The 112,763-nt window shown below is 36.2% G+C and overlaps 15 protein-coding genes and 1 pseudogene across 19 annotated transcripts; 9 read left to right on the forward strand and 7 right to left on the reverse strand.

Annotated features, from left to right (window-relative positions):
• Positions 1 to 3,718: 3,718 nt before the first annotated feature.
• Positions 3,719 to 8,234, forward strand: LOC122306920 (SUPPRESSOR OF GAMMA RESPONSE 1-like). The gene is made up of 6 exons (XM_043119488.1): positions 3,719 to 4,087; positions 5,459 to 5,591; positions 5,955 to 6,141; positions 6,479 to 6,975; positions 7,286 to 7,603; positions 7,690 to 8,234. The coding sequence occupies exons 1-6, from the start codon at positions 4,080 to 4,082 to the stop codon at positions 7,738 to 7,740; spliced, it is 1,194 nt and encodes a 397-aa protein (XP_042975422.1). The 5' UTR covers positions 3,719 to 4,079; the 3' UTR covers positions 7,741 to 8,234.
• Positions 8,235 to 9,553: 1,319 nt separating this feature from the next.
• Positions 9,554 to 14,720, forward strand: LOC122308204 (CRM-domain containing factor CFM9, mitochondrial). The gene is made up of 4 exons (XM_043121399.1): positions 9,554 to 9,829; positions 10,465 to 10,747; positions 11,836 to 12,237; positions 13,125 to 14,720. The coding sequence occupies exons 1-4, from the start codon at positions 9,756 to 9,758 to the stop codon at positions 14,385 to 14,387; spliced, it is 2,022 nt and encodes a 673-aa protein (XP_042977333.1). The 5' UTR covers positions 9,554 to 9,755; the 3' UTR covers positions 14,388 to 14,720.
• A 3,519-nt stretch (positions 14,721 to 18,239) lies between these two features.
• Positions 18,240 to 20,688, reverse strand: LOC122308088. The gene is made up of 2 exons (XM_043121258.1): positions 20,291 to 20,688; positions 18,240 to 19,855 (listed from the first exon to the last, which is right to left on the reverse strand). Exons 1-2 carry the CDS (start codon positions 20,351 to 20,353, stop codon positions 18,770 to 18,772), a joined length of 1,149 nt encoding a protein of 382 aa, XP_042977192.1. The 5' UTR covers positions 20,354 to 20,688; the 3' UTR covers positions 18,240 to 18,769.
• Positions 20,689 to 30,235: 9,547 nt separating this feature from the next.
• LOC122308512 (glucuronokinase 1-like) lies at positions 30,236 to 35,011 on the forward strand. The gene is made up of 6 exons (XM_043121876.1): positions 30,236 to 30,640; positions 31,712 to 31,861; positions 32,853 to 33,041; positions 33,123 to 33,239; positions 34,088 to 34,248; positions 34,542 to 35,011. Exons 1-6 carry the CDS (start codon positions 30,413 to 30,415, stop codon positions 34,828 to 34,830), a joined length of 1,134 nt encoding a protein of 377 aa, XP_042977810.1. The 5' UTR covers positions 30,236 to 30,412; the 3' UTR covers positions 34,831 to 35,011.
• A 477-nt stretch (positions 35,012 to 35,488) lies between these two features.
• LOC122306688 lies at positions 35,489 to 37,207 on the reverse strand. 2 transcript variants are annotated; one of them, XM_043119153.1, is made up of 3 exons: positions 37,013 to 37,207; positions 36,502 to 36,925; positions 35,489 to 36,008 (listed from the first exon to the last, which is right to left on the reverse strand). In XM_043119153.1, exons 2-3 carry the CDS (start codon positions 36,895 to 36,897, stop codon positions 35,850 to 35,852), a joined length of 555 nt encoding a protein of 184 aa, XP_042975087.1. In that variant the 5' UTR covers positions 36,898 to 36,925; positions 37,013 to 37,207; the 3' UTR covers positions 35,489 to 35,849. The 2 variants fall into 2 exon arrangements, with proteins under 2 accessions (XP_042975087.1, XP_042975086.1); XM_043119152.1 differs by having other exon boundaries at positions 36,502 to 37,206.
• A 1,027-nt stretch (positions 37,208 to 38,234) lies between these two features.
• Positions 38,235 to 43,839, forward strand: LOC122307182. The gene is made up of 9 exons (XM_043119871.1): positions 38,235 to 39,401; positions 40,025 to 40,080; positions 40,171 to 40,253; positions 40,454 to 40,532; positions 41,165 to 41,275; positions 41,560 to 41,669; positions 42,372 to 42,455; positions 42,895 to 42,932; positions 43,555 to 43,839. Exons 1-9 carry the CDS (start codon positions 38,405 to 38,407, stop codon positions 43,623 to 43,625), a joined length of 1,629 nt encoding a protein of 542 aa, XP_042975805.1. The 5' UTR covers positions 38,235 to 38,404; the 3' UTR covers positions 43,626 to 43,839.
• A 156-nt stretch (positions 43,840 to 43,995) lies between these two features.
• Positions 43,996 to 47,388, forward strand: LOC122307183. 3 transcript variants are annotated; one of them, XR_006241642.1, is made up of 6 exons: positions 43,996 to 44,493; positions 44,610 to 44,911; positions 45,128 to 45,225; positions 45,434 to 45,748; positions 46,913 to 47,039; positions 47,139 to 47,388. XR_006241642.1 is itself a non-coding variant. In XM_043119872.1 (6 exons), the coding sequence occupies exons 2-6, from the start codon at positions 44,676 to 44,678 to the stop codon at positions 47,218 to 47,220; spliced, it is 771 nt and encodes a 256-aa protein (XP_042975806.1). In that variant the 5' UTR covers positions 43,996 to 44,493; positions 44,610 to 44,675; the 3' UTR covers positions 47,221 to 47,388. The 3 variants fall into 3 exon arrangements, 2 of the variants coding, with proteins under 2 accessions (XP_042975806.1, XP_042975807.1); XM_043119872.1 differs by having other exon boundaries at positions 47,000 to 47,039; XM_043119873.1 differs by lacking the exon at positions 46,913 to 47,039.
• A 182-nt stretch (positions 47,389 to 47,570) lies between these two features.
• LOC122307564 lies at positions 47,571 to 49,115 on the reverse strand. Its single transcript, XM_043120491.1, has one exon. The coding sequence runs from the start codon at positions 48,409 to 48,411 to the stop codon at positions 47,572 to 47,574; it is 840 nt and encodes a 279-aa protein (XP_042976425.1). The 5' UTR covers positions 48,412 to 49,115; the 3' UTR covers position 47,571.
• Positions 49,116 to 52,621: 3,506 nt separating this feature from the next.
• Positions 52,622 to 55,723, reverse strand: LOC122307565 (ras-related protein RABB1b). The gene is made up of 6 exons (XM_043120492.1): positions 55,478 to 55,723; positions 55,193 to 55,332; positions 54,042 to 54,124; positions 53,685 to 53,889; positions 53,510 to 53,578; positions 52,622 to 53,051 (listed from the first exon to the last, which is right to left on the reverse strand). The coding sequence occupies exons 1-6, from the start codon at positions 55,521 to 55,523 to the stop codon at positions 52,959 to 52,961; spliced, it is 636 nt and encodes a 211-aa protein (XP_042976426.1). The 5' UTR covers positions 55,524 to 55,723; the 3' UTR covers positions 52,622 to 52,958.
• A 5,494-nt stretch (positions 55,724 to 61,217) lies between these two features.
• Positions 61,218 to 61,634, reverse strand: LOC122307964 (auxin-repressed 12.5 kDa protein-like). The gene has a single exon (XM_043121099.1). It carries the CDS (start codon positions 61,617 to 61,619, stop codon positions 61,233 to 61,235), a length of 387 nt encoding a protein of 128 aa, XP_042977033.1. The 5' UTR covers positions 61,620 to 61,634; the 3' UTR covers positions 61,218 to 61,232.
• A 1,075-nt stretch (positions 61,635 to 62,709) lies between these two features.
• Positions 62,710 to 66,525, reverse strand: LOC122307965 (proteasome subunit beta type-7-B). 2 transcript variants are annotated; one of them, XM_043121100.1, is made up of 9 exons: positions 66,365 to 66,525; positions 65,582 to 65,743; positions 64,475 to 64,616; positions 64,234 to 64,330; positions 64,044 to 64,113; positions 63,834 to 63,938; positions 63,528 to 63,626; positions 63,347 to 63,434; positions 62,710 to 62,973 (listed from the first exon to the last, which is right to left on the reverse strand). In XM_043121100.1, exons 2-9 carry the CDS (start codon positions 65,723 to 65,725, stop codon positions 62,897 to 62,899), a joined length of 822 nt encoding a protein of 273 aa, XP_042977034.1. In that variant the 5' UTR covers positions 65,726 to 65,743; positions 66,365 to 66,525; the 3' UTR covers positions 62,710 to 62,896. The 2 variants fall into 2 exon arrangements, with proteins under 2 accessions (XP_042977034.1, XP_042977035.1); XM_043121101.1 differs by lacking the exon at positions 66,365 to 66,525 and adding an exon at positions 65,841 to 66,201.
• Positions 66,526 to 67,073: 548 nt separating this feature from the next.
• LOC122306680 lies at positions 67,074 to 69,007 on the forward strand. Its single transcript, XM_043119141.1, has 2 exons — positions 67,074 to 67,645; positions 68,495 to 69,007. The coding sequence occupies exons 1-2, from the start codon at positions 67,151 to 67,153 to the stop codon at positions 68,813 to 68,815; spliced, it is 816 nt and encodes a 271-aa protein (XP_042975075.1). The 5' UTR covers positions 67,074 to 67,150; the 3' UTR covers positions 68,816 to 69,007.
• A 1,978-nt stretch (positions 69,008 to 70,985) lies between these two features.
• Positions 70,986 to 73,735, forward strand: LOC122307375 (28 kDa ribonucleoprotein, chloroplastic-like). Its single transcript, XM_043120242.1, has 4 exons — positions 70,986 to 71,568; positions 71,664 to 71,765; positions 72,336 to 72,614; positions 73,449 to 73,735. Exons 1-4 carry the CDS (start codon positions 71,092 to 71,094, stop codon positions 73,518 to 73,520), a joined length of 930 nt encoding a protein of 309 aa, XP_042976176.1. The 5' UTR covers positions 70,986 to 71,091; the 3' UTR covers positions 73,521 to 73,735.
• A 1,128-nt stretch (positions 73,736 to 74,863) lies between these two features.
• Positions 74,864 to 80,264, reverse strand: LOC122307376. The gene is made up of 9 exons (XM_043120243.1): positions 80,064 to 80,264; positions 78,525 to 78,858; positions 77,477 to 77,602; positions 76,656 to 76,700; positions 76,351 to 76,389; positions 75,954 to 76,043; positions 75,737 to 75,795; positions 75,187 to 75,337; positions 74,864 to 75,111 (listed from the first exon to the last, which is right to left on the reverse strand). The coding sequence occupies exons 2-9, from the start codon at positions 78,840 to 78,842 to the stop codon at positions 75,040 to 75,042; spliced, it is 900 nt and encodes a 299-aa protein (XP_042976177.1). The 5' UTR covers positions 78,843 to 78,858; positions 80,064 to 80,264; the 3' UTR covers positions 74,864 to 75,039.
• A 6,158-nt stretch (positions 80,265 to 86,422) lies between these two features.
• On the forward strand, positions 86,423 to 91,092 carry LOC122307789 (protein SIEVE ELEMENT OCCLUSION B-like). Its single transcript, XM_043120881.1, has 7 exons — positions 86,423 to 87,348; positions 87,794 to 87,898; positions 88,119 to 88,570; positions 89,080 to 89,189; positions 89,323 to 89,465; positions 89,608 to 90,099; positions 90,244 to 91,092. Exons 1-7 carry the CDS (start codon positions 86,647 to 86,649, stop codon positions 90,889 to 90,891), a joined length of 2,652 nt encoding a protein of 883 aa, XP_042976815.1. The 5' UTR covers positions 86,423 to 86,646; the 3' UTR covers positions 90,892 to 91,092.
• Positions 91,093 to 101,740: 10,648 nt separating this feature from the next.
• Positions 101,741 to 111,499, forward strand: LOC122307452 (annotated as a pseudogene).
• The last annotated feature ends 1,264 nt before the right edge of the window (positions 111,500 to 112,763 follow it).

The raw sequence follows: 112,763 nt of genomic DNA on the forward strand, positions 1-112,763 counted from the left end.
GTTTAATGATTGTGAGGATGTTAGAATAAATAAACAAGCGCTGGTTTCTTTTTCAATTGGGAGGTATGAGGATGATGTACTTTGTGATGTAATGTCTATGCATGCTGACCATATTTTGTTGGGGAGGCCGTGGCAGTGTGATAGGAGAGTGATCTATGATGGGTTTAGAAATATGTACAGCTTTGAAAATGATGGAAAAAGAATCAAACTTGTTCCTTTAGCTCCAACACAGGTCCATGAGAACCAACTCAAGTTGAAAAGTGAAGTTGATCAAACAAGAAAGAAAGAAAGTGAAATTGATCAAAAAAGAAAGTGAGAAAGTGAGATTGATGAAAAAAGAAAGAGTGAAAATGAGATTGAGAAAAGAAGAAATAGTGAGGCCAAAACTTCAAGAGAATGAGAGAGTGAAGAAAAAACAGAGAGTGAAAATAAAATAGAGAGTGAAAAGGAAAAAGAAAGTGAAAAGAAAAATGAGAGTGAAAAGAATAAAGAGACTGAAGAAAAAAGAGAGAGTGAAAGGAAAATAGAGAGTGAAAAGAGAAGAGATAGTGCAGAAAATGAGAGGAAAACAAAAAGAAAAGTGAGTTTTTATGCTAAGACAAGTTTTAATACTAACGAACTTAACGTACATTTGCCTAGTATTGTTGTTTCTTTGTTGCAAGGATATAAGGTCGTAATTTCTAGCGGAGTGTTTAGTGGATTGCCACCTATTAGAGAGATAGAGCATTACATTGATTTTATGCCAAGTGCGACAATCCCTACCCGACCTTTCTTTGAAGAACATAAGTCCTTAATGCACTTGAAAAGACAAGGTAAGTTGAATAGAATTCATGCCAAGTTGGTTCAATTCATTGAAACCTTTCATCATGTAATTCAGAACATACATGGTAAGAAAAATTTTGTATTTGATGCTTTAGCAAGAAGGTATGTCCTTATCATCATTTTAAATACAAAATTATTGAGGCTTGAATATGACAAAAAATTGTATGTTATTCACGATGGCTTGGCTAGTGCGTATAGAGTATGTGAGAAAACATCGTTTGGTAAGTTCTATAGACTAGATTGGTACTTGTTTAGAAAGAAAATACTTTGTGTGCCTACTAGCCTTATGCATGAGTTACTTATGCATGCGTGTGGTTTGTTGAAAAATTTTGATATAAATAGGACTTTAGACGTGTTGCATGACAATTGGTGGGAGTACTTCTTGTCATTCATTGAGTTTGCATATAGTTAGAGTGGTCACTTTGGTATAAAGAATATTTTAGGCATATTGCATGAACATTGGTAGAAGTATTGTTTCCCATTCATTGAGTTTGCATATAGTTGAAATGGTCACTTTGGTGTAAAGAAGAGTTTAGACGTATTGCATTAATACTTTTGGGAGTATGGTTTGCCATTCATTGAGATTGCATATAATTGAAGTGGTCATTTTGATGTAAGGAAGACTTTAGATGTGTTTCATGAACACTTGTGGGAGTATCATTTTCCATTTATTGAATTGTTACATGAACGTTTGTAGGAGTATCATTTTCCATTTATTAAATTGTTACATGAACGTTTATGGGAGTATCATTTTCCATTTATTGAATTGTTGCATGAACGTTTGCGAGAATATTATTTATCATTTATAGAGTTTGCATATAATAGAACCATGCATACTACTACTTCATATTGTCATTTCAAAATTGTTTATGCTTTTAATCCATTTATTCCTTTTGATTTAATGCATTTACTTGTTGATAACAGAAGTAACTTGGATGGACATTTCCAAATTCTTGATAAAATTAATGATACTTCATATATAGTGGATCTTTCAGGTAAGTATCATGTGCTTGCTATTTTCAATATTATTGAACTATTTCCCTTTGATCCAGGTGGAGATTCGAGGACGAATCCTTTTGAGGAGAGGGGGAATGATGGGCCCCAAGGCGGACCAAGTCTTTAAGATCAATTACAAGATCAAGAGTTAGGAAGATCATGAAAGTTATGCATGGATGGCGGTACAATCCACTTGAAATGTGTTTAGCAAGAGCCCAACATTCAAAATGTGTTTGAGAGGAGGAGATCCAGTTTTCAAGATGAGCTTGAGAGGAGGAGATCTAGTTTTCATCCATGTGATATGCTACGGAATACACGACTTGGATATATTGTTATTGAAGGCCTTGGACTTATGTATTTCATTAAAAGAGCTTATTTTATTAGTTTCGAATAAGTGAGCTTAAGGATGTTAGCCCACACATGTCTTATTTTTAATGAACTAGGATTTTTACGAAGACCTTGTATTTTGGCCAATGGCATATTTGGAAAGTTATTATTTTATTTGAATTAGGATTTTAGAAGTTACTGTAGCTCGGCACTGTTCACGCTACAGTACCCACGGCACTATTCCTTTAAGGTTTTGGGGATTGTTTATTTAAACCACTTGTAGTCTCATTTGAGGAGGTAAGATATTTTTTATGAAATTTTTATTGTGAGTGAGTTTTCTCCTATTGTTCTTAATTGAACTCTTGAACTTATCAAAGGTAAATCACAACCTTTGTGGCATTCCTCTTTGTAATTTGGGTTCTTGAGACGGGATTTCATTGGATCTAGATTTTAATATAATTTAGGTTCTTGAAACAAGATCTCAACAGGTCTAAATTCTCCATCCATAGACTTGAGTTTAGCGTTCTTGAGTTTGTTTTTCCAATATTGTTGTTGGGTCTCAAAACGAGTCGATTAGAGTTCACATCATGAACAGTAGTTCCCCAAATATAGGGAATCACCTTCATCTCCTAAACCATTTTTTATCAATATTTTATTCTAATATATAAAATAAATTATTCTTTCAATCATCTATACTTTCTTTCATATTCATTTTGCTATAGTTTTAAATAATAATTTTAAAAATAATTTAATTAATTACGAAACTATAAAAAATTAATTTTAAAAATATTATCATATCCACAAAAAAATTATTTAAATTTTTGTTTAAAATATTCACTAGAGTAATAGTTCAAAACATGAGAAAAAATATTGAATAGTTAAGTTTGTAAATAGAAGTAAAAGAAAAAAGTAATAAAGAAAGCATAAAAACATATTATTTTAATAGAATAGATAAATGATAAGGAATGAAATATATGAAATTTTTGAAAGATGAATAAAATTTAAGAAAAATTTTAAAAAATATACTTTTTAGCTAAATTATAAGAAATTATATGAAGAATGGGATGATAATGCTCTGATAATACCGTCATAATTACTAGTACAAGTAATATTTGGAATTAATTTATATTAGATGTTTAACAAGAAGTATGGATAGTGCATCAAGATGAGATGAAAGTTGAAAATAAATATTATTAGAATATTATTTTTTAATATTATTATTTTAAGATTTAAAAAAAACTAAATAATTTATTATATTTTTAATAAACATTTGAAAAAATTATAATGATTTAAGAAATACTATCAACTTATTTCATTTCATATTAAAATTTTTACAAAATTATCATAAAGAATTCAATTTTCTTAAATCTTAAAATAATAATATTATTAAAAAATAATATTTTAATTAATTTTTACCTTAATTTATTTCATTTCAACCTATTATTTAAATAAAATGAGGTTAATTGATAAAGCGGAGGATTTATTTATCCAACTGGGCCTAATATGTTGTGGAAGGACACGCGGGCGTGATCTATTAAGCTTGGGGAGCAAGGAAGTCCTCCATGTCCCCACCGAAATGTCACTCGAATCGGGTATCGAGGCTTCAACGGCTCGACATTCTTCTTCGACAAGATCCTCTGCTCCGACTCCGAACCTACAGCCTCGGTCAACGGTGGGCCAGGCGAAGACTACGAAACCCGAGGTTCGGGACTTCGTCTTAGGAAGATTCCGGACCCGGACCTCAGGCTCGCTTTACGAGCCTCTCATAACAGCTCCAACGCTGGGTTTTCCCGCTCATTCACACGCCCTCACTGATAACTTCGTCCAGTGGACAATCAAGGAAGGGAAAGCTCAAAATCACACAACCGCTCCCCACTCTCGCTCTCTCTCTCTCGTTTATGGTTTGGCTCAGCATCGTCTAGGTCTTAAAGAACATGGCGAGGTAAGCGTAAAATCATTTGCGAAATGAATAAAGACAGAAGTAAACCAACTCTTAAGTTTACATGTTTGGTGTCGGTATGACACGAATACGAATCGATATTCGTCTCTTTTTTCTGTCTCTATTCGTGATTTCAAATTTTGCATCTGGGGCTTGACCGGTTGTTCCTTACATATTTTTTTAATCTTTTTGTTATTATTTTGTTCACAAGAACTAGAAGTGATAGATTGATGCAGTTTGGACGAATTATTTTTTCTTCTCCTGCATTGAGTTGCGAGATTTATGCGCTAGAATCTCATTTGGGAGAACCCACATTTCTGGGAGGATTCTCTTGCTTGATTTCTATCTCCTAAGAGTTACCCATTTAGTCCCAAATGCCGTTCTGAAGGGGGTGGCACATTAAAGCTTGTGTCTTGTGGTTGTAGGCAGAGCATTAAAGTCTCTTTCTTTCCTTTAATATTTTGATTCCTAAACAGATATTCTGATGCACCTTAAGTGACCCATTTCCGGTCTTCTCCTCTGTACCCATCTAACGGGGCCTTGTCTTGGGCGCTGCTATCCGATTCTGAACTTAAACTCTCGTCCTACTCCGGAATGTATCAGTGGGAATTGTTGTAGTGTTTTGGATGACCATGTGTTTTTCTTGGACAAAATCTCGCATTAAAAGAAACTTATTGAATAGGAACGACCGTATAAAGTATTAGTTAACATTAAAACCTCACTGAAGATTTAACACCTGCCATTCATTCGAGAAGGGGAAAAAGCAATTACTGATGATTGAAATTTGTCTATATGGTAAGTAACAACCAGTTATAGAAGTAATGGCATCCCATCTTTCATTGTGCTCATATCTCTTATGCTCGTCTATTAAAGAACGAGTATTTCTATCGTAAATCTGATCAAGAAAAGAAAAGCAGGCTTTAAAAGTTGTACTTTTTTTCATTGAAAATGCACATATTGTCAAAGCATTGTTTCCTGTATGCCTTTTCCATTAGAATCAGCTTTAATTAGTTAGTGGTATGCATCCTAAGATATCTAGTCTAAGCTTCAAGTGAATGTAAAAACAGATTCAGAAAAATTACTGGAACTTGTGGAATCCTATTAATATTCAATTTTGTCTAGTGTTCATATCGGAGTGCCTTTAGAATTAGCATATATTATTTTACTCTACTTGGTTCTCTAGTGTTGACTCATATGCGATATTTTGTGCACTACTGCAATGATATTCTGCTTGTTTGTTCTTGCCCACACGTGCTTCTCTCTTCTGTTGCATATTCTTGGAATTTTAGCATGTTGGTGCGAGTCCTTCCTCTGCTTATTGCTATAAGATGTCTCACAGTCAAATTCTAAGCCTATCGGATATCATTCCTGTAGGACTTGGCTAATCAACAGCAGAGGATTGGCAACGAAAGTAAGAAATGCTACATGCTCTCCTGCTCATCAAATTAAAGACTGTGGGGCGAATCGGGAATGCCCCAAATGCCATTATCGTATTGATAACAGTGATGTAAGTTTGAAAGCATTTCTTCAGCTTTCATACAATTACCTCACCACAACATTTTACCCTAAATATGCACAGAATTTTGGCTTTAATTTGCTTTGAAAACTATCTGCACGGTTATTATAGACATTTGAACGTTGTTTACTTTATATCTTCTCTTCAGCCTCTATGAACTGTATGTATCACATGGGTTTACCTCCCTCTCTCTCTCTCTCTCTCTCTCTCTCTCTTTCACACACACACACACACACACACACACACACACAGAGTACAGGAACATTCACCATCTTTAGATAGGAAACTTGTAAAACCATTTTTGTAATATTACTTTGCATGCATCATGGTGACATCACTGCCTGTCCTGTGCAGGTTTCTACTGAATGGCCTGGCCTGCCTCTTGGTGTGAAGTTTGACCCTTCTGATGTAGAGCTCTTAGAACATTTAGCTGCAAAGTGTGGTGCTGGAAACTCAAAGGAACACTTGTTTATTGATGAGTTCATCCCAACACTTAATGAAGACCAAGGAATTTGCTACACCCATCCAGAAAATCTTCCAGGTAAGGGAGCTCCCCCACCTTATAAATCCTATAATATTTTGACGTTTTCCCCACTTTTATTTTATGCCAATAGAAAAAAAAACTTTCCCCAATTTTGCTATCATCAGTCTATTAAGGACAGTGTATTGGCTGAAAATGTGCAAAACGGTGTCAGTAGACCAAATTAGATAGATATCTGTGGAAAATTTTATCTTTATTGAGAATAAGAAAAGCTTTTGATTCTAGAGGAAAAGGGGCAACTCGAGATTAAAAAAAGGACATATAAAAGTGCAACTCTGTGACTGGGTGAATCAAACCATGGTATATTGTTATGCTCTCTCTCTTTTTTTCTTTTCAGGGGCTAAGAGAGACGGAAGTAGTGTCCATTTCTTTCACAGAACAATGAATGCATATGCTTCTGGCCATCGGAAACGCCGCAAGATTCATAGTCAACATAGTTTGACCATGGAGCATGTCCGCTGGCACAAGACAGGTAAGACCAAACCCGTGATGGAAAATGGACTGCAGAAGGGCTTCAAGAAAATTATGGTGCTGTATAAAAGTTCAAAGAAGGGGTCCAAGCCAGATAAGTACAGTTGGGTGATGCATCAGTATCATCTGGGGACTGAAAAAGAAGAGAATGAAGGTGAATTTGTGGTTTCAAAAATTTTCTATCAACAGCCAAAGCAGAGTGACAATAATGATAGCGGCCCAGTAGTTGAGGATTCTGATACTATGACTCTGCAAAATACTCCAAGGACTCCGAAAGTTAATCCTCCTAATCCACCTCGCCCCGGGAAATCTGTTCTGAGGGATGATGTTGCTGACAGTAACTTACTCCTGTCCTCTGCCCAGGTAGGTAGCAACTTCTGTAATATACTTGTTTGATGTAATCACTTCAACCATTAGTGAACCACTGGGGAGTGGTCAGGGGAAAGAACGGAAAAGAAATCATTTTTGAAAGCAGAGAAAGAAAAGCAAGATAGATAGTATGTGACACACAATGAGACTCATGCCATGAAAATATCATGAAAATAGGCTTGTCTCAACTTCCACTGATGGCCAAACTTCAATGGCACAGAAAAGTTATTGCAGCATTTTGCATTTGTTACCTAAGATGCCTCAATGTACTAAATATTCACTTCAATTTATTTTTGTGGATCAGGAAGCTGAGTATGTCTATGAAGCATTTCTTGCCCCTCCACCTGATACTAAGACTGAGGACTACATGGAGTACCCTGCATGGTTGGCAGGGGAATCTCAGGCTTTTGATAACTCTGATTTAAACTGCATGGATGATTTATTACTATGCAAGGAGGTTTTGGATTCCTGTGCTCCTCTAAATCATTCAGGAACAAATCACACCTCGTATGCTGACCTTTTTAGCAACAGGATTGAGGCAAGCGGTAATAACAATGTGTCTCCTGAAATCGCTGATCTTGCGAACATAGAACTCGATACTCCACCTGATTTCTCGCTATCTGTAAGCTTCCCTTCCTACCCTTCTTTCTCTGCTCTTTTAACCTTTCGAACATAGAACTAATATCTGTTATTTTTTCGTGTTTGCAGGATTTGCAGTTCGGTTCTCAAGACAGCGTTCTCAGTTGGTTAAACCGGTAATGAGTGACATTATAGCGAAGTGGGAATAACATTGAATTCCCAATTTTGTTCTGTGCCAGAGTTTTGATGTCATTCTCAACTTCTCTGTCCAATATTTTCTTCTGTGGCAAGTACCTGACTTCATTTGCTTTGAGGAAATTGGAGTTTACCCATCTCAGATGGGGGATCATTTTTTGAACCCTTTTTGTCTTCAAGGCACACAAGTCATGGAGTTGGCAGAATCTTTCAGCTGTCTAGTACCAGATATCTGTACCTTGAGCTGATACGACAGTCAAGCTGAATTGTAATTTATGCTTATCATGTTCCAGCTCTTTCTTTGTTCTTCTAGAGTCGATGCACGATGCAGGTGTCTGGAATTGATTATTTCTATATGTAGATGTTGTTGGTACCAACTATAATGCATATATAAAACTTTAACGTTATCTGATGTATAGGGAAAGAACCTTATTGTAATGATGGTAATGGATTTGTTGTCTATAACATGATGTTTTCTTAATTTTCGTTGTCTTGGAAAATGTTGCATTTTTTATAGGCTATCTCGTGCTTAATATACCTCATTCTCGCATTGGTAGAAATTTTCCTCCCTTTTAACCGTTATTCATGAGGTTCTCAAACCCTCAAGCAAATTTGTACCAGAAAGAAATCACTGAAGACAGTGGCGGAACCACATGCATCTAAATTTTTTTTGAAAAATAAAAATATACCATAATTTTTATTCATAATTTTATAAATATGGAAAATAGCCCCCCAAATAAATTCATAATCTATATTTATTCTATAAAATTTTAATATACTTTGAAATATCTTTTCAATTTTTTTTCCTGTAATCTCAAAATTTTATATAATTCCTATATATTATTTATTTTTAAGAGTGTGGTCTCACCAAAATTAAATTAAAACTAAGTTTAGGAAAAATAATAAACTTACTAATATGGATTCTAAATTTTTCTGTTATATATAATATTATGTTTCTTAATTTGGAATTTAAAGTATAAATACAAGAAAAATAATTTAAGATTAGTGATTTATATGGAAAATAGTTTAGAGGTTTTATCTTCTAGACTTCATTGATCAAGAAAAATTTTATTTAAGATTTCTATTATAATATTATATGATTAATGTGACATAAAAATATCTAAAATTTACATAAAGCTTAATAAATTAGCTTACAAATATACTAACATGAAAGATGACATTCTAAAAAATCATTTGATGATTTATATAAAGTAAATAAATTTTAAATATTTCATTATAAAAATAAAAAATAGATAAATATTATTTCATGAAACATTATCGTAAAAAATTTAAAAATATATATTAAAATATTTTATTTTTAGAATTTTATTTTTATGTGTATATTACATATTATCGAGATATAATTTAATATATATTTATAATTTTTAAATTTTAATATGTCTCACGCCAGAAAATTTGGCCCTCCAGGCCCCCTGAGAAAAATTCTGACTGAAGAGATTACTTCACTTGGGAGTATGCGCTCCAAAAAGGTTTCGTCACAGCGGATTGGCTGATGTATTATGTGATTTTGAAAAAAAAAGGTTGAATACGAATCAAACGCTCCAATAATATGGTACTGGACGGACACGGTGAAGGGCCACACTTGTATGGGATGTTTATAAACGACTTGCCGTTTTCTCTCGTCTAGCCGTTCATGATGGTCACTGATAATTTGATAGGATTGCATGCATGTTACCCACGTATCGGTCGTATCGGTATGGCTTGGCCAATATATCAAGAGAAGCGTTTAATTCCGTAATGGGACGGCAGAAATGTGGCTGTCGTCTTAGAATGAGCGTTCTTTTGGGGTCTGATACTTTTCGGTAAATAATTTGTGTTAAACCCATTACCCATCTTCCCCCAGACCCAAACCTAAAAGGCTAAAACCCTGAAAGCCTCGCCTTCTCCATTTTCCGTTCTTAGAGGAACTCATGGAATAAATCCAAGCAAGCAAGAAAAAACACCCTGTGGATGAGACAGATTTTCTTTGATTGACACCAATGTTCGCAGCGAGGACTCTTCGGAGGCATTGCTTGAAGACCCTCTCCTCTCTCCTCCACTCCAATACTTCTAAGTATGTTCACACCTCTCTCTCTCTCTCTCTCTCTCTCTGTATGTGTGTGTGTGTGGGAGACTCAAGAGTCTCCCTTTGTTTGGCGAGAAAGTGAAGAAAATAAATTAAAAAATAAAAAGGAATATTTGGGGGTCATGGTTCTTCGAATTATGGTTTTTGACTCAACTCTGCCAGACGGGTGTTTTAGGTTAAGCTTAGTAAAGCATTAATCGGTGTATCCATCTTCCATCCGGTGAATCTTTCTATTATTCCGTTTTAGTTTTTGGTCGTCGGCTGACCCCCCATTTTGCTCCAAGACGATTCCTAGCAGCAAAAATGTATTGTATTTAGTTTTCTGGGTGTAAAAACATTCTTCATTTCGTTTCTCAGCAGCCGAGCTGAGTTTTTCTATTTTGTTCATTTATCGGATTTTTCTTTGAGTTGGAAAAAACTACTTCATTGCTCATATGTTTTCGTTTTCTCACGCCCCGATCAATGAAATATCTTGAAACCAACTGTTTAATCGCTTTCTCTTGCCTGCAGTTTCTCCAAAGAATCTATAGAGCAATTAAGCGGATACTTGTGGATTTCCCAATTTCAATACTTATGGTTTTCACATAAGATTCGGTCTGATTTTAATTTGGCTTTGTATACAGGAATCTCATGTTTTTAAGAGATGTTTCGCCAAATCCTATTTGGAGCAATGTGACTAGTATTCCGTGTAGAGACAATTTATTATTTTCTTCACATGCACCTTTGAATCCTTTCATGGTGTGGTCGTGTTCTATGTCAACATCAAAAGGGAGGAGCATGCGAAGCAAGGTGGAGAGGCGGATGCAAAGAGAGTCTGGTAAAACCCTAAGGGAGAAGCGGAGAGCCCAAAAACTAAAGAAGAAGCTGATGACTGAGGAGGAGAGATTGATTTACAATCTCAAAAGAGTATGTTATCTAGCACTTATGATCAATGATGATACATGGACTGTTGGAATGTGTATCATCCTTTATATTAAATCTTGGTTGCTACAATTAGCTTTTGGCTCTCTTAATTGTTCTTCTTGGTGTACTGGCTAGGCCCTAATATGTTTAATGCCATTGAATATAATATATTTTGAAGATATATCTGCTATGATTGACAGTGCAAATCCCATGAAGTAAACAATATTCTTGGATGCTTTTAATGAGCGACCTGGATATTAGGTGCAATTGCTTGAATGTACCAAATCATAGCAGGAATATGCTGGCAACTTACATTGAAACAGGGCAGATTTGCTTGGGCTATGCCTTTTCCTATCAATAAAATTTTACTTGTAAAAAAAAAAAAAAAAGAAATAGGGCAGAATTCCTTAAAAACTTAGCTTTAGCAGGTAGATCTTGTTGTAGTGGTTTATCTATTCCCTTTATGGCTTATTTAATATAGGAAGGGGAGAGGAAATGAGATGAAAATGGGTGGGGGACTCTCCTTTAACCTCTTTGGATGCATCTTTGTGGGGGAAGGAGAAAGGATTTGAATATGCAGGGCTTTTGTATCCCCTCAAACTTTCTTTTTTCAATTCCCTCAAATTGAGTGAATTTGGAAGGGCGTGATATCTAGTTAATGAAATTATGCATAGATTCTCTTCTACTGAATTGACAAGATTCTTGCTATTCCCACACTAAAATCTTTCATCTCCTTTGCATTATATAAATAAACAAGGAGAGGGATATCTACTTCCCTCTTCCTCCTTTCTTCTGATAAGACTTCCAAATAAAGAATAGATATTCCTTCTCCTCTCTGCTCTTCTCCTCTCCCTCCTCCCCTATCTTCTTATCTCCTCTTCCCCAAACTCTCGAATGTAGTTTTAATGTATCATATAACTGTTTAGCTTGTCCATAATTACATATGAAACTATCATTGGATGATGCCTCCCAAATAGAGGAACAAAAGTGAAATTTTTAAGTATTTTTCCCCTGTTTCTTCGACTTATAACATCTTATTGACTTTTTTTCAGTCATCTGATTGACAATCATCTATTATCTAACTAATGCAGGCCAAGAAAAAAGTGGCATTGCTTCTACAAAAGCTCAAGAAATATGAGTTGCCAGAGTTGCCACCCCCTCGTCATGATCCTGAGTTATTGACCCCAGAACAGCTTCAGGCATTTAAAAAAGTTGGTTTCAGAAATAGAAATTATGTTCCTGTTGGTGTCCGTGGAGTTTTTGGTGGAGTTGTCCAAAATATGCATCTCCACTGGAAGTTTCATGAAACCGTGCAGGTTTGCTGTGACAACTTCCCCAAAGAAAAAATCAAAGAAATGGCAACCATGCTTGCAAGACTAAGTGGTGGCATTGTGATAAACATTCATAATACGAAAACAATCATCATGTTTCGTGGTAGAAACTATCGCCAGCCCAAAAATCTGATACCTATCAACACCCTTACGAAGAGAAAGGTGGGTGGGCGTATTCATGTTCTGTTCTATATGTTTTATAATTTTTTCATTTCATGCTGCTTTATGCTTTTCTTTTTCGTTCATTGCTTTTTGGCATGAATCTGGCAGAATAGTGAATAATGGCCTTAGATGTACATGGATGCCACTGATGCTACTTGTCTTAATGAAGAAAAAAAAAGCTTAGTGTTTTTCTGGGGAAAAACCTTTGGTTGACCATAGTCAATGTTGATCGCTCTATTTTTCAGTCTGCTCGAGGAATGAGTTAATTCTAGGAACCCAAACTATTTCCATGCGAGACATTGTTTTGAAAACCCATATGGCAACACCCTGGAAAAGTATTGTCATTTTCCCCAAGCCCCAAATCCCAGCTGTAGTTTGATGAACCTGATTTAACCTCCCCACTAGACTCATATAAAACCTTGGAAGAAAAATAAGGAGAAAAACCTACTTAATGATTATGTTCAAGTTCTAGAATGAGAAAGATTCACTTATAGTATATGAGCTTTAGGCAAAAAGAAGCTCAGTAAAGTGCATCAGTACTGATCACGCATGGCATGTGGAGGATGTGACATCTTTTGTACATTACCGTTGGTAAATATTTGCTATGATTATGTAATGGCTTTGTTGCTCCAGTATGTTATGATCAAGGCGGGACTTTCTTGTTTACATTGTAAATGAATTTTGCTGACTTAGTCTAGTGTGCATATATGCGCCTTGTCCTTTTCAAGGTGGTTTTTTCTTTCGGTGGAACCACTGCTTTCCTTTGCCAAAAGTGAGGTTATAATAAATACACAATTTTCCAAAAAAAAAAAAAAAACATGCACACTTGCAAGCAGGGGAAGAAAAACCAGAAAAAATGTTTTAAACTTGTCTGATTTTATGTGCAGGCATTATTTAAGGCAAGATTTGAACAAGCTCTTGAATCTCAGAAGCTTAACATAAAGAAAATGGAGCAGCAGCTCCGGCGAATGGGGGTTAATCCTGAGGACCCAGTTGCCATGGCCAGCATTCGGAAAGTAGCTTCTACATTTTTCAATGCAATTGATAGGAAGGAAGGAAGTCCTTATGTTTTCCGAGAGGAGAAACAGCAAGTAACTGTAACTCCTGAAAACTGGGAAGAGGCAGAACCCCCTGTCGATAGTGACCAGGAAGAGTTGGACAGATTCATAGCTGAGATTGAGGATGCAGCAGATAAAGAATGGGTTGCTGAAGAAGCAGCAGAGAAGGAAGAGCTCAGCAAAATTAGGTATTGGAACAGAGAAGAATTTGGTGGGAGATTCAGAAGATCTGAAACACCTAGAGCTAACTCTTATGATGATGATGATGAGGTTAGAGGGACAAGGGGGTGGAAGGAAACAAGGGTCAAACCGAGGACTAATGATACTGATGATGAAGACATTGATAATTCTGATGGTGAGGATGAATGGGATTCTAATGATGTGAGGGATGCTGTTGATGTTGAGAGTGATTCTGATGATTCTCATCAAGTGCATGACAAGGTCAGGGTATCTAGAGCAAACAGGTGGAAGGAGGATAAGATTTATGGGGCCAAAAATAATGGCAGTTCTAAGAGAAATCCAGAAGCTAATTTTAGAAGAGAGAGAACTGAAGAAGAATCTGATTCAGAAAGTATGTTGAGTGATCTTGAAAATGCGACGTGGCAATCGGATGCCGAGGAAGAACATGACTCGGAGCCATCCAGAGCAGTGAGCAATAATTACCGTAGCAGCAGTGATGAGGAAGAGGATTTCTATCACATTAAGGGAAATGAGAAGAAGGGCGATAAAGATGAAAGTGGTGCTGATAAATCTTATGAAACTCGTGGTAGATACAACGGGTCCAGCGTTGCACAGAAGAAGCATAATAGGACTGGCGAAGCCAATAATTATGAACGTTTCCAGAGAAAAGATGCAGCTGACTTTAGGGGAAAGACGGCCGAGAAAGAATCTGGATCAGAAGATATGTTAAGTGATTTGGAAAATGCAATGTGGGAGTCAGATGTTGAGGATGACCCGAGAGCACCAACCGCCGAGAGATACAGCCCTGGTGATGAAGAGAACCATCACCAGATGGAGGATGAGAAATATGGAGCTGATAATAAAAAGAAAAGGACGCGGAAAGCAGCAGATGAGGCTTGGGATAGTGATTAGATCTGTCATTTCTGAACACTGTCCTTGGGAAAAATTAAACATATGGACTTAAAAGAGTTCTTTCGATGGTCTAAAAAATGACCGAACACTGTCCTAGGGAAAAATTAAACATATGGACTTAAGAGTTCTTTCGATGGTCTAAAAAATGACCTCAACTTAATATGAACGTGCAGTAAATTTATTCTTTTGGTGGCTTTTTACTCAGATTCTCTTGCAAGAAATAAATGCAGAGAGTGCAGCCAGCATTGTGTAATTTGCTTTGGCTAGCCATAGGAATGAAAATAGTGTAATGTATTTGGGGTGGCACTATAACGAATGCGGCACTTTTCATCACACCTGAAGTGCTTTGATATTGCTTTCTCGGATTTTGTTCGATGGCATGCTCACTTTACTTGCTTGCCACATCAATGTCTTGCTGGAACTCCCTGCACTGGTAACTCCTCCTTGTTTGCTACATCAATGTCCAGATGAACATACAAATTTTTTTAGAACTGTTTCTTACTTCGTATTAGATGCGACGTGACTATTTCTTGAAGTAAGGATAACATGGGAAATTATAATATATATATATATATATATTTATGTATAATATTAATTATAAAATAATACACTTTGTACCCTTAAACAATTAAGGGTTTACCGTTTTACACTATCTCAATTTATCAAAAGTGACGCCTCATATATATATAATTTTAAGGTTACAAAGTGTAAGGTTTGTAATGCTAATTACAAGTTTTAGGTATATAAACTTCACAAAATACCTTTGTAAATAAATGAGCCTCATCCAATAAAAAAAAAAAAAAAATTATTATTTATATTTTTATTATGGTGGGATACACTTTCTTATACAGGACCTGCACAAGGTTTGTATAAATATTTTTCAGATGGCCTATGTTGCTTTGTTTCTATCTCATGCACAATTACAATACATTATATATATATATATATATAAATGGTAAGTTTTGTAAGATTTAAATTTTAAAATTTATTTGATTAATATATATATTATAAAATCACAAAAACCAATACTAAGAGCAAAATAATATTCCATAACAACAATATAAAATAAAACAATATATACTATAACAATATAATTACCAATGACTTTGACACCAAGAACATGTCCTAGATAATATATAATTAATTTATAATATAATAGGTTATATCATATGCATAAAAATATATATACAGGCGATACAACTAACCATATGCATAATTATTAATTATATAAACATAAAAGAAATTATATAAACATAAAAGATAGAAATCATAGCTGATAAAATTTGACTTAATTAAAAACATGTTACTAACAATAAGATTAATTCTCAGAAGGATTAGAAGCTTAAGACATAAATGAAGTTTTACAAAGAAAATATTTAAAAAAATGAGGAATTGAGAGAAGAAAAGGATTTCAAATAAGATTTTTTGACATGTATTTCTTTATTTATATTTTTTTTTTATAGACACTAAAACAGTCATTTTTACATAACAGTAATCAATTATGCACTCCTAAAATTTTATCTGATATCATCACCATTTACAAAAGTCAGTCTAATTCATCAGCATCTAATCTTGCCTAGTTCTCAAAATTCCCTGGACCTTATAAAGTGAGTCGACGGTGTCATCATATGTAAAGAGTAACGATGAATCTAAGTGCCAGTTGTCCTCTCAAGCATTGCTGTGCTACTCAAGATTGTGGAACAATTCTTCCACGGAAGCAGTCCTTGTCATCTGTCATCCCTCCTTAACAATGAATGGTCCACGCGTTCATACAATCTACAGCGCTTCGTATTGTACGATTTGACTCTTATCTTTCCATTAACATTGACTTTATTGAGGCTGCTAGCTTTTTATATAAATAAATCATCTTCGATTAGTGTTCCATAAGGAATCCTGGATAGTTATAGATCGTTGGGTACAGCTTGAAAAATTGGTAGCCCAGATTCATACGTAATCAATGAAAATGCTTTCATGGGTTGTGATCTTGCTTGGTCGCATTATTATTTAAAATGTGAAAGTTACACTTTTTTTTTAGATATATTATTAAAAATTATTTATTTATTTATTTATATTTAATATTTATTTTTTAAAAAAATAAATACATGATATTTATATATTTTAAAATTACAAATATCATTTATCAAAACTTAATTGAGAATTTAATCATAAAAATCATATATTATTGGATAGAACGAAACGCATATATAAAACAAATCAATATGCTTAGGGGAAAGAGTACGTAAGATGTGGGTATGTTCAAAAGACATGGGCTAAACTTATTGTCTTATTCGAGTTGTTAATCAAGCTAACCATAAGTTCAACTACCGTGTTCCAAGCTATATAATAGCAGGTTTCTATGTCTTCTTTTGGGGGGGGGGGGGGGGGTTTGCTTGTGGGGAAGGGGTTTTGTGTGGATACATTGGTTGGATGTTGAAAAACTAGCAGAAAATAAAAAGGCATAGAAGAACACGCAGTGTAAATCAAGCTACTATTCGTTTCAAATCTACTTGGGTCTTGTCAAGTCAACAGCTTTGGTACGACTGCTTGCCCTATCGTTATTCCATGTTGCATTTGAAAGTAATAAAGACCAGTTCCAAGCTTGCCTCTGAAAAGATCTCTCCAGGTTCATTCATTAGAGTGATGACTTTGGACAACTTCTGAAATGCAGTGAAGAATACTTCAGTATTTAGCGTCGGTAGGATATTCTTTTGACTATAGTTGTCAGTTTAGACCATATTTATATTAGGATGCTTCCACTGTCCCCATAACCAAACCTTCACATGTTGCAACTTGCAAAAGTCATTTATTAGGATGCTTCTGTGGCGACCTTCATTTCTTTCTTCTTCTTTTTCATTTGTATTTCTATTTATGAGGGGACTTTTATTGGGACACCCACTTTCCAGATAGTCAGTCCATGCGCATTACTAATTCAGAGAAGTAGATGAATGTATATGATCTGGGAAAAAGCCATTTCAAAGCAGAACTAATGTTAACCCATGCAAAAGAATTCTGCTAGCATGGAAAGGAGACCGAGGATATAGAAAAGCCAAGAAAATTCTGAGAAGCAATATGCACTATCCGGATTCAGATTGTACAAAACCAGAATCAGAGTAATTATTCTTTTCTCATTGCCATGAGAAATTTCCAAGAGCAGCTGATACCACAGGCTGTTTCTTTGAAATTACCTTGATTTTGTACTGTTGTCTAGAGCTGCTGCTCCAGCCTGCTGGGCAATGTGTCATCAACACATTACGACACTAAGCTCAATGAATTGTCGAATCAGATCATTGATCTGTGTGTTGTAAATGAGGAACTCAAGTGAGGAATCTAATATGCCATTTGCACTTTCTGATGGGTCACGATTTATTTATTTTTTTTAAAAAACCCATCAACCTATGAATTTCCCCAATTCCTGAAAAGGTACTCAGCATCCCCAATTCTTGAAGGGGAAAAAAACTGAGTCAATCAAGCAGCCAAGACCCAAATTCATAAGAACCGTACACAAACAATAAATCTCCACCAATATTTTCAGGCACAAGTCCGCACGACTGAAATTACATTTCATCCCCTCCTCAGAATTGGTGGTGAGTATTCGACATGTCACAATTAACTTTCGGTACCAGCTGAAAAGATCACCTATTTCAGAATATAAAGAGCTATCACATAATGCCAGCCTATCAACCCCAAAACGTGTTGAAAGTCTGTAAAAGAAACTCCTGTCCTGGTGTCTAGCAGTGATGAAAAATTAATTAAGAAAAACCCTCTACTCTGTGGAGGTTTGCTGCGACACAAAAACATGGGAAATACTAAGAAGACAAACTATAAACTATAACTTTATGATCCGCAACGGTATGGAAAAAGAATAAATTGGCATTTGGCACTATCAACTGAATATCACACAGTAATCAGATGGTATAACTCAAGGAGTTAACATATAACCCAAGCTATAAGAACATATGAGTCTAAGAAAGCTGAATTCCTAGCATAGGAAAAGACAGGAAAATGTCATTCTACTCTTATGCAATATGGGGATCGTGCCATAGAGACAAATGGTACTTAAGCCTGCCATAACCATAGAGATATTCTCCTCACAGAAAGCCTCCTACTTAATTTTGGTATGCCTCCATATTGGAAGAAACTCAACTCCCATAAAAGAAAAGAAAGAACAAAACAAAAGAGGGCAGTGAGAGTTTCCCCTTCAAATCGCAAGGACCCAACAAGTTCTTCCTTTCATCTCTGTAGACACCGACCTACTTTGTTAGATATAATGTATACGTGTGTTGCTGTCTCGCCAAAACCATAAATTGTTGAATTGAGGCCTATTCAATACAATGCACAATCTGTGTCTCCGATCTTTACAAAGGAACCTCAATTTTCAAGACTTAGCCACTTTCTCTTCGGCAGTTACCAGGCAACAGGTATTTGTACTTATCAGCATTGTTCAACAGATACGATGGAAGATGGACTGCTGAATAAGAATGGGGAATAGGTCCCATCTTCCCAATTATTTCCTTAAATGTGTACTCCTCGGGAATCATGTCAAACAGGTCAGACCCTTTGCATATTATGTCCTGAATCCTTTCGGGGTTCAAGTAATGAGAAAACCTGACCCGATCATAATGACTGTAAGCCCTCATCTTAAATACAAATTCACTGATGCGGCGGAAGCAAAAGCTACAATGCCACCCAGCATCTGACAAGATGTTATCAGTTTGTCGAAAATGTGCATATCTAGTCTTTCCTGTCTTGTACCTATGGACAGAAGCTCTCCAGCTTTTGTTGTCTACAAGAAATTCGAAGGAATATAGGTAGTTCTTGAGTCGAAGGTGAAGGATATGTGGAATTTCATCACACCACCTCAAGAGATTAATTGTGTGGGCACTTGGAATCTCATCAACATCAGACATTATCAACAAATCGTCATCTTCAATGCCTGCAATTTTCAAAAGATGGTCCAGTGCTAATCTCTGATATGCCTCTTCAACAAATGGATTTTCGCCTTTCTTAAATCTTCCTCCAATCTTCCCATAAGTCAGCCGAGGTTTAATAAACTTGAACTGGTCACGGTTCTCCGCAAAAAGCAATTCTTTAGACAAACCTGTGAATGTTGAGTTTGATTCGAGAAGAACAAACTGTGTCACATATGGATACAATTCATTCCATCGAATTGTAAGGATGTCAAGCTCATTACTGAAAAGAACTGCATCATAGACTCGTCTTGGAGATTCGCGAATTCCCCACCCGTGAAGTTTGCAAAGAGTTGCCATCGATACATTCTCATTATAATAGTGAGGGACATCGTGGAAGGGCTTTGGGGGTGATTCCCATATTGGTCTCAGGAAATAAGAAATCTTCTGCCCATGCAAATATACACCAAAGATGCATATTGGGACAACCACAAACAAAAACATAAAGGTCCTCAGAAAAATACATCGAAATCTTGACATAATCAGTGCGACACGAGTTCCCTGCAGTGGATTAAAACAAAAAATTCTAAGATACCCGGATTATTTATATACCCAAAAAAAAAAAAACAACTAACACTAAATTGTTTACATAAATTGGCATACAATTAGACAGAATTCAGGCATAGAACACCAATTCTCTTTGCTTGGAACATTTATATAGTTTAAGAAAGACGGTTCAGATGATAAAAACTGACCTTCGGATAAAGATAGAATCTAATGAAGGCAAAAACCAAGTTAAAATGAACACGACGAGGTCTCATTGCTTTGCTTTATAAAAAAGAAAATCAAAACACCTAAAATTAAGTTTATTTTGCTAAAAGAATGGGGGGAGAAGGAAAATGAAAAAACTACCCGAGCACACAATCCTTATTTTGCAGAGAAAAAAAAGGCAAAATTGCAAAAGGAGGGGAGGAAAATTAGAGGGAAAAAAAGTACCTCGCCACACACGCCTTCGCAGATATCATCAGTCTTCTTAGAACTATAATACCCATCTGACATGGTTATACGGCGAATATTCAGTATATCGAAGAAGAACCGAAAAGTAAAAACGCCCAAGTTGTCCAATCTCTGCGTGTGTCTCTATCTCTCTCTGTGCGAGTAAAATTGAGATTGTCGAGACCCAGATCGACCCCTCCACGAACCGGAGGCCAAGATTTCAAAACGAAATTCGGGAAAGCAATTCCCGGAAAACCAACTATATCAAAGTTTCTCTCCGTGTCTCTCTCACTGCCAATCTGTCTGTCTCGCTCTCTCACTCTGAACGTCAATTATAGCCGTTTGGTGGTTTTGCTCTTGCGCCAGTGGCTCTCTTCCAAATATCGGAGGGCATATAAAGGAAGAGATTTGCATTTACTTGACCAATATTAACCCGATAAGACAAATTATAGTGAATAAAATGACCCCCTATCTTCTTTATTTATTTATTTATTTTATCATCCTGCTACGATGAGATTTATTGCCCATCGAGGCATCGACTATTAAATTCTATTAAAGGTAAAGGTGTACTATCCTCGTAAATAAGTATGAGGTTTTATAAAAATAAATTTATAATTAGATTTAATTTATAATAAAATTAATTTTATAATTTAATATATTATATTAAATTACGTAAGTTTATAAATTTAATTTTATAAAATTTTTTAGTGATTAAAATATTTATCATTTTATAACTATTTTATAACACATTTTATAATCGTGAATTTATTAAAAATATATTTAAATTTTATATAAAACTATATTTATTATAAAATAATTGAAATTTAAACATACTTAAAATTCTATGGTGTGATGTATATTCCACTGTTTCGATAAGTGACAGTATGGGTGGGGGTAATAAGGTCCACACACCAATTTTATCCCAATTTTTTTTTTTTTTCCTCTCTCTCTCTTTTTTGCCATTCAAGAATTTCAAAAGATGCGGATAGAATCTAAACATAGATATTACCCATTCTCTTTACCATTCGTCCGATTTGAGATAGTTTTTATCCTACGGCTATGAGATGAGGAAACAGAAAACTTGCGCGAAGAGTTGCAAACGTACCAGTTACCACCCGGAACCATTCCTTTTGTGGTTTCGCTGTTCCCACGTCAAAACGTGGCCACGTCATCAACCATTTTTTGGGGGGATTTTTTTTTTTTTTTTAATATGATATATTTTTATCCAATATTAATCTGGGTTTCGAATTACCGTAGATTGTTTTGGAGGGTTGGTACTTGTTCCCCACGCGCGGTTTGACTCAGTCAAGACGTTAGTTAATTTTGTCGCGCCGTTCTGCTCTGTTCACTGTTCCTGTGCTCCCCCTCTCCCAATCCACTTTACGAACGTAATAAAAGAAAAAATATATAATTGTAAGTATAATTATATATTAATTTATATATTAATATAATGTGATTAGTTAAAAAATAAATTTTATTAAAAATAATATTAATTTAAATTTTAAATATGAATAAATCAGTATTAGTATACATATTAATACGTAATTGTATTTGTATGTAGTAAAATTTTAAAAAAAATTTTTAATTTTAAATATGCATTAATATGTATATTAATATAATATAATTAATTAAAAAATAAATTTTATTAAAAATAATATTAATTTAAATTTTAAATATAAAAATATCAATATTAATATATAAATTAATATATGATTTTATTTATATGTAACAAAACTTTAACATTAAACTTAATTATTATATCCTAAAATTAAAAAGAAAATATAACATCAGCTTTTATTTTTTAAGAATAATCTAACATGATTCCCGTTGGGTTTCATAGAAGATAAAATATTGTCTTTAATTGTGATTCTGAGCCAAGAACCTGCCACGTACGTCTAACCTGTTCGGACGTTGGTTGCTTAATTAATTAGAGGCTTTTACATGTTAATAATAAAAACAGTTTCTTATTATACAAAATAAACTGTTATAGATATAAAAAAAATTATATAAAAAAAATTTATAAATTAATGTAATTTTATAGAAATAGTTATATTTATTTTATAATAAAAATAATTTTACAATCTGACTTATCACATCAAATTATATCAATTTATAAATTTATTTTTATGTAATTTGGTTATGATTAAAATATTTTTCTAATAATTAATACGTATATAAATGGCTTATTTTGTTTGGGATATATTTAAACTTAAATAGGTAGAAGAACTGGCTGGTTTTAACCTGCTTGGCTACACACAAAACATACTATTACGTGGATAGTCAAATCAATTAGCATAAAAATTTTTATTTATATATTTGAATTTAAACTATTATGATCTCCCATTAATTAAGTTAGATATTTATCAAAAAATTCGGGCATCTTGACAGTAAAGGTAAGGACTAAACAGAATTAAAACCCTTCAAATTTTGAAACTTAGCCTATATTTGAATGTTGAGTTAAGTTGAAATAAGTTAAGTTCTTTTTAAATAATATGAGTTGAGATGGTGAAGTGATTTTTATAAAATTCACCTAAGATAAGTTTATATGTGTTTGATATTAAGATAAATTCTGATTTATTTATGAGAAATTAAAAAAAAAGTTATGGGTTTTGCATGTAAAGATATGTTAAATTGAAAAAGTTTGTAGATTCTACATGTAAGAAAGTTTTAAATTGAGATGAGTTTAGTTATTTAAAAATTATGTATTTGAATATTAGACTTAGCTTAAAATTAAACTATATTAAATTGATTTCAGTGTACTCCAACAACCAAATGGGACTACCTCCCTCTCCCAAATAAAAAAGGAAAAGAAAATCTATCCAAATAATAAATCTACTGTTAAAAAGGTTTTCTGAAATATTTCTGAATGCCTTAGCCATATATTAAAAAATGAATTTAAACGAATAGGCAATTGTTTCCAGAACAGGTACTCCAATCATTTACTTTGCTTCTAAGTTACTCATATTTTATTAGAAAAATAATTATGTTATATACAATTATTTTTATGTATTTTTAATATATTATTCTGATGTGATTTGTCAAAATAGATATTTTATATTAAAAAAATAACATAATTAATTACATTAATAGAATATATAATGGGTACGTAAGAGTGAAGGCACTTAAAATTTTTGTATTAAAAATTAAGTTTCTTTTGTACTTGTGAATCAATGGTCACCCTAAAACGTTTTAAACTCGATCCCTTTCAACCTTCAAAATAATATTTAAAAATAAAGGCATCCCAATAAATACTCCCACCCGATTGCAATTAATGAAAAATGTAAGAGAATATAATGTTTATGATTTTCCATAAATTTCTCTTAAAAATAAAAAAGATTTTCCATAATTTTTTCTTTTATTTTTGTCCTCTGGCACAGCCGGAAGAAACTGATCCTCCACTTCAAATTAGCGGCAATGGATCATGAGTCATTGGGCTCTTCAGTGCGCCATACTAGCATGCACCTTTCATAGCTGGCATGCAGTATACTGTGATTATCGACGTCAGTGCCTGTGCCTGATCTATGATCAGCTGGTAATTGACAAACAATATACTGAGAATATATTATATAATTTGCATAAACTTTTGCATATTTGGAATTATATGCATAAAATAGATGGAAATAGTATGTTTCATAAAAAAATAAATAAATAAGCCAAAAAATCTGCATTTGGTTTTATACCCACTAATCTGATCATCCATAAAATTATTATGTAATGATGAAGTATGTGTTATCTATATCAATTATCACATTATATCATGTCATTAAAATCGCTGACTTAAATTAATTTGAGGTTTATTTATTACAAAAAAATGAGTTTTTATAACTAATTTATTGCAATCAATTTTAGTTGAAAATAGTCATTTCGCTAGAATTAATTAGTCATAAATAAATAATTTTCTTATAGTGATTCAATAATTGGAATATGGAGAGTTAGCTAGCTAGCTGCTAGGCTAGCGAGCATGAACAAAGCACATAACACGTGTACAATTAAATCTAATGTAACACATTAAGTTATGTCAATTTGTAAATTTATTTTTATAGAATTTTGTTACGGATAATTTTTTTTGGATAATACAGTGCGTGCCACCAGCCAAGATTCTTAACAGTAAAGTAGTAGTACTTGGAGATATCCATCGTTGGTATATATCTTGTAAATGGAAAATTAATGGTGAACCCTAAGTAGATAAGCAAGCGCGTGGCTAGAAATAATCGGAAGATATAAAGATAGCTGTAACTATCAATAAGTATCAATGTCCACGTACGGTTTTAATTAATATATTCGATCCATTTTGGCCTATATATATACACATTATATGCATAGTGTTCTCATATTAAATTTGTCCCCATCGTTACAAACAATTAAGCTGCTTAATTAGCAAGAGAACAAACGTCGTCGTCTGTCTGCCGAAGGTAGCACGATGATCATACATATATATATATATAAATGCCAGAAAGTTATGTTAAGGATAACTAGATAGGCTAATATTATTCTATACTACTCTGGCTACTTACCTAATTTATTAATGATATCATCTAGTACTCTCCGCATGCAGCATGCATGCAGCCAGCCCTCGTTTGTCCCAAAAAGTTTCCTTAAACTAGTATATATATGCATGCTTTGTATCTGAAAATAATAATTCGAGTTGATCATCTTGAGGGGAATAAACTGTTCGTTAATGGTGTTTGCCAGTTAATGCTAGCTGATGATCATTAGGTTTTTTCTTACTGGACGATCATCACGTCCAGACAAAGAGTAACGTTCCTTCCTTATTCCTTCATGTCCTGTTTTTTTGTTGTTGTTAAAAGACAAAAAAGATTATTATATATAATTAAAAAAAGAGACATGCAAGATGTACGTACGTACAGAAATCACGTTGCAGCTAGTTAGCCTCGACGTACTTCAATTATTTAGTCATGAGAAGCATCCCCGTGCATGAAGAAATGGGCTACGAGGATCGATCGAGCATGTCGTCCATATATAACAGACGTGGAAATTAAAATTGCAAAGAGTACTGCCTGACGATGACCAGTGGGGTTCTGTACGCAGCTTCCAAGAAAGTTCACATGATATCGAGCATATTGATCTCTCTGGCCTATAGAAAAATCTTGGGGGCATCATCATGTAATATAAATAAATAATTAAAAGCCTCACTATGTTTGTCTCCTTTGTATGAAATGAATGGCTCCCCGGCCCCCACAATATTTGTGATTTGTTATTATCAGTATACTAGAAAGGAAAATGTTACCCTTCTAGCTGGCTTAGAGGTTCTCGTTGAAATTTTTTATCTAATTTTTTTATTATTTAGTGATTAATGAATTTTTTTAATAATTTTGTAAATTTTGTATTTCTTAAGAAAATATTTAAAAATGTTAAAAAAAATACATTTAATAAAAAAGTAAAAAATATAATATAAAATACACTAACAAAACCCTCAACAGAAGCTTCCAACGGTATCTGTAGAGCCACCCATATTAAAAATTAGGCCTAATTAATTAATTAATCTTAGGTATAGATAAATCAGACAATCATAAATTAAACTAGCTAGGATTTTAATGGTACTTGTTAATGTGTAGCGTTTAGGTTAAAAAGTAGCAATTTTACATATAATATAATATGGTTGATTGAGATAGTCTTCTTGGCCATGACACTCTTCTTTTTTGCTCATTCGTACGTAGTGTGTATATATATATATATATCTTATGAGACCATTCTTCAAATATTACCATGTAAACTTATACCATGATATGATGAGTAAAATAATTCAATTCGTTTAATATTATTGGGTTTTGAAAATATAAACTAAAGCTGCTTTTGCATGGGATATGGTAAGAAAATCATTGAGAGCACTCGACTTAATTAACTTTAAATGGCACATATTGCATCTTTAATTATTCTGATCAATCAAGCCAAAATTCACAAGATGGTGGAGTACTACTACTTCAACAGTACTGCTGAAGTAACCAAAAGCGTTAATCTCAATACTATCTTAGCTAGGCATCTTTTAGAAAATCAGGGCAATTGGTATTGTAAAATAATGATGATCTTTGAACTGGCTGCATGCTTGCGTATTATATGGCTCATATACAAATCGGCCGGATAGCGCCTAGGTTTGTTCATCAAATTTTGTAAAATCCCACCTACATACCTCATGATCAGCTTAATTTCTACCCATGCGCGCAGTTAATAATTAGTCTCATCCCCATCACCCACCAAATTGGCATGGCTTTTTTGTCTGCTTTCACTTTAGCGTTCTGATCTAGTATTTATGTATGCAGTCTGCATCATTTGCATGATATTTTACATACAGGCCAGGACTTTCTCATATAAATGTGAGTTCTATATATATATATTGAGAAGGTTCCGCAAACAATTCTTTTTTTTTTTTTTTTTTAAACTTCGTTTGGTCAGAAGCAGAATGAGAAAAAAGTACTAGATCTACAAGCTGTAAAGAGAATAAATTGTAAGATTAACAATTATAATATATAGTTTTATAATTTGACGTGACAAGCATTTTTCAAAGATTTTTAGGGCATGTTAATTTGGACATTGGAGTATTTTAGAATTTAGAATTTTGTGAATAGTAGTTAAATAGTTTGAGTGAAGAGGTTTTATTAGATTTCGGAAATATAAAAGATTAAAGGAGAAAAAAATTTGAATAAAAATATTATATTACAAAATTATAAAACTGTTTGAATAAATTTTTTAATATATAATTTTTGGTTTAAATCTGTAAAAATTGTATTAATTTTTGTGTTTAAGTAATGATTAGATAATCATTAAATGAAAAAATTGAAATTGAGAATATTGTTTTATGTTTGAGAATAAAATTATAAAAAATTTTGAAAATTTTGAGATTAATTCTCATAATTATGTCCAAACGTAACATAACCTTATAAATCAATCTGTCTTTTCCCTGGTGCTATTTTTACTTAAAAGACAAAATAAAAAAGAAAGAACCTTGCAACCTGGTTATCGTAATATGACAAATAAGCTGATCATTAAGGTTGGGCTGAAATCACCCATGCATGCTACTCACAATTAATTGCATTATTCTGTATTTCTTAAAATTATATATATATATATATATATTTATCTTATTATATAACATTAATAGTAGTTATCTAATCTTAAAACTGTACATAATTGAAGCTTCAAGCTAAAGTTTTTAATGTGACAGAAGAAGCCTGGCCGAGGACATCGTCCCACAGCTAGCTAGCTGTTGGGGCATCACCTCCCTAGCTAGCTAGAATTTTATCTTTTTGTATCTATCCTTTCGTCAAAAACCATAAATCATGGATGACAAAACCGAAGTTGCTGCACAAAATGTCGAAGTCATTCAGACAGCAAGCTGGCCGGGCAACGCTGTTCGACTGTTTTAACAATTTCTTCAGCAGTACTTAGTCGTCCTAGCTTTAACCTATCTAGTTGTGTACGTACTTTGTGTATATCATGGCCCGGCCCATAATTTTAAACTTAGCTGACCACATAAATGACCTCCCGATTATATTCTCTTATATGAATAAAATAACGTCATGAGACCGATACAGTACAGCATGCCTTTAAAAGTTTTAAACAACAAAGAAGAAAGTAATTTTTCCTTTCACTTTTCTTTGATGGCAGATCAATGGCTTGCCTTTTCAATTCTTTGTAAATAATCGAGAGGAAAAATCTTCCCTTGTCCTACGTACATTGTCATTATCATCAGCAATTCATGAATTTGGAATTTGGATTCCTGGAATGTATATATAGGGCCTAGGGGTTGACTGTTGGGCTTACCATAATGTTGATTTGGGCCATAACATGTTTGAACAAGTCTTGCTACGAATCTGGTCCATACGGTTTTTGTTTGGTGAAAAATGGAGATCTTAACTGGGCTTAAACTTCAACTAAGAGCATTAGCAATGGTCTAGCCATTGGCTATTGACATATGCAAGTCTAAAATAGTCAGCATTTATACAATAATCATCTGCAATGGCCTATTCAAAATTTAAAAGTTTGACATAAATGCTACAGTAATTGTTGGGTCCTCGCCAGACTTAAAGAGCTATTGTACCGAGTCCAAAGATTAGTTTATTATTTTTCTTCAACCGGCTCTCTTCTTTCCCTCAGTTTATCGTTTTCTCCAAAATCACAATATTTCCTCTGCAGCTTTTCCCGAACGAAGTGCTCCCCCCATTCGGCCTTCATCGTCCCACAGCCTCAAATCAGGTCCACCGATTGCCTTCTCTAGCAAACGCCATCGTCTTCGAGCTATCGATGGTAAGTCTCTCTTCCTCGCTCTTCTCTCCCTCTTCTCCGATTTACTGAGTATTTTTTCGTGTCCTATTTTGCCCAGCCAGGTCGAATCACTTGACCGAACATCGGCTTGCTCTAGGATTGGAATGCATCAATTTGCTCCACCATTCACGCCAGCGGTTCTTCCTCCACGAATCCGACGTTACCATTGCCCCTGTTTGGGTAATAGAATTTTTTTTTTTTTTTTTAAGATAAAATCATATACGATAGCTTTTTGCTTGTATTTTTTCTTGCGTTTGGGCGAGAAATTGGTGGCATAGTGTAATCTGGAAGTGCTTGGACCCTTTAGAATTGTTTGACGTTGCTTGATCATGTTGTTTGGGGTTTTTGCTTGACATTGTTGTAAATGGACTGTTATTTGGCTCTTTTATTTTTCTTCAATGTGTTGGAAAATTCTTGGTCTGTTGCGTGGAAAAAGTATGTTGGGTTGGGAAAGCAAGTTCATGGCTTTTTGGTGGTTTGAATGTATGCGTGGTGTATGCCTATTGCAGAGTCCATATACTCTTTGTTTGCAATCTTCTGTTTTTTGTTTTTTTTCTTTGGATTTTCTGTTTGGTTGGTTTTTCCCCTTTCTTGATCTAGCATGTTAATATTCTCATCATGTTATTGGTTTGTTCATGATTTACATGATCATGTGTCGATTTGCCCAGTGATGATTTACATGATCATGGGTCATCAGATAAACCAAATTGATATGAGGAAGGTTTGTTTGATGATGATATGGGGAAGGTTTGTTTGATGATGGCATTAAGCTCTTTATGTTTCAAGCCTATGCATTTTTTTTTTGATCCAGTGGAGTATACTGCAAATTGGGTCACCAATTGGGTCATGATTTTGAGGAGTATCATGAAGTGGCTGTCAAGATGCTACGTCCATTAAAGGAGGGCTGTACTTAAAAGTTTATGGAGAAGTTTGAGGCATTATTTTGTAGACTGTTTTGTGAACTGTGTTGCTCAATATTATGTGGGCAATGTGATTTTTATGGAATGTTGAGTTAATTTGTGGACCGTGTTGTTTATATTGTGTTGGCAATGTAATAATGTATAGAATTGTAAATCTAGACTGCTTTGCTTCAAAAAATGTATTTGCCGTATATTTGTATTTGCTTCAGGAAGTGTATTTATATATATAATTGATAAAATATATAATGATTTTGTTTAGGAAATATATTTATAAAAAAAAATGAATATTATTAAAATATATAATATTATATCATTATTTTATCTTTAAAATGACTAGTCCAATATAAACTTATCTAACTAAAACTTGATACAACAATAAAAAAATGAAATTTTAGTTAAACTTTAGACTTGACAATCCGCCAATGCTCTAAAGGGTAAGATCGATGATTTTGAGATGGACTTCCACGAGTTGGTCAATTTGGGTTAGGTTTACCAGCTAGGGTGGGCTCCTTCTGTACTTCCCAATTTTTCCGCCTGGATACTTCGTACTTGTGGTAGTGATATATAAACGTGTGAGAGACTTTAAAAAAAGAAAGAAGAGAAATTACTTAGTGCTTGGACTCTTTCTTTGATAAGGACGATAGCATAACTTCTATTCACAAAAAAATTCTTTCTATCTCTATCTATATTTAGTAATTATCTTAGTTTTAGAAAAGATATTTACTGAGCTTGACGACAACTTTAATCCAACGCTAATATTAGCAGACAAATGTCAAATTCAGCAAAGATCCCGAGGTTTGACGTGGTATGCTGACGGACTAGACGTAGAGATATACATATATATCTGAGATAGGGAGAGAGAGGGAGAGACAGGAACGAGCTCAGATTGAGAACGTTTGAATAGGTGGTATCTGTAATTTCGATGGGTACGCAAAGTACTTTTCCGGTTTCCATTTCGAATGCGATCGAGCACAAGGCCTATGCGAGGGTGGGACTGCTCGGAAACCCCAGCGACGTCTACTATGGCCGTACTATCTCCTTCACGTTCGGCAACTTCTGGGCCTCAGTTCAATTGCAGCCTTCCGATGAGCTCGTCATAAAGCCCCACCCAACCCACGATCTCGTCCAGTTCCGCTGCCTCGATCACCTGGTCCTCCCTTTCTCCCTGTCTTTCACTATTTCTCTCTAGTTATAAATAACATTTCCATGATTGTGCACGTCTGTCTTTTGTAAAGTGAGCTTGATATGCAATGTTGCACTTGGAAGTAAAAGATCCGTGTCCTTGAATTGTCGGTTAACTGTTTTTACCAATTATTTTCTCTTAAGGTGTATTCAATATAATATTGCTTGCAAGATACGAGAATCTCAAATATCTGCTCAATTTGGTATTAGCTACCCATCGCTGTTTGAAACTCGATTTTTGGGGAAAAACTTGCTTATCTTTTGTTTTAAAGTTGGGTGGGATTTATAGCATTAAAGGTCCAGTTCTTAAATAGATCTTTATTTCAGAGTTTAATTGTTCATTTAATGCAAGTACCGATATTTATGGTGCCGTATCAGTCCTATTTAAGCCCATGTAAACTGAGCGTTATATATGGCTCTGGATAGAGCAAAATGAGGAGAAGGATTCCTGCGTTGCTGCTCTATAATCGGTGACTTAACCTGCTGCATTGACTGAAGTAATAATGTAGGACCGGGGGTCTTCCCTTACAAACATAGTTTATCCCGATTGTGCTCTAGTTTCCATATGGTTGGATGCTGAGGATTTAATGATTTATTTTGGTCTTGCCAATTATCGTCAGTAGAAAGATTCTACTAGAATCTGGGATGCCATTTAACTAGTTATGAACTTATGTGTTTCTTTTTACAGATTGAGAAGATAACATTTAATATCTGTATTCTTCTAATAAGTATTTTGAGATATGCATGAAGATTCATTAGATTGGTTGTATTAGGCAATGCTGTTCTTATGTTGTTATCTTATATTTAGCCATTATCTCCTCCAAATCAATTTTTTCATATAACTAACTCGACCATTTATGTGTTATTCCATTGCTCTCTCTCTCCCTCACACACACACATGCACGCACGCATGACCAATGAAGAGTATTGTGGTCTTGATCATGAACAATGAAGAGTATTGTGGTCATCAAGTCCATATTCATCTTAGTCCTACGTGATACAAACATGAGGATTAATAACATGCTTTCCTTGTTTACAGGTTAATCGGTTGAATAATGAAGGTTATTATGGAGGTGTACGATTGCTTATGGCGATTTGTAAAGTTTTCTATAATTATTGCAAAGAGAACGAGATTGATATTTGTGGGAAAAATTTCACTCTTTCGTATGACACCAATATCCCTCGCCAGGTAGAGATTTAAACAGTCCTACAACAGATTGCTTATCACTTTGTGTGATCATTATTGTGTCAATTATGCTGTGCTAGTATATCCCTTCTTACTATGTTTGTTTGTGAAATATAATTTTTTTTATAAGTATTTGTTTGTGAAATATAGTGTTTTCTGCACGCCCATTTTGTTGGCCTCAGGGACTTATGCAATCTTTTTGTTAGGAAATTCTTGGGAAAATCTTTGTGGTTGGTCATTTTACTCCGCCTTCTACTGATTATTTAGAATCTCTAGTTTTTACCAATCTACAATGAATTCTTCGTTCAGCATTGATTCATTGAATAATGCAATGTAGGCCCCCTTATTTTAAGGGTTTCCTTTTAGACACTGCCTGGAAGTAAAAGAATTTTTCATTGTAAAAAGTAGGGTGAGTGAAATGGTTCTTTCAGCATCAGGATACATAAGCATGAGCTTTATTTTTTGCCTTTTCTAATGTGCTTATGCTCATCGCTGTACATGTAAGAACAGATATCTTATGTCTCCCAATATATATTTTAATTGAATGTTACTTTGACGCATTAGGATCCAATACATAGTCTCTTCGATTGAGTTCTTTTTCCGCTTTGATTTATTTTTTATGGTTATAGTTTCAACAACGGTGGAAGTGAACATAAAATGAGAAAGATACCATCCCTGCCTCTAGAACTGTATTTTACATTATCCTTTTTTCCCCGTGGACAAAATTAATTGCAAACATCTAGTGTTGGTATTATTATGTTAATTTTGAGGGCATGAGTTCGAAACTCCACAATTACTTGAAAAAAAATTGCGAACATCTTCACTTCCCGATTTTGTTGCAGTGTAGTTGTGATTTTATGTGACCATAAGTCTTGCACTGTCCTTTTGTTGTTATTATTGTTCTTTTCAATAGGAGTACTAATTATTTAGGACTTCATATTTGACTCTTTCGATATTGCATCATATGGCTTAAGTTATAATTTTGACATTTCAGACAGGACTTTCAGGTTCAAGTGCTATTGTATGTGCCGCCCTAAGCTGCCTTCTTGACTTCTACAAAGTTAGGCATCTGATTAAGGTGGAGGTCAGGCCTAATCTTGTCCTTGCTGCCGAGCAGGAACTTGGAATTGTCGCCGGTCTCCAAGACCGGGTGGCACAGGTTTATGGGGGTCTTGTTTACATGGTACATGATTTGAATTTTTGACAGATAATGCACATCTAATGATAAAATGCAGTTAATTAGACATTTGAGTTTCTTATGTAGGACTTTAGCAAGGAATACATGGATGACTTAGGGCATGGCATCTATAAACCCATGGATATTAGTCTTCTCCCTCCTCTTTATCTTATCTATGCTGAGAATCCTAGTGATTCAGGGAAGGTTAGTATTGAAGCCCAGCTTCATTTTTCATCCTATCTTTATCATCGTCTTTATCTTTAGTTATGTTTTATACAAGGTGCTTATATACAAAAATGCTTTATATGAGCTACCATTCTCATCTGATGTGGTTACACATGTTTTCAAAAATCTGATTTGCGCATGAGATAGTCTTGAAGAAAGGGGCGTGCAATAGTTTTAGCTTTGTATTGGAGAAGTTCCATATCCTACATTTTGCCTGAATCACATTGTTCCTGCCATCTGGTTGGATAGGAGCTATAGTCCTCGTTTCTAAACTTGGTTCGATGGCCTTGCCATCGATTTTTATTTTAACAAAGAGAACTTTAGTCAAACCATCAAGTTTTAATTTTCACATCTGAACTAGTTTTTGTTTCAATACTTAGTGATAATGCCAGATATTTATTTTTGTCTGTTTGTCATCTACTTTTGTGCATCCGTGGGTAAAGAATGTGCGGTCTTTCAAACTGATTGATTGATAGTCTATTCCAAGGTTATGAGTGTCGCATTAGCTTCTCCCATCTTTGGTATATTTTGTCTTGTTTTTCTTTTTGAGAGAGAGTACAGGAGCATGAGAGAGCATATTCACTAATATTATGTTTATAACTTCAATGTTTCATACCATGTGCTGGTTTGTCAAGGGTTTTCACTGCCATCTTTTCTTTGTCAACAACTTCATTGAAAGCCTAGTTATGAACTAGCCTTCTAGCACTCAAATGCTGAGCTCTATGACAAATTCATTTGAAAGCAGTTGTTTTTTTTTTTTTTGTGTAGTTATGTGGATGCAGTTGTAATGGGAGAGAATTGTATGTAAGCATTACTTGTAAGTGCAGGTTCATAGCACTGTACACCAAAGGTGGCTCAACGGCGATGAGTTTATAGTATCATCAATGCTAGAAGTTGCAAATGTAGCAAAAGAAGGAAGAACAGCATTACTTGAGAAGGACCATTCCAAACTTGCAAAACTCATGAATTCTAATTTTGATCTCCGAAGGTGAGAAATTTATACAAATACTGTTCAAATCACCCTGCGGATGATTATTATAATTCTGACACAAATTGCCCAACTCCACCATATTGTTGCTTTTCTGCTTTTATATGCATGGAAAGATTTCCCCTGGTAGTGGTTAACCGTTAAACATCTATTTTGGAAAAGATGACAGAAAGCTGATGGTAGTCTGAGACACACACACACAGTGTATCATCAAACAACTGTCTTGCAACGAGTTCATACACGCGTATATTGCTTCTATTGCTACTGAATATTGTTGTTTAAATACTGTACAGGAGCATGTTTGGTGATGATGCCCTTGGCGATTTAAATATAAAAATGGTGGAGGTGGCACGAAAGGTGGGTGCTGCATCAAAATTTACAGGTAGTGGTGGAGCTGTAATTGCATTTTGCCCAGACGGGCCTTCACAAGTGAAGCTTCTGGAGGATGAATGCCAGAAAGCTGGTTTTATTGTCGTACCAGTGGAAGTTGTTTCATCTTGTCTAAATGCTGATGAGCTTCAAACCCTAAAAAAGCTAAGAGTGTTGAAATCAGGGGCTCCTCCCCACATCTCCCTCCCATAAAGCTGATAACTTCTTATTCGTTCAAAACTTTTTTTTATTTTTTTGCATTTAATGTTGGCGTTTCATTGTAGACATATCCACTAATAAGGCAGCACATTTTGTTTTTTCAACTGATTTCGGCTACATAAGAACATGTAATGTAAATGAATGCCACCCCGAGTTGAGTATTGTTCGTTACAAAGCTTTCTCGTTGCTGTACCAAGAGGCCCTTTCACCACGCAATAGAGGGGGGATACCGATATAATTTGCAGAATAAAGAATGGAAATTCGAAAGACCCTTCAGGTTCGCTGAGCTTGAATTTCGTGCCAAACTTGTGTAGCATTCATTTTATCTATCTAGATTGGTCGTTCAACGTACAAATTAAATAAACGAACTGTTCTTCGGTGACTCCTTCACTTGTGGTTAAAGGAAAAATATAGTTGTAAGCATAATTATGTATTAATTTGTGCATCAATATGATGTAATTGGTTAAAAAATAGATTTTATTAAAAATAGTGTTAATTTAAATTTTAAGTATGAATAAATTAGTATTGGTATACAGATTAGTACGCGATTGTGCTTATATGTAACAAAACTCGTGGTTAAATGATCTCTCTCTACTCAAACAAGCAGCAAATCTAGCCTTCGATTTTTCAGCTTTCAAATGGCACAGAAGAGTAGTTGAAATCAAGGTGACCATGCTTTCGGCCAACAATGCAACTGCGTCGTTTTAAGTTACTTCATGACACAATTGTTACCCTCATCTCTAGGCATTTCCCATCTACCGTTCATTCACTAGATGGTTAATCCAATTACACAGCTCCTAATAAAACACATGATCTAAAAAAATAAAAAATAACTAAAAAAATTTCCCTATCTGTCCGAAAGTAAGAATTATACATGGCAACAGCTTACAGAAGCAAGGCTTTCTTGGAGCACAAAAATTACTGTTATAAGTCGACATCAGGCATACCAGTGGAAGGCTTGGCTTCAACCTTTTCCTTTCCAGGGTCGAAGATGCAAACCATCCCGAAGAAATTCAATCATCACAAAGTGATGCGATGAGCTCATGCGGTGAAGCCCATATTGGAAGATCGATTAAAGATTGTTTCAATAGCTCCTCCTGTGCATTGCACATAGCTTCTGCTACATCGCATAAATTTGAAATATCCCCTATTATCGCTTCCTGGGCTTCCACCTGCATTGTCAACCAGTTCAACCAAAAGGCCGATTTTAGAGTAGTTTGTAAGCGTAAAGAAGCCCCCTGCTTCTGTTTAAAGACCACAAGTCTCTCTTTGCACGACAATTCATCTCTGTTCCGTGCATAAGATGGAATATAGAACATAAAAGGGACTCAAAAGTTTCGAATTTTAAAAGAGTGGAGACTTATTAAAAAAAAAGGGACCACAATTACATAGCAATGAAAAAGGGAAAAAGAAAATAGATCATTGAATGCAGGATTCAAAATTCCAGCATAACCGAACGCGAGCGAGGGCTTAATGAGAAATTAACTAAGAAAATTCGCGCAGCAATTCATGACCATGAAAATGAAACAATGAGCAAAATTGATCAGAACCCTCAATTTTGTTCAGTTTTCCCGTGGCAAAAAGAACAAATTCAGTTCAACTTCACCAAATAGTGTCAATTAGCGGTCCAAAAGCAGATAACCAACGACCAACCGAAGAAATTACCTGCAAGAGAAGCTCATCCACGAGTAACCCATCAACAAACTCCGGCAAATACTGAGACGAAGCACCGAGCGCCGCCGTTTGAGCTAGTCCATCGCGTTCTGTTTGTTGTTTCTGTATACGTTGGCTGTGACCGGCTTTCTCCTCCGTTGCACGCAAGCTGTTCGACAAAAGCTCCCACTGGTCGATCTCTCTCTGGTACCGGGCTTTCAGCTTCAGCAGTGTCCTCCTCTTCCGCTCCTTCCGGTTCCTCTCCTCCGCCTGGGGATCCGTGCTCGTTGCGGGTTGTTCGGCCGCCAGAGGGTCTCCGCGGCTCTTCTTGCGCTTGTAGACGAAGCCATCATCGTTATGAAGTTCCCACCCCTCGTCGGCTTCCCAACAGGTTGTCGCCGACTCCATGCCCCCAAGAGCGCGGATTAAAAATATCCTATACCATAGAAGTGAAACGAAATACGAGTGTCCAAAAATGAAAATTAGAAATCTTTTGGAATAAATTTGGAATTCAAAATCTTACTGGTAGTGGTAGATTAAAATTGAGAGGGAAAGCGGCGGAGCGCGCGCGAGTTCAAACTTTTGTCAGTCTTATCTAGAAGACGCCGTCTGGCCAGAACCCAAATTGTCCCTCTTTTTGGGTTGGCATCGGTAACGTCTCCGCTTCTAATAAATTGTACTCCTTTCCAAAGCAACCATGAGGCGCTCCAGACTCGAAGTAGTTAAGAAAAAATTATAAAATTATTTACTTTTAATTTATATAACTACTTTAAAAAATTATAAATATCATATAAAAAATTACTTAAAAGCCTATACAATTAAGTTCGGTCCGTTTTGGCGCAGGTTGAAAAAATCCTAATATGAAGCCTTAATTTCTTCACTTTCTAATAATGTACATTAACAACATTAACATTCACGTTTAGTGTTGTATTTTTTTTAAGGGCTTTGCTACATGCAGTCGGTAAATGCAGTCGACGTGTAGTCTGCTGTACGGAATGAATAAAAAAAAATTATAAAAAAATTATTTTATATTCAGGGGGACCTACATGAATAAAAAAAAGTTATAAAAATAATTTTTTTTTCACGTAGGTCCCGTATTAATTCACTTTTTTCTCCACGACTGCATGCCGACTGCATTTTCCGACTGCAAAAAGTATTTCTCTTTTTTTAATAACGTTATATACAGTTATAATATATATAAGTACTGTATAGTTATTTAAAAAAAATGAAATTTATTATTAAAAAATTAATTTTATTTTTATATGAATTCCGTATTTAAATAATTTTTTAAAAATGATTACATGGCGCTTGTAAAATTACGACTGTAATTATCATTTTTTTATTTTTAACATTATATTATCTAATTTATTAAATAAAAAAATATCGTTACTCTTATTTTACTGTAGCATAACGATATTATTAATGGATGTGAGTGGATAAATTGCATTGAAATTTTGAGTTTTCATAGGTTACAATATCACAATAATAATATAATTAATCGATTTTTAAGCCGGTACATTGAATATACAGTTCACATAACTTATATAATAAAAATTGATTGATAATACTTAAATTTTATTAAATATATGATTTATAAATAAAATCTTCCATAGTAAGAGCAACGACGGTTTTCCTCTCTTGAGATAATTCTTTTCCCATTCTTAATAAATAAAATACTATTATTATTGCGTCAAAAAAATAAAAAAACTATATTCGATTGCGGATTATCATTTTCCTTATTTTCACTCGAATGGTATGCTACGGTAAATCAAAGGAAAGGAAGATCGAAATCTCATTTGCCAGCCCTTTCCAAAGCGTTGGCCAGAAAACATCCGCTGGAAAACCATGCTAAAACCCTCTCCCCTGATTGCAGCAACCTGATCATCATCATCATCATCGTCATTCGTCACCGCAAATGGGCAAGTCTCTCACCCTAACTTACGTATCCTCCCTTCTCTTCCGTCCCAGATCCATGATTACTTCCTCGACGCGAGTAATCTCTCTCTCACTACCGAAACCTATTGACAATACCCTCTTTTCGCTATCTCCCTCTTCGCTTTTTTTCTCCACCACGTCCACCCAATTTCCTCTTCAGTACGATATGATCATCAACCGCCCAACTCAGTCCCAACCTCGCCACACCCCCGCCCGCGTACGCAAGTCAAACCCAGACTACTCACCCGAGTTTGATTCACCAGAGAAACCCGTTTCGGAACAAGGCTTCGAGGACTGGGTGGATGAAAAGCTGTTATCAGAGAGCACAACAAACCGACCCAGTTCGGAAAAATTGGAAATGGACAAGTCTATGAGGAAGTACTACAATAAGAGGAGGAAGAGGATGTATGGGTCGGATTCGGATTCCGATAGTAAGCGGCACGAGGAGGGGTTTGTGGAACTGAAGCCTGAGGTGGTGGAGTTTAATAGATTGCATGAGAGAGAGGAGGAGTTGTATTTTTACGATACTTTTGCTTATCCATGGGAGAAGGAGAAGCATTACAAGATGGTCTATCAGTTGGAGAAGAAGTATTTTCCTGATCATTGCCTCGACAAGGCATTTCTTGAACCCGGCGAATCGAATGCAAATAATGCGAAGGGGAAGGTAAAAAAGAAAGTTGGTGTTAAGAGTGGGGAGAAGAACGGTGGGGATGGCGGCGAGGGAGGGGATAGTAAGAAGTTGGTTTTCTTTGACGAAGAAGGAGAACAAAAGGGTAGGGAGGAAATAGCAAAGAAGGATGCGAGTAAGGATGTCACGGAGAAGAAGGTAGAGGAGTTCTTTAAGTGTTTGAATAAAGTTCCCAAAAAGAATGGTGAAGTCGTGAATGGGGAGCCATACCTTGTGACGAGGAGTATGGAGCTTCCGCCAAGATGGGATAGTCCGTGCGGCACGGTGATTTTAGTGAACAAACCCAAAGGTGAGTCCATAATTTCATTGGTATACTCGATGCGATACATAATTTACATGAGGCATCTATTATCATCAGTTATTACTTGAACATTTTGGATAATGCCTGCGTGATTAACAAAAATGTTAGAAGTACAGATTTTTAGAAAAATGGGGGACGTAAGAAATGATTTAGAGCAATAATAATTAGAGATGGGGAGTGAGAATCGTAGAAGCTGTAGGGAAACTCAATGGTTGTGAGAATTATTTGCCCACAACGGCACAACTACAGAAGTGGGGGGATATATAACTCCGACACGTTATTGAGAATTGAGAATGAATATTATTTGGTCTTGGGTGAAGCTGCTGCAAGTGCGAGTGGAAGACGGAATGGATGTTCAATGGGATATTAAAAAAACTCATTTGCCTATAAATTACTAGAAACACAGGCCCTCCATAGAATGTTGCAGCAGCAGATTGTGGTCTTCCCTTAGCTCACTCAATCGAGGATTAGCAGGAAAATTTATCTAAATTCTCAGATCTTTTAATGTACCTGTGCTTGAAATTTTCTTTAAAGTTAGAAGTAAAGTCCTAGCATTATGAGGTATACGCTTCCATCAATCAGAATATAACAAGATTTATATTGCAAGACAGGATGGACCTCATTTACAGTTTGTGGAAAGCTACGTCGCCTAGTTAAAGTGAAGAAGGTACCTTTTTGCTATTGCATATGCATGTAGGTACACCTTCTGTAAATGCTCATCTTAACATTTTTTTTCTTCCTTTTTTTGGTGTAACAGGTAGGGCATGCTGGAACCCTTGATCCAATGGCAACTGGTTTATTAATTGTATGTGTTGGTAAAGCCACTAAGTTGGTAGAAAGGCAAGTTATGAATCTTAAACAAATCCGGGTCCTTTTTTTAAATTTTCATACATGCTAATGATTCTTTGTAAACTGACACCTATAAAAAAGAAAAATAAGAATCTTATACAAGTTATAGCAGTTAGATTGATACTCACTTGTTTCTCCTTTCAAATTTAATCTGGTGTACTCTCTGAAGACTTTGACTGTTTGTACTGCAGATATCAAGGTATGATTAAGGGCTATAGTGGGGTTTTCCGACTAGGAGAGGCCACTTCAACTTGGGATGCTGATTCACCGGTGTGTTACTCTCTTTTGAATAACTATTGTTCCTTATCTTCAGTATACATGCACAATGATTATTTTAGCAAGAGGGCTCTCTTGTTGATCAACTACCTGCTATCTTGGCCAGATTGAATGAGTTTGAGGCATAACTGAGAAAACAACAGATAGTTACTTGAAACTAATTTTTTGCTGACTCTAAGAAAATAAACTTGGTTTTAGCTTCCATAGCAACCGTTTTCTAATGCTGACAATGAAGCCATATGGGTCTACTAGATGCTGCATAAGTGAATTATGCCATCAACGTTAAAGATAGACGCTCACAATTTAATTGCACCGAGGGTGCAAATGGATTACGACGAGGACACTTATGATTATTGATTATAATCTCAGCAAGAAGGTATTTTTATGCATCCTTGTATTGAGAAATGGAAGTTATGGACAGTCTAAAACTCAATGACATGATACAGTGCATGCAGATTTCCATTTTATCCATGTTCATAATCTCATCTCAACAGTGTTTAGACTAGACGGTTTGGTGGGATGACCTTCTATTGTTATCTGGAACATGATTGTTTATCTCTTGGTAAGATGTAATTAATATCGTCATATGGTCCAAATGTTCACTCAGGGATGTCCCTCTTGTGCAGGTCATTCAGCGGGAGCTTTGGGAGCATATCAAAGATGAGGAGATAAAGAAAACTGCTGCCTCCTTTTGTGGGGAAATTTGGCAAGTTCCCCCGATGTTCTCTGCTATCAAAGTAAGCATTTCTGCCCAAATGAGGGATGGATCTTTATGCTGACAATTTTCTTAGTTCTGACTTAGACATTGTTCAGAAGGCATTGATTGTACATCTATCATACTTTTTATTTTTTTAATAAATAGATATACATCTTTTTTTTTTTAAAACACTTTCAGCAACCTGAATGACCTACACAAACAACAAAAGATGTATGAAAAATATGACTTCTGTGTCTGCGCATATTTTATGCAAATAGATCATGATCTCATGATACATATTACAAGTTTCAATTTCTTTGACAGGTTGGAGGAGAAAAGATGTATGAGAAAGCAAGAAGAGGAGAAAGCATTGAACTTTCACCTAGAAGGATTTCAATTTTCCGGTTTGATATTGAGCGTAGCTTAGATGACAGGTACCTACATTTTGCTTGGATTTAGACAAACTCTGGCCTTTTTGATCCATTATAGTTGACATTGTGAAAAACACGTTTATATTTCATAGTATCAAGGTATATTGTACACCTGGAATGCACTTCATTTGTTCTAGTCTTCTTGATGTGTGCATTGGTTCCAAATCCTAAAACGATGGATCAAAGTAAACTTTACTGTGTATTATGTGCACAATAACATTTGTTACACTGAAAATCTAGGGAGATACATTCCTAGTTAAATTCTATTTCATCATATTCAAGGGATCAAGGGGTTCCACAGAGGTAGGTTGCTAGCTGGGTCCTGTAGTAAGTTTGAAGGTTTGGTTCTCTCATAAACATATGTAAGTAAATAAGAAACAGCTAATAAACAGCATGATAGCTACGGGACATGAATTACACCTATATGCTTGGGCTTCGGAAGTCTGAGTCAAATACATTTTGAAATTCATCTGTAATTCCACATTTTAGAACTTCTGACATTTTTTCTGCCATGTACACACGATGATGAAATGAGAAAATATCGATCATGCTTTAAGAAAAAGTTGGTGCTAGAGTAATTCCATTTCCACTTAATTTGAAGGATGTGTTTTCTAAATCATCTTAGAGAGATATGTAGTTCATGTATAATCTGTCATCTGTTAGCCATATTTGAAGCTGGTTTAATTTTAAGTGAGATCTTTACAGGCAAAATCTGATTTTCCGGGTGACATGCTCCAAAGGTACATACATACGTTCACTATGTGCAGATTTTGGGAAGGCTCTTGGCAGGTAATCACTTTATTGGACTCACCCAGTTAATGTATCCCCTCATTAGTCTATCTTACCAATAGTTTTTCTGTTGTAAAAATGGTTGGCTCCCACTTTGCAGTCCAGAAAGGCTTGAACAGATGGCTGTAAGAGCTTTGTAAGAGAGGACTTTATGATGACTAGAGCAACTATCATCGTTACCTTGCTATAACACTCAATAACCACATTTGCTTACCAATTTTAGCCTTTAAGGAAAAATGTGTCTTTTATCAAACCTTCTATTATCAATATGTAAATTTTGAGAGAGAGAGAGAGACAGTACATGCACACTTTTGAGTAAAGAAATGCTAAAGATGAATGGAAGATAGTGGGAACTTAAGTCTCCTAAATGCAGGTTGATATAGGTTTTATAATTTTTGTTTTGAGTTTGAAGTTTCTCTAACATACTTCTTCACTACAGTTGTGCTCATTTAACTGCTCTTCGAAGGGATTCAATTGGTAAGTGCCCTCATCTTGATGTTGAAGTTTATTTTTAAGTGCTGATCAAATTCTGTTTTGTTAATATTTTACGTTATACTGAAAATTTCTGGAAGTTTAAATTCAAATATTAAATACTTCCCAAAACAAATATCTGTAAACTGGCGGATTCTAATAATATTACACCAACGAACTACTTCTTTCCAACTTGTATAAAAGATATTTAATATATATATTAAATCTATAGTTTCTCAGTTTGACATCTCTGGGGATAATTTTTGCTGGTTGATAATCTTTTTCTTAGTAGTGCATGCAATCCATTCGTAGAATTTTGCCTTATTTTCCTTCAAAGCAGAAAGCTATGATGCCATATTAGAAGGAAAAGAGAACCAACTAAAAATTGCCGGAAACAAAACCTATTGGATAATTAAGTTTTCATCTCTATCCTCTTTATTTCTCTGCAATGAAAATACATAGAGGGAATTTGAACATGAAAATGGAAGTCTGTGATACACAAATTTTGTTTCTTTAGAGGTAAAAACAGATCACAGATTTCAGAAGGCATGTTTAAAGAAAATTATCACAATTTTAGTTGTGGATGCAAAACACGTTAGGAATTTGATGACACTTCACACCTTTGCAGGCGAATATTCAGCAGATGATGCATGGGACTTCAAAGAGCTGGAAGAGTCGATTACCAAAAGTTATTTCTAATGCCTCGCTAATCTGTTGCTTGCTCCCAAAAGTTTTGGACCAACAATGATGAACAGATCCACAGTATAGGATAGAACATTTTCAAGTGCACAGTGACGGCGAGGCTGGCGGTTTTTAATCTCATGATTCATCTGTCCTCTTTGAAAATCTAATATCAGGGGAAAGATGTACCATTTACGAGATATTAATAACAATTGGAAGTTATCAAGGTTTACTCTGGTTGGCTGCACAGAGCTTGCTTGTTTTCAAGTATTTCACGAGCCATGGAAAAAAGAAAAAAAGAATCGTGTTGGATCAGTAATTATCCGGATTAATTCATCAGCATACAATGAGATGAAGTATACATAACGATTAGCTGATAAAGGTGCCACGTTAATCCTTCATTTGGTTCTAAACCAGGCTGAGGTATCTCCAAGCCATGCTTACTCGCCAGTTTTCTTTTAATCCAAACCACCCAATGAACACTCAATCCTCCTGCATAGAAATGCTCCCAAAAGTCACCTGAAATCCTCTGGCTAGTCATAGGGCTAGCAACAGTGCCGGATGCAGATAACTTTTATAAGACCGCCTTGGGCCAATTTCAGGGAGTTCATGTCAAACATGACCATTTAGCATTGGCGGAAAGTACGCGAAAGCTGTTGACAGTTGAATAGCTTCACATGGATGGCTCATTTCGCGTACTTGACAGTTGAATAGCTTCACATGGATGGCTCACCTCGATCATTTCAAACTCGTCCCAACCACTTGTCCGACCATCGTGGTGAAACGAGACAATGGCGAGTGCTTTGAGAACTGGAAATATGTTACAAAAATAAATTTATGATTCTCACAATTTTATATATTTTCTGAAATTTAACGTACAGAATGGGTGAGAAATATTTTCAATTTTGAATATTATTTAAATATTAAAAAAATGATGTAAAATCTTCTTATATTTCTATATCTATTAATTTGTGGTGCGCTGCCGTTTTAACGTGCCAACAGGCAACAAGGGTGTGCTCTCTCTCCCGCGCGCGCACACATGTACCAGGGCTATCAGTCACCGTAGCTATGACGACGAGTGAAGAGAAGTCATCGAACAAGGAAGGGAACAACCTGCTGGCCGCACCGACCTTCACAGAGCTCGTGAATGGCCGCTTCAAGTGTGTGGAGACTGGTCACGAAGTGCTCGCCAAAGACATGGAATCCTACTCTCCGTCCAAACGGTGTCGTTTGGGTCTCATCGACGTCGCTATGTCCCAAAACAAACCTCCACTCAACATGTTCAAGCAAGATCCTCTTTCCCGGTACTCAAAGTTCCCTCCTCTCTTTCTCTAGTTATATTTTCCTCCGTTAAAAATCATATTTGAAGCCGGATTGGTGTATAATTGTTGTTAGGTTTTCTGGGTGCCCAACAGTGAAATTGAGATTTTTTTAATGAGTAAATCTCAACTTAATTATGTTGAGCCTTTATGTGCTAAGCTTAAGAAGCAAAATGCTTATGTAAGCTGATCCGTTTTCAGTTCAAAGTTGATATGTAAGCTGACGGGAGACACCATAAATAAGTGCGAGGAACATATATGGAAGCACATCAATGGCAAACGATTCCTTAACAAATTAGGTTCGTGTTTTTTCCTCAATTCTTATGCTTTTTGTTATTCTTTTTTTAATATATATAATCAGCCAATTTTGATAATCCATTCACTTTTGTAGTGTCTCAAAATTTGCCTCCGGATTTCTGAGTTTTTAAGGATTATGTGTAGCGAGGGTGCCTAGAGATGTTTATGATTGTTAACCTCTTAAGAGAAATATGGACTTTATATGAACAGAGGATAAGGAAGCAGAAAAGTTAACCTCAGATGGAAATTCAGTAGAGAAGAGTGGGCAGAAGCCCCAAAAAGCAGCAAAACCGGCCACGGATGGTATAATGAAGAAGAAGAAGAAGAAGAAGAAGAAGGAAAAAGACAAAGGAATTGATGAGATTATCTCTGCAGTCAGGAATTTGTCTGATGAGAGCACTGATTCAGAAGAAGCTGATTTCTGGATGCCTCTTGTGGGAGAACACTGCAATTTTGATGATGGAGGAGTTCGATGGTGTTGCCGTTCAGAGTTGGGGCAGGAAATCGATGAAGTTAATGGAATGGGTATGTTTTGCCTTATGCTGACTCAAATTATGTTCCTTTGTAAATTGAATCGTTCACATATTCTGTTGAGGATAGTCATTGACTCATTCGAATATATTTTCTTTAAATGGTAAATTGATCGTTTGTCCTATTGGTTAAACCTGATAATTGTTGAAGATGCTATGATATGAATGTTCATCATGATGGATATAGGACTTTGGGAAATAATTCTGGCTCGTACAATGGTACAATAAGAGATTATTGGATGACACAATGATAAAATCCAAATTTAATGAACACACGCCGTCATCAAGTTCTGGAAGTTGGATTTAATTACCAGGCTGCAAAAGCTAACAGTGTTGATTACATGGAAAAATCGTTTTACTTTATTTTAGATCTCATCTCATCAATTGATATATCTGAGTTCCAACCAAGTCCAAAGTGAAGCTGCATGTATTGTAGACTTTTTAGTTATTTCATTCTCTATTACTATCTTAAAGAATCCTTAGGAACAGCATTTTGGATTTGTCGTCTGGGAGCTACTTTACCATCTTTTAAAATTCCAATTCAACAGTGTTAATTAATTCAACCCCTAGGGGTTGGCTCAAGTGGTAAAGGCCTTGGGCTTGGTGGTATGATCCCCCCAGGTTTAAGGTTTAAGGTTTAAGTCCCATTGGGTGCAAACAATCTCTAGAGGCCATTAGAATGGGGGATTTTCTCTTTGAATCACTCGAGGTGCACTTGTGGGAAATCCTTTGCCGATGACCTGTGCACCCCTGGGATTAGTTGGGATGTTGTTTTTGGACACCCGGTGCCAATAAAAAAAAAGGGTGTTAATTAATTTCCCCATAATTATTCGCCTTAGAACCCATACCCAGAGTCTGAACCCTTTTTTGATAAACGGCTTATTAGACGCCCATGGTTTAGCTCATACTAAGCATGAATTTCGATATGCTGAGTTGCGGCTCACCTGTTCTTGGCTAATTGCAATAGATGGGGCACCTCTCCTTAAGGCAGCATGCCTCAGGAGGAAGCCTTATAGTACTAGTTTGTGGTCTAATAGTGCTCATTGTGTCCACATCTCCATTTTTTCTTGAGGGGAATATCAATAGAAATCCTCTAGATGCATCACACATTTTGAGCTAAATGTTTCTGAAATTAACCAAATTTCGTTTCAACTGGTAGTCTTTGGGCTTTCAGAATATCGTTATCTCATTCTCTCAAACCCATGTTACTGAATTTGATGGTATATTGTTATCATCGATGGTCCAGCTGAAGAAGGTGGCAAGGAGACAGAAGAGCTCTCTATGCGGTATATTTGTTTCATCATCTAGTATCTTAACCATCTATTTTCAATTGGCATGCAATGGTTTTTGAGGGTGAGGAACTTATGCTTTTTTATGCTATGCAGTACAAAAAGAATGTCCATTGAAATTGGACCTAGCAGTTTTGCCTCAAGGAAGAAAAGGTGCAAGAAGAATCTGACAAATTAATCTGCTCATCACAATTTACTGCTAGCAATTTGTTGGAAAATGAAGCTTTTGAAGTTTCTCCTATGTAAATAATTTACTTAATGTACGAGCACAAAAATTTTGAAGTTTTGGTTGTAAGCATTCTATCAAATTTTGGTGGTGTATTAATGCATGTTCGTATGGTATCAATATGCACTCTCTCTCTCACTGTTCTGTTTCTTTTAGAGAGGTAGCAGTTTACAGTTGACTCAAATTAAAGCCATTTTTTCACTTTTGGAACATATTCTTCCTTGCTTGTTTACAACATGCTACGACCCAAAATTAATCAATTTGCGATTAAAAAGCTGGCTGAAGCCAATAAATTCTGTTAACTCAAGCATATGCGGGCCATAATTGTTCCACAATCTTAAAGGTCATATGGACTACTAAACTAGCATGCTCGATTTGTTTCTCACTTAGCATACTTGTACCCCACTCACTAAAAGCTACATCAGCAGGTTTACAAAAAGCATTGTTCGAAAAAGTATTGGTCGAATAAGTATCGTTCGAAATTAGAGGAACAATACACTTGAACAGATACGGCAAAGGATATGCACTTATGCCCGGCGAAGCTCGAACAGCAGCAGCAAAGACTCCCAGATCAACCCCATTCCTGCATTGAATCCCATAATCTCGTTGAAGATCAGCCAGGTTGCTTTTGATGCTGACACCAACAAATGTTATATCCGAAAGATCGAGAAACTTGGAAAGGGAAGTGGGTACTTTCTCGAAGTGTGTAAGGTGTATAATAAGGCAATCATTATCTACACCTAGTATCAACACTACAACTCTTTCCTTGACCATTCCGTAACTAGCTGAGCAGAATGACGTCTCTATATCTAAAGCCACAACTCTCTCAAGGTCTCTTCCTACATTACCTCTCCGGGCTACAACTCTTTCCTTCACCGTTCCGTAACTAGCTGAGCAGAATGACTCCTCCATATCTAAAGCCACAACTCTCTCAAGGTCTCTTCCTACATTACCTCTCCGGGCTCTCCCATGCAGCTTTCCAGTAATTTTTTTTTGGCAAGTCTGTCTTTCCATTAGTAAGTCTGTCTTTCCATAAGTCTTAGACAAGAGTGATCTAAGGCTCTCTTCCAGCGCCAGCTCATCCGTTACAACAGTCGTTTTGATCTCACCTGCAAGGACACTAAAATTAAAAGACCTGGACATCTTCTAAAGTGGAGAATGGAAGGATAAACTATTCATTCAAATAAAGAATAAGAATGATGAACTACTGCATTGGACCAGCAAGAGGTGGCTATTTATATGCAACCTAGATATATTGTATGAGCTCCTCCTAAATTACTCTGCCTCTTCGGTTGTAGCAAAGCTAGAATTCCAAGATGAGGTGTAGTGATATTGTCGGATGTGCTCATTGGGAAGCTACATCGTTTTTGACAGCTACAAGGAAATTTGAAGAGGAAGACCAAGAGTCACCTCTTTTCCAGGTTTAACTTCCACCGCATGACTAGAACATGGTTTTTTGTTTTTTTTTAATCAATTCTCCTCTTTTTATTAATTTCTTTCTGATAGTAACTCAACAAGCAATAATAGGATTAAAGTTGCACTTAATTAAAAGATACGAATACACCTAATTTTGGTAGAAAAAAATGGGTATCCATGGTATTACAGACAACAAATTTTCATGATTCCCTCTCCTCACAACTTCTTTCTTGTTTGTACTCGAAATTCTTTCTTCACATTAAGGCGGGGAGCATCGATCCTGCGTTCTACTTCGGATACCCAGCCATCCCACCTTAAGACAATCACAAACTTCCGAATATTGTTTATGACAGTAGGGTTTTTTTTTTTTTAATCAATTATGATGGCAAGCCCATCTTGACTTAGCATTGTATCCATTTCAATAAGTAGATTCTCTGCACCACTTCCACGCCTGTCAATATCTGAAAACTCTGTCCAGGCATGCAGAACATGCGTACGTGCTTACTTAGAAAATGATTCTCCTGTGAAAAACAGGTGCATAAGAATGGCAGACAGCCATTGTTATAGCCAAAAACGATAGTAAATTTGAAACTTCCGTAGTCATTGTTGTTCTCATTGGGTTTTAAGGATGCTAGCAAAATGTTTTGCTTATTCTAGAACATGTAGAAGTAGCAGATAGATATGAGGGGGGGTGGGCGGAATGCAGTTTGGCTAGATCTGGTCTTTTGGGGTTGAGCGGATGAATCATGAAACAGCCTTTTGGCAGAGAAATCTTGGTAGACTTGTTAGGATATAAAGGATGTTTTGTTCGACTGTTAGTTCCCTAGGCTCTCATCCAGTTTCTGATTCTCATACATTTATGATTCTTTTTCCCGCCTCAATCTAACGAATATGTAAAATATCGAGCGTGGGCTTGAAACTATCGAGGAAATCTCTCCTATATGCTGATTTAAAATGTTACATTATTCCGAAATTCTCATTGCTTAATTGATGAAGTTACATTATATACAGTTGTGGAGTACACAAACGTTGTTCAATCACTTTGAAAAGAGCGGGGTTCATTATTAAAAAATTAATTTATTTTTATATGAGTTTCATATTTATTTACTTTTTTTAAAAAATAATTGTACAACGCTTACGTACTCATAATTGTAACTATCATTTTTTTAATTGTTTTCATATTTTTATCAATGAAAGGATGATCCACATATTTTCTTCACGCAGAGTGGGGACTATTCCAAGCTAGAAAATGTTACTTTCTTAAATGGGACCTGATTTTTGTAATGTCAAATGCTCCGGTCCCTTCTGAATTATGCTGTGTCCGCTAGATGTTACATTCGCTAGTTGCTTGCCTGTGTGCCCACTTTGGGGATAATCTCTTCCATGCAATGCCACCTAGATGGTAGTCTCTTAATTTAGAAAAGAGTTTATCTTCAAACAGGTTGTGGTGTCTTTAGGCGTTTTACACCCTCCAATGACAGGATGCCACTTCATAAATCCATCAAACTTACCGTTGATTGCATTACACTCTATTCATCTTTGGGTTTTCTCACCTTTCCCCTCTCTCTTCCACTTCGCACTCTCTTATAATTTCAAGAAAGAGAAAAAAAGGAACAACGCATCGTTGATCGCTGCTGCTTCTTCTTCTTCTTCTATTGTCAACCTCAAGCGCTCTCAGGCCTTGAACTCTCATGAAGGTTTTTTTTTTTTAATGTCATTTTCCGATTTTCTTTGGATTTTTTATATGTAATTTTATAGATTTAGGTTTTGAATGCATTTGCTTATTTTTTGGAGATTGTTTAGTCATTTTTATCAAAATTTCATATTCGGGACTTTTCTTAAATTTATTTTCTATTTTATGGTTTGTTCTTCGTTTCTGTTTGTCTGATCTTTGAAAAAAGTGTTTACCTCATTAAGCCTACGGGACAACGATCTTGATTTTGATTTGTTACTCCAAGGTTTTCGAAAATCGGTGGTTCAACAGCTTGCTTTGTTTGATTAATTCCTTCGTTTCTAGCGGAATCCTTTATCCATACTTGTGATTGAGCAAGGGAACCGTGTCGACTGTCGAGAGAGTGAGAGACACAGAGAGTGGAGAAAAAGAGAGAACATAACTGTGAGTTTTCTATGGTGTGTTTCTGTATTACGCATCTGTTCTAAATTTACTACAACTACTACGTGTCACCCTCCTATTGGTGGGTGAAAATTCTCCAATTACACCTCGTCCGGCCTGGAGAGGCACGCTTTAGGAAAATGATTGTCCAAATTTTGTATAAGCCTTTTAAAGAAATGGCATTCGCCTGAAAGATTTTATTTATTTTTAAATAAATTTATACATTGTAAATTTATATCTTAATCTTAAATGGCAACATCAGCATGGTGAAGAACTGTTAGGCAAGTGTGTGATGAGTACAGTATTTAATGCGTTTGGCACAAAGAATTCAATGTTCCGTAGAACTAGAAGTTGTTGGTAAAGGAAATTATGGTTATGGGTTTTCGGACCCTTGACATCCTGCCTACTAGTTTAATCCTGTACGTGTGGCTGTCTTTCTTAACATCTCTCGATGTAAGCCAGCCTTATATATCTTCTTCTTATCATTCCTGTATTATCATTTTCCATCGAGAATAATGAACATACACATCAAGTGTGGGTGGCTTGTCAATTAAGGTTGGCAAAAAGATGATAATCTCCGTATTATGCTCCAACCATTACCCGCTTCTCTCTATCACATTTAATGCATTCAACAGCTACTGAAATCCAACCCCTTCCTGTGATATCATTCATTACTTCAGAAAACCCCAACTACTCGTGTATTAATTTTATCTGACTAGCAATAGAGGCTGGCCATATAACTTCTCCATGGAGATGTAGGGGTTGAATTTGTTTCTGAATGGCCATGTCTCTCACTGAGCTAACCTCCGTCTTCAAGTTTCCTTACCAAAGACTTGGAAATGAAGGTGGCTTTGAGGATTATGAAGAAAGAGAGAGAGTGGTTTTGAGATCGAGGGCTTGGTGCAGGTTCAAAAGGGTGTCCATAAGAAGAAGGTTCAAGCTCAAGGTCCCAAACTTGAGGAAGTTCTTGAGGAAAGCTAGGCTGCTCCCTGCCGTCAGAGTGTCATGTTCATGGGCTAGGGCGCTAAAGAGATTGAAGGAAAGTCAGGCTCATTTTGGTGATATTTTTGCTGGAAACTACCTGTTCATTCAAGTCAACCCAACCTCATTAACTTCCCTTAAAAGGGATCGTGATGTTTATGGCCTGTCCTCGAGGTACTCTCTTCCAAGAGTTGCTTAATCGGTCTTTCTGGGAATCATGCTATCGATCGCTCACTGTATTTGCATTCTTGCACATCTGAGATGTGAATAATGCTTCACATGGGAACCACTCCACATGTGAAACTTCTTTAATGATGCAATAAAGTTATTTCAGAAGTGTAATATATGATAGTATTTAAATACCAATACACTACAATGCATTTTTTATTGTATATCGTGCACTTGGGAAATTCATGTTTTTTTATTCTAAACTTAATAATTTAGGATTTAAATTCTGGAAACGGTGCTAGTTCAGAATGAAAAATGTCATTTTTTTCCTATTTTTGTTCTTAAAAAGGAAGAAAAAATAAAAGTGAATTGAAAACAAGAAGCTTGGCCCCTCCTTGCGTAGGGTCTAAGAAGACAACGTATCTAAACCACACCCACGTACAGGGCCTGAGTGCTCAGTCAGCCCAGACTGCAAAGGGGGGCAAAACGGCGCGCTTAATCCCAACCAAGGTGAGAAAAGCCCCTAAAAACAGAGAGCGAAGTGTTTTACAGGAATACCAATTGAAGATAAGAGCGATCCATCATCTAAGTGGCTAAGTCCAGAATGAAGAAAAATGAATTATCACTGATCCATTCTTGGTAGTTGGTGGTTCTAAGAGGAGAAAATTACAAAAATAGAACAAAAAAGGGGACTTATTTTCCAAAAATTCACAAAAGAAAGGTAAATACCCCCATAGCATAACCAATTTCGTCTTGGTTCATCTAGTTACTGAAAAAGCTTTCTTCGAGCACTTGTAAAGAGTTGATTTCCTAACAGAACTACCAAGTTTGTCCCAAGAAGAGTTGAAATCAATTCTATACATCTTCTTAGTATTCTACACAAGTCACATGCTAGTTGAAGAAGTGTGTTTATGGGGATGAAATTAAATAATAAATTAATTGCAGAGGGGTCAAGTACAGGAGCTGGATTCGGGTTCAGTTAGCCGCAACATCTACCTGTATAAGTGACCAGTTAACTGCAACATCCCCCCGTCTGAGTGATTGTTCCATCTCTTGCCCCTGATGGACCTTGGGGGCGGCCATACCCAACCTTGATGCCAGATGACTGCAGTTATTAACACAATGGCATCAATAAATGATAATATCCACGTGCTCCTTAACAGGCTAGCACTGACTAAGGAATTCATACCATCTCAATTTTGGAAGGTTTTAAACGGATAAAATTTTTTCTTTTTCTTTTTTTTCCCTAGTCCTGAACAGAGAGTCCCCCATTAGATCATATGTCTTTACAATTCTAAAATTCCTGATGCCTCTCCAACACAAAATCACAAGAGATCAAACTTAAATAGCCTAAGTAGATTTCCCACCGGAGCAGGATGGCCCCGGTTAAGACAGTTGATGGTTTTGCATTCAATCATCTTTTCTACAGTTTCTGTAATGCAGTGATAGAAATTACAGTACGAGTATGCAAAACTAGAATAAAAAACAAAAAGAATTTGAGATAACGTCTAACTCCCAATATCCCAAAGTTCCCCTCCTCTCCAGGAATGACTTTAGAGTTACCTCATTGGATACATCGAATACACCTTCCTGAATATTCTGAAGAATTTTTGCAGCAGTCTTTATGAAAGCCTGAAAGATACATGCTATGTAACATTAAAGTCATCAAAAAAAGATGGACTATAAATTATAGTATAACTCTTTATAATAGAAGCCTTTTTTAGTTGAGTTACATCACCTCTTCAACATTTTGAGCTGTTCTTGCAGATGCCTCCAAGAATAAAAGCCCATTTTCCTTTGCAAATTGTTCCCCTTCCTCTTTGCTAACAGCCCTCCGATGAGAAAGATCGCTCTTGTTCCCTATGAGCATGATTGTCATGTTGGGATTTGCATGCTGCCGAGCATCCTCTAGCCAGCTTGCTAGATGATTAAATGTCTCTCTCCTAGACAAGATAACAAATTAATGGTTTAATTGTAACTTGTAAAGTACTGAAACTTGTGCCAGAACAGGAAATTGGGGGCAGGACAAATATAGAAGTTCTCTCCATCTCTCTCTCTCTCTCGCATACACACGCAAGTGCGCATGGACACGCACCTGGTTATGTCATATACCAGAAGTGCTCCAGCTGCTCCTCTGTAGTAAGATCTGGTTATGGACCGGAAAGATTCTTGGCCAGCCTGAAAAAAACCAAACCCTTGGCTTATGACTATAATCTGTAGGCCACTAAGGTAGAGGAATTAATTAAAAAAGATAAAGGCCCTGTTTGGTTGTAAGACTCAACTGAGATCAACTCATTTAAGTCTAATTTTAAGCTGAGTTTAACATCCAAACACCAAACTCTCAAATTACTAAACTCATCTCAACTCAAAACCTCATTACACGTGGGACCCACAATCTTTTTCAACTCACCACCTATTTATACGTGAACCCACAACTTTATTCAATTTTTCAAAAATAGTACTAAACTTATCTTAACACGCAAACACATCTAAACTCATTTTAGATGGTCCCACATAACTCACTTCACCAACTCAACTTACTACTATTAATAAAGAACTCAGTTCAGCTCAACTCAACATCCAAAAGTAAATCGTTGATTAAACATATGGGCTTGCAACATAACATAAACTACGCTACTTATCAAAACCAAAACAGAAACTAAACTTTATATCGCCTATCTAGAATCTATCAAATGCGTGTTTGCATTTATCAAATATTTACCTTCAAGGCTAAGACATAAGGACCACGTAACAAAACTCAGGAGCAACCCCCACATGAACTAGGAAAACAAATGCTAGTTCCTTCCCCCTTTTTCTTTTATTGGTACTAGGTGTCCAAAAACAGCATTCTAACTAATTTCGGAGGTGCACAAGCCCTCAACAAGGAGTCTCCCATGAGTGCACCTTGAGTAGTTCAAGGGAAAAATCCCCTAGTCCGATGGCAATTAGAAATTATTTGCATCCAAAAGGATTCGAACCTTAGACTTGGACGGTATCAACCTCTCAAAATACTCTATCCCATCAAAGAACCAAATTATATATTTTTCGAATGATAAATACATCTTGCCAGCTTAAATGCCCCTGTTTGTAAACCTAGCAGGATTTTCTAATTGCTGCTAAATTTAATTTATGATACATGATTCTCTAACTTTCCGCTATGCAAGCAAAGTAAATAAATAGATTAAAATGCGCTATCTGTAATACATCGAAAAAAAAAAGTAATTAGGGAAAAAAAGGGGGACTTACGGTGTCCCAAATCTGGAGCTTGATGGGACGGCCGTCGATGGTGACCATGCGAGCTCCGAACTCCACACCAATGGTGAGATCATGCACGGGCTGAAACCTCTTGTCCGTGAATTGCAAGAGCAGGCATGATTTCCCTACACCTGCACCCCACCCAATGATGCCCACACCCCACAAATTATCACCAAACGAAAGGAAAAATAAACAAAAACTAAAAAGAAAAAACAAATTTTGAGTTAGGTTTTTATCATTATTATTGTTGAAAGAAAAGAACACAAAGTTAACAACCTGTGTCGCCGATGATGATGTACTTGAAGAGGTAGTCGTAAGACATGGCCGATACGACGTCGGGGTGAGATTAACAACTTGAAGCTTTGACTTGAGAGAGAGAGAGCGAGAGACTCGGAGACTACCACCCGCTGGAGTGGAGAGGTAGAAAGGAAATCAAAAATGGAAATTTTTTGCAATTATTATTGCAACAAACGAGAGAGCCCAAGACGACACGGCAACATTTCGTGTGCATACAGTCTTACAGAAGACACGCTATGAGACATAGCAATATCAAATAGAGTCGTAAAATCGTAAATATCGTATAATTGTTTTAAAAAAAATAAAATTTATTATTAAAAATTTAGTTTTTTTTTATACGAGTCTTATATTAATTTATTTTTTTTAAAATAACTATATGTTATTTACATAATTACGATTGTAAATATTATTTTTATATGAAATGAGATTAGATAAAATTGCTTTGCTGCCGCTTCAGAAATCAGAATGTTCCGATTCACGATGTTGATATAGTTTACTTTTTTAAATTTAAATGAATTTAATTTATAGATTAAAATGTTCGAAAGTTTATTTTATTTTTTTTCTATAAGAAGTTAAAAATTAGTTGATTCGATTGACAATTAACCTCGACCAGACTTCAGCCTTCTTTGTGGCTGGATGGTGGATACTTTGGATACCTTACGTAAGCAGCATGTTGGGCTGATACCTCTTATGTATGCATTTCATATGTCGGCTCTTTCTTGGGCTTGAATGATCTGAGCTGGGCCTTGGATACCCCATTAATATTTGAGCACCTTTGCAGCCGAAGCCATGGCTCGATTTTTACAGAATTAGCACACAAAAGAATCTTATAAGTTGACATAATTTTATCTATTTTATTATAAAAATAATTTTATAATCTGATAAACTAAATTAAGCCATATTAATTTATAAAATTATTTTATATAATTCCTTTGTGGTTATAATATTTCAATTTTATTTAATATTTATTGTACTGGTCATGTTCCATAAAACACTGCCGGTATTTTTATCACTTTGAGTTAATACTTTTGGCTGTCGTAAATATATTGTTTTTGTTATAAAACTTAATAAAAAGGAGAGAGAGTGTCAAGAGATTGAGAGAGAGCGAGAGAGGTTAACTTATTGATCTCTTATCAAAACATATATTTCTTAAAGAATTCAACGATATATATAGGCGTACAAAGGGGACTATGCTAGCTCACTATGCTAGCACTATGCACTATGCATTTGACGACTAGATAAATGTGGTCATACAATTCAAGATAGTTTATAACACTTCCCCTTTGGATGACCATATTTAAAGAATATGCCTCGTTAAAACCTTGCCAAGGAAAAACCCTGTGGGAAAAAACTAATGGCGAAGGAAAAAGAGTACATTATTCATATGTATCGTCGAGTGCTTTAAGATTGCCTCATTAAAACCTTGCAAAGGAAAACCCAGTGGGATAAAACCTTAGCGAAGGAAAAAGAGTACAATCAGCACAAGTCTTCAAGACGTTACTTCCCCTGAAAAGTGCATGATAACAGGTCTTCAAACATCCATATTCCAATGTTCTGCATAATCTTCTTAAATGTTGCAGTTGGTAATGCTTTAGTGAATAAATCTGTCAGATTTTTACTTGACCGTACCTTCTTGATATTAATTTCAACTTTCTTCTCATGAATTGCAATGATCTTCTTGTGTGTATCTGAAAAATAACTCGCATTTGTACATCCAACTAATTGTGGATCTTTCTGCTGATCATTACTCTTCTGGAGTTGTACTCTTCTGGAGTTCTTGTAAATAACACAGTTAGTGGAGAATTCATCAACATTAAACTGCTAACCTCATTTTTAATAAAAACGGTGGCCAGCCTTTTAAGATCAGACAAGCACCACAGATTTTCAACTCCTCTGTAGGTGTCAGGCGTGCTGTCAAGTGCTGCAGCTGTCAGGCGTGCTGTTAAGTGCTGCAGCTGTCAGGCGTGCTGTCAAGCGCCTCAGCTGTCAGGCGCCGCAGAGCTATGAAGCTATATTTCGTCTCTTTTCTCTTGCTTCACGAGAGATGTTGTATCATAATTTTCTCTATAAAAGAGATATTCAGCTCATCTTCATTCGCATCTCATCTTCTTCACTTTTCTGTAATCATACTTCATTTTTACTCTGCAATCTCTTTCTACATTTTTACTCTGCAATGGCTCAGCGATCTTCTCATGGCCAATATATGAGGTACTCTGCACCTCGTTCATCAGCTGTTCCTGCTTCTACCACAGGTGCTATCATGCAATGTAATGATCTGACTCATAGGTCAGATAATGAAGCTATCTATGAGCTTGTGAGTCTCGGTACCCGATACTCATCATCCATTGTCGCATTTTCTCAGCGACTGCAATCCAGAACTTGTGGAGTTGACAATCTCCACGAGAATATTGCTATACTTCAGCGACTTCTTCTGGAGTCTAACATGAAGATAGAATCAATAAAGAAAGAGAATAGGAATTTAAAATCTTTGCTTAAATCTTCTTTTCGATTGTCCACCGCTTTAGATAGGGATGACATGCAGATTCTTGAAAAACAAGAGCATTTGAAGAATGAGGCAAAGTGTCTTAAATTTCTGTAATTCTTGCTTCAAGATAATAAAATAATATTTCACAAATATTCATATTTGTGGTTCTATCTTCTGGTAGATGTTCTGTGTACTTCATTTTATTTCTTCTTTAATAATGCACACTTCTTATCAAACCTATAATATGAATCTGAAATACTAATTGTATTTAAAAGATGGTATTTCATGACTAATAATATCATCCATCTTCCCCTTGAAGCCGCAAGGGTTTCAGATTTATATTTCAAATATGTGCAGTTTCATGAGCTCTTATGGAGCCTCAATGACATTTAAATCATATATATAAATTGCAATAATAGCTTGTTTGCGTTTGGATTGCTTTAGATCATATAAGAATCTCTGAAACTTGATAGAATACATATTTCCAGATGTATTCATATTAGAAGCTTCAGACATTTTCTATCCTTCAGGGATTTTCATATATATATCATGATCCAATGATCCATATAAATATGCAGTTAATCATGCATATCCAAACTCTCGGTAACTTTCAAGCTAATAAAAATCTCAATATGATTTCAACCACTTTAAAATCATATCAATATTGTTTCTTCGAGAAACTAACTTGTGATTTCTATATCACATTTTCATATAAATATCCACTGGTATTTAACAAAAATCACCTCTTTAGGTGTTTGGACTTCAAGTCCATATTTATCACATTTTACTGAGTGATATCAATTCTGCAGGAATTGAGAAACTAACTCGTGATTTATATATCACATTTTTATTTCCTTTCTATAAATACCCACTGACATTCAACAAGCATCACCTCTTTAGGTGTTTGGACTATAAGTCTCGATGCATCATATTTTACTAGTGAATCAATTCTGCAGGAATTGTTTCTTTCAAATTTGGCCAATATTTTACATCGTATTCTTCGACGATTCTTGATTCACTTTCATCATTACTTCTGGTAATGTCAATTGCCATCTCATATGGAAATACATTGTCGACAACAATTTTATTTCTATCCATAATTTCTCCATTATTCATGAAATGTAACGAGATCTCGTTATTTTCAGGTACCTGTCCCTCTTCAAGGGAAGACATTTTCATGATAAACCTCTTCAGGAGGCACTCTTCAGGAGATTTGTACTCTTCAAGAGTTTATATAGGAGAATTTTATACAGAAAATCTGGATGGACTTTATTGCTTGTTTCGTGGGTATGGCCTCTTCAGGAGCACCAATTATTTGTGTCTTTCTCTTTTTGAGATGCTCTATCTTTTGTATCAATAAGTCTCACATGCCTTTAGACATGTTTTATGTTCATTAGACTGCTGAATTTCTTAATTGTCCTTCAGGGACTTTAATCCTTGCTGGGATTTTAGCAGCTCTAATATGAGACATTTTTATCTTATTGCATCCATAATTTAATTATCATATGAACTTCTGGTTCACATATGATAATCAAGATAACGTCGAATTATTTCATCTTACTTGCTTCTGACAAATTTTTCTTTCCACTTCTGGTGGTAAGACTTTATAGTAAAAGAATCTTCTGGTTCTTTTATGGACGTCCATATGAAAATCATTCGACTTATCATAATTGATTTTTGGATGATCAAGATAACCATAAATGATACAAATATTTGAATCATATCACTTTTTGATGCATCATAATATTTGATTCAATAATTTGTATAATATTATCTCAAAGAGAAAGCTTACAGCTTTTCCAATACGAGCTTCTAGCCCGAAAAGATATTCATTATCACGTCCAATCTCTTAGTTTCTTTGAATGAAACGTATCATTCTTTTCACTTCAGGGAATAGCATGATATAAATTCATTATCATTCACTTCAGGAAATGATGTAGATCTAGTAAGACGTGACTAATGATTCTTATCAAAAATTCATTATTTTATCCAGTCACTGAAAGACCAGATTTAAATTTAGAATATATTGTGAACGTTTGTATTTCATATTGCAGGAGCATACTCGATTTTGCTACTTCAGGAGCATATTCGAGACGTTCATTTAAATATATATTCTTTCCACAATTTCAAATTATGCAACTTCAAGTGCATAAATCATAATGAGTTTTTGGTACACGTATCACTCATTTAAACTATGAGGTACTCAATAAAATTATTGATTTAGAGCGATCCTTCAGGGATGCTCCATTTCCATTCTAAGATAAATTATATCATCAATAATTCATAACAAGTACAAAAATAATAAATAAAACTTGTATCTGAACTATGTGAATAAAACTATTCACAGATATAATTGATATGTAAATTATGGAAATTTTAATTCACCAATATTTACTTTAAAGATTTCAAATGATATATTGAGAAACTTACTTGAAATAGAAGATTACTATCTTCAGTATCATCTGAACCTTCGTGCACTGTAAAAATTAGTAAGATTGAAAAAGATCACAGTACATAACTTCTGTCTGAAAAACTAAAATTATTAGTCAAACATGTCAAACTAATCATTAAAAAAAATTTACCTCTATCTCTTATAAAGAATCAGTTAACTATTATTACAATAATAGTCGTAATCACTTCTTAAATCCAAAACCTGATTATTCATATTTATCATCCGTAAACACCCACCAACCATTGACTAGTGCACCTTTAGGGCCCCACTTGCAGCCCACCCACCTACCTTTTACAGTTTTTTTTTTTTATTTTTTTATTTTTTTTTATTTTTTAGGTGGTGTTGTTTGAGCGTGAGAAATATGTACTATTTCAATAGGCCTTCAACGCATCTTTTCTTTTATACCTGCACTTTTTCAAAATATAAAAATATAAGATAGAAAAATATAATAATATAAGAGAAGAGAAGTCATAACAGGCGGCTTCTTCCGGCAACCCATTTTTGACTTTTATGCCAAGTTCCTTTTCTGCCATAGAATCACAAAAATCAACATTTGCGGCATGTTTTTTTTTTTTTTTTTTTACTGTGCAGGTATTCTCAAGCTCCTACTTGGTTAGCGCGTGGGTCTCATGTCAGATTTTATAGAATCGCAATTCCTTACGCAAATGAAGATCACCAAGAGGTAGCAGTAGAATCCTAGCGCCCCTGGAGATATGCGCCTTGTAGGAAATGGCCCAAGCATATCAGACCGAACTGATAGCTCATAAGGAACAGCTCATCCTCTTTCCTCGTGTTGCTCAAGAACCGTGATCGAGAAAGATAGGGGCCTCTGGGTCTTTTGAGGTTTCCATCGTTCTACTTTTTCTCCAGTCATAGACGGTGGGAGAGTTGGGCAGTGGCTTGTCAAAGAGTTCGGCACCGATGCCCTTGGTGGCAAGGTTGCTACCCGGATGGAATACGCTCCTCCAAACGTTGTCCTTACGAGCCGTAACTGGTGTTTTCGGCGTCGCCGGGGTCCCTGGGCTCTCCGGCATCGACATCGACCTCTGGTACTTGCTCCCCTCTCCTTCCATCTCTTTAATGTTCAAGGGCTTTGGTGGGGTGATTTTCCTGAGCTTGCCGAGGCCACGCTCAGGCTGAGGTCCAGCCACAACATCGTCCCAAAGCTTCTCCAGTAGAACCATCCTTGCTATCTCACTCTGTTGGGATTCACCGCCGTGAAGAGCATCCGTATGTTGAGTGAAAGGGAGGCGGAGGTGGTGGGGTTCGTTGAGGGGTTGGTTTCTGGGGCGGAGACGGTGGAGAGAGTGGGCGTGTTGATGCCCATGTACTGGACGCCGACCTGTTGGAGATCGAAGGAGGGCTTCTTGGGTTTGACGGCCAAGATGATGATCAAAACGACGGCCAGGATTAGGAGGGCCAAGAAGGAGAACAAGAGGATTATAGTGGGTTTTGATACTAGTTGCTTCTCAAATCTCTCATTAGAAACCCATACCCAATTTTGACGAGGATTAGAGAAACCAGAGAGACGAGAAATGGGAGCTGGGGTGAGGAAGAATTTTTTTTTTCTCGCATCGTGCTGATAACGTGTTATAAAACTTAATAAAAATGAGAGAGAATGTCAAGAGATTGAGAGAGAGCGAGAGAGGTTAACTTATTGATCTCTTATCAAAACATATATTTCTTAAAGAATTCAACGATATATATAGGCGTACAAAGGGGACTATGCTAGCTCACTATGCTAGCACTATGCACTATGCATTTGACGACTAGATAAATGTGGTCATACAATTCAAGATAGTTTATAACAGTTTTTGTATTATGTCCCGAGTTTTAGATCTAGAATACGAGAGGGATATTTTATATATATATATATATACACACACACACACACACACACACAAAATAAACTATTATGGCTTAGAATTCAGATAATAACTAATATCTTCATATTTTTGGGACTCTGAATTTTGACAGTTGGACTACCATTAAATCTAGAATCAAATGGTAGTTATGAAGCGATTTGGGAAGAATGGGAATCATGTAAATCCATTTCTGTGACAGGCCAGGCATGGTTATCACTGTTTTATCAGTGAAACCCTAACTGGTGAAATCAGGATAATACCAGTCTCATTGCTGGTAGCTACCGCTGGATATTTTTTTTTTTTTTTTAACTTCGTGATTAAACGGGTGTTTTTAATGATATTGTGATTAAGAGTTGCTGTCAAGTTTGAAAAAGAGGCATAACTTAAGTAAGCAAGATCCAACACCAAATTAAACGAACACTATTCTAGCAAGCCCCCTGAGTTTGGAAACCAAATCCATGAGAAGTGAATGTCTGGAAATTGAGATTTTGAAACTGGAAAGTGAAAACTATATCAGCATCCCACTTAATACAAAGTCTATAATGAAAAAGTTGCAAAAACAACTCAATCCTGTCGTGCTGACCGTATGATGGTTCTCACTCTTCCATTGCATCTCCTCCTTCAATCACTTCCACCTTCTCCTTCAGTGGAGTAATCTTTGTTAAGAGAACTTCTGTAATCACAATAACACAGCATAGTCATACAATCTATGACTGATTTCAAGAAGAGAAAAGCGTCATATGTCTGAAACAGGCGCAAAATAAAAGGTGTTGAACATGTCCATTTAAATATTTAGTTCAACATAGGAACGAAAACAAAACAAAATAAATTTTGGAATAACGCTCCTAGCTAAGAGTTTAAGGTGAACATTCTCTAAAGGAATTACTCATGCTATAGACGAGGTAATGTATGCTACTTTAAACAGTACCATTTTTCAGCTTTCCGGTAACCAAGACCAACCAGCCTTCAAATCAAGAAAAAGAAGTATGCTATGGATGTTGTTATGTCTATGTATAATAAATAAAGTTTGGGAGTATGTCACTGACCAGTCTTCTTAGGAAAAGAAAAGCCTTTCGGATTGACAAAGGTACGTGGATTTGGCGACAAATGGTTTCTAAGGTACTCCTTGTGGCCCTGTACCAGCAGTTCAATACGTGGAACTTGCATCAGAATTAGATTAAAATTACTTTTCAAGGAAATAAAAAATCTTTCCCATGAACAACAAACCTTGGTTATCACACAAACATCAACATTGCTTCCACTTCCCAGATCATTAAATATACCAGAGCATATAGCTTCAACAACAAGATTTACTCCTTCCTCCCTCTGTACCACATAAAGGATATAAAACAAATCAAGAGAAAAGATAAGCATTTCAGATTCAATCAAAAATGTTGAAACAGATAGCAGGTCTTGATAAACCATGCATGTCTTCCACAAATCACTACGTATATATTATTATTAGTGAATCATAATGCTAGACTCCTAGCCAACTTATAAAAAAACTTTACAGCTAATAACATACTAACTTACAGTCAGGCCTTCTTTGTACTTGGACTCAAACATGGCCATAGCAGCAAGTGAACCAGATCCCATTGTTGCAAATGGCAGAGTGTCAGTTGATCCATGAGGATATATCTGCAAAGAAGTGGTTGTAACTGTAAGAAAGTAGCTAATTATGCAAGCCAGCAAAAACAAGAAGAGAGAAGTAACATTCCAATTTAATTATCGAAACAAACTCACAGTATGCAGATGAGGTCCAGTAACATCAACTCCACCAAGAACTAAAGCAGCTTGCACATGACCTTGGTAGCTAGAGAAGATATTTGAGTAGTTGGAATCGTATGTTGATTGTTTAGAGATAAGTTGAAAAATGTTCGAAACAAATGAAACTTAACAAGTTGAAAAATGTTTGAAACAAATGAAACTTAACTTGAAAAGGTGTTTCTTCAGAAGGGTGAGTGCTGTGACAACCCTTGATTCTCGACCAGTATGGTACCGGTGCAGTTGCAGCTGTGAGCTAACCATATCTAAAGAGAGCAAAAACCAAAGTAGCACATTAGCCATGCTCCCACGAAGATGATAAAACAATTTTATATTGGCAGCTATTATTAAGTCATAAAGAACAGAAGAGCAACAACATCATTGCATTGAATTTAAGACCTAACAAATACCTGTCACCGCCTCTGTATCAGCAGCAGTTCCTGCTCCACAACAATATATGTTAGGTGCCATATAATGAATCTTTTCACAGTTCTTATCAGCAACAATGGGCCCTTCAGTGGCTCTTGTATCGGCTCCAAGAATGACACCATCCTGAATAAAATGTCAAACAGGAATAAAATATGAGTATATGAATCCTGGAAGGAATCTCAGTCAGTATGAACTAGATAAAATCAACAAACAATGAACTATATAGCAGAGCTTGAATACATGAATATGGATGATAGGTGTCCAATAATTCTGCTGAACAGATGCAGGTGGACAATGCACATCTTTAAAAGGTCTCTCAAATAAGTCACTTTGTCAGTTTTTATTTGTTTTACTGTAGTACCGGTTCAACCTGATTCTCAATTATTGAAAAAAAGAAACAAGTACAGTGGCCATTCCCTTTGTTATGTGAAATGAATGTGTTCAAGTGTATCAAACTTCTTATAGGCAATCTACACGCGGTGTTAACACATTCTCTATAGCCTACAAGAGAGTTTTCAATAGCCAAATCTTTTGAATTGTCCCATTAGAACAAAATCTTTGTAATTCAACATTTATTCTGATGCTCATTTTGTTTTATAAGTAAAGATGCCCCGTATATTATAAGCACTAGGGGCGCAACCAAATTACACTGTGGGTATACAAAGGGAGACACCTATTTTAAGGAAACTTAGGGCAGCAAGAACTAGTAAGAATTGAAAATACTGCAAATTGCCAATGACGAAACCTGCAGTTTAAACTCTCATGAGAGAGAGAGATTAATTCTAAATCACTACAATAATATGTATATTTTATAAAAAATATCTACGCTAACCACTGATTCAGTTCTTTGATCTATATGGCCAGAGTTGCCAACCAATTAATATCAATTTATGAACTTTCATTTTGAGAATCCAAATAGGACAACCTGTAAACTATTTACCTACATTTTCCAGCATAATATAAAAAATTAAACACAACATAATTGATAAAAGAACAACTAACTAAGACAGTAGCTGATCTACCGATACTATATATTTCTGTTGATCGAATATCATCCAAACTTTCTATTGTACATCAAACAGTCCTACCTGGAAAATTAAACCAACAATTGTAGTTCCTGTCTTCAGAAAAGATGGTGGCTGAACCCCCTTCTTAGCAAGCATATCATTTCTTCTGCAGAGATCAAAACTAAATCCACCCTTGGGAGGAATATCCACTGCCAAGCTAGACATCTCAAAACTTCAACCTGACTGCAGATTGGAAGGGGAAAATACTCATCACACCCTATACACCAGGGAAATTTAAAACTAAAAAATACAAAGGGAGAAGAAAGAAAGAAAATTTTACATTTTTTTCCTGTTTACTCGCTAACAAAAAAACTCAGCCCAAACAAGCCAAATTAGTTGTATGCGTTCACGTGAGTAGGGTTTTTATACCTTTCACCGAAAATAACGAAACCCTACAATCTACCCCCGAACTCTCCTAAGCAACCAAATGGTTGAAATTACATTCAGATTTTCAAAAACCCCGCGCTTAAGCAAGCCAAGATCAAGGACTATCTATCAAAACCAAGCCCTCAAGCTTTCCAGATCAAAACCCAGAATTCACATTTTCTCCCAAATCAGATACAAGTTCAAGTGCAACCTATGTAATCGGCATAAACTTTGGAAGGATCGGTATCCCTACACCAAGTCCAAAGGGGGTTATTTGTACAGTTCTCTTTTAATATTCATATGTATCTAGAAGGTGGACCTAATCGTAAATCATAAACCGAAAGCAAAAGGCACAGCAGAGACGAAAAGATCGAAATCTGGGAACTAGGGCTGAAGAAGAAGAAGAAAAACGATGTGGAAGAAGAGGAATAAGATTACCTGCGGTGAGCTCACTGAGATTCCACAGATATCCAATTGCGGAGCCAAAAAAACTCCACTGAATACAAACTGTATATAACTAGGGAAAGGAAGACAAGTTCGAGCGTTTAGCTTCTTACGGCGGATTTTACCTCGTTTTGTTGACGAAATTTTCAATCAAAAGGAAAAAAGAAAAAATCAATTTCTTTTGCTTTTTGAGCAAGATAACTATTTATTATTGAGCTTTATTATATACAAGCAAATCTATATATCAATGCTATTATATTTATATTTAAAAATTTAAATTGATATTATTTTTATTAAAATCTAATTTTCTATCTAATCACATTCGATGAGTGCAGATATTAATACGTAGAATTACTTATAACTAAATTTTTCTTTTATTATTTACCGATTGAGAAATATTTTTAATTTCATTTTATCTCATCTTATTATTATAATTTTTTTAAATTTTTATACAAAATATAATAAATAATTTAATTTTTTTAAATCTTAATTCAATTTTTTAAAATTTTAAAATAATAATAATATTAAAAAATAATATTTTATTTAATTTTTATCTAAACCATTTCATATTATTTCTTGGGTTGATTGCTATGGATCGCAAGCCCAACTTCAGCCCAGCTACGAACCCGACCATTATAACGATCCAAAAGAATCAACCACCATTAAAGGCCACAAATAGAAAGCAAGCTACAATTATTCACAACCATTAACAAGTTATCTGTAAATACATAAGCTTTCACACAAACAGAACATTCTATTTGACAGACTTTCATATTACACATGCTCACCTTTCATCCAAACCCGCTCAAGCCATGGCAACCATCTGTTCCTGCCAAAATTGTGAACACTTTGAATGAGGGCAAGAACACCCAACAGTCCTCAGCAGGCAAAATCAAACGCCTGGTTCTCCCCCAGGAAGGTAGAACGAAGTTAAACACCTACTCTGATCGAGATTTCTATGCTTATCCTCGCTTTGTGACCCATGTGGATGGTGGCTTTATATCCACATTGACCAATCTCTACAGAGAAAGGTTGAGACCTGGCTGGGAAATTCTTGACCTCATGAGCTCATGGGTTAGCCATCTTCCTGAGGAAGTGGCGTATAAAAGAGTGGTGGGACATGGACTAAATGCACAAGAGCTTGCGAAGAACCCTCGGCTGGACTATTTCTTTGTGAAGGACCTCAATCAGGAGCAAGACCTTGAATTGGAGAGCTGCAGCTTTGATGCAGTGTTATGCACCGTGAGTGTACAGTATCTTCAACAGCCAGAGAAGGTTAGATACTTTTGTGGTGTTCTAGTTACATACATTTGCGCAGTAAATCCATTATCATCTCGGATTGTCTTCTCAATAACATCTCAGTCAATCCAACATTAAAAAACCCCATATCAATATAAATAGAAGAAAATCTTCGCGTCCATATGTGCAATCAGGCATCCATGGGAGAAGGACCCCTGAAGACAACACGGTTGCAAGGTCAGCATCTATAGTTTCGTCCTTCTCTTGTTTTACTTCACCGTTATGGCTGGCACATAAACTTCAACAGCCCACAAATCAGTTAACTCATTTACTAAGAGAACATTCCTCAGGGTCCAAAGCTCAAGAATTTGAACTTCTTTGTTATGTCTAGTTGCTAAGTCTACATCTTAAGCTACATCTTGTTGTTCCTCGCCTGCTTGCCCGCCCAATCCACCCTTCTTTCCCCCAACCCGATCCATCTTTGGAAGCATTGCCTTCATCATCTTTTTTCCCTTCATTCCACCCCTTAAGGAATACAGTTCTTCCTTCCTGTCCGTCCTCACCAATGTCTTTATCAACTGTATAGAGAGATGTATATGGATTCCAAATGCCAATGTCGAAAAGGGTCATAAAATCCGTAGGTATGAGACCAACAACATTGGGAAGCAAGCAAACAATGCAACTTACAGTTGACACCTAAGGAAGATGGTCATGAATAGATTAAACTGGTGGAACAGTACTGTTGAGAAGCAAGTAAAAATGCAACTTGCAAATGAAATCTAAGGATACATGGTCATGAATTGACTAAACCGGTGGAACGGTATTGTTCAGAAAATGCAGAACAGGAACTCAAGGAAGAAAACTAATTGGTTAACATCATTGTAGGTATTTGCAGAGGTTTTTCGGATACTAAGGCCAGGAGGAGTTTTCATTGTGAGCTTTAGCAATCGATTGTTCTTTGAGAAAGCCATAAGCGCATGGAGAGATGGGACTGGATATAGTAGGGTACAACTGGTGGTGCAGTACTTCCAATGTGTGGAAGGTTTCACACAGCCAGATATTATTAGGAAGTTAGCAGCCCCTGCTGGTGCTGGAGAGGACAAATCACCATTCAGCTGGATCATGAAGCTGCTGGGATTGTTGTCCGGATCAGACCCTTTCTATGCAGTGATAGCTTACAAAAACTTCAAGCCTACATATGAATGATCAATATTGACATTGGCTTTTCTATATGGAAGAGCATGTACAAATGTCCATCAGTGCATATACCATATGACTTTGAGCATTTTGAAATGCCCCAAGAAAAGTCGATTTTGTAGCAATTCAATTGTAGACCTCTATTCCTCGGGTTGTGTCAGGACACTAATAACTAAGTTATCATAAGTGATATTTTGCTAATCGTCAAAGTATAGACTTGAACAAAAAATATCGTAGAGAAGTGTTTGTAGCGTCGAGATAAGGAGCTTTCAGGTCGAATGGAGTTGCCCTAAACCAGTTTTTGTGACGGCGAACATGTAAAATAATTATCGAGTGGTGTCGCCTTAAGAAAGTTAAAATATCCCTCAATCTATTACTAGTTCGTATATATTTATACGTATGTGTGTATTATATTACATTTCCAGGTAGATTCAGCAATAAAATCTAAAACACGGTAAAACATATTAAGATCCGAAATGCGAAAAGTTCTCAAGGAAATAAAAAAGAAAGAAAGAAAATATTTATGATCAACCCGTCTAAATTAATTATGTTTTTGTGAACCAATTTAAAAAATGAAGGAAGAATATAAAAAAAAAAATCATTTCAATATATGTTTAATGTTAACAAATATCTAAACTCCCGATCCGAAATTTTGATAAGAGCTTTGCTACTCATCATTTCTACACATCACACACCATATTTTTTTTTTTTAATTTAGTTTTGTCTTATTCTTCCTAAATTAATTAAATTCTTATACTTATCATCCATACACTATATATTTGATAAGATAAAAAAAAATTATTTATGGTATATAGCATGTAGGGGTGAGATTCGGCCGATCTGGTCCAATTTTGAGAGGACTGAATGAATTTGCTCTGATCCCAGTCTAGGGGTGTTTCACCCCGGACAGGATCAAATGAAAAATAAAAATAATATATATTATTTATATAAATAATTTTATAAATTAATTATATAATTATTAACTAATACTAATAGTCTAATATGGTATTAAAAAAAATAATACTAATAGACTAATATTATAATAGTTATACTTATACTAATATAGTTATATTAAATCACTATACTTAATACTAATATATATATACTAATAACGTACTATTAATACTAATCACTATAATTAATACTAATATATAGCTACACAAAATATTTATACAGTTGTACTAATACTATTAGTCTATTATATAGTCTAAATTCTAATATAGGCTCTATAGCTATAACTAATATTTAATAAAAGTATTACTATTATTTAATATAGTATTATTAATTTATCACTAACATATAGTATTTTAGTAATACTAATAGTAGTCTAGTAGAGTTATTAGTTAATATAGTTATAGTATTAGTACTAGTGAATAGTGTATTATTAGTTATAGTAAATAAGTTAATAACATGTATATATATTAAGTTATTTAATAGATCACAATATAATTATATAAGTATTAAAAAAAATTCTCATTATACATGAACTAATAACTATCATAATACATTGATATACTCTATATACTAATTTAGATTAGATACTAACAACCAACAATTAGATTAGATATAAAATATATATATTAATATCATAATACATTTTTTTGATACTCTATACTAATTTACTATATACTAATAGACTAATAGTATTAGTGTATTACTAATATATATATAATAGTATACTATATGCATATATATTAAATATATCATAATATAATTACATAAGTATTAAATAAAATGTATTTGAATAAAAAAAAAATAAAAAGAAATCATTAAGGGTAGACCAAATGGACCAACCAAACCCGACTGTCCTAAATGGGACCGAATCAGACTGAACTCTCCCTATTAACATGTGAAGACTATTATTAAAATTTGAAAAATTCTAAACATAAGCCCCATATACCACACATCATTCATTTTTTTAATTTTTTTCTTTTATCAAATATTTGGTATATGAATAATCAATAGAAAATTTGAATTAGTTTAAAAAGAATAAATAAAAAAAATTTAAAAATAAAAAAGTGAAGTGTGTAGCAAATAGAGCTTATGAATACTCTTAAAATTTTTCTTTTGATAAAATTCTCGCTTTGTTTTGTTTTTTGTTTTTTTTGTTTTTTTTTGGCCGGTAAGTAATAATAAAAGGAAAATTATCTGCATCTGCAAATCCCAGGCCAAAATTTGGACCATCATAAACCCTCTCCTTTTTCCTAACCCCTTATCCCCCCCCCCTCTCTCTCTCTCTCTCTCTCTCTCTCTCCTCTGCAACCACCTCTTCTAAGCTATTATCAATGGCTGAAAGTTGTTTAATTTCTACACCGACACTCTTCACCACCAAAAACCAATACCCCTTTCTCTCACTTCCCCCAAAACCCTTTAAGCTCTCACAGCTCTCATTCTTATCTTCGCCATCTTTCCATTCGTGGGTTTCCATCAAGCACACGTCTTCATCGTTCCATGTAGTCCCACTGGTGGCACAGACCTCACACTGGGCTCAACAAGGGGAAGAAGAGGAAGGAGAAGAGGGCTCGAGTTGGAAGAGTCAAGGGTTGGAGGGGACAGTGGCTACTGCTGCTTCTGATGGTTGGGGAGGTGTGCTTGAGGGTGTAGAAGAGAATTCTGGAGAAGGGGCTTTGGATGATAGTGGAGAATTTTATCCCGAGCCATCTGAAGAGGCGAAACTCTTTGTGGGTAATTTGCGTTATGATGTTGATAGTGAGAAACTAGCTGAGATCTTTAATCAAGCTGGGATTGTTGAGGTTGCTGAGGTAATTTTGCATTTTTTATGGGTCTCTTTGTGTGTGTGAGAGATCAAATTGGAAGATGGTAAATTTGTGACATGATTTTGCTGATTTTGTTATAGGTAATTTACAATAGGGAAACAGATCGGAGTAGAGGGTTTGGGTTTGTTACGATGAGCACTGTGGAAGAAGCTGAGAAGGCTGTGGACCTGTTCAACCGTTATGTGAGTTGCTCTTCTCTTCATATTGAAATTTAATCTATAGAATGAACTATGTTGTCTTTTAACATTTCATTGTGAACGAGAATATCGCAAATGCTTGTTGAACTCATTACGTCATTATGCATCCATGCTTGATTTGATGCCATCTATCTCATTTCCGTTGGTTTCCTTCTACGGTAATTTATCCCATTGTTTCGCTAATACTAGTCACCTCATGTACCCCACTCAACCCTCTGCATTCCACAGTCTCGAAAGAAATCTTATCATGCAAATGTTGTAGAGGACACTGGGTTAATGTGTTTAGTATGTGAGCCACGTAATAACTGCATGGGAAGCAATAGGTTAGAGCAAATGTGTCAGGCTTTTGCAAAATTGGAAGCTTATATACTGCATATAGTTGACTAATCACTGTTTATGAGTAGCCCCTGTAGATCTAGAACATGTTGCTTATTGAATACATTTTTGTCAGTTTACTTTAAAAATGTCGTGGTTATAATTATATTAGCCAAGTACCTGCTTATTAAAACAAATTGTAATATCCAATTATCTGAGCTTTGTATGTGTTGTAAACAGGATTTAAATGGAAGGCTTTTAACAGTAAATAAGGCTGCTCCTAGAGGGTCACGATCAGAACGACCCCAAGTGAATGACTCTTCTTTCAAAATCTATGTTGGCAACCTGTCATGGCAAGTGGATGATGCTCGTCTGGAGCAGGTTTTTAGTGAACATGGGAAGGTGGTTAATGCCAGGGTAGTTTGCGACCAGGAAACTGGCCGCTCACGAGGGTTTGGTTTTGTTACAATGTCTAGTGAGACAGAATTGAATGATGCCATTGCTGCTCTCGATGGACAGGTTACTTCTATAACTCGTTTCATTTAGATGTTTGGATTATTCTTTCAAATTGCAGACCATGACAGAGAAAACGAAAGCCGTTTTAGATTTGAGGTCAATAGTTATATTCTTATTCCGGAATCTATACGGATTATCTTAAAGCAATCACTCAGGGGATCCATCAAACATTGTGTCTTTTTCATTGTGTACACTATTTGAACATCTTTGAGTAGTCATGGATATGTGTAACTAACCTGGGTATAATATTATTTGAGACATTAGCTTTTAGTAATTAAACAGTGTTATGGACATGAGTTTCATATACATTGAAGAAATTTTCTGTAAATGGTTTTTTTTCCTTGTTAAGAGATGGATATTAGTGTGCTTAAATTGAGGTGCATTCCAGGCTGGTAGAATCATTAGTGCCAGTCAGTAGAAGTATGTTATGAAAACTGTCTTGTTAATAAAACTATATGCACCCTCACACATTCTTTCTTCTTCTTCAACCCTCACACATTCTTTCTTCTTCTTCATGATCATTAGACCTGTGTTTATTGTTATTAAAAACTTTTCTAAACCTTACTTAACTTTTCTAAACCATGCTTTTCTATATCTCTGTTGTATGTTATGAAAACTGTCTTGTTAATAAAACTATATGCACCCTCACACATTCTTTCTTCTTCTTCTTCTTTATGATCATTAGACCTGTGTTTATTGTTATTAAAAACTTTTCTAAACCTTACTTAACTTTTCTAAACCATGCTTTTCTATATCTCTGTTGTTGCAAGATTAGCCTTTTGCTACAGTTTCTTTTATTGACAAACAACATGGTTTTGTGTTTCATTGATGGTGCAGAATTTGGATGGCAGAGCAATGAGGGTAAATGTTGCTGAAGAACGAAGGAGGCGTGGATCATTTTCTTATTAAGAGGATTGTTACTCGACTTCACATTAACTCTTCCTGTTTGGTATAATACTTTTGAAATATAGGATCCTGTCAGTCTTTTTCCTTTTTTCCCCCTTTTGAGGATTGCGAGCAGAAAGTTCTGTATTAGGAGTTGAAGTTTCTCTAGTCTGATTTTCCCTTTGGTTTGTTGGTGAATTGATATCCATATTCTATTGATGCTACATCTTATCGGTCAAGCATAGTTGTCACCATACCCTCATTTGGTGAATTTGTTTTTACAAAGAGAAAATCTTAGCATGCGAGATTATGATAATGCTGATATGGTATGGGGTGTTTTGAAGCTGCGTGAAGAACAAAATAATTGCACCTTAATTTTTTTTCTTCTACAGAGAATTTGTTCTTTCTCCTCACTACTTTTGCAAGTTGAATCAGCTCTCTTGTGCTCAGGTGCTTTTGGATGCCATGGCCATTCATAGCATAAAAAATGAGCCATCTGTCTCTACCCTGTGCCTTTCAATTGCTGGTCATTTGCCAATTCTGGATTAAATTTGAGAACAATGTACTGTGCTTTCCATGATTTTAAAAGGCTTGAAGTCGACTGATAAACTGGTTTGCATTCAGAAACTTCTATATTTGGAGAACTTGGTTGTCCCTTGAGTGGATGGCCAACTTGAAGACAGCTTGAAGTCCTGTATGCAAATCACAGGTTTTCTTTCCTGCTAACGCAGCCTTTTCAGACATCTTTGACGAAATGAATAAGTAAATTTGTCTGTTCGGGCGTATCGTTATCTAAGCTATTTGTTACTCAGAATCTGGGAATAATTGAAAAAATCTAATTAGAAGAGGAGCTGGAATATCAATGGCAACAACAAATAATTTCATCCTGTTAAGTTTTGTTTGTCATCCAAGTTGGGTTCAATTAGGAGAAGAGTAGTAATCTTCCCACACTCCTGGTCATTGACTAAAAACTAATCATGCACTCTTTGATCTTGATGATCAAAATGTCACACTTTTTAAATGCAAGATAGCTAAATTTCAATTAAATACTAAGTTTTACATATTGGTGACACATGACAAAAGATGTACATAAGATTTCGACCTATACTGTGCTTTGCCCAAATACGTCAAAATATCATCAGAAGTTCACTTTCGAGGATTATGGAAGAACTTCCAAAAGAATGTACTTTCCCACTCCTAGTGCACAAATTATGCAATTTTGTGTCGCATAAAATCTAGAGTCAGTGTAGACTTGATAGCGAACTTCAGAAAATCTCTTGAAATGATTCTGATGAGCCATTATGACTGATGACGCCTTTACAGCAGCTTCATGACATGAAGAAAATCTGATCCCCTGTAGACAATGATTTAACAAAAAGATTGTGGCCTTGATTTATATGCTTAGGTCCCTTACATTCGATGAAGGTATTACACTGCTTCGACAACATTGAGCTACAATGTGTTTTTATGAATTTAAAAAAAGAGAAAAACAAAAATTACATGTCAGGCTTCAGATATTATGAAACCAATTGAATAGATTGAGCTACAATGGGAGGGCTGTAGCTCTTTCAACTGATTTAACATAGGAGTACAGTCTCCAAAGTGTTTTATTATCCTGCAGAACAACACATTAAATCGACATTTAGAAATTCTTAATAAAATTTATAACATGTTCAAGTATTTTATTTACCTCTTTCTCGAGATCAACAAAAATTTCATCACATGATTGTGCTTTTGCCATCTTGCCATGTTGGATGATTTGGACTACCCAGTCGAGATTTTTTGGTGGTAGCTTCTGGATCAGTTTACGAAGCTGTTGCTTCTCAATGAGAGTCATAGGCCTGTAAATTAAAGGCAGTTTGAGAAAATAAATTTCTTGTTCATGCACGATCAACAGACAATAAAGAATATGGAGAGTGAATTTCACTGAGTATTTATACAAGTGAGTAACTTGAAGGCCCATAGAGACCACCTCTAATCTGTTGCTTATATTTCTTAGGGCAATTTTTTTTTTAATAAGAGGCAAAATTATTGTCTTAAAATTACTTAACAGGAAAAATGGAAGTGAACATACTTACTACTAACACCAATGCGCACACAACCATCAAAAAATGATCTGAACTCAACCAGTGTCAAGATGCATAACCCAAAACAGTATATTGGTCTCTCTGGCAAGATTCATTCTTAAAAACACATTATAACCCATGAGGCCAAGCTCTAAATGGATTGCACGAATGTACCTGTATGTGGACCTCACGGTGTCAAGAAGTTCCTCAAGCTGCTTCTCCATGTGCCCTAACTAACAAAAAACATCAACCTTAACTCAGATATTAATTCTAAGACATGCACACTTTTTATATGAATTCAACACCATGCCCCCATTTAAAAGTGTTGGTGACTTTTAAATTCAGGAATATGCTATGCTTTGTAGTCTAGAGAAGAATTTCAGAAACTTACCGTTGCAGATAGTTCATCAGAGTGTTTCTTCACCATTTCCTCAAACTCCAAGCTATCATTCTCTAGAAAGAACAGCACAGCATCATCCACCTGTATAAACGGGAAAAAACTAAGTGAAACCTAAAACTACTTCATCACTAAGTTTAGGATGACCAATAATACCTTGTAAAGGACACAAAACTGACATTTAACACATTCCGCAAATGGTTGCACATTAGGTTCTCTACCCCCCAATCCCCCCCAATATTTCTTCTATTTTTTTGGCTTGATAAGATTTGAACCTTAGACTAAAACATCCCCACCCCACCCTACCCACCAGCAAAACTAAAGCATATGCCTGTGCAGGACTGACCCCTGAGAAGAAAGATACAATATTAAAAACAAAAATTAAATTCACCATTGGCACCTCCGTTCTTTCCTTGGGAGTTTCTGCAGTCTGGAAAATGAGAAAAACAAGAATAAGCAATCAATATAACTAGTTTATAGTGGGAAATAGAAGTTATTAGACCAGAGTAAAAAGAACAAGAAAAATCTTCATAACATAAAAGACAGCAGAGGCAAAAAAAAAAAAAAAAAAAGACATGGGTAAGTTGGTCCATCCCCATCCCTACCCAACCCACCCACCAAGCAAAACGAAAGCATATGGGTGTGCAGGACTGACCACTGAGAAGACATAATACTAAAAACAATAATTATATTCACCTTTGGCTCCTCCATACAAGTTCGCTCCTTGGGGATTTCTGCAGTCTGGAAATGAGATAAACGAGAATAAGCAATCAATACAACTACTTTATAGTGGGAAATAGAAATTATTAGGCCAGAGTAAAAAGTACAAGAAAGTCTTCCTGACATAAAAAACAGCAGAGGAAAAAAAACATGGATAAATTGGTCATGAGGTACCATATCTCACATACAAGTATTTTTTCATATTAACTAATTTGAGTATTCAGCCTCTTTGATACTTTTGAAATATAGTGAGATCTGGAACCAGTGGATCTCTCTGATACATGTGTCTACTATCTCAACAACAATTCATAGCTCCTCCCTCCATGGACCTCTAGATCTCATGGTCACCCAGGAGGGTAGCAATGGAACAATCACCTTCAAACATTTAAAAGTATCTTTTCATATTAACTAATTTGAGCATCCAGCCTCTTTGATACTTTTGAAGTATAATGAGATCTGGATCCAGTGGATCTCTCTCATACATGTGTCTACTATCTCAACAACAATTCATAGCTCCTCCCTCCATGGACCTCTAGATCTCATGGTCACCCAGGAGGGTAGCAATGGAACAATCACCTTCAAACATTAAGAAGAAGAAGAAGAAGTCTTCTTCTTAACTAGTGTACATTTTTTAAGTATGCATGATTGTCTTCAATATGCATTTCAAACCAACAAGAAAAACACAAACACGAACTTCTAGACTGGAATATTAAAATACATCAGAAATTCACTTCTAGACCTGTCACGAGCAGGACTAGCATGCATGGGGTGGAGATCTAAGAGGAAGAAGATAAAACCTTGAGTTTCTTGTGCAGAACCTGCCCTGCATCACCACTGTATGCTGCATTTGTGGGACTAGATGGATGATTTCTCTTTCTTACTTGGGACTGTAACCGACTGAGAGCTAGAATAGGATCCAGCATCTGCATTTGCATTTAGTTATTGGAAATCTATACAAAACATCATTAATTGACAGGACTTGGTGGTATCAAAGGTAGTTTGACCCAGCAATGAGAAAAACAAATGCAATCAAAGGCCTTTCACATTCCACGTATCACATGATTCACAGCTAAATGGAGCTCAAAATTTAAATAAACACATTTATGCATCTTAAGGTATGTGTCCTCGGGTTGTTATCACTCAATGAATTCTGAATTTCAAATATACCTTGATCTCTCCACTTATTTTTGTTGAAATGGATTATAGTAAAAGAAAATTAGGATAATAAAAAAGATTGATGGTATAAAGGTGAACATCTTCCGAACTCTTCTTAACCATGTGGAATACAATGATTTATATGGTCACTTTTATGGTGTCTTTGAGGGAGCGGAATGAAAGAAACTTCAATGGTCGAGAGCGGTCAATGGATGAGCTTAGAACTTTTTTTTTTCTGCAACACCTTACTCCATCGGTCATTTATAATAGATTTTAATGGATTGAATATTCATGATTTTCTTGTATCACTGGACACTCATGCTTAAGTGTCACTCTTGTATATGTCCCGTGCACTTGAGCTATGCCTACCTATATCCTTAATAAAACTCTTTGTTTACTGATAATAAAAATACTTACATATGCAAACAGGCCTGCATCTATAAGCCACAAATAATATCATTGTATATTTTTTGAAGATCCAACTCTGAAATGCTATAATGAGTAAGGTCCAATACATTTTAATAAGGTGCCACCCATGAACTTAACGACCCAAGCAATATATGATGTCATTAGTGATTATTCAAAGATCATCATTGTACAAGATCAAAATTTCTCAGAATCATTAAGTTCACAGCTGGTCATTTTCCATCATCCATTTACAGGCAAAATAGGAAGTGGAACCCAGCATACCTCATCAAATTCAGGTGAAAGAACAATCGTGCCCTGCTGCAGCAATGTCTTCAATCTTTCTTTTTTGAAATCTGAAAGTCCAGCTCCTATGCTGTTGCTAAATAAAGAACCAGAAGTATTCTTCATAGGCTCTACTGATCCATTCCCTATGACCTCCTCACACTTTCTTCCAAAAGAGTTGGATGTTTGGGAAGCAGAAGGGAGAAAATCATCATCAGACGATAAAAGCTCCATTACTTGTTGTGTATAGAAACCAAAGTAATCGGGTCCTACATAGTATTCAGCTCTAGCGACCATCCCCTTCGAAGCTTTTGACATAACAAGGAAAGCCACGCTACACACGACAACTGAAGTTTAATGAGAAACTAGATGATAATTTGTCAAGAAAGAGGCCCAATGGAACCCCCTTCCTCTTAAAAATGAAAAATGGTAGAAAATGCATGAATGTGAGAAATATTAAAGGGAAATTGCAACGCCTTACAAATTATGTCACAGTAACATTCCTACTTAGCAAATCATTTCCTCTGCCAGTAAAAAGTGCATGTGCATTCTTTTACACTGAAATTATGCCGGTCAGGCACCCAATATCTGCATAAAAAATTTACATCCAGAATTTATTGTCCTTCGTACTTCTTATAAGCAGATGATCGTACACAAAAAGTAAAAGTTCACCAGAGATACATGAAGCAAGGACAAAACTTGCATTCAGCTTGTATGAATTATAGCTGTGAAACCACCAACATTTTCTTTTTTTTATCTTTATAAAAGAATATTGGGCTGAAGAAGAAAAAAGATTATAATCATGAAGAAAACATGATTTTTGTTTCAAAACCAAAGTTTTCAGTTAAGGGGAAGAAACAGATATAAGGAAATAGACATAAGGAAATCATGAAAATCAAGCTATTGAAATCAATAGCTTTAAGGCATAGGCATAACGGATTAAAAAAGAGTAATCTATTCTCCTCCAGTTCTTACATTTCTTCTTTAAAGACAGCCAGTCCTCCAAAAAGAAAAAAAGAAAAAAAAAATCAAAAAATCAAAAAATTGAGAGAAACTCATGACATTGATAAGTCTCACGTATATAGAAAAAACATGTCGCAGTTAAAGCTCAAAATTAAATAGTTTCTAGGGTTTAATAACGGTTAAAAATTCAACCCGGATTTGGGTTTTCTTAACCGACATTGCAGAACCCTGAAACCAATCGAAAAACTGGGTTTCAGCGACACAAATAAGCCTTGTAATTTCCTCTCTTCATATCTGCATCTCATGCAAGTATATACATCAAAACCACAAACATGCAAACATGTTGAGAACCAGAGAAACCTAACGCTCCGATCGATTGCTAAGAATAGGAAAAAATATAGTTCAACAATATGTTCAGCGCCAGAAAAAAACCCAAGAAGAAAAAAAGAGAACAACTCTTGTAAAATTTATGTACTCTAAAGGCCATTACAAACCGTTTCGAGCTCTTAAGCGAAGGAAATTACGCCCCCATCCCAACCAACACATTTGCGAGAGAGAGAGAGAGAGAGAGTTTACATGGTTGGAAACGTTGTCGGATGGTCGCCCAGCGGGGAAGCTATTTCGGATAAGAGGATATGCGCATGGGAAATTTTAGGAGACAAGTATCTTGGTACTGCTTCAGGAAGTGAAGAAGCTCGTAAGATCCGGGAGGGACGGGGCTCGTGCCGGCGCCGTGCCTCCCTTTCTAAATAGGATTTCAAATTATTTGCGCGAAGGTTCTATTAGTTTTAATTAAGGATTGGTTTGAAAATAGATCTTTGTCTTAAAATTAACTCATTTTATCTCGTTCTTAAATATAATATTTTTAAATTAAATATTATAATATTTTTAAACTAATTATTATAATTTTTTTAAAATTTTTAAATAATAAATAAAAAAATTCAACTTTTTCAAATTTCTAATTCAAAATAATATTATAAATTATATTTTAATAATATTTTAACTTTATAATATATTTTATTTAACTTTTACTTTCACATTTTTAAAAATTTTAAAATTACTAAATTCAAACTATTTCACTATTATTCATAAACTATCTTAATATTATTCACAAAATTCTAATTTGATCTTACTGCCCAATCGAGCCCTAAACCATCCATCCAAGTTTTATTATTTTTAACATATAGTAACTTTAAAATTTCAAGAAAATGAGTATCTTATGATTTGTTAATAATAGTAAGAATAATAGTGAATAGTTTATAAATTGTACATAGTAATAACGTAGTATGAGAATTAAGTTTGTTTGAGAATACAACTATTTTCAATTATTTTCTTTTCAAACATTACTCAACGCAAAATGTTTTTCAATTTTAAATCTTTAATTTTTTTTTTATCTTATCGTTACTTAATTATTACTACTATTCCAAACTCTTTAACAAAACATAAAACAATACTACTTTTTTAAATTTTAAAACAAAAATCATATTTTACAATTTCTTAACTGTATAATGAAAAATGCTTGGCCCATTCTCGATTGTTTTCAGAGATAAGATAAAATCTTTTGAGATATGTTGACATGAGATGAGATGAGATTAGATGAAATATGTGTTTGTTTTTATAAATGAGATGTGATTAGTTTGACTTTATTATAGTTAGAAATATGATGGGACTCACAAGTACTTGTAATAATTTTTATAGTATTTTATTTGTTTATTTATTTACCAATGGTGCATTTTTTTTTCGCTGCTTCCTTTTTTTTCTTTCTAAACCATTTGGTTTTTTTTTTTTTTTGTTGCTTCTTTTATTTATTTATTTACAAATAGTGCAATTTTTTTTTTCTGCTTCCTTTTTTTTGGTCTTTTTTTTTTGCTCATTTATTTATTTATTTTATTTACCAATGGTGCGATTTGTTTTTTGGTTCTTCTTTTTTCTTTTCTTTTTTCTTTTATTTTATTGAGAGAAACCATTTGGTCCTTTTTTTTTTTTTTTTGCTACTTCCTTTATTTATTTCTTTAATAATGGTGCAAATTTTCTTCTTCCTTTTTTTTTTTTTTTTTTGCAGCTATATTTTTGGCAGCTTCTTTTTTTGCCTTTTTTTTTTTTTTTTTTTTATCGAGAGAAACCATTTTATCAATTTTTTTTAACTGCTTCCTTTGTTTATTTATTTACTAATGGTGCATTTTTTTTATTGCTTCCTTTATTTATTTACCTTATGTGTAAATATTTTTTCTTTTAATCAAATATTTTACTGCATGTTTGGTACAACTTTTACTTTTTTTTGCAATGTGTATTCATGTCAATATACAGTTTATTTAAAATATATTATTAGAGGGACCAATATTGAAATAAGGTGAGATATAGGGAGATGAAAACTTGAGAAGAAACTTGAGATCTTTTGATATGAAAATTGATAGATCAAAATGTGTGTTTGTTTTGTAAAACCTCTAACAATATGAAAACTTCGAGAAGTTTTCAAAGTTTTGGATTTCAGTCGCGAAAACAAACTTTGAGGTGGTCCTGAAACATTTTTTGATTACTTTTTTTTTTTTTTAGTGATTAAGGAAGTATTTATAACAATGTTGTGGTTTTTAAAAAAAAAAATGTTTAAGGATATAAAAAAAATGAATAAAAAAAGTGACTTACACTTATTGGGACACATTCTTGAGAGAATTTGTCGATGACTCTAGCATGATCCCTGTATAATATTTTTATTTTTTTCTTCTTTCATTTCTGAAAAATCAATAAAACATTATAATTTAAACTATTTCATTACTATTTACAGCATATTGAGAAAACTTCTTTTATTGTAAAGCTACTTTTAAATTATATCTAATATATTATATAAAATCACATTAATTTATAAATTTACTTTTAAGAGATTTCTTTGTGGTTATAGTAATTCTCTAAATTAAAACGAGAACATAATTATTCAAAAAAAATTTCCGAGTTAAAATAATGAGGAAAAATAAATTTAGTAGTACAAAAAATTGTTGCTACTAAATGTAAATATTTTTCTTAGAGTGCAATAGGTATCAATAAGTTTGAAGAAAATTCGATTTTAGCTCTCAAACTCTCATTCATCTTGCAATTGGATCCCCTGAGTGATCATGTAAAGAGTTTCATTTTTTTCACTGTTATTATATTACTGAATAAACTCTGTTACTATTCTTTCTTAGCAATTTTATGTTGATTGATCAATACAACTTCATTCAACTGTGTAACTTTTGTCAAACCTTGAAACTGTTAATTGGTTGTTATTCACTGTAGATTTTTTATGCAGTAAATGAAAGGTGAAGATTAATTCTGAAGTTGATTTCAGGAAAATATAATGAGCAACAGCAAAAGCCTGGCAGCTAAGGACCCTGGCTCACAAGGTCAGCAACTTGCATAGTCATCTAGCAACTAAATTGGATATGTGCCAGCAAGCAATTAGGGACTACCTTACACCCCACATCACGGTAAACCAGCCGCCCCATGCTTCGAGGTACTTCTGCCGGCCGGAGGATATGAGAAAGACTGTTATGCTCCGAGTGTGGCCGCAGGATGGAGAAGTTTATCATCTATCAATGTTGCAACGAATGTACAGGGACATACACTCCATACATACTGCACACTTAAATTTATACTAATAAAGCTTGTGCTGTACTTATTCCAGATAAGTTTGAAATAATTAAATTTAATGTGGGAACTAAGATCTATGAAAACATGTTATCATTACAGTGAATTTCAGCTGTTCTGAAAGTTTGTGATTTGATCAAATGATGTCATTTGTAGATGCTACAATAAGGACATGGATGTTTCATAGTCGATGTTTATTTTAGTATGACATGAGAAGCAGAGATTTTCAAAACCTAAAGTTGCATCAGACAGAACAAGAAGTGAGTGATATGTGGGACAAAGTAGGATATAGCACGCTTGGGCTATTACAATGTTGATGCAGATGACGTTTATCTTGAGAGATGCTTGGCTGAGAGATACATATCCGAGACTCTACAACTGTTCCAGATATTGCTCAGCCAAGCATTTTGAACATTTAAAATATCACAAAATTCAAACCAAGTTATTTATCTTGAAAGATGCTTGGCTAAAAGATATCCGGAACAGTTGTAGAGTTTGAATTGATCTCATGTGAGGATGTCTTAACATCTATATAGGATGCTCTGCCTCTTTAGAGAGTGTGCACAATAACATAGAATGAGAGAATAACACGTCCTCAATTCAGAAGAATCTGATTACCATACTGCTACCTAGAACTGGCTTACTATTGTTCTGTCTTATTCCTTTTCAATCTGGATTTAACTATGGCTAACTGTAATATGGACCCTATGCCCCTCTCTGTTAATACCTCCTTGTCTTCTTTTTTTTTTTTTTAAAAAAAAAAATTATTTACATATCTTGTTTCAAACTAACAGAGAATGGACTGCATTCATTGCAGAAGAGAGAAAACCATGCATGCAAATTGCAAGCCAAACTAAGATTTATGTCAGTTATTTATTTGTATGTTTCTCATATCGTGTGCTGTCTTGAAGACTTCAACAGTATTGGGGGACTCCATTCCAAAGCTATTCAGGGTTTGAAACTCCATGATTAGGTATTAGCAAAAAGCATATCAGTTTGACATGACACTTCCTTTAATTTGCATATCAATCTTGCTTTAATGGTTAACTAAAATCTTCAATATTACATCTACAAGAAGCACAAAAGCAAGGAATCAAATCCCTCTTTTTCCTTTTCTTTTCACTCTGTTAAGGAATCAAATCCCTCTTTTTCCCTTTTTTTTTCACCCCGTTTTAGGGACAAAATTTCAAGCTAAAAAGGAATGAAGCAAGGAAGCCAACCACAGCATTGGTCTTCAATATGTTTGTCAATTGTCATTAATTCTTGATACTGTATATTCTAGCTCTGTGGACCACTAGAATCCGTCACAATTTTTTAATTTCGTGGATGCTCAATTATCGGCATTTATAAGTGGCGATAATATAATTTCTAAAAAATTAAAAACAACAAAATTTATCGACATTTATAAATATCAGTAAAATAAAAAACAAATACTGAAATTTGTAAGCATCGATAACACAATCTATAAAAAGTGAGAACCAACAAAATTTATCGGAGCTTGTAGATTTCATGAGTAAAATAAAAAATTGATTGCTGGCATTTGTAAGCACTGATAATGCATTGATCAAACCACCGGGAATAAAAAATGTTATCGGCGCTTGTAGATGTCGATAAAAAGAAAAATCATTTTATTGGGATGAACGGTCTGTTACTGGCATTTAATAGCGCCGATAAAATAGTGCACAAAATGCGAGTAACAGAAAACTGATTTCTGGCACTTACCCAAACGTCAGCGTAGAATATTCCCGCCCCTTAATTGTTGGCACTTGGGTTGTGCCGGCAGAGCTGGCAAAGTCTTTACCCGCATTTATTGCCAAGTTGCCGGTGTATATGGGATGCCGGCGAAAGGCCCTTTTTTGTATCTATGCACGTATATGCATAATTTCATTGTGTATTTTAGTTTGCATTGTAGCATATGTTTATGTGGTACTTAATAAATTGGATTTACTTTGTTGATGAGAGCTATACCTCTAGAGTTGGATACCTGTGCGTTGCTCTTTCTTACCTTTTAGCGCGTGTGCTTATGGTGAACTGTTAATGCTAGTTTCGAGTCTTTTTTAAATTTGAGTGGCGATCTGGATCCTTTGTCAACAAGCATAAGTAGACTCTAGAAGTAGAATCATCTACGGGAATGTGGGTTTTACACAGTGAAATAGGTCTCTCAAATTACGTAGGTTTTGTTTTGTTGTCTTTGGCCTCTATCCCATTATTAGTTATTTTAATATTGAAGATGCATTCAAGTGTCTTGAAGAAAGCTATGGTACTAAAGCAGGAAGATATCATCCTTTATGGTCAATCTGTTGGAAGTGGCCCCACTTTGGACCTAGCTGCTCGGCTGCCTCAGTTAAGAGCTGCTGTTCTGCATGGTTGACCCGTACTCGGCTAAAGAGTCATGTATCCTGTAAAGCGTTCATATAGGTTTGACATAGACAAGGTAGTAAAATTCTGTTCAGTTTTCCTTTTGTATTTACTAGGTTCGATTGTTACATTCATGGATTCTTATTCCTCTTCAATCTGGATCTAACTATGTCTAACTGTAATATGGAACCCATGTTCCTATCTGTTACCTCGTCTTTTTTTTTTAAAGTCTGTACATGATATCTTGTTTCAAACTAACGGAGAATGGACCTGCATTCATTGCAGAAGAGTGAGAAAAGCATGCATGCAAGACAAACATAGATTTATGTCAGTTATTTTTTTTTGTATGTTTCTAATTTGGTCTGCTGTCTTGAAGACTTCAACAGTATTGGGGGACTCTATTCCATAATAACGTCTGCCGTCGTGGAGACGAGACAGTGGACTTCTCCACAGCCAATTCAAGACAAAATTGAGTTACTACATTAATCACCGTGACCTACGATCGTGGAACTACAATCCCACTCTTTGATTGTATAAAAACCACCACTTTGTAGGGCTACCTCTCAACAGGGAAGGATAAAAAAACATTTAATTATTTTTAGTGCCCATTTATTTATTTTGTATAGTATTACACTAATTAAGAAAGGATGTTGATGTATTCAAGCTGTGGACCACGAGATACAAGCGAACATCGAAACTATAAAGCATTAATGAATAGAACGGACCAAAACCGACCCCTCCAACAAATGCACGTCCAGGTTATAAATCTACGTTATATAAACATTCATATTATAAAATAAATATGTTTCTAATTTTTGAGTAATTTTAAGAGAATAACTTTCTCCAATATATATAATAATACATAGAATTATAATCTGGCATGTGTGTGTGACAGTGTGTTTAAATAATTTAGACCCATGGTCTGGCCCTGAACCAACAATCACAGGGTCTGGATACAGATTTGGATCCATCTCTCCAAGCAATGCTACTGCTTCAGAATCCTTGACAAAGAGGCCATAAACACGACAACCACGAAAGCAAGGCTTCCACTTTTGTGTGTGTGTGTGTGTGTGTGTGAGAGAGAGAGAGAGAGTCTTCCCCTCAACGTACAATGGGTTAACTCCAATGAAAGCAAGGAAGTTGATGCAGCTGAGCTTTATTTCCATTCTGATTTTATTTATTCATGTGTTCTCACTTTTTGATGGTTATATATAGGCCGGCCAATTTGCAACAAGCACACAAGCCATATTCTCCACCTCGATCCACCCCATACCCAGAGTTTCAAACCTTCCTTTGCTTCGTCTTGCACAACATGGACAGCCAGTTGGGTGGCAGTTCTTCGCAGCAACCTAATGTTGCTAGTTCTTTGCAGCAACCCACCCGGTCTAACAATCCTTTACAGGGCTCATTTCAGCAACCAAGCCAACTGGGCAATGTGCAACAACCCTTACCCTCCCAACTGGGTTCTGTGCAGCAACCCTCCCAACTGGGTTCTCTCCAGCAATCCTCCCAGCTGGGTTCTCTGCAACAACCCGGCCTGACTAGCAATTATGTGTTACAAGGTTCCCTACAGCAACCAAGTCAGCTGGGTTCATTGCAGCAGCCAAGCCATCTGGGTTCCCTGAAGCAACCGTTGCAGCCCACCAACCAGCTAGGTGCTTTGCAGCAATACAGCCTCACCAACAGGTTCTCGCCTAGTCCTATGCAGCAATTGATCAAAGGTGATCGAAGCATGATAACATTGTCCGATGAAAATCTGATGGTGAAGCAAGTTCTGGGAACCCATGCTCCTGATGGCCGAGAAGTTGATATCAGACCCCTTCTTTATATCGTCGAGGACATTCTTAATCGAACCACTTTGAATCCTGATGGCCTAATGATAACGGTAATAATACTAACCATTTTCTTTCAAGAAATTAACGGTTCATGAAAAACAATTAGAAGCATCATCAAACTTGATGCCACAGATCGATGCATGCCTAATTAATTTATCTCAATTATGCATTTGTGCAGTGTTTTCCTTGCTTAAGTACTACTTGTGAAATCATTACTTATCACAAAAGTTTAAACTCATAGGAAGAGGTAGATTTTATTATTTGTATTATATTTTTAACACTCTCCTCGCATATGGGCCAGTCTCTTTCTCAATGAGTCGGCCTAATACGTAAAATAATTAATTAAATTGGTAAATTGTAGAGTTAAGGTTCGAACTCAAAACCTTTGTTCTGATATCGTATGAAGTTACCGCTTATTCCAAAAGTTTAATCTCATAGAAGGAAGTAGATTTTATTATTTGTATTATATTATTAACATTTTGTATTTTACTGCAGGGTACCCAAGCACAAGTTGAATACTTGGAGGACAAGAGTCACCAAGCCAATTTCCTTGTCCTGCTTGATGCTCTGTCATATATAATTGATCGAATTTCTTGCCAGGTTGTATCCAACCATATATACAACATTTTATATATGCTGCATATGATATGTCTATCTCAAATAATTATTTCTCACAAATAGAATAAAATGCAACATTAATATTCTAATACCTGACCTAAAGATCAGCTTATAATTTCCCTGCAGATTATTATGTTTTATATATGGATCGACATCAATATGTACACATTCATGAAATAATCTATACAGTATGAATTTTCAGATACAATACATGAAGGCTTTTGGTGGCTCAGATGCACACCAAATTACACTTTCAATATTTCACCTGGTGTCTTCCTTCGCATGGGATACTAAGCTGGTCCTGGTCCTTGCGGGTTTTGCTTTGAACTATGGAGAATTCTGGCTCCTTGCCCAAATTTACTCAACAAACCAACTTGCAAAAGCAATGGCATTCTTAAAGCAAGTACCTGGCATCATTGAGCATGCAGGCTTATTGAAACCCAAGTTCGACGCACTAAATGATCTGATCAGGGTGGTATTGGAAGTAACCCGGATTGTAGTTGAGTTTAAAGAGTTACCATCTACGTATATCACCCAGGAGGTGCCTGCATTATCCTCAGCCTTCGCACAAGTTCCAACAGCTATCTATTGGACCATCAGGAGTATTGTAGCTTGCGCAGCTCAAATTAGTAGCTTCACCAGCTTGGGCTACGAGTATGTATTTTCTATCATCCATCCTTCAAAACCTTGAATATATATATATTTATATATATATATAGATACACAGCTCACACATATACATATAGTAGGCCAATCACAACTTTTATTAAACGTTTCCTAAACCTTTTGTGAGATGGGTAAGTAATATACACAAATTATTGAAACGGAAATAATATTTTGCATGAACTACCAGTAGATTTTTTAATTTGCTCCACAAAACTATCAAATTGGACATAAAATTACGTTATCTAATAATATGCACTCTCATTTTGGATGTGAACATTATAAATACGGATAAAAAAAAAAGATGTGACAATCTTGATGAGATCGTGATCATTGATGGTGCAAATTGGCGGCTTTGACATTTTTTTATATGCAAATTAAAAAATCACGTGGCAGTTCCTGAGCATTAGAGTGCAAAATATAATTTTCTTTTCTTAAAAGTAAGAGTTGCAGTGCTTTTACAAGCGCAACATTGCTAAATTAATGGATGTTGATCACAGGTTTGTGGCCTCCACCACAGAAGCATGGGAACTATCCACCCTAACTCACAAGCTCAGAACCATACGCGACCATCTTAAGAAGCAGTTGGAAATATGCAACCAATACATAGGTATATACAGATATAAGTCATTTTTATGTCAAATATATATAGATCAATTAACCAAGCAATATTGCCATGAAAGAAAGAAATATTAATACATGATGTAGAGCTAGCAGTACTAAGAATCTGTCATTAAATGCAGAGGAGAAGAGGGATGCTGAAGCCTTTCAAATGCTCGTCAATCTCTTCGAGATGATCCACATTAACAATATGAAACCTCTTAGGGCCATTATTTACCCCAGGGATGATATTCAGCCTCTTTTTGATGGTTACGCCAAGAAAAGGGTTGGCTTTTCTAAGCACAATATGCATACATTTCTATCATTAATTATTGTTACAACACCATATGTATACATATATAATATATTAATATGTTCCTATATATGATTGATTTTCTGTAACTGATGATCATGTTTTGCAAAAACAGGTTAATATAGATGTTCTCAGAAGGAAAAATGTGTTATTGCTCATTTCCAGCTTGAACATCTCCCAAGATGAGCTGTCAATTCTGGAACAAATTTACAATGAATCCAGGATCCACTCAACGAGACTAGAGAGTCAGTATGAACTTGTATGGATTCCACTAGTAGACCATTCCCTCCCATGGACTGATCGCATGCAAAAACGTTTTGAGAGCCTGCAGTCTTCAATGCCATGGTACACTGTGTACCACCCTAACTTGATAGGGAAGGCGGTGGTCAGGTTCATAAAGGAGAAGTGGCACTTTAGGAATAAGCCTATCCTTGTGGTGCTAGACCCTCAAGGAAGGGTTGTGTCCCCTAATGCAATCCACATGATGTGGATTTGGGGAACCAATGCCTTCCCTTTCACTAGCGCCAGAGAAGAAACACTCTGGAGGGACGAGACTTGGAGGCTTGAGCTGCTGATTAACGGCATTGACCCAACGATACTAAACTGGGTGAGCATGCTGCATGTAGTACTAGTGTACATGCATTGTAATTAATTATACTTGCATGCAGTACTAATCTATATATAGACATGATATGAATTAATGCTGATCAAATTCACTTCTCCACTTCTGTACATATTTTCTGATGAACAGATTAAAGAAGGAAAATACATTTTCTTGTATGGAGGGGATGACACTGAGTGGGTTCGAAAATTCACAAACAGGGCACGCGCAGTTGCATCGGCCGCAGACGTATCCTTAGAGTTGGCCTATGTGGGAAAGAGTAGCAAACGGGAGCAAGTCCGGCGAGTCTTGGCGACCATTACCGTGGAGAAGCTGGGTCATTGCTGGCAAGACCTAGCCATGATGTGGTACTTCTGGACCCGCCTCGAGAGCATGTTGTTCTCCAAGATTCAACAAGGCAAGGCTGACGACCATAGCGACCCCATGATGCAAGAGATCAAGAAGCTCCTTAGCTATGATAGAGACGGCAGTTGGGCTGTGCTCTGCAAAGGGTCTTTTGTGGTGGTCAATGGGCATGGGAACTCCATCTTGCCTACACTGGTCGACTATGACAAATGGAAGGAAAATGTGCGCCTTCAGGGGTTTGATGTGGCTTTCAAGAACCACCATGAGCTGCTACGAGGTGAGTCTTACCCCTGTTGTCGCTTTGAGTTCTCACACTTTGCCGGAAGGATCCCGGAGGGAATGAGATGCCCTGAGTGTCACCGCAGCATGGAGAAATACACCACTTACCTCTGCTGCCACGATGAAGGCACTCCAAACATATTGTATTATTAGAACAACCTGATGATCAACCACCGCATGCATTTCCTTCCAGCTAGCTTGCAGCTATATGCACATGATGACGCTGGTTCAAAATAAAAATCAATTGTGTGTTCTTTTATTTTATATCCTTTCATCTTTATAATGTACGCAATGTGTGTTGTGAAAAATAAATATTTTAGGATTGTCAAGAAGTTAAAAATAATAATAAATAAGTTTTCAACAATTGTCTCTCCTATTAAAATGCCTCCCGAGTGCAGAAGGTGTGACGTTGTTTTTAGAGAGAGTCCCAAGGTCAAATTCATAGGGATTAAAGTTTTGAAAAACTGAATTGAGATGTTTTTGCAGTTTAAAGTGAGAATGTATAACCTATTGCTTAAAAACTTAGAAAGATTGATGAGGAAAAAGGTTCAAAGAATGAAAACAAGTCCTCGGCTATTGAGTCTGATTTAGTATGCATCGGAATGAAAATGATATTTTTCTTAATGTTATTTTCTTTCAATTGGAGCAATGTATCTACTTTATTGAATCTCCTAGGGTACTTTCAAAGATATCTAAACTTGGTGATTTTCCAAAAAGAACTTTAAAACAATTTTTAATGTCTAAGAAAACTTTTGTCAAATACCTAGGCTACGGGTTCCCTTTCACATATTGATTTCACAAAGGGGTTAAGACTTCTCGATTTCCTTCAAACACTCTTTTGGTCAAGAACAAAGTGCTCGGTTGATGTAAATGATTCATGCATACAAAGTATAATTTTTGAAATAACCTTTATCAAATTAATACTAAACTATCGTTTAGTGTGCTAATAGAAACTAGGATCTTACCCAACCCAAGAATCCACCGTGCCCTTTTAGTCGAGGATGAACCAAGGGTTAGTGAGCAAATACTTAAAACAGCATCTTAAAACAGATGGTAGAAACCTCTCTGGATACCACTTTGCTAAACACAATGAGAAATCTTAAACACTAGGAAACACAACCCATTCAAAGGACTCCCGAGCCTAGGTTTAGGAATTTACTCACACATAGTATATTTTCAAGCGATAAAAAAATCCCAAACAAAGCATATCAGAATACAGTTTTAGAAAGGAATGAAAATCTCCAAAATTGACTCTGCAAACAAAAAATTCTCCCCCCATCCTCTCTGAATCCCTTCCTTCTTATCCTTGGCCTCGTGCCTCCCCTCCACTTCCTTTCTCGAATCTTCCCTGAATGGTTAGTTATCCCTTCTTGTTTCGTGCAGTGCATCACTAGAGGCTAGGGCTAGAAATGGAAGCAGACAAGGAGAGAATGAGGGATATGAGTGAAACACTTAGGTACTATTTGGCCACATGAAATTCTTATCTCAAACATAAAATTCTCATTTCATCGTTACAACTTTTTAAAATCTCCATACAAAATATAATAAACAATTCAACTTTTTCTTAACTTTTTCAAATTCCAATACAATAATAATATTAAAATATAATATTTTAATATTTAATCTTAAATCTCAAAATTCTCATATAAAAAATCTCAGTGGCCAAACAGAACCTGGATATTTTTAAAATGTGCTGTCGTGTCCTTTTTTTTTAAAGAGTTGGGGTCACATGTCCGAGAGTGACCCCCCAACATTTATTAAAAGCCCTTACTTGTGGCGGAAGAATACCTTGAAACAAATAGGGCACTAAGGACGTTCATCCCATGTTGTGTCCTTAAGTGTGACTTGAACAGATATAAAAACATTCTTTTTATTTTAGTCATACTTCAACCCTCCTTATTTCTATTTTAATGTATTAAATAAGCATATAACATGTTTTCAATCTGAAACTTCCTCAACTTTATGCTTATTTAATACATTATTATAGCTCTATCAACAATCACACAAAACATCAAGATTTTAGGGCTGGTTTGGATTTAGAGATCATCTCATCTTGTTTTGTATGGAAAGATACTATTTGTAACGCCCTAATGGAAGGCCTAAACCACTTGGCCTATATTCCAAAAGGACTAGTTAATGATACAATTGGAGCCACATTGTAACTTTATAAAGAACGAGAACTTCTCATTCCCAAGCAATGTGGGATCCCATACACCACATACCCTCACTTATCATATGAGGTATCACAACTTTCTCCCTTTAAATTCCCGATGTCCTCGTTAGGCCTGTTTGTCGTAGGTGGCATGTCTCAAGTCTCACATTTCTAGTTCGGATTGACTCTGATACCATTTATAACGCCCCAATGGAAGGCCCAAACCACATAACCTATACTCTAAAAAGACTAGTCAATAGTATAATTGGAGCCCAATTGGAACCTTATAAGGAATAAAAACTTCTCATTCTCAAACAATGTGGGATTTCATACACCACATACCCTCAATTTTCATATGAGGTATCACACTCTTCGATCCAAACGGTTTATTTTACTTCATCAAATTGAAAATAATCTCACTTCACTAACGACAAAGTGAAGTTCTCGTAAGGATTGAGTCCACTAGGTGAAAAACTTGCCTGTTGTGGTAAGGTGAGAAAATGGTTGTGGTAGCAAGTAAGCATGTTGTGAACGAGAGAGTAGGCCTGCAACTTGACCAACCTAGATTGGATTTGAGCACGACCCGACCCGACCTAGTGCATAGCCCAACAAGAACTAATTTGGCCCAACTTAAGTTGGGTCAACCCGTTTGCCAGCTGGGGTTTAAAGTCAAAACTCTCCCATGCCCAATACCATTTCTTTTCTAGGACAAGATTTGAATGAGGTCGATGTTTTTCTTCGGGCTACCAAAATGTTCTTTCTACAGTGAGCTTTGTCAATTAATCAGCTAGCTTGTAATGAATTTCTAGTTGCTGGGTGGACGAAAGCTACGGCAGGTTAAATCACGCGGCGTTAGGGAATGGCAAATCCTCGCCTAGCAAAGCTTCTTTTCTTAGATTTGACTCTGCCTCCATATCCTCCTCTTCTTCACTCTTCCCTATGTGTACCTCTCTCTCTCTCTCTCTCTCTCTCTCTCTCTCTCTCTCTCCATATTTAATGCTTATACATTATTGGGTCGTGGGGAAGTGAATGATGATTGTATTGTTTGAGTCGAAATGGTCATGTGATTTTCCTTATTTTTCCTCTGTTAGAGGTTGTGCTTGTTGCTTGTTGGATTCGATGGGGATGAGAAATGGAGTCAACGAATGGAGTACATGGTGATGATGAACGGAGTCGACGGTGATGACAGAGAGAAATTGGGAGGGATGACAGCTAGGGTTTGAGATTTGGGGAGCTGTAGTCAGATTAAAACCAACAGTTAGCGGGTTCACCCACAAGGTAGTTCAACCTGTTTCTATCGATCGGGTCGGATCGGGGCGTACAGACAGTGCTGGTTAGCAACTTTTCTGCACAACCCTACGAGGGAGGGTGGCGAGATGGTATGGTGAGGGCCTTCCATAGCTGAGTAGTGCCTCGGCCACTTCATAGGTGAAAAGCTCGTGGCGAGATCCGAAGTCCAATGTTATGCGACCGGTAGGGAAGGTCCCACCTACACTTTCTATTGCTGGGGAGCATAACGTCGGCGATAGAAAACACCAACATGTCCAGTTGTAGCCATTGGCAGCCTCAGCAGGCCATGGGAAGCTAGCGGTGACATCGTTGCCTAGTCGGTCGATGGACACCTTGCTAATGACAGAAAATGCCGATCATCTTGGTGTTGGCTAATGGTGGCCCTGCTCACCCACAGACGCCACAGGGAGGGCCCTTTTGGGTGCAAGACAATGTGCATCCGCTGCCCACCCTTCCTCTCATGGATGCACTTTATGTTCATGGCCACTATAGCTCAGGGCCAATGCGAGCACAACCTCCATGGGTCAGTGACCATTCTCATTGCGACAGAAGGCATCAACAGTCACCGGGCTCACGATTGGAGGCTCACGGTGTTACGTGCACTTCTAATTCCACCATGCATGCAGTGGGTGGTGCATGTGATACGTGCACAATACAAAAGTTAAATTATAAAATAAAATTATTACGGGTGGGATCCACATCTATCAAATCTCCAAAACGTTAAAACCATCTCATCTCATTTCCTAATCCAAACATACAAAATTTTTAAAAACCATCTCATCTCATTTCAACTCAACAATTTCACTACTATTCACAAAACCATCTTAACTCATCTTATCTCTGAATCCAAACGAGCCCTTACGTGACTCAACTTAAAGAATAGCCTACATCTACTAATGGAGATGATCGCAAAGAAATTGACTAATCAAAATTGGAGTACAAAGCAGCGGTAACAAATCACTCAAACCAAAAGTCTCAATACACCCAAGTCTCACAATCTCATTAGAGAGAGAACACTCGATTAGCTATTCGTACATCTTTTGAGTTCTCTTCTCACTTCTGTCTATTTCATACACATGCTCTTATAGATGAGAGTTGCTCATTTTTAGACGTGAGAATAGATAAAGCACGACTATTTATAGTGTCATGATCTCAGTGGCCATTTTTTGGTCTTTTATAAGTTATAATGTTTGATGCTATAAATAAAAAGTACTTTGTGTGATTTAATCATCCGTTGTTGATTATTTATGTATAAAATTCAGTTTGCTATGAATAAATCTATTATTAATATATATATATATATATAAATCTAAAAGGTGTTTACCCTGAACCATATAGTGTCACCACCTTTCAATTCCTTTGTAATATATTCTTTTTATGATTTGTGATTTTCTCATTGATTAGAATAAAATCCTTTGGGTCGTTTGATTACATAGATAAGATAAGATGAGATAAAATTTGAAAGTTAAATAAAATATCGTTAGAATATATTTTTTTAATATTATTTTTGTTTTAAAATTTAAAAAAGTTGCACTGTTTATTATATTTTATGTGAGAGTTTGAAAATTTTGCGTTAATGCCTAAAAATAGTACAATAAGCGAGAAGGGGAGAAAGAGTCATTCTCAGCTTGCTGAGACTATTCGTGCATCGATCAGTGTTATATAGAGCCCCCGACGATGGCCCGATGCGGTTGTACGGTGTATGTGCGTTCATCCATGGCAGTAAGCAGTAAATATATGCGGGGAAAAAAAATAGAGGGAGACACACATATTTACATGATTCGACATTGGGCCTATGTCCACGGATTATTTGGGAATGTGAATCCACTATAATATGCTTATTTACAGTCTCTCATGGTCTTTCTTCCTTGTTGTACAATCAAGATATGAGCTCTGTCTTCTAGTCGAGATCTCGTCGCTGCAATCCCTCTCTTAAGGTCGAAGAAACCCTAGAAGTTGAAGTCAAAGAACTCAAAGTTAGTCGAAGAAATCAAAGTCCCCTTCAAAGTCATCTGACAGCTCCCTTTATCCTCTACTCCTCCATTGCTTTATGTCCCCCATCTTCTATTCTTTACATCACATTCCCACTTTTCCTCCAAACACCCTTTTCTTTCCTCAGTTCTTTGTCCCTTCATTCTTTCTCTCTTTCTTTCATCTTGATGAGACCTCCTAACTTGGGCTGGGCCTAGAAAACCACTTTAGGCCTAGTATATTTTATCCCTTCTAATTGCTGACGATTCTTTAGGGCAATTTGTTCCAAAAAAGACCTTGAAAATCTTGAAGATAAAATTTGTAATAGAAATGCAGACATCCATAACAAAATAAATTTTGGGAGCGGAACCCTTACTTTTTGCTTGTGTTAGGCGGTAAAGAATTCCAAGCGTGAGACTAGGCGGGAGATAGGCTCGATTGCATAAGGTGTGAGCGTGGAGCTTGGCTATGGTGGGAGATGGGCTTGACCATGTAAGGTGCGAGCTCGGGGTTCAACCATGTAAGGAGCTCGGCTTTGGCATGATATGTGCTCAACCATGTAAGGTGCGAGCTCGGGGTTCAACTTGGCTAGAGGTGTGCTCAACCGCGTAAAGTGTGAGCGTGGAGCTCAACTTTTATGTGCGTGAGTGTGGTCGAGCAATCAAGTGACTTGCCCATCTATTCAAGTGCCTGGGAGGCTAGGCGGTCTTTGACCTTTCCCTCCTATTGACTTGTTATGAAAATGGTGGTAAGCTGGTTAGTCGAAAGACTAAACCTGCTTTTTGGGTGTGACGAAGGTTGAGTAGTTCGTAAGACTAGAGTCGCCTTATTGCTGTGAGGGAGGTTGATCAGTTTGTAAGATTGGACTAACCTAGTTGTTCTGGCGGAGGTCAAGCAGTGCACCAAATTGAACTCACTTGTTGTTGTCGAAAGCGCATATTCATTTGGGATTTTTGTTTTCGATGGTGTAGGTGAGTTTTTCTTCTCTGATATGAATTGTTGTTAATGTTAGAGTTTGTTTGTTGTAACTCACACAAAGTGGTCAGAGAGTTCGTTGATCCCTTGGGTCCATCTTAGGTGGTTGCCAAGCCTGTCGACTCATTCTTGAAAGAAACTTGCACGAGGAAGTTGTAGAGCTAAGAGGCACGTTAACCTCGTAGGCCCAACCCGAGTCCTAGTATTCCAAAGCCCTATAGCCATCCAAAGGGGTCCGACCCTCGAGATCACATCAAAGAAAGAAAGATATGTAACACGGGAACCATACACAGGGGATAGATGGGAACCCCCCGACTCTGGCCTTCCCTGTTACACTTGGAATCAAGGAATTACGTCAATAGATGAACAAAAGATGCATATGACCCTCTATTCTCTAACGGAGGGGATTAGAAGTGACTACGATGTCCACCCATCACCAAGACTCACCTAGGGAGCCACATCGCAATAATGACCCTGTCTCAAAGGACCACGTTGTATTAAATGCCCAGACTATTATAAACACGGAAGGGACGGTTGAGTTGCTAGAACCCCAAGCCCAACTTCATAAGTATCAAGCATGGTGAACTAGCAAAATTTTATCTTCACAACAAACAAAAGATCATATAAAGTGGTGTTAATGAAAAGAATAGGCCAAAATTTAAAGCAAAGTGGGTGGTCAAAGAAGATGCCATGTCACTTTAATTGATAGGACCTCTTGCATATTCTTGCATTTCTTGTATATCATTAGTCTAAGACATGCATTTTTTTTTTTTTTTTTTTTTTTGGGTTTGGTTCAAAGTTTTTTTTTTTAAGAAAAGTGTATGATTGATATGTCAAAGTTTGAGTACTTGTGTTTTCGTATGGTAAATTCTTGAACCTGTGCATCTCTCTAATTTGTGTAATTTATTTTGTGCATACTAACACTATGGGTTATCTTGATAAAGTTCATTTACAAAGTAGTATGAGGAACTTGTATGTATGCATATAAGAATTAAAGTTTATATTGTTTAATGAGATACTCACCATAGAGGGAGTCCATGCCTTGATTTAACTAATACTAGTTGAACCTAATACAATAATTAAGAGATATCCCCTTGCCAAACACAAATAGTTGAATCATTGCGAAAAAAAACAAACATCCTACATGGATATACCCCTTAAGTCCTTATAGAAATAATTGTTACTTTAATCATTGTGGAAAAAAATGAGTAACAAAAATTGACAAAAAAAAGGGGTTGTGCAAACTAGTTTTTGAAGGAGATATTCCTATATCTAGGCCCCTAGCATAAAATTTGACTTTTGAGGTGAATATCTTAGGAGCATCTACAAAAAGAAAATATTCATGAATAATATTATCAAAAATATATTGAAAGGAAAAAGAAATAAAGAATTGTTACTTTATATAAATTTACTCACTCACACACTCACTTGAAGTTTGACATTGATGAACTTATGAGGTGTAAACATCCATTGTGATTGTTACAAATAAGAGAGTGTACTCTATATTTTTTGTTATGTGGGTGACACTATGCTTGGACTTGTGATGCATTTAGGCATGTAAATTGACTCAGTTTAAAAAAAATGGAAAATAGAAAATAGAAAATAGAAAATATTTTATTTTTATATAAAGAAAAGGGAAAATATAAAATATATTTATATTCTTTTATGGTTTTATTTTGGTTATTTGGTCTGTGTCAGTTTTGGATTTTTTAGTATCGAGTGCATAAGTCTGATACATGAGTTTGGGAGTGGGTCTATGTTTTGATGGTATAAGTCACAGTGGGACTCTACGCCATAAGCAGGTGCGCAGCTCTTAATCACTATAAACATGACCAGGCCCCGAGTGTACTTCTTTATAAACACGCCCAGCACTCGAGTGTATTTCTCTAAGTCATCCCCCTCCCCCCCCCCCCCCCCCCCCCCCCAACACTCTTATCCCATCTTGAGCCCTAGCCCCAACTCGTCTTTCAATCCCATACGATTTTTTCATGATTTCGACCAAGTTCATATAATCTTCATCTACGATTCGGTATCGCAGTAACTATCTTCCTTCATCCATCTTCATCTATTTTTTCCATTCTAGGTTTGGTGCACATGAGTCTTGTCAAATTAGTGACAAAAATGTGGAGTATTGGAGCAGATTGATTTGTTTTGTGATTTATTTTGGTATTGTGAAATTTATGGGGAGTTTAATGAATTTGCTTTGCTTGAGGGTTAGTTGGATGAATTTGCTGTTGAAATGAATTTGTTGAGAGGGAGTTGAATGCTTTTTTTTTCCTATTTAAGATAGTTTAATATTGAGGGGAGAACTAAATTTTTGTTTGCAAAAATTACTTGAGATTTTTTTTTTTTTTTTTGCTAGACAAAAATTTGATGTTGCACTAGAACATGCTTAGACTTTGAATTAGATTTTAACTCGTGTGAATTATGAGTCATTGTTCTATGTCATTATTTTCTATTCTTAATTATTTGTTTGGAATTTCTACTCAGTTTCTTGGTTTGCTAGTTGTGTTTTGGCAGGTCCAAATTACATTCATCAAAGTTTATTTTATCACTAATCTGCCAAAGGGGGAGACTGTAGATGCAAGAGTTATCACCAATCCGCCAAAGAGGGAGATTATAGATGCAAGATTTTGGCTAGAACTTGGAGACTTAGTTGATAAGTTTGGATAAAACTAGATGACTAAAATGATAAGGTTTATCCTATCATTAAGTTTGTAATTATGGATGAGTGTAAAATAATTATTGACTTTATCTATAACATTATTGAGTTTATCTAGAAGTCAAAGATGTTGTTTAGATAAGTCATTTATGTGAAATTCGAGTCCATTAGAATCTGCACTTATTCAGAACAGAAACTGAACAGAAATCAGGTACTGCAAATAAGAGTAATTGCGAAATGTCAACAAACCGTTAGGAGACGTCTTTGTGATAGATTATATTCGTCAGTAGAATCCTATTGGAACTCTTTCCAAATTGTTTATTTAAGGGATGCTACTGGTTAGAATCTGTAGAGATTCAGATATACATATTTTCTAGAGCACTTTCTAGTGCATATTTTGGTGAGAAAATTTTTTAGAAAATTTTCATATTTTTATCTCTAATTGAGTGTGATTGTGCTCCAAGTGTAGAGGATCGTTGATTAGATTTCAGTCACTGGAGTTTCAGGAGGAAAGTCATTATTTGAAGATCGCTAAAGGTTCTGACTGCTACCTTGGTAGAAGACAAATGAGTTATTTGTCTGGCCAAGTAATAGAATCATGTTGCAAAGGTTTTGTGATTGAAAATTACTTGTAATTGATTTTCAAATAATAAGATTGACTTTTTTAAATTTGGCTATCTCATAAAATTTTACTTTTAAGAAGTTCTTTAAAGAGTTTTCATTCGTAACCAATCATTATTATTTAATGCAAGTTAATTTATTTAATTTAAGTATTTAATTCATTAAGTTGAGATCTAACCAATTTATTCAAGTAAATTAATAGATAATTTTATAAATACACATGAATACATTAGAAATTTCAATTATTCCTCTTCAATCTGGATCTAACTATGGCTAACTGTAACTGTAATATGGACCCCATGTTCCTATCTGTTACCTCGTCTTTTTTTTTTTTTTTTAATCCGTCATGATCTTGTTTAAAACTAACGGAGAATTGACCTGCGCTCATTGCAGAAGAGAGAAAAGCATGCATGAAAGACAAACATCGATTTATGTCAGTTAATTTTTTGTATGTTTCTAATTTGGTCTGCTGTCTTGAAGACTTCAACAGTATTGGGGGACTCTATTCCATAATAACGTCTGCTGTCGTGGAGGCGAGACAGTGGACGATTCAATACAAAATTGAGTTACTACAGTTACCATGACTTACGATCATGGAACTACAATCTCACTCTCGGATGGTATAAAATTCAGTACCATGATATACTGCTCTTAGCAGGGAAGGATAAAATACCTTTTATTTATTTTCAGTTCCATTTAATTATTTTATATAGTATTACACTAATTAAGAAAGGATGTTGATACTGTATATTCAAGCTGTACGTGGACCACGAGATACATGCTAACATCGAAACTATAAAGCATTAATGAATAGAACGGACCGAAACCGACCCACGGCCTCCAACAAATGCACGTCCAGGCTATAAATCTACGTTATATAAACATTCATATATTATTTAAGAGAATAACTTTCTCCGATATATATAATAATACATAGAATAATCTGGTATGTGTGTGTGACAGTGTGTTTAAATAATTTATTTAGACCCATGGTCTGGCCCTGAACAAACAATTACAGATCAGTCTGGATCCAGATTTGGATCCTTATCTCCTAGCAATGCAACTGCATCAGAATCCTCGGCAAAAAGGCCATGAAACACGACAACCACGAAAGCAAGGCTTCCACTTGTGTGTGTGTGAGAGAGAGAGAGAGTCTTCTCCTTAACGTACAATGGGTTAATTCCAATGAAAGCAAGGAAGTTGATGCCGCTGCGCTTTATTTCCATTCTGATTTTATTTATTCACGTGTTCTCACTTTTTGATGGTTATATATAGGCCGGCCAAATTGCAACAAGCATACAAGCCATATTCTCCACCTCGATCCACCCCATATCTATAGCTTCAAACCTTCCTTTGCTTCGTCTTGCACAACATGGACACCCAGTTGGGTTACAGTTCTTCGCAGCAACCTAATGTTTCTAGTTCTTTGCAGCAACCCACCCGGTCTAACAATCCTTTACAGGGCTCATTTCAGCAACCAAGCCAACTGGGCAATGTGCAACAACCCTTACCCTCCCAACTGGGTTCTGTGCAGCAACCTTCCCAACTGGGTTCTCTCCAGCAATCCTCCCAGCTGGGTCTTCACCAACCCGGCCTGACTACCAATGCGTTACAAGGTTCCCTACAGCAATCAAGTCAGCTGGGTTCATTGCAGCAGCCAAGTCAGCTGGGTTCATTGCAGCAACCTAGCCATCTGGGTTCACTGCAGCAACCGAGCCATCTGGGTTCGTTGCAGCCCTCCAACCCGCAGCCCGCAGGGTTCTTTCCAACCCACCCACCAACCAGGTGCTTTGCAGCAATACAGCGGCCTCACCAACAGGTTCTCGCCTAGTTCTATGCAGCAATTGATCAAAGGTGATCGAAGCATGATAACATTGTCCGATGACAATGTGATGGTGAAGCAAGTTCTGGGAACCCATGCTCCTGATGGCCGAGAAGTTGATATCAGACCCCTTCTTTATATTGTCGAGGACATTCTTAATCGTGCCACTTTGAATCCTGAAGGCCTAATGATAACGGTACTAATACTAACCATTTTCTTTCAAGAAATTAACGTTTCATGAAAAACAATTAGAAACATCAGCAAACTTGATGCGACAGATCGATGCATGTCTAATTAATTTATCTCAATTATGCATTTGTGCATTGTTTTCATTACTTAAGTACTACTTGTGAAATCACCGTTTATCACAAAAGTTTAAACTTATAAGAAGAGTTAGATTTTATTATTTGTATTATATTCTTAACACTCCCTCCACGTGTGGACCAATCTCTTCTTCAATGAGTCTACCTAACATGTGAAATATTTAATTAAATTAGTAAAATGCAGAGTGAGGGTTCCAACTCATGACCTCCGTTATGATACTATATGAAATCACTACTTATTCCAAAAACTTAAACTTATAGAAAGAGTTAGATTTTATTATTTGTATTATATTCTTAACACAATTTGTATTATACTGCAGGGTACCCAAGCACAAGTTGAATACTTGGAGGACAAGAGTCACCAAGCCAATTTCCTTGTCCTGCTTGATGCTCTGCCATATATAATTGATCGAATTTCCTGCGAGGTTTTATCCAACCATATATACAACATTTTATATATGCTTCATATGATATGTCTATCTCAAATAATTATTTCTCACAAATAGTATAGGCAACGTTAATATTCTAATACCTGACCTAAAGATCAGCTTATAATTTTGCTGCAGATTATTAAGTTTTATATATGGATCAACATCAACATGTACACATTCATGAAATAATCTATACATGTCTGAATTTTCCGATACAATACAAGACTTTCAGTGGCTCGGATGCACACCAAACGACACTTTCAATATTTCACCTAGTGTCTTCCTTCACATGGGATGCTAAGCTGGTCCTGGCCCTTGCAGCTTTTACTTTGACCTATGGAGAATTTTGGCTCCTTGCCCAGATTTACTGATCAACAAACCAACTTGCAAAAGCAATGTCATTCTTAAAGCAAGTACCTAGCATCATTGAGCATGCAGGCTTACTGAAACCTAGGTTCGACGCACTAAATGATCTGATCAGGGCGGTATTGGAAGTAACACGGACTGTAGTTGAGTTTAAAGAGTTACCATTCGCGTATATCACCCAGTAGGTGCCTGCATTATCCTCAGCCTTGGCACAAGTTCCAACAGCTATCTATTGGACCATCAGGAGTATTGTAGCTTGCGCAACTAAAATTTGTAGCTTCAGCAGCTTGGGCTACGAGTATGTATTTTCTATCATCCATCCTTCAAAATCTTGAATATATATATATATATATATATATAAATATTTATAGACACAGTCACACACAGCTCAAACACATAGATAAAGTAGGACAATCACAACTTTTATTAAACATTTCCTAAACCTTTTATGCGATGGGTAAGTAATATACACAAATTATCGAAAGGGAAATAATATTTTGCATGAACTACCAGTACATTTTTTAATTTGCACCACAAAACTGTCAAATTGGACATAAAATTACGTTATCTAATAATATGCACTCTCAGTTTGGATGAGAACATTATAAATACAGATTAAAAAAGACGTGACAATCTTGATGAGATCGTGATCATTGATGGTGCAAATTGGCGGCTTTGACATTTTTTATGTGCAAATTAAAAAATCATGTGGCAGTTCCTGAGCATGAGAGTGCAAAATATAATTTTCTCTTGTTAAAAGTGTTGGGAGCTTTTCTGATACAGAGACGATTCTAAATAAAAGAGGGACGGAATTTAACGTAGTTCGGCAATTGCCTACGTCCACAGATGCTGTAATTTCACTATGAAAATAATTTTTATAGAAATCTCTCTCTGCTCACCCACTCTGTCTGCACACACACGCAACACACACTCTATTTTCTCTCTGCTGCACTTCTCTCTGCTACACTCAGTCCGCACACACACAATTGAGCTCTCTCCTATTTATAGGAGAGAGCAGCCTAAAATGTTTTTTTTCGGTGCAGCATTTTACGAAAAAATTTGAGGAGTCACTTGCTGCAGACACTGTGCGTGTCTGCAAGTGGTGCCTAATATGCTAAGGAAATAAACGGTGCATGTTTCACTGTTCATTGTTTTTGTCTCCACTCATAACAATCTCCCATTTGGAGACAAATGAGTCTACATATCTTCATAGCAACTATCACAGCAACTTCAAGTCATGCCTTTAAGTACGAAGTCCAACTGAACCTATACACAGCTTCAGTTTGTTAGCAGTAACTACTTTTGTGAACATGTCTGCTGGGTTCTCTGTTCCTCGAATCTTCTCAAGTATTAGCTGTCCACTATCGAGAAGAGATCGGATAAAATGGTATCGCAACTGTATGTGTTTTGTTCTGGAATGAAAGGCTGGATTCTTTGCAAGAAAAATAGCACTCTGACTATCACTGTGCAGAATACCTTTTTTATTCTTCCTTCTCAATTCCTCCAAGAATGACTGCAACCAAACCATTTCCTTCTCTGCTTAAGTTATAGCAACGTATTCTGCTTCTGTAGTTGAGAGAACAACAATCTTCTGTAACTTAGAAGCCCACGATACAGCTGTACCACCCAGCGTATACACAAATCCAGTAGTACTTTTTCTGCTGTCAACGTCACCTGCTAAATCAGCATCTACATATCCCTGTAGTTTTAAACCTGCTTTTGTAAAGCATAGTGACGTATCTGAAGAGCCTTGTAGATATCTTAAAATCCACTTGACTGCTTCCCAATGCTACTTTCCTGGATTACTCATGTACCTGCTCACAGCTCCCACTGCTTGTGCAATATCTGGCCTAGTACAGACCATGGCGTACATAAGACTACCAATAGCAGATGCATAGGATATTCTGTCCATGCATTCTTGCTCTTCCTCCGTCTTTGGCGACTGATCCTTAGTTAGTCGAAAGTGACTAGCTAAGGGTGTGCTTACTGGTTTCGCCTTGTCCATGTTAAACTTTCTGAGCACCTTCTTTACATACTCCTCCTGGGAGAGCTTGAGAGTATCATTAGACCTGTCTCTAATAATTCTCATACCAAGGATTTGTTTTGCAGCACCCAAATCCTTCATCTCAAACCGCTTTGACAACTGCTTCTTCAGTTCATTGATTTCCTCGATGCTTGACTCTGCAACGAGCATATCATCCACATATAACAGTAGGATAGTATAAGAGTTGTCAAAGTTCTTCATATAGCAACAATGGTCAGCCTGCAGTCTTGTAAATCCATTACCGCACATGAAGTTGTCAAACTTCCGGTACCATTGTCGTGGAGCTTGTTTTAGGCCATACAAGCTCTTCTTCAGTTTGCAAACTAGATTCTCTTTTCCCTTCACTGAGAATCCTTGTGGCTGGTGCATATAGATGTCTTCCTCCAAATCACCATGAAGGAATGCAGTCTTCACATCTAACTGCTCAAGATGTAGATTCTCTGTAACCACAATTGCCAACACTAGCCTGATCGTTGTCAATTTTACAACTGGAGAGAAAATGTCTATGTAGTCGACATCTTCCTTTTGTTGAAACCCCTTCATGACCATTCTGGCTTTGTAGCGCTTGCTACCATTATGCTCTTCCTTAATTCTGTACACCCATTTATTGTGCAAAGCCTTCTTACCTTTTGGAAGTTTAGTTAGCTCCCATGTCTGATTTGACATCAGTGACTCCATCTCATCTTGCATGGCTTTCTCCCACTTGATCGAATCTTCAATTCGTAGAACTTCATCATAACTTTCCGGTTCACCACTATCTGTTAGCAAGATGTGGTATAGAGATGGTGAGAACCGCTGTGGTGGCCTAATTGTTTTTGAAGATCTTCGAGTAACAGTGAGTGGTGTACGTTGTTCGATCTGTGTATCATCATTTTCTTGATCCTCGTTCTGATCAGTGTTGACTCGAGTAACATCAAAGTCAACAACCTCAGGTTTCTTTGGTTGTTCCTCAGATTCAGCTTGTGACTTAGCTTTGTACAGAATCTGCTCATTAAATATCACATTTCTACTTCTGATGATTTTGCAATTTTTATCATCCCAAAATCGATAGCCAAATTCTTCATCCCCATAACCAATGAAAAAATATTTTCTAGATTTGGCTTCTAACTTGTTACGATCAGTAGAATCTATATGAACATATGATAAACAGCCAAAAACTTTCAAATGGGAAAGATTTACCTTCTTTCCGCTCCAGACTTCCTCTGGTAGATCGAACTTTAAGGGAACTGAAGGTCCCCGATTAATCAAATAGGCTGCAACTACATCAGCCCAAAAACATTCAGGCAATCCTGAATTCAGCCTCATGCTTCTGGCACGTTCGTTGAGAGTTCTGTTCATGCGTTCAGCTACGCCATTCTGCTACGGTGTCCCGGGAATAGTCTTCTGAAATCTAATCCCATTTGCAACACAGAATTCTTTGAACCCTCCGTCGATGTACTCTCCTCCATTGTCTGACCTCAGACATTTTAACTTCAAGCATGTTTCATTTTCAACCATGGCTCTCCACTTCTTGAAAGTATCAAATGTGTCAGATTTATTTTTCAAAAAATAAACCCATACTTTCTTGCTTGAGTCATCAATAAATGAAACATAGTACCGCGATCCTCCAAGAGAAGCGACTGAGGATGGCCCCCCACAAATCTGTGTGCACCAACTCCAACTTTGTAGATTTTGGAGTTCTACCATTTTTTAGGAAACTAACTTTTTTCTGTTTCCCAAAAATGCAACCTTCACACATATCGAAATCAGTTGATTCCAACTTTGGTAACTTCCCCTTGGATAATAATACTTTCATTCCTTTCTCACTCATGTGACCAAGCCTTTGATGCCATAGATTGGCATTTGCATCAGCAATTGCAATAGTATCTCTAATACTTGAAGTCATGTATAGAGTACCTATTTTTGTGCCTCGAGCTATTACCATAGCTCCTCTTGTTATCTTCCACGTGCCACCGGTAAATAGTACCGAATGCCCATCAGCATCAAGTTGCCCTACAGAAATCAGGTTCCTCATGAGCTTAGGAACATGTCGTAACTTCTGTAGCAACCATGCACTTCCATTGGGCAGATTGATTGGTACATCTCCTATGCCTTTGATTTCCAACGCTTCACCATCTGCTAAGTACACCTTCCCGAAATCACCAGTGACATAATTCTGCATGATTTCTCGGTGTGCTGTAGTGTGGAACGAGGCTCCTGAATCTAACACCCAAAATTCAATTTGGTTGTCAACTGAAAGAAGTAAGGCATCTTGGAGATTTTCTGTTGTGGCATTAACAGAGTCATGCTCATTCTTCTTCTTTGCTTCCTTGCAATTATTTTTGAAGTGGCCAATCTTGCCACAATTCCAGCACTGTACTTGTTTTCCGGACTTAGATTTACTTCTGCCTCTTCGGGACTTTGATCTGCCCCGATTTGAACTTCTACTAGCTCATCTACCTCTCGTCTCGAGGTTTAAGGCAGAACTGGAAGTTGATGCTTCTCCTGTATCTCTTCTGCGAACTTCCTCGCTAAGAATATGGTCCCGGATATCTTGATACTTCATCTTTGTTTTGCCATAAGAATTGCTAACAGCTGTTCTCCTGGCCTCCCAGCTCTTTGGCAATTGAGCTAGAGCAATTAGTGCATGTACTTCATCATCAAATTCAATCCCCACTGAAGCTAATTGATTGATGATGGTGTTGAACTCATTCAGATGCTGAATAACTGGAGTTCCTTCTGCCATTCTCAAGTAGAATAGCTTGTACATCAAATGCACTTTGTTATTGGCTGATGGCTGCTCGTACATGTCTGATAGAGCTTTCATCAAATCCGCTGTGGTATTTTCCTTTCCCACATTGTGTGCAACTGATCTTGACAGTGTTAGTCGAATGACTCCCAACACTTATCTATCAAGGAAATTCCAATCTTCATTGCTCATGTCATCTGGCTTTCTTCCTAGAAGTGGAAGATGTAGTTTCTTCCCATAGAGATAATCCTCTATCTGCATTCTCCAGTAGGCAAAGTCTGTACCGTCAAATTTCTCGATACCAACACCTTTAGCTTCTTCTCTAGCCATAACTTTACAAATGAGTTCAAATTCAAACAAACAAAGATCACTGTTGCGTCCGAAACACTCGAATTAGCTGGAAACGAGTCCGGAATGATCCAAATAGTTTGTCAGTACTATTTGATCGTCGCGATAGAACTCCAACTGGCGTGATCTAGCCCAAAATGATCTGCAACACGTAGATGGTTCAGATCCAATGTACTGATGCCGAATCTCAAAATTTTGACCGTACGGATGAGTCCGGAATCATCCAAATAGTAGGAAATCACTATTTGATCGTCGAAATCGGACTCCGAATGACTTAGATCCCGAAAACAGATCTGAAAAACGGACGGTCCTGATCTGTCTGTCGCGTGAGATACACACGCTGCACAGTGCGTGTGGGCAAACGCGGGCGCGTGTAATACACTCGCTACAATACTATGTGCGCATGGGGGAGAGTGAGGCGCATGTGACACACGCGCCGAACCTCTGTAGGATTCGTGGGGGCACGTGGGCGCGTGTCCTTCACGCGTCTTCAACCTCTGGAGCACGTGAGGGCGCGTGTGGTGCATGCGTCTTCAACCTCCAGAGTGCGTGGGGGAGCGTGGGTTGCAGCAGATGCACGCGCCGATCTTCTAGGGGCGCATGTAGGCTCGTCCGACCTCCGTTTACGGCAACGGATTCGTCTCGACGCGAGGAACACCGTGGAGTTGTCAAAAATTAATTTTGAACAACTTGAATTTTCAGACAGCTCGAACCAGTGCTCTGATACCAGTTGTTGGGAGCTTTTCTGACACAGAGACGATTCTAAATAAAGGAGGGACGAAATTTAACGTGGTTCGGCAATTGCCTACGTCCACAGATGCTGTAATTTCACTATGAAAATAATTTTTACAGAAATCTCTCTCTGCTCACCCACTCTGTCTGCACACACACGCAGCACACACTCTATTTTCTCTCTGCTGCACTTCTTTTTGCTACACTCAGTCCGCACACACACAATTGAGCTCTCTCCTATTTATAGGAGAGAGCAGCCTACAATATTTTTTTTCGGTGCAGCATTTTACGGAAAAATTTGAGGCGTCACTTGCTGCAGACACTGTGCGTGTCTCCAAGTGGTGCCTAATATGCTAAGGAAATAAATGGTGCATGTTTCACTGTTCACTATTTTTGTCTCCACTCATAACAAAAAGTAAGAGTTTCAGTGCTTTTCCAAGTGCACTACTAAATTAATGGATGTTGATTGCAGGTTTGTGGTCTCCATCACATAAGCATGGGAACTATCCACCCTAACGCACAAGCTTAGAACCATATGCGACCATCTTAAGAAGCAGTTGGAAATATGCAACCAATACATAGGTATATATAGATATAAGTCATTTTTATGTCAAATATATATAGATCAATTAATCATGCAATATTGCCATGAAAGAAAGAAATATTAATACATGATGTAGAGCTAGTAGTACTAAGAATCTGCCATTAAATGCAGAGGTGAAGAAGGAAGCTGAAGCCTTTCAAATGCTCGTCAATCTCTTCGAGATGATCCACATTGACAATATGAAGCCTCTTAGGGCCATTATTTACCCCAAGGATGATCTTCAGCCTCTTTTTGATGGTTACACCAAGAAAAGGGTCGGCTTTTCTAAACACAATATGCATACATTTCTATCATTAATTATTGATAATTAGAACACTATATGTATACATATATAATATATTAACATGTACTATATATGATTGTTTTTCTATAACTCATGATGTTTTTGCAAAAACAGGTTAATATAGATGTTCTCAGGAGGAAAAATGTGTTACTGCTCATTTCCAGCTTGAACATCTCCCAAGATGAGTTGTCAATTCTGGAACAAATTTACAATGAATCCAGGCCGGTCCACTCAACGAGGCTAGAGAGGCTAGAGAGTCAGTATGAACTTGTGTGGATTCCACTAGTAGACCGTTCCCTCCCATGGATTGAACCCATGCAAAAACGTTTTGAGAGCCTGCAGTCTTCAATGCCATGGTACACTGTTTACCACCCTAACTTGATAGGGAAAGCGGTGGTCAGGTTTATAAGGAGAAGTGGCACTTCAGGAATAAACCTATCCTTATGGTGCTAGACCCTCAAGGAAGGGTTGTGTCCCCCAATGCAATCCACCTGATGTGGATTTGGGGAAGCAGTGCCTTCCCTTTCACTAGCGCTAGAGAAGAAGCGCTCTGGAGGGACGAGACTTGGAGGCTTAAGCTGCTGATTGACGACATTGACCCAACAATACTGAACTGGGTGAGCATGTTGCACGCAATACTAGTGTACATGCATTGTAATTAATTATACTTGCATGCAGTACTAATCTATATATAGACATGATATAAATTAATGCTGATCAAATCCACTTCTCCACTTCTGTACATATTTTCTGATGAACAAATTAAAGAAGGAAAGTACATTTTCTTGTATGGAGGGGATGACACTGAGTGGGTTTGAAAATTTACAAACAGGGCACGTGCAGTTGCATTGGCAGCAGACGTATCCTTAGAGTTGGCCTATGTGGGAAAGGATAGCAAACGGGAGCGAGTTCGACGAGTCTTGGCGACCATTGCCGTGGAGAAGCTGGGTCATTGCTGGCAAGACCTAGCCATGATGTGGTTCTTCTGGACCCGCCTCAAGAGCATGCTGTTCTCCAAGATTTAACAAGGCAAGGCTGACGACCACGGCGACCCCATGATGTAAGAGATCAAGAAGCTCCTTAGCTATCACAGAGACGGCGGCTGGGTTGTGCTCTGCAAAGGGTCTTCTGTGGTGGTCAATGGGCATGGGAACTCCATCCTGCCTACCCTGGTCGAGTATGACAAATGGAAGGAAAATGTGCGCCTTTAGGGGTTTGATGTGGCTTTCAAGAACCACCATGACCTGCTACGAGGTGAATTTTTCCCCTGCTGCTGCTTTGAGTTCTCGCACTTTGCCGGAAGGATCCCGGAGGGAATGAGATGCCCCGAGTGTCAATGCAGCATGGAGAAATACACCACTTACCTCTACTGCCATGATGAAGGCACTCCAAACATATCGTATTATTAGAACAACCTGATGATCAACCACTGCATGCATTTCCTTCCAGCTAGATCGCAGCTATATGCACATGATGATGCTGGTTCAAAATAACAATCGTGTGTTCTTTTATTTTATATCCTTTCATCTTTATTTTTTACGCAATGTATGTTGTGAAAAATAAAGATTATAGGATTGTCAAGAAGTAAAAAATAATAATAAATAAGATTTCAACAGTCACACAAAACATCAAGATTTTAGGGTTGATTTTGATTCAAAGCTAATCTCATCTCACTTTGTACGGAGAAATACTCTCTGTAACACCCCCAATAGAAGGTCCAAACTATATGGACTATACTTCAAAATGACTAGTCAATTATATACTTGAAGTCCCATTGGAAACTTATAAAGAACAAGAATTTCTCTTTCCCAAGTAATGTAGGATCTCATATACCATATACCCTCACTTATCATATGGGATATCACAAGCTACCCTGTTAAATTCCCAACGTCCTCATCAGGCTTGTCCATCGTAGGTGGCATGATTCAAATCCCATATTTCTGGTTAGATAGGCTCTTATATCATGTATTTGTAACACCCTAATGGAAGACTCAAATCACATGATTTATATTTCAAAAGGACTAGTCAATAATATAATTAGAGCTCTATTGGAACCTTATAAAGAATAAGAATTTCTCCTTCCCAAGCAATGTGAGATCTCATACACCACCTACCCTCACTTATCATATGGGGTATCACACTCTCTAATCCAAACACTTTGTTTTACTTCATCAGATTGAAAATCATCTCACTTCACTAATGACAAAGTGAAGTTCTTGTGCTGATGGAGTCCACTAGGCACGAAGCTTGCCTGCTGTGGTGAGGTGAGAAAATGACTAATAAATGATACAATTGGAGCCCTATTGGAACTTTATAAAAAACAAGAACTTCTTATTCCCAAATAATATGGGATCTCATACACCACCTACCCTCACTTATCATATGGGATATCACACTCTCCAATCCAAAGGCTTTGTTTTACTTCATCAAATTGAAAATCATCTCACTTCACTAATGACAAAGTGAAGTTCTCGTGGTGATGGAGTCCACTGGGCACGAAGCTTGCCTGTTGTGGTGAGGTGAGAAAATGACTAATAAATGATACAATTGGGTAGTATTAGTCAGGTGACTGGGGTAGTCAACTTTTTTCTCTCCGTACATTTTCTCTCCTGTGATGGTTAGTGCTTTTCAATTTCTTTAGTTGGGGTAGTTAACGACGGTTCTCACGGCGGT

The sequence above is a fragment of the Carya illinoinensis genome, chromosome 4, assembly GCF_018687715.1.
Source record: "Carya illinoinensis cultivar Pawnee chromosome 4, C.illinoinensisPawnee_v1, whole genome shotgun sequence".
Taxonomy (NCBI): domain Eukaryota; kingdom Viridiplantae; phylum Streptophyta; class Magnoliopsida; order Fagales; family Juglandaceae; genus Carya; species Carya illinoinensis.

Coding starts and splice junctions, on each gene's coding strand:
- LOC122307376 (XM_043120243.1), bottom strand. CDS start 78,842: ATGTCAAAAGCTTCGAAGGGGATGGTCGCTAGAGCTGAATACTATGTA. Junction 76,390..76,655: donor CTTGTATGGAGGAGCCAAAG/GTGAATATAATT, acceptor CTCATTTTCCAG/ACTGCAGAAACTCCCAAGGA. Junction 75,796..75,953: donor CTGATGAACTATCTGCAACG/GTAAGTTTCTGA, acceptor GTTTTTTGTTAG/TTAGGGCACATGGAGAAGCA.
- LOC122308088 (XM_043121258.1), bottom strand. CDS start 20,353: ATGTCAGATGGGTATTATAGTTCTAAGAAGACTGATGATATCTGCGAA. Junction 19,856..20,290: donor GCGAAGGCGTGTGTGGCGAG/GTACTTTTTTTC, acceptor AATCCACTGCAG/GGAACTCGTGTCGCACTGAT.
- LOC122307183 (XM_043119872.1), top strand. CDS start 44,676: ATGACGACGAGTGAAGAGAAGTCATCGAACAAGGAAGGGAACAACCTG. Junction 44,912..45,127: donor AAGCAAGATCCTCTTTCCCG/GTACTCAAAGTT, acceptor ATCCGTTTTCAG/TTCAAAGTTGATATGTAAGC. Junction 47,040..47,138: donor ACAGAAGAGCTCTCTATGCG/GTATATTTGTTT, acceptor TATGCTATGCAG/TACAAAAAGAATGTCCATTG.
- LOC122306920 (XM_043119488.1), top strand. Junction 5,592..5,954: donor ATCGTATTGATAACAGTGAT/GTAAGTTTGAAA, acceptor TGTCCTGTGCAG/GTTTCTACTGAATGGCCTGG. Junction 6,976..7,285: donor TACTCCTGTCCTCTGCCCAG/GTAGGTAGCAAC, acceptor TTTGTGGATCAG/GAAGCTGAGTATGTCTATGA.
- LOC122308512 (XM_043121876.1), top strand. CDS start 30,413: ATGGGTACGCAAAGTACTTTTCCGGTTTCCATTTCGAATGCGATCGAG. Junction 30,641..31,711: donor TCCGCTGCCTCGATCACCTG/GTCCTCCCTTTC, acceptor CCTTGTTTACAG/GTTAATCGGTTGAATAATGA. Junction 31,862..32,852: donor ACACCAATATCCCTCGCCAG/GTAGAGATTTAA, acceptor TTGACATTTCAG/ACAGGACTTTCAGGTTCAAG.
- LOC122307375 (XM_043120242.1), top strand. CDS start 71,092: ATGGCTGAAAGTTGTTTAATTTCTACACCGACACTCTTCACCACCAAA. Junction 71,766..72,335: donor TGGACCTGTTCAACCGTTAT/GTGAGTTGCTCT, acceptor TGTTGTAAACAG/GATTTAAATGGAAGGCTTTT. Junction 72,615..73,448: donor TTGCTGCTCTCGATGGACAG/GTTACTTCTATA, acceptor TTGATGGTGCAG/AATTTGGATGGCAGAGCAAT.
- LOC122306688 (XM_043119153.1), bottom strand. CDS start 36,897: ATGGAGTCGGCGACAACCTGTTGGGAAGCCGACGAGGGGTGGGAACTT. Junction 36,009..36,501: donor TGGATGAGCTTCTCTTGCAG/GTAATTTCTTCG, acceptor TTGACAATGCAG/GTGGAAGCCCAGGAAGCGAT.
- LOC122307789 (XM_043120881.1), top strand. CDS start 86,647: ATGTGTTCTCACTTTTTGATGGTTATATATAGGCCGGCCAATTTGCAA. Junction 88,571..89,079: donor TTCACCAGCTTGGGCTACGA/GTATGTATTTTC, acceptor TGTTGATCACAG/GTTTGTGGCCTCCACCACAG. Junction 89,466..89,607: donor ATGGTTACGCCAAGAAAAGG/GTTGGCTTTTCT, acceptor TTGCAAAAACAG/GTTAATATAGATGTTCTCAG.
- LOC122307964 (XM_043121099.1), bottom strand. CDS start 61,619: ATGGTTCTACTGGAGAAGCTTTGGGACGATGTTGTGGCTGGACCTCAG.
- LOC122306680 (XM_043119141.1), top strand. CDS start 67,151: ATGCTCACCTTTCATCCAAACCCGCTCAAGCCATGGCAACCATCTGTT. Junction 67,646..68,494: donor ATCTTCAACAGCCAGAGAAG/GTTAGATACTTT, acceptor ACATCATTGTAG/GTATTTGCAGAGGTTTTTCG.
- LOC122307564 (XM_043120491.1), bottom strand. CDS start 48,411: ATGTCCAGGTCTTTTAATTTTAGTGTCCTTGCAGGTGAGATCAAAACG.
- LOC122307965 (XM_043121100.1), bottom strand. CDS start 65,725: ATGTCTAGCTTGGCAGTGGATATTCCTCCCAAGGGTGGATTTAGTTTT. Junction 63,939..64,043: donor CTGGACCTCATCTGCATACT/GTGAGTTTGTTT, acceptor ACTTCTTTGCAG/ATATATCCTCATGGATCAAC. Junction 62,974..63,346: donor TTCTTTTCCTAAGAAGACTG/GTCAGTGACATA, acceptor TTGTGATTACAG/AAGTTCTCTTAACAAAGATT.
- LOC122308204 (XM_043121399.1), top strand. CDS start 9,756: ATGTTCGCAGCGAGGACTCTTCGGAGGCATTGCTTGAAGACCCTCTCC. Junction 9,830..10,464: donor CTCCACTCCAATACTTCTAA/GTATGTTCACAC, acceptor CTTTGTATACAG/GAATCTCATGTTTTTAAGAG. Junction 10,748..11,835: donor TGATTTACAATCTCAAAAGA/GTATGTTATCTA, acceptor TAACTAATGCAG/GCCAAGAAAAAAGTGGCATT.
- LOC122307182 (XM_043119871.1), top strand. CDS start 38,405: ATGGGCAAGTCTCTCACCCTAACTTACGTATCCTCCCTTCTCTTCCGT. Junction 39,402..40,024: donor TTTAGTGAACAAACCCAAAG/GTGAGTCCATAA, acceptor ATTGCAAGACAG/GATGGACCTCATTTACAGTT. Junction 42,456..42,894: donor TTTGGGAAGGCTCTTGGCAG/GTAATCACTTTA, acceptor TCTTCACTACAG/TTGTGCTCATTTAACTGCTC.
- LOC122307565 (XM_043120492.1), bottom strand. CDS start 55,523: ATGTCTTACGACTACCTCTTCAAGTACATCATCATCGGCGACACAG. Junction 54,125..55,192: donor AGCTCCAGATTTGGGACACC/GTAAGTCCCCCT, acceptor GGTTTTTTTCAG/GCTGGCCAAGAATCTTTCCG. Junction 53,579..53,684: donor CAGCTCAAAATGTTGAAGAG/GTGATGTAACTC, acceptor TGTATCTTTCAG/GCTTTCATAAAGACTGCTGC.